At 38.7% G+C, this 132,590-nt stretch overlaps 1 long non-coding RNA gene across 4 annotated transcripts; it reads left to right on the forward strand.

The window, feature by feature from the left end:
• Positions 1–20,946: 20,946 nt before the first annotated feature.
• On the forward strand, positions 20,947–95,246 carry LOC102554523 (uncharacterized). Of its 4 annotated transcripts, XR_010059496.1 has the most exons (6): positions 20,947–21,163; positions 28,274–28,335; positions 43,534–43,693; positions 85,042–85,151; positions 91,713–91,766; positions 94,954–95,246. It is a non-coding gene; the product is annotated as an uncharacterized LOC102554523 (long non-coding RNA). The 4 variants fall into 4 exon arrangements; XR_010059498.1 differs by lacking the exon at positions 91,713–91,766 and having other exon boundaries at positions 20,949–21,163; XR_010059497.1 differs by lacking the exons at positions 85,042–85,151; positions 91,713–91,766; positions 94,954–95,246 and adding an exon at positions 68,539–69,063 and having other exon boundaries at positions 20,954–21,163.
• Positions 95,247–132,590: the final 37,344 nt, after the last annotated feature.

The following is a 132,590-nucleotide window of genomic DNA, read 5'->3' on the forward strand; positions in this document are numbered from 1 at the left end:
GTTCTTCCTCTCCTGAATTGTGTCATGCTCTGCTTTGTGCTTGTTCTTGTCTTGCTTTCTTTCCTTTCTTTTTAGGACAGCATTGTTGTGTTGCCTAAGCCTTAAACTTGTTGTCAAGCTGAGGCTCACCTTGAGCTCCTGACTCTTCTGCTATGTCTTCCCATATGTCAGTGCCATCATGCTCTGGCATACTAGTTGAGAGAGAGAGAGAGAGAGAGAGAGAGAGAGAGAGAGAGAGAGAGCATTTTGCAAGCTTGCAGAACTATCAGTTGTGAGCAGTCTGCTTTATTCTGCGGAAATCTCTTCCTCACATTACAATCCTGTAGTGTTCTCTCCTACATAGTTCATATCCACTATTCTACTCAAAAACTTTAGACAAAAACAGAGCAGACTTCCTAGTATGTCAACAGCCTAGGGTTTGCTTCTTCCTCCTTCCTCATAGGAGAGTGACTCTGTGGAAATCCAGTCTGTTTCTCAGGAGAGCAGGACAGGGAAGCTAGGAATTGTAATGATGCCAACTTTCATGAAGATAAGTCTGCAGAAAAATGCAGCCTAGAGCGGGAGAATGAGAGTGAAATGATTCAAATTTCGAGAAGGAAACATCATAGTTAGGTCATGGGGTAGAAAGCTCACCCAGGGCTGAAGCCTTCTGAGGTTTGCTCCCTGGAAACTGTGCCTGTCCACTGAGGTGGGAAGATGTAGACAGGAAATTACATTTCTTAGCAGGGACGCTATGGATTCCTGGGAGTAAATGGCATTTTAGAAAGCTGAGCCCACAGATAGAGCCTTGTTGAAGGCCTTATTCCAAACATAGGCCACATTTTGCCCTTTCAGTCACATTTTCCCTAAATGTTAAAAAAATACAACTTTCAAAATATATCAATCACTTGCATGGACTTAACAGACACAAAATGAATTCTAAAAGAAAAGGAATACTCTTATTGCTACTTTTAAAGAGATGTCTTAATGAACAGAACTGAATGGCCAGTTAAGCTAACCCAATTGCCCTTCATATTTCTTAATGAAAATATTAAGAATAGCTTTAAATGATTGTTATAACGCTTCACGAAGGTCAGAATCAATCTAGGTTTATTTAACTCAACTAGAAAAAAGGGGACAGAATTGAAACCTTTATTGATTTAATGTTATTGTTTTTTCATTTGCATAATATTAATAAATTTGCATAAATAATTTTTTCTGTGTGTGTATTTGTGTGTGCCTGAGTGTTTATATGTATCTCTGTCTCTGTGTCTCTGTCTGTCTCTTTCTGTCTCTGTCTCTCTCTGTCTGTCTCTCTGTTTGTCTCTCTGTGTGTGTGTGTGTGTGTGTGTGTGTGTGTTTGGAGGGTACATATGAAGGGGAGAAGTTGATGTTTAATCTTTCTTAATGGCTCTTCTCATTACATCTGGAGACTGGATCTCTTGTGAAAACTGAAGATCACTTATTGATCTAGATTGGCTAGATTGACTGACAAGTAAGCTCCATGTTCCTCCTATCTCTACTTCTCTGGTCCTGGGATTATAAATACAAGCAGCAGCTGCGGCTGCTTTTGGTATTCAGAGACACTCAGAACTCAGGGCCTTGTGATTTTTCCATAGACTCTCTGGAAGCCGAGTCATCTCCTCAGCCCCTTGATTTATTTTTTAAATCTACTGGTAAGATATGTTTTCCATGTGAAAAAATATTTACTTTGGGAGGGGCTGGTTACACTTCCATGGAATTTGTCACCAGCAAGAATCCACTGTTGTCATACTTGCTTCTGGGCTGGAGAGAAAGAAATAACTAGCTCAGAAAAAAACTCGTTTGAGCCCTATGGGGAGCCCATGTTATTAGTAAATAGAGCTTCTAAATCTATTTGACTGCCATAAGCAAGGTGGGTTGCTTAGACAGTGAGAGCTTCTCTAAGGTACAGACAGATGCCATTGGAAGAATCACCTTAAATATCACATTTATGAAACTACTAAGCCAAAGGAAAGACAAGGAAGAGCTTGTAGAAATTTGGTTACTTTGTTTCAAGTCATGATTGGGTTTTAGTTGACATAGTCCTTTGTGTTTCAAATGGTTGGATTCTTATTTGAAGCTGATAACCGTGTTGATGCATCACAGTCTCTCTGTGCAAAGAACAGGCTAGGCACTGGTGTCAAAGCCTAGGAGCCTGGACATTTTGTTACAGTAGAGCATGGATTTTCTGCCAACCCAGATGTTAGAACTTTTCCTTGATGGGCTGATGGAGAGTGTCTTGAACATCAGTATACTCACAGGTGAAATATTAGGCATGTTTACTGACAGCATCGCTGTATCTATAGAGTGGAGTGTGGTTAGAGCAGGAGCTGAAAGGACCCCAGAAAGCAGATATAGCTTTTTGTCCTAAACGTATCTCCAGTCAGTGTCCAGAAACTGACACCGGGAAATGACAAGTGCAGGAAAATTCTACCATGCAAGTTCAATGTTCCTAATACAAGCTACATAGATTTCTGATAGTGGCTTATTCATTCTCTGCATCCCTTAGAATCTATTCTTTTCCCCTCTGACAGCACATCACACTTTAAAATGGGAAAATGTTACAACATTGTATAAACAATTACAAGTACTGTACAAACAAAGAGCAAGCTGGTTTTGATCATCTATTTGTAGGGAAAACATGTGGCGCTTTATGGAAATAAGTTTCATCTCCATTTCTTGGCACCATCACAAACATCACTGAAAGATGCCCAAATTTAAATACTTTCTGTCCTAAAAGAGAAAGATGATTGACATAATGACTATATTTTGATATAGAGAAATATTTTCTGAACTGAACACTTCTTCCTAGAAGGCAGAGGAAGGCTTGTAAGGCTCAAGAACCTCATGAAATTTACAAGACCCACAAAGCTCAAAAAGGCATAAGACCCATAAGGCTTCTCTTCAACGTTGTATACAGAGTAATCAGTGTGTGGGGAAGAAGAGACCTTGCAGTGGTACGTCCTTCTATACAAACAAGAGAGTTCAATGGAGGCACCTTTCCTCAAATGTCACACACGCTGAGTTACGGATATTTGGTGATGTGGCTATTTTAAAAATACTATATTTATTTATTTAGTTATTTATTTATATTATTTATTCATGTTTATTTTGGTACGGTGAATAGCAATAATATTAAAAGATTAAGTAGGCTTATTGAGGTGAGAGTAATTTTTGAGAACCGTTCTTACAAGAACAAATTCAAAATAGCTATTAACTTCAAGCTTGAATGAAATGGATTCTTTTTTTAATGTATAAACTTTTAATAGTAGATTTATAAGTAATTGTCAAGGGTTTAGCATTTAGTACTTTTCTTACTGTAAGTAGCTTAGACCCAGTGTTCCTGTTGGTAGTTCCAATGAAGTTCACACTCTCACCAAACTAGTTTCAGGTGTAGTCATTTCTTTGGGTCTTTCCTGGGGTGGAAGTGTGTTTAGTCACACCTTTTCCAAGATGCCTTGCATTTCATTTCACTTTCGAACAATTCTCCAACTTACAGACTCAGTGAAATTCTTTTTTTCTTAAGAAAAGTGTACAGCTCACAAAGAATTCAGTAGATTCATATAAACACAATTTTATTTCTCTTTCATTTTTAAACACTGTATTCCTAACACCAATGTACATGCAGCCTTGTGATCTCTTACCAGTTTCATTCTTGATTCCTAGTGTAATATAAGCATCTTCTATTGTCCTATGTAATTGGGAAAGAATGGCTGTAGTTTCAGTCAAATAATGTGATGGGTTTCACAGCTTATTCACTCACCTCAGGAAAATTGTTCCTTGAGGCTCATAGTGTTTCGATGATGACAGTGACTTAAATTCTCTGATAGTGCTTTCCAAATAGAGAGTACCAGAGCGGCAAGCCCTGGATGCCACGTCACCTCTCACAGTACCCAACATCTATCTGACGTTATTTATTTGTCTGTAGAGACCTGAAAAGTTATTGAGTTGAGCAGTCGAGCATTGGCTTCCTTGACTGACATACATCATTTCAGGTGTCAAAATGGAACAGTGTGATGAGACAGCCTTTAATTATGTTCCTACTGGGAAGTGGAGAATATGTGTTCTTCCTTGTGAACTGGGAGATATTTACTGAACTCAATTGATGTGTACTGGAGAGCACAGTTTTATTTTTGTTCCTTATGCTTTTCAAACTTGTTTTATTCAAAGAAACACATGCCCCTAGCAGTGGCTCATTATATCAGGAGAAGTCAGAACGTACTTTCTGCTTTTGTTTTCCTGTTAAAATGAATACTTGAGTTGGTCCTCTATGTCAGGGACAATAATCAAAAGTTGTTCAGTATCAACGAAGATTGATTCTCCTGTTTTCTGACTTTTCCATGTGGGAGATTCGTATGTTAGTTGATCACACATTTCTTCGAGAAATACTTGTTGGAGTTCTGATATGTGCTGAATAAACTGACAAGAAGCTGATCTAAACCACAGCCCTCGATGTTTATTTATAAACAGAGTCTAGATGTCAATGAGGAGGACAAAGCCCAGTCTACCTCAGAGCCGAGAGGTTGATGTCTGCTACAAATAGTTTAGAAATATGTGAAAATGCTCTAATGCAGTACCCGATGATCAAAGATGAAGTCTAGAAGTCTAGGCATCAGTGAAAACAGTGAGATGAGCCCCAGGGCCTGAGGTCGTCTTCCACTATGCAGTGATATGGAGGAATGAAGGTAGCAAACATCTAATTTGAGCAGTCATCCTCTTTCACTGATATGATGGTCTGAAGCAAAGAACAGTCACTTGGCAAAGTCTAGTGATGGTAAGAAAGGGGAGCCTGCACAGGGAACTCTGAGGTCCCTGGTAACCATGCTTATGGCCTCTGATAAACGCAGAGTAGAGTTATATCCAGATTCTTGTAAATGAGCCTGCTGTTTGAAATTTCTGGAAAATTTCAAACTTAATTTTACAGGCATCAGAGACTCAGATAAGAGGTTCTTTATTCAGAATAATGTCTCCATGGCTATGTTCTAATCTGAACTGAAAATATCTGGCCAGATAATGACTTATTTATTTACGTTAATTTTTGTGGTTAGGGGGGAGGAACTGACTATACTCTCGACTTAGCAAACTCTCTGATTTAACTTTAATAAGTGCTTAAATTGTGTTCACATTCTGTGGAATCCATATTTGCTTTAGCATGCATCTATAGTCAATAAATGCAGTGGTGCCATAGAGAGGGTCCTTCTTAAAATAATTAAAATGCATTGAGATGATTGAAGAATAATGCGACATTGATTCTACCCAAGTGGAAGCACTGCATTATTCAAACGGTTATTCTTTGTGAAAATAGTCTTTTCAAGAAACTGATATTGGATACAAAGATACCCCACATTTAAAGTTTGATCCCAAGAAATGCATTACATAGTTATTTACTTTATTTCACTATATTTAATTATTCTAATCCTGTCATAAGGATTGTTTACAGACAAAGGGGGTTAATATGAAATGAGCTGAGAATTTTAACCCATTGTTATTTTTTGTGGTTAGGGGGATGAACTGACTATACTCTCAAATTAGCAAGTTCTCTCATTCAACTTCAATAAGAGGCCCTGGCAGCACCATCCTTTGATGAATCGAGATGAACAACAATATGAAAAACAGTGATACTGAGTTATTCCTCTCGTTTGGAAAGGAGTTACAACTCCAACCTCTAAGACAATGAAAGATTTCCCATTGCTGTCCCTCATCTCTCAACTGCACGAGTTCAGTCCTCCCTTGACACTTCATTTTGTCTTTCATTTTTACTCCTACACTAATTAAAATATTCTTGTTTTTTCTCCAAATATGCTTCTGCATGTGTACAGCTGAGCTTCTGTGTATGTTAGAGGACAACCTCTAGTGTTGACTGGCCTTTTTCACATTGTTAAGGTACAATCTCTTTGTTGTTTTCTGATTCATTCACCAGGCTAGGGTGGCATTTTCCTGTCTCCGCCTCTTTGTCTCTGTAGGAATACTATGATTACAAACGCATGCTAGTACATCTTACTCTTCTCACTTTTGTACATCAAGCATTTTATCCACCGAGCCTTCTCCCCTGCCTGCAATATGCAAATTTCAAAATGTGAATTGGGACCTTTACAACTTCTTTAGCTTTCCTTCTGTCTCTAAAATCTTATAAAAACCAGTGTTTATTATAATGTCTTCTCAAGTTTTAAAAATTTTGGATTGTATGTTTATGAGTGTCTTACCTTCATGGGTATGCATTTACCATATGCATGTGCTGTGCCCATGGAAGCTAGAAGAATGTTGAGATCAACTAGAATTGGAATTATGGGCAATTGTGAGCCAGTATGTAGGTGGAACCCAGCTCCCCGGAAAGAGCAGCTGTGCTTTCAACACAGGGTTATCTCTCCAACCTTGCTAAAATTGCTTTATGCGTTCACAGAAAGTCTAGTTTTATGCTGGGGATGTATACATTTTGCTGTTGAATTCCCTGTATATTTATTTGGATGGCTGGAGAATAAACTCAGTACTGGATTTGTAGGAAGCCTGAGCATTGGGTTAGAGAGATTATTAGTGCGGTGGGAAATGATCACCTGTTTTGAGTCAAAGTGTGCCACATTCCTCCCTTGGAGACCTCAGGTAAACTGCTGAGCTCTGTGCGTTTTACACAAATTGTGCTGCATATGAATTTTCCTTCCAGGAAGTTGGTGACTTTAATTAAGCAGCATCCATAGGGGATGCTATGTTTGCTCGTTCATGGTTTGAATCAGATGTGTAGAGTTAGAGAATCATCTTCCTAAACTTTCAAGAAGCAAAACTAAACATGCTCAGCGACTCTTATGTGTCTGCTGTTTAACAGGATTCCATGTCAGTTTCCCATTACAATTACCACAGTAAGACGAGGAAGGGCTAACGATGAACTATGGGGTAGTCCAGGCACTAGTCAGTAACTGCAGGGCGATAAATGGAGTTCAATGAATCCCAAAATCAAACGATTGTGTTGGTGTACACTTGATAAACTTTATCATGCAGATTCCACCTCAAGTAATATTGTTCATAGGGCTCAATGATATCAAGGAGAACATTTTGTAAATGCTTATTTTTGAAGAAATACATCTCTAGTATTTCATTGCTAGACAAGTCTCTGGGGGCATCTTTCTCTCCATTTTTATTCATAGTAATATTGGAATTAGTAATGCTGGAATTTGGGTCTTTTAAACTTAAATGTGTAGTTGGTGGGGATGGTACAATATTGGGGCATAATACTATCCCTTTTGTGATGGGTAGCTATGCTACTGATGCAGTAGGTGAAGTGCCTACTGTTTTTAGTCAATCATTAAAATGCAGAATAAAGAGCGATTAGAGTGTGATCCAGTACAGTTTACGAATACCAGGACCTTTCAATAACAAATGCCATCACTCTATTCAGTCATTTCTGAAGCACATCAGAATGTAATCTGCTATGGTTTCAGGTTCTGTTTTTGTTTTTTTTCCCACTCATTGATTAATGAATGGCATGACAGAGAGAATGTTAATAAAACAGGAAAAGTAAAATTTGCAAGCAATTGACACAGATTCTTTTAGTGAGGGCAAGCCCCAGAACTGGAGGTCCCTTGAATTTTAGGGGCTTGAATTTCTCTTGAGCATCAGCATCCCCTCCTAGTGCCTATGCCTCACCCTATCTCCACTATATTGGCCACAAGCTTTCCACACAGATTCTCAGGTACAGGGATCAGACTCTAGCTTTTGTCCATAAATGAAATTTTGTTTGTAGATAAGGTCTTCTGTTTCATGGCAATAGTACGGAAACAGTCAGTGGCTGGTTGTTAACTCTCACCTGTCAATATGGACCTGGATCCCCCATTTTGCTGGTAAAATAATAGGAGACAAACTGACAATAGTGGAGGGGAAAAAGAAACTCATCTCCCTTCCCTAGGGCCACATAATTTCAACTCCATCTTTCTGTATCCTTAGGGTATAAGTCAGCTTCTCATTTCCAAGCTCTATGCCAGCAACATTCGCTCTCTGACTCTGTCATATGTATGTGCTTGTGTATGTTATATATACATACACATACACATACACATATACGTGTGTGTGTGTATGTGTGTGTGTGTGTGTGTGTGTGTGTGTGTAGTGTTAAACTTTATCTTCCAAGTCTGAGTTATGCAACCATAGAAGATGTATGGACCCATTAGCAGCCTGGTAATAGGACCTGAATTTCTGGAAAAATAATCTACATTAGTGTTAAAGATTTTGCAAGGGTTATAAACTGATTAATACATCTATCATTGTGGAGAGCTGGAGCTTTATAGTTCTACAGCCAAATTGTCCTGGACTAATCTTGATAGCCACGTATTGTCCTCCTTTTAATTTGACCTAACACTCTTTAGACTATATGGTAAAATCATTTTTATAATGTACAAAAGATCTTTAGCATCCACTATTCCAAATGCAATGATTGTGATCAAATGATACTGAAAGCCAAACGAGATTTCCCTGTTTTTCTGGATACTACCTACTGCACATTTTCACCAGTGCATTTGTAAATCTTCCAACTTGTCACTTTCGTTGATCCATTGCCATAGAAACTTTGTGCAACCATCTCCACACTGGAGATGTTATTTTGGGTAACCCATATCTCTATTCCCGGGTCGTGGTCACTCATATTTGGCTCCAGAATAAAGCACCTTTTATTACCTTTGAAAAGAGAACTGTTTTTTTGTTGTTGTTTTCTTTTGTTTTAATTTTTGTTTCCCAGTCACATGCTTTTCTACTTGTTTACGTGCATAAACTTTCGTAAGATTTACAACTGCTCTGTTAGTTAGCTACAGTGCTGGTACTTGCTTTTCAAATAAAGATACTTGCCAGGTAAAGAGATTGGACACTTTCTCTAAGCTATGGAGCAAACTGGCATGAAACTCACAGAAGGCAGAGTTAATCTTCCCCTTTTGGTCACCACTACATACCAGTCTTGAGTCATCTGTGGCACTGGGGTGGTTACCTGTTGTGATTCTCACTTTTAGTGTGCCTTCTGGAGACATTTTTTTTCTTGGACCACAGTATGATGATAATACATAGGCATACCTTGTTTTAAAAAATCAATTCATTACAACAGACTGTAGTCACATAGTCCCAATTTAGTTAGACAGGGCTTAGAAATCTCAAGCTGATTTGTCATGTAGTAACTATCACTCCACACATGCATGTGCTCAGGTGAATGAGGAACAGATATTTAGACCAAATACTGTATGGTTGGCACAAGGATAAGCTATGTTTTCCTTGGTTACAATGTGTCAAGTAATTCATACAGCCCTATATATGTATTTGGCGATGGTAATCATAGGAAGGACCCATCTGTCAGAGTTAGTGATGGAAATCAAGGGGATAAATGACAGGTTCTGGTAGTGTAACTGCCTGGACCTGGGATAGATGTGCAGTGTCTGCATACAAGGCTCCGGACTGAGCAAGCAAGGAAGAGTAAAGCCCAGGCTAAGCTCTATGTATGGTTCTTCCCTTGGAGCTGTTCTCTAAAAAGCTGACCTGACTGTGACTCTTTCTCCTATGCCTTAAGTTGGAGACCATGCCTTTGGACATTGCACACTAGAATGTGGTAATCTTAGAGGGAAACATGAATTCTAGCCTAGCACGGAAGTCAGAGATCGAATTTGTAGTCACGGCTCTGTAATGGAGAACCAATCACCCTCAGTGACAAGGATAGTTGGCTTGCTAGAACTCTCGCAGAAACACTGTGCTCATGTCTCCTTTTCTTGAAATCTTGGTACAATGTTTTTGAAGACCCATTCGTGCATTTATCCTTCTACTCAGGGTGGGAATTTTAGACTTCTTTGCAGCCTTTCCTTCGTTATTATATCCTGTGCCACAACAGTGGCTTGGAACCTGCATGCTCGTCAAGCTACAATGCCAAGGCCAACATAATGCTACTTGATATGGACAGGATAGCTTTTGTTCCTCGTCTAATTACTTCTCCAGAGACTATTTGCCCAACAAAGTACCCAAAGAATCTAAAGACAAGTTTACGTGAAGCAACCTTAAATCTTTATTTGTGGTAACTTTTGTGCAGTGTCATTAATTCTTTCTTATCTTACTGCCACCTTCTAATTTTCCCTTTAAAACGACTTGAAGCAATGCTTAAGAAGCTAACTGCAGGATGTCCAGTCACACTCAGAGCAGGAAAGAGTTATGTGTGGGTTAAAGAGCTGAAGTCATGGTCACATGGCAATGTCAGGAGCAATTAGCTATTCATGGGCGAGACAAGAACGGAATGTCCCTAAATAGAGGAAATGTTATTCTTAGATTTCAACTGAGAGAAGGAATGTAGAAAGTAATTGACAGGGAAGCTTTAGCATGTGTAACAGGCCTTTATTTTAAAATGGCACACACACTGTTACGTTGTTCCTACACACAGAAAGAGAGATAAATATACACACAGATACACACAATCAGACAGATGCAGTCACATATACACAGCCATGTACATACTTATACAAATACACAGTCACAGTATACACAGAGACAGACAAAAACATCCAGAGACAGATCACTCATTTAAAGACATACATACATGGACAGTTATTCCAAAACAGAGACAGAGAGAAAGACACATGACACAGAGACACACAGAAAGATACATGTACATGGTCACACACTGTAACAGATATACTCACACAAACATACAGACACAACTCAGATGGATAAGCACAGACTCAAACACACACACATGAACAGACATGCATATTTGCCCCCCCACATACACATACACATACACATACACATACACATACACATACACATACACATACACATACACATACACATACACATACACATACACATACACATACACATACACACTGTCCTGCTTTTCCTTAACACAAGTGCTAGATTTTGCACATTTACTGGTCACCTATGACAGAGCAGTGCTACAGAGACTGGTAACAACTGTCTTCCATTGTTAAAACTCCCTTAAATCCTAACTTTATTTGCAATTTCATTAAATTCAGTGAACAGTCATTTGCTGTCGATAATTCTAGTGCTGGTCGTCAAATGTGTTATTTTAAGAGGTTCACATCCTCCACGTGGGTTTTGGAACATCTGTTCAGACCAGAACATATCAGCAAAAACCATATTTTTCTTTCCTTAGTCAGAGTCCAGATGGCTACATTTATGTACCATGTACCATACGTTTCAATTATGTACTGTGATTTAATCTATTTTATTTTTATATCCCTAATAAAACTAATTATTTAAGAAAATAAGGACGACTAATATATTCATAATGGACTGTGGAGAAAGTGAAAGCACCATGTGTGTGAATGTTTTTGCTAAGCTGCCATCCTTAAAAAGGATATTTCACACAAAAAATAAAAAATAAAATAAAATCCACGATGTTTCACATTTAGTGTTAAAATAAATCAGTATGTAAAATCCGTAACTAAAGAAAAGTTTAAACATTTCATTTGAATGGTCATGTTAAATGTAAACAAAACCAGCTTTACCAGAAATATACTTTCTAAGAAGAAAATCATTGAAATTACAGGGGAATAATAACTTAATTAAAATATAATGAATCATTTATCATAGAAACGTAGAATAAAGTGATGTTTCTCTTTAATCACTCTTTAGACCACAGTGGCCAATATAAATGAGTACAAATGTGAATTTGGAAATAACATTGCCTCAGCAAGGATGGCTAATTATATTTCATAGAAGTGATGTTCCAAGCCCCACTGGGATACTCTCAATCTCAATCATTCTGTGTGGGAGTGTGTATGTCTATGTGTATGTGTTCTTATGTGTATGGGTGCACGCACGCGTGTGCATATGCCTGTGGTGGACAGACTTTCATTATGAATCTTCTTTGATAGTTCTCCATGTTATTTACTGAATGTGGAATTCCTGGCATAGGCTAGATTAGCCAGCCTGTCCCTGGAAATCTCCATCTCTCTCCTAAGTGCTAGGACTTCAGGCACACTTCCATGTTTTCTCCCCTTCAGTTTTATACAGATCCAAACTCTGGTCTTCATGTTTGCATAGTACATCCTCCATCCACTGAGTCTGCTCTTCATCCTCTGGATCATTAATGAAGTCAACATGGACTGTTACATATTTTTTCTCAGGAGTTTAAATAATTACAAATAATGCAAATTTCAGTCATGGTGATCATTCTAATAGACTCAAAACAAGCCACCAACAAAAATAGAACATAACCCCAAATTATAAAATTGCTCTTTAAAATGTAGTCAGTAGTGTTTTAATGAAACTATGATTTGTCACTGACCATTTATTACAGAGAAGTGTGCCAAGGGTTCTGGCTATTGTATGAAATTGGACATTGTTGTATTTATTTTTTGAACTTATTTTAATTTTAAATAGATTTTATTTAACTATCACATTGCTTTTGAACTTTTGAATCTTTTCATTATTTTATAATCTGCTCAATAAAAATATATACCGATTAGAAACAAAGCACTCACATTTTGACTACATAGCTCTACAATCTTACATTTTTCCAGATTGAATGATCATTGTAATCAACCCAACAATATATTATATAAATTATTATTCATCAAATAAAAACTAAAATTTAATTAGAGATGTGAGCCAGGGATCTGCTGTTTTGTGAACCGCTTGCATTCTGATTGAACTGGGATAATGCTTGAAACTATAGTGACTTCATTTTCTGGAATCAACTACCTTTGTCTCTCTAGATCTTTGTTCTACCCATCCTCATAGCTGATTCATAGGCAGAGTGGCTGCAACATGGACTCATCAGTCATGTGCATAGAACCTTCCCCTTTCTCTGCAGCCTGTAAGAAGGCACTGACTGAACTTCTACAAATAGCTTGAGCTGTCCTCAGAGGCTATGCCATGTTGCTCTCTACCTAGGACATTAATATCTCTGGTAAGAAATTTCTTACCCAGAAAGAACAACCTGCCTCCAGGTCCTGCTTGAACTAAACCTTTCAAGAAGATGATATCCAGTGAAAATATATTTTACCACTAGGGCGATTTTTATGAATTCATGAATGATTGATACTTTATATATTTCTTTACACTTTATTGAGATGGGATTTCATATAGCGCAGGCTGGCCCCAACCTTTTTTATGTTGTTGTGGTTGACCTTGAATTCCTGTTCTTCATGCTTCCACCTACTGGAAAATTAGAGGCATCCGATTGATTAATTCCTACTGGAATTGATCAAACCTGGTTCAGTGCTTTTTTTTTTTGATCAAGGTTCTAGACACCAAGTGTTTCAAAGTGTCACAGAATTTCACCAAATTCTTTATAGCACTTTTGTCAATGAAGGTTAAACAACAACAGCAATGGTCGTTAATTTTAAAAATGTAATCCATCAGTAGGCAATTTAATTATATATGACTTACAAAGAAAATGTGCTACACATTAATATCAGTCCTTTAAGAGTGACTTTCTTGTTGGTTCTCTGTATCTTCCTGTTTTCTTTTTTTCTTTTGGACCTGGTTTTGTCTCTATTTTTCTGTTAAAGGACGAAGCCAAGCGTCGTGAACAACACTTTCCTTCTGTTGCCCATCTTTCATCTCCTTTATTTCTCCTCATTCCTCACCTTGAGGCTCTATTGGAAAATTTGGTGGAAATTTTTAATCACTTAATAAAGGATTTTTTTGTGTAAGTATATGGTAGATGACTGTGTGCATCCCAGAAAATTGTCTTTAAGTACTTCTTTGTAAAAAAAAAAGACTGTTCTTGTTGGTAACTTCCAAAAATAATCTTTAACAATGCATAATATTCCCCTTTAAATATTTAATTCCGCTTATTATTTCACATTCACATCAAATTACTGACCTTGTTCAAAGCAGAGATTCTTGTTCTGTTCCCAGGAAATAACCCACTTTAACCACTATTAAAAGATCTGTTTGGGGAATTCAGCCAAGTCTTACTGAATAGGTTACAAAGAGCATTCTATTGAAATACAGATGCATAGCATCCAGAGATAACTACCTGGCCTCACACAGAAATAACATGGAAAGGCGGCTACCATCTACCCTCCTTTGACACAGAGTCTACTGGTTACACACCCCTCTGAAACTCAGGCTGGGAATGGAGTACCTTCACCTTTTGGTAGGTCTTTATTCTTGTATAAAATATTGAACTAAACCCGCAGTCACCTTTTTAATATTTTTATTTAAAGATCTATACACTTCTCTTATTTTTTTGTATTCACATTTTTTTTTAGTAAACCATAGTAAAACAACGATATTTGTTAGAAGGAACTGTAAATTCATTTTAAGAACCATAAAACTACAAAGTAGAAAGAGAGCTTAAGTTACTAGATGGGGCTGGCATTGCAAGGCAGTGGCATGATACTTGGTTAGGGTGTGGGAAAACACTGCTCTTTGTTGGATTGTTTGGGTTGGTTTTAAATATAATATCATTATATAGTGAAGGGTACACTGAAACTCACAACCCCTCTCCCCAGCCTTATTATTAAAATATAGGCATGCACCACCAATACATGGCTATATATTTAAATATCTTTATTAAACCACACACTTACTTTTTTAAAAAGTTGACAGAGTACCTAGTCCACAAATACTATTGTAAACAATGGCTTAGAACATCCATTTCTGTAGACCTTATGTAAATTAAAAAGAAACAAATAGTTATTTGGTAAATTTTATTTAGAAAAAGAAAAGAAGTAAATGGTGAACTTGTAAAATATGCCAATAATGAAAGACTTTTAATTATTTATTTTTGATGAATTTTATTATAAAAAACTTGTAAGTTAAAGCAAAAGGCTTTTTTTCCTCTCTCTTTTTTTCTCCATCTTTATTAAATTGGGTATTTCTTATTTACATTTCAATTGTTATTACCTTTCCCTGTTTCTAGGCCAACATCCCCCTAACCTCTCCCCCTCCCCTTCTATATGGGTGTTCCCCTCCCCATCCTCCTCCCCATTACCACCCTCCCCACAATGTACATAACACATGAAACTCAAGAAGGATGACCAAAACGCAACTGCTTCATTCCTTTAAAAGGGGAACAAGAGTACCCTTGGGAGGGAATAGGGAGGCAAAGGTTAGAACAGAGGCTGAAGGAACACCCATTCAGAGCCTGCCCCACGTTTGGCCCATACATATACAGCCACCCAATTAGACAAGATGGATGAAGCAAAGAAGTGCAGGCTGACAGGAACTGGATGTAGATCTCTCCTGAGAGATACAGCCAGAATATGGCAAATACAGAGGCGAATGCCAGCAGCAAACCACTGAATTGAGAACAGGACGCCCATGGAATGGATCAGAGAAAGGACTGGAAGAGCTTGAAGGGGCTTGAGACCCCATATGTACAACAATGCCAAGCAACCAGAGCTTCCAGGGACTAAGCCACTACCTAAAGACTATACATGGACTGACCATGAAATTCATAAGCAAATGGATGGAACTGGAAAATATCATCCTGAGTGAGGTAACCCAATCACAGAAAAGGCTTTTTAAGAAACAAAGCTAACACAGAGTGCTGGAGAGATGGCTCAACCCTTAACAACTCTTTAACTCCTTCTGATAATTTCCACCACTCACATGATGGTTCATAACCATCTATTTCTCTAATTTTGGGAGATCCCACACCATCTCCTGGACTACTCAAGCATAGACATACCTATATCTATAAAACAAAAATAAATGTATCTAATAAAAATAAGTTTTACATGCCTCATGTAAGCATGGAACACTTTAACAAAGCTTCATCATGCTTAAATAGGAGCATACTCAGGTGGACATATCTGTTATTTGATTTCTTTCCCCTGTGCTCTTTGTCATAAACTTCCACTCCTCTAACATGCTTCAGTCACTGACTAGGGCAATTTTAATGAGTAGTTTAAAGGAATATTTTCCCATTAACAAGTAATTGTTAGTAGCATGTCCACTTCAGGATATTACAAGATTTATAGAGAACCTCATCAAGATATTTAATTATGAAGTATGTTATAAAGTCATTGAGATGGTTCAGGCAGTAAAATGCATGCTGTATAATCAAGCAGACTTGAGTTCAGATCCACAGCACCCACTCAAAACCTGTGTGAGGTAGCACTTGCCTGTAACCCACACATTGGGAAGCAGGTAAAAGATGCAGATGAATTCCTAAAATTTATGGTCCAGACAGTCTAGTCAAAGAGATGAGTGTCCTCCTCAGTGAGAGACTCATCTCCTAAATTAAGGCAGAGCAATAGCAATAGAGACAAGATACCTTATGTCAACCTCTGGCCTCCACAAGCTCCCATAAATATGCATGCACATATCTGCACTAGCACATACAGGTACCACACATACAACGCCACAGGTACAGTGCTATCAATTATATGTCGTGAAATACCAGTGGTGTACAATTTCATAATTTTTATAGCTTCATTTTCCTCATGCTTAATTGCATTGATTGATGAACCTCATTAACCAGTTTGTTAAAAACATGCCCCATTTCCACTAGTGCAGTGTATGCTTCCTGCTAACTTAATCAATGCCAGCCTTTGTGTCATGTCAGCAAGAGTTACAAAGTATCTTCAGGGAACCAGATGATGCTGGCCTCTTCCTTATAAGCTTTGACCAAGAAAAAAGAATTGAAAAGTTTTTCCACCAATTGTGCTCAAAAGTTGTTTTTTGCCTATTTATTACCAACAGAATTACTGTTTTCAGTCTAATCTGAAAAAACTTTTACTAGTTTAGTTTTGGTATAATCTGAAAAATGTTTATTAGTTTAGTTAAAATAAAAGAACAAATGTTATACTTTCACTACCTATCTTTTTTAGCTCATATTTCATTCAACTCTGCTTGCTTTTTTCCATGTCAATAAATACATTAAAATGATTCAGATGTATGTATCATATGTATAAAATAAGATCATAATTTCTTTTTATGGGACTTTTCAAACTAAATTCACACTAGCACATTCCATTATTATTAATCATTTAAATAGACATACTCCACATTTTTAAATCCCTGTTTTGAATATTTTAATAGGTAATTGATAACTGATTTACCTATTAACTTGACACAATCTGGAAGGACCTAGAAGGAGAGCTTCATTTGAGTTATTATCTATAAGCAATTTGTCTGAAGACTTTAGGTGGGTGTCTTGATTGTTAAGTGATATAGAAAGACTTAGTTCACTGTGGGTGACACCATTCCCTACGCTGAGGGTCCTGAATAGTATAAGGAAGAAGCAAGCACACAAGCAAGTGGTCAGACAAGTAATTTATTTATTTATACTCGTGTCTTTCTTTTAAGATGGGATTACATCATATAGCTTTAGCTAGCCTGGGACTTGCTTTGTAACCTAAGCAGTCCTCTAACTCATGATGACCTCTGTGCCTCTGCCTCTTGGTGATTAAACATTTTATACCAGGTCCAGGTTCTTTTTCATCTTGACTATAGATGTGATGTGACTTGCTTCAAATTTCTGCTTGACTTCTCCTTAATAATGGATTGAAGCCTAGAACTGTAAGCTACACAAACCTGACTTACCACTAAGATAGTTATTGTTAGATGACTTTATCATAGCAATCGACATGAGACTACAAAATGTTTGCTTTAAACACATCGTGGGACCCATGTTTTAAGGCTGAAAAAGTAATAATGGGCTATTTTTTTTAAATGGGCTATTTTTTAAGATTTATTTTTATTTTATGTAAGTGAGTATTGCCTGCATGTATGTACACAGAAGAGGCCAATGGGGCCTTAGGAACTGGAGTTAGAGATAACTGTGAGTTATCTGGGACTCACAGTTCTCACCAAGAGCACTCAGTGCTCTTAACTGCAGAGCCACTGTGCAGACCCCGTAAGGTGTTATTTTGTTAAAACTTAAATCAGAAGAAAAACTCAAGCTTCCATCTGTGTCTAAACCTGAAGGAGAACCCTGGAAAGAAACATAAAATTTACTAAACGATGAAAAATTCAACCCTTTCACATCCTATTACTGAGGTTACTTTCCCCAACAAGATAAAAGAACTTGTCTGTGTATTTCAAAACCTCTTACCCTTGGTGTCAGTGTCAGATGACTTGATGTGGGATGGGAAGAGGATGCCCAGAGTTTCTCCACTATTGTTTTAAGGAAAATATTAAGATTTAAAAAACCACACAAATACATCATAGGAACTCAAACACAAAGCCTTTCCAATTCAGCTTTCCCTTTACATAGACCTCTATCTACATTTCCTCAAAATGTATAGCTTCAAAGTAACTGTGCTGTGATCTGACAGCAACCCATTTACAATCCAGAGACCAATAAAAGTATAATATAGCATCGGTGGCTTCAAGACTCTTAACGTGGGGTTGGGGATTTAGCTCAGTGGTAGAGCGCTTGCCTAGGAAGCGCAAGGCCCTGGGTTCGATCCCCAGCTCCGAAAAAAAGAACCAAAAAAAAAAAACCCTCTTAACGTGAGTCAAAGTCAGAGTCATTAAGACTTTATTTATTTATTTACTTTTTTCTGGAGCTGAGGACGAAACCCAGAGCCTTGAGCTTGCTAGGCAAGTGCTCTACCACTAAGTTAAATCCCCAACCCCTCTAAGACTTTAAAATAGCAAAATTTTAAGTCAGTTTTCAACCACTATGACAAATTCCCTAATAGGAACTCAATAGAATACAACCCACAACAACTTCACAAAGTTTGAGGATTTATCCCATCGTTTTGACTCTGGTAAGATGCAGAACATACTGATGGACAAAATACAGAAGAGTAAAGCCACTCACTTCATAGCGACAAGATAGCAAGAAAAGAGTGCTAGGGGGAAGTCTCAGTATCATTTTGAACAGCACATCCCAGTGACCTTACTCTCTTCCACAAGTCCCTGACTGATAGAACCTACCACCTCCAAAGAATGGCATGGACTGAAGACCATGAGTTTACCACATGGTCTTTAGAAGACATTTAAGTTCCAAAACTACCAAAGGTTCTAGAGGATCAGATTAATACACCACCTTCTTAGTCCATCATAACAAAATGCCGCAGGCTAAGTAGTTTAAAGAGCAGAAATTTGTTTCAGAGTTTTAGATGTTAGGATGTACACGACAACAATGCTACCTGATTTCGTTCTAAGCCTGCAGAAACTTTTCACTGTGTCCGTATATTGTGTGTGTGTGTGTGTGTGTGTGTGTGTGTGTGTGTGTGTGTGAGAGAGAGAGAGAGAGAGAGAGAGAGAGAGAGAGAGAGAGAGAGAGAAAGAGAGAGAGAAACTCATTTTATGGGATCCTTCACAAGGGTGTTAATCTTATTAGACAAGGGTTCTGCTGTTATTAACACTATTTAACTTGAATTACCTTCTTGCATGTAAGATTAAAAAAATTCAATGTCATCTTAATGTGTAATGATTTGACAGGCCTCAAGTAAGTACCATTCATAACACAGACAGACACAGGGGAGGCCATTACTAAATACCAATTCTGAGGTCCCCCAAATACAAAGTGTTACTTGTTTAATTAGGGCTGGATATATGGTAGAAGGCTGCCATTTCTGAATCATCTTTTCTCTACGAATTGTAACAGGTGCTCAAAGCTGATGGACACAGATGTCACCTCATGGACAAGGATGTCTTTTGCCAGTGTCCCCAGTGTCCCTGCACACTCCATTGTATTTCTCTGTCAATATCCACCTACTTCCAGTTTTGCAATAATTGCCTTGGCCCATAAAACTTAGTGTTGTTGTTGTTGTTGTTGTTGTTGTTGCAATCTGAGTTCTTTTCTCAGGTGTAGATTAGTTTAGTTGGATCATTACAGCGTGTTATATTTTGGGGTTCCGGCTGTGGCTTTGGGTCCTTGAAGGTTGTGTGAGGATGAGGGAGTAGCCGCACAAGCTATCTCACTCATATCATGAGCAAATCACTGGCAGTTCTGTAAAAGTCTCAGTTTTACCCAAATTGCTTGAGTGTATTTACAATTCAGATTGTGGCAAAGGTGTAAAAACCTTTATGAACAAGACAAATGTCGCTTCAGCTTGATATAATTGGTTAGAAGGAAATTAAATCCCTGCCTACTTTTGAAGGAAGGAAAAAAAAATCAACCTTCCATTTTGGTGACAAAATTGCTAAAGGATTCATGTATACGTTTCCAAATCTCTACATGATTGCTAAGTAATTCATGGAATTTTGCTTGCACAACAAGCATGTTTTGGGATAGGACAAGATTCAAGTGTAGCTTGAGCAAGAATTTAGCTCCCAGTCTCAGATTATCATGGATTTACGTAACACCAAGATCATCTTTGTTGCATCTCAGTGACAATGTGGCTACAACATTTTCAGTAATTTCATTTGCTCCACACACTGTCCAGAAATAAAAAATAACGACGCTCTCCACTTGGGGCTCTCAATAGGTCTGATGAAATCAAGCTTGACCATAGGGTAGAATAATGTTCAATGACCTCTTGTAATGGTACCTATGCTACAACTTAATGGTATATTCTCATTTTGACCAGATATATTTTGAGTTCAAACCACAGTTCAAATCTTAGTTTTTCATCTTAATAAAGTTTGGGAAACTCAAAAATAATGTATTATTTCCTAAAACTACACTGTTTTTGTATGCTAATAGTTTGTAATGGTAGAGAATTTTGTCTTTCTGCCTCACTGTCACAGCTCTCTCTAAAAGAGGTCCCACAGCGGCTCTTGAATAAAGAGTTGTTGAATTAACCAGCCTTGGAAAGGGCAGTGATAGGACACAAGATTATGTGCATGCAGAAGCATGTCTTGGTACAAGCCAGCTGTGGAATCTTGTTGGGTATTGCCCTGTGGAGAGCTATTATTTGCCAGGGCTCATTAGTCTTGGGTCAGGTTGATTCTACTCATTTTTTTTTCATCCATTCAGAACCCTCCTTTTCTCCCACAAAGCCTCAGAACGCCTTATCTCTGTGCAGCAACTCCTCTAGACATTTCCTTTTCTGCAGTGGAAGGAAGCGATTGCATGTGTTCAGACACATTGCCAATTGCCAAGAAGGTCTATTTATGGCTCTCTTCGTTCATCAGCAGGAAGTATCCAAAGCAGTAGCCGCTCATCAGCATTTTGTGGACATCAACAAGTTCCTATCTGCTGATGAGGTCACTCTTCTTCACTTGTATTTCATGAACTCAAGGAAACCACGCAAAAAGAATGAATAACCTCCAAGGAAAGGTGTAACATCATAGAACTCATCCGTCACTGGCCATCGGGGCACTTTTAATGGTAAGCAATTCAAATTGTTTCCTGGTTCAGTCTTATTACTTTGAGCCTCTGGTTTTCAAGGCAATGAGGAAACATGGAAAGTTCGGTAAACATTGAAAGAAAGAAAAAAACAGCCTATTGTTTCAATTCCTTAGGAAAAGAGGTGCAAATTAAAACTTGTATTTATCACTGTGGAAGGTTGATTATCATCAGTTCAGAAGAGAAAGCCATGCTAGCACCAGAACAGGATAGCTCCTAATCCACTCAGAGAGATAAACTATCAGGATACACATCCCCAATTGTTTGCCTTCTCCCATTCTTCTTGGGGAACTCTCGGTAGTTACAGTTGTTGGAGGCAGGAGTGTTATTTTCTTTAGTGGTATACCTGGTGACAAATCACTCTTATTGCAGTAAATAACTTCCTCCTCATACCCGAGTGGAAAAACTAATTATTCAGAAGGTCCCCGAAAAAATAGACACACCATAGTAGGGACTTGTTGATAGAACTCAAGTGGAAGAGAGAGGAAGGAGGAGGGTGGAATTGTGAGTGAAAACCCATTCTGTGAATCAGTCTGTCAAACAATAAAATTACCTAAAGAAGGAAAAAGAAGGTTTCTTGTGTTAATACATAAATGGAGTTCAAATTCTTCCTCTCTGAAAGAAGACTAGATGATAAGTCTGTTGTTTTATGAAGCTACAGTACTCATCATAGGGGGACAGCATTTTTTTTGAACTGTGTTTCCTGTGTTACTTTATGTGTTTGTGCCAAAAGCATCTGGCTGATTATTCAAGTCGCCCTGACCCAGAATCTGGCTCAGTTTCTGCACGGAGCCATATTGGATTTGGGCCTAGCCGCTTTTTGACTGCATGGTTCAAAGTGACTCTGGGCTGTTTGGCCACAGAGACTCACCCCGAAGATGACTGCCATAAATCTTAAGATTGTTGGATAAAGCCTCTCCCATGAATTTACGGCACAGGAGTATAACATTCAAGGGATGCCTCAGCTCCCTTCAGCAGATACCTTCCCTCAGCAGATACCAGTTATCTCCTCAGTCAACACCCAGTGTCTCCACCACCTGACCTCATCGCCTGACTTCTTTGCCTCCAGCTATCACTGCCTATACCCTCATCTCCCCCTCCTTCATATTTCACAAAGGTCACTCCCCCTACCTGAAAGCCTTAAAAGCTGCAATGTTCATCCCAATAAACGAGACCTTGACAACAGAACTTTTGCTTGGTCTCCTTCTTCTCTTCACCCCCATTTTGGCCCACAGGTAGAAAGCCTCTTCGGGACCCTGAATAACTGGGTCCCCGCTGGCGGGGACAAGTGGCGCCCGAACACAGGGACCCCGAAGCAAGGCCGACTACAGGACGATGGAGATAAGAGAGCTGCAGTGGGAATCAAGGACTCTTCAGGCCGCATCGCTCGTGCGTCGCTGGAGAAGGAGGTAAGGACCGGTCGAATAATTGTCGTCTAATTGCCATGGGGAAGGTATGGATTTAGGAGGCTTGTTTCATAGGAGAGATCAAGCGCTCACTCAGGGAGAGAGGATTAAGAGTTAAGAAAAAGGATTTAATCAAGTTTTTTTGTTTTATTGATGAAAGGTGTCCCTGGTTAATTTTAAGCAGTGTGGGGCTAGCTTAAGTAAAACTTGTAATAAAAAGGGACAAGGTAATGGTAAAGTGTTTTTGCATATGCGTTCTTTTAGAGTTATATTTTAGTCTTTGGATCCTGACTAGAGATAGTTTACACCCTAGACATGAGAGAGAATGGGTTTGGGAAAAAACAGTCCTCCCGGACTCTCCACGGATGCTTTGGAGAAAGAGAAAAACCTTTTCAGAGCTCTCTTAGGAATAGAGGGAAAGCAGGAGACGTCCTGCCTCTCTGCTGGCTCCTATTGGAGAAATGCTTATTTCTAGTTCTGGGTTCCATAGGTAGGATATGTGGGTCCCTATCGTGGGACACCATCTAGTTTTTTCCCTCTATGTCTATTGTGTGTCCTTGGTGCACCAAGCTATCCATGTCTGTCAGTTTATGTCTGTGGTCTTTGTTTCTCGTTGTTTAAATGTTTTATGTTTCGTGTTCAAAAGAAAAAATGATAAAAACTTTATCTGCCAGTCGTTCACACCTTGACTTGGTTTTAACTCGTTTCAAGAAGGGAACAATGCATAAAAAACAGTTTCAATTGGCTTTTGGAGCCTACATCTGTAGCTAGAAGCCTAAGTCTGCTGGACAAGCTCCCCAGGGGCTGGCTAAATGTTTATACTAGCTGATCCTAAAGACACCAGGAGCTTCACAGCTTAAAAGGTGTAACATTGGTAACAGAAAGTTGGCTTAAAACTGTAATTTGGATATGAGCCAACCTAGGGAAACAGGTCCAAATTGAGGTAATATTTTTATGGAATTCTTATTCTAAAAACCAGGCTTCTAAAAGATTTTAGGGCAGTGTCTCTTTGTTGAGGTATTGGAGACCGCACCATCGTGCGTTCACATGTAGGAATTGGCAGTCATAGCCAAAGTTGTGGTTTGCCCTAAAGTTACTGTATTTTGATGCTAATTCCACTGCCCCAAGAACAGCTGCCTAGTCACATACTCAATATTCAGGTGACTTTCCAAAGTTGTCGCTGTGCTTTGGTGTTACAAAGAGATCTTAAAGATTGTGATTAAAGATTGTCAGTGTTACATTGACTAACTCAAACTTATTTGCAATTAAGAAAAAATCAAACAGGTAGAGATTGTTACAAGATTTACGAAGGATTGATGAGGTTTTAGAACTTGTGAGAGCATTACAGCTTGTTTGCTTACTCCAACTGCCGTTTCAAGATAGATTTAGAGGATTATTTTTATACAATTTGTTTACGTCCTGGCGATTGTGAGTTTTCATTTCGTGAGCTTGCTTATAATTTTAGAGAGCCCATAAAGTGATATCATTAAAATTTTTACTAAAGAATGGCTAATAGCCTTATATTATGTAATTTTGTCGCTTCTTCAATGTAAGAAGTTAGAACTTTAAATCTTTAAGTGTATATAGAAATTTTTACTACAAACTTTTGCTCTCTAAATGAGCTTTAATATTTGGGGAGTAGCTGTTAGACTATTCCAGAAAAGAGTATTTAAAACTAATTTTAAGCTACTAAGGATATGTTAGTTGGCTAAGTACCTCACCTTACCAGAGGACTTAGGTCTTTGTTTGTTATCCTCATTGGAGATAAAGCTTCAGTTGTGTTAATACAGAATTGTAGGCTAGAGTCATGGAAGTATTTTAAAAAGCCAAACAACAGTTAATTGGTTATTACAAAATACTGATATTTGGCCTATTACATATACAAAATTTCAGGCAAAATTGATAATTTTACTCCTTGCATGCTTTTGTATTTACTGTAAATTTGTGCATACAACCCATAGAAAATGCGCTTACTGTATTTATAGGTGGTTCATCTAATGAAAAGGCTACATGTATGATTGGATCACTTGTTTATTCTCTTGAGTTTCTGCTGCTTCAGCACAGATTATTAAATTCCTGGCTTTAGCCACTGTTTTTATAATGTTAAAAAAAAACAAGCTTTCAATTCATATACTGATAGCCAATGTGCTGCTTGTGGTTTACAATTGATTTCAATTACTTAATGCTTTATTAAAGGCAAGTTTTCTACATGAAATCAGTGAGTGATTTCAGTGTAAATTGTCTGACAACTCACTGTCCTTTCAGTGCTCTGGCTCAGACAACTAAACAAAACCATAGACCCAGCTCTTTGAAAATGGTAATGGAGTTGATAACACACCCTCTTGAAAAGAGGAAGACTCCATTTGCTTACTTTCAACTCCCAGCCTCACCCTACCGGCTCAGGGATTTCTAGTGCGACTAAATCTGGACAATATTTATAGGATTTGGCATCTCTAATTAATGCTTATGTTTAGGTAAATAAAGCTGGTGAGGGGCTGGAGAGATGGCTCAGTGGTTAAGAGCACTAAGTACTGTTCCTTTATAGGCCATTTAAGAACTCAAATTAGATTGCCTAGACCACTTAGCAAGGGAGGACAATGATACCAGACAGATTATAGGCCTTACATAGGAACAGTTAGTAAAAAAATCTCATTCTTTATATATCCAAAACAGTAATGCTGGAGACAATAATTTGGTATAAAAGTAAATTTATAAATACAAGTGCTCAGTGTCCTCAATTTAATCCTTAAGGACTTATCTTAATAAATAATATTTTAACAATATTTTAATAAATAAAAAGGGGAGTTATCCCTGTATGCTAAAATATGCTCCTTTTATTTCAATTTTAAAATTTGGATGCCAAGGAACACTCTGAGTTTATGGCACCCTACAACTAGGCATACTTCTGCCAAGGTGAAATAGAAAGATCCACATATTGGCATGATCCTGTTCAGATATTTTATATGGGGAAGAGGGAATCTTTGTGTTTTTTCTACAGGATGCTACAGGAGTGTGCCAGCTGCCCGAGTGGCTGGTGAGCCATGCTGATCCTGGGAGCATGAAGATTCAGCTCTCCTGGTTCGGGTCCCTGGAGTCATTCCTGTGTCCTTGGAGGAATATGGAGGATTCCCACTCATCTTTTGTCATCACAGAAATTCTGGCGTTGCTGCAGTCATTGTGTCCCGTCCCACCACGGCCTGCGCTCCGACCCTCTGTGCACTGTTGCTTGGTGGAAGCTGCTGTGGACTAGGGAACTCTGCCCTGGTTTTGCAGATCTCAGACATGGTTCCATTGCCTGCTGGTTGTTCCAGAGAAGAATGACCGATCCTGAACTGTCCTGGGAAAGACCTTGGCATTTTCGCTGCTATTGTAGCAGCCATTACTGCTGCAGCCATTGTGTCTGGAGCTACCCTCCCCCAATCTATTGTTAAGCAAGCACAGTGGGTGAACTTTCTGGAGTAGTTGCTAACAATTGGGAATTCTAAATTTTATTACAGGAGAGGCTTGACTAGGCCCTTGGTGGTATGGCCATAACAGCTGAGGAGAACCAGATGAGGTGCCTACAACTTATCAGGAGAGGCTCAATTTCCACAATCTCTTATATTAATGCCATCTGGCCCTTGCTCTTTCGCCCCTGGGCTCAAGTGAGAGGAATGAGAAGATGACCTGATGTAGCTATCCTCAGGGACGGGCAACTTCCTCTGACCCTTGACCAATCTAAGACAGGAACCTTGGGGGCGACAAGGTGATCCTATGACAGATAAGGCTGGGGTTTGAGAGGTCGATCCTAAGACAGAGGTGGCTACACCCCGTTTAAACGTGCGGGCCGGTCAAATGCTCCTCTGCCCAGTTTCTCCCCCAATAACACACACGTATAGCCCAGAACGGTATGTTACAGCATAAGTTCATTCCTAGCCATTGGGGTGCAGTCCTAACTGCAAGAGTGGCTTGCCATGGCCGAGCTGGGCACTCTGTGAGGCATGTCTGATCTCTCTCAGACCACTACTTCCACCTAATGGTTTTTTTTTTTTTTTTTTTTTTTTTTAAAGAAAAATGGGGGAGATGCACGGAGCCATATTGGATTTGGGCCTAGCCGCTTTTTGACTGCATGGTTCAAAGTGACTCTGGGCTGTTTGGCCACAGAGACTCACCCCGAAGATGACTGCCATAAATCTTAAGATTGTTGGATAAAGCCTCTCCCATGAATTTACGGCACAGGAGTATAACATTCAAGGGATGCCTCAGCTCCCTTCAGCAGATACCTTCCCTCAGCAGATACCAGTTATCTCCTCAGTCAACACCCAGTGTCTCCACCACCTGACCTCATCGCCTGACTTCTTTGCCTCCAGCTATCACTGCCTATACCCTCATCTCCCCCTCCTTCATATTTCACAAAGGTCACTCCCCCTACCTGAAAGCCTTAAAAGCTGCAATGTTCATCCCAATAAACGAGACCTTGACAACAGAACTTTTGCTTGGTCTCCTTCTTCTCTTCACCCCCATTTTGGCCCACAGGTAGAAAGCCTCTTCGGGACCCTGAATAACTGGGTCCCCGCTGGCGGGGACAAGTTTCCTTTTGTTATTGTCCCTTCCTGAGCCTCTTTCTTTTCCATGTTCTGGAGGAAGAAATCTGACTTCCAACATCTGGGTATATTCCCTCAGCTGTGCAAGGTTTATAAAACCTACAGGTTGTTTATCTGACCCAGAGTAATGAAAGCCTTCACAGTAACAGAGTAGAGAGGTCATGGTGGGGACCAGCTCATAACAGCTTTCTTAGCTATTGAGGCTGCCGTGGCAAATGCCACAGTCTGGGCAACTCGCAAAAATGTCCACCACCTCACTGTTCAGAGTTTGACAAGCTTACTATAAAGGAGTCACAAAGGATGATTCCTCTTGAGGGCCACTTCTTTGGTCTAACAGGTGGCCATGCATTCTCTGGAACTTCTATCTTCTCTGGGGAAATGCTTCTGTTCCAGTGTATTTTTGTAGCAAAACCCTTAGATTGAAATACTCAGTTGACCCCATTTAATTAATTATTTCTGTAAAGACTGTGCCTCAAAATATAGCCATATTTGGAAGTAGTAAGGACCAGATTTAAAGAAATACATACTGAGACAAAGCTCTATACAAGCAATCCCTTTAAATCAGAGGTCTTTCAAACTAAAAGACAGCAAGGCATGGGGCTAGTGCCTGTAGTCAGGGGACCGAGTCAGGGCAATCCTGAGTTTGAGCTCCAGTCTGGATTTCATAGAGAGACCCTTTCTCAATCAATGAACTAACAATGTGGAAACAAAAGAAATCAGTCTACCGGGGTACAGAACATTCATTAGTGAGGATGCTGTCCTATATCCAAAAAGGATGAAATATGAATTGGCGTGATAGAAACAACATGAGAAGATTCTGGGCACATAGAACAGGCAAAATTAACACCAGTCCTGGGAGGATATTCCTTTGAATGAAACATTTATTTCCCATCTTTCCCACCCATGGGATGTAGAAAAGATTGTGGTGCTTGGCTCCCTCCTTCCTAATATGAGTCTTTCAAAATATGAATGTTTTTAGATTAGGCAGGTTATCTTAAATTTCTTCTTATTTTAAGGATAATAACTATGTTCCTTTATTAATCTTTGCCTGAAAAATTACTAAAATGGATAAAAGTACTCTAATCTTCCTTATTCTCTTCCAGATGATATGAGTGACTGACAGAGGCAGGGTGTCCAGGCAATCAAGTTAGAGACCAGATTCAAGGTATGATCAAAATTTAAATATTACCAATAAATTTGAGCTTGTAGAAACTTAGATGGAGAAACTGATTTTTGTAAGATAACATGCTCTACATACCACAGACAGGCACACACAAACACAAAAAGCTGAGTCTTTATTGTCTGGAAATATTTTGTTCCTTCTATTGCTTCCTAGGAGATGAAAAATTCATTCTAGACCATTTTTTGTCTTGTGAATTTATTAGCTGATGTTTTGATAACACATGATGACCTTGAAAGGGAAAAAGAAAGAAGAGAAACTATATTGTCCTGTGCATCTGGGCAGTGTCTGAGTCTGTGTAGCTATCTGGTTGACCTTACAACCTGCTTAGGCAAAGTGCCAGAATAATATTTTTGAATATTTAAAGTTTTGATTGGCAACACAGTTCTAAATAGCATCAGTTTCCTAAGTATAGCAAGTATCTTTTGTTTTTAAAAACATGCCCTTTTAGAAAATGGCCATTAATTTAAAATGGAACTCACATGACATTCAAAACATAGGTTGTCAAACTAATGGTTGGACATTTCACCTTGGAAAAATAACCATTTCTTTCAACACTGTGTAAATCTCTCCATGCACTAGGCAATTCTATAATGTATAAATGTTCTGGACCGAAAGGGCATACATGTTTAAATGTAAACACCCATCAAGTACATTGTCACACTACATTTTAGAGTCTTTATTATATTTGTACATTTTGGAGTAAATCTGTGTGTAGAGTCACACAAAGAGAATGTGTACCTATGAACACTATAAAAGAGTTCAAATTGAGAAGAAATGTTGAAACCTGCCACGTTGGAAGCAATATTAAATTTTTATCAAGCAACAATAGTCAGAAAGCCAGGTAAAAGTACAGGCAAAAATACTCTCCCCCTTTCCTCTTCCCTCCTGCTCCACCCCACCCCTTCCTCTCCCCCACTTTGCTCTCTCCTACCTCTCTTCCTTTTTCCCTCCTCCATCATCCTCCTCTTTTCCTCCTCTCCCCTTCATTGTGCCATTTTTCTTCTTTCCTTTCTTTGGTCTATACCCTGTGATTTTACTCTCCAGCATTTTGTGTAAGGGATGTATAATCATGGGTAATTTATCTTCAGTATCTTGTACTCCATTGTTTCTAGATTCCTTACAAGAGCCTCAGACAATGTTCCTACAATTAGTCTAGGACCACGGCTTGCATTTATCTAGGAAGTTGTAAGCACTTTAGCTTGGCTTTACTAGAAACTCATCAATTACCTTGGGTCTTAGAAATGGCTCAGTAAGGTGAAAGCTAGGCCGCCTGCTGAGCCAAACCTAAAGATAAAAGTACTTATTATTCTCATAAAAATGCCATTTTACATACTTGAATAAGACCCTGATAAATAGTTTCTATCCATTTTCTACTATTAGAAGCAGGGGAAAAGGAAGACATATCCAGGCACCATTCAGTTTTGTTTTTCCTTTTCTAATTGCTGGAAAATCATTTCCATAGAAAAGGCTCAAAAGAACATATCTATAGAGGTATTTGAGTCTCAGCCCTTTGTGAGAGGAAAGACTGAATTTATCTCATTTATAGCCTCAACTTTATCTATACTAGAAGGCATAGAGTAGGTTCTTTAAAGTTGTTGAATAATGATAATATTGCTTATTGTTGCCTGGAGCAACATGGAAATGATGGTTATTAGCCTCTAAAGCCCATGGGAAAATATTGATGAGATATTTGTAATTTTGCTCTTAATATAGGAAGATAAGGAGGCATATCTCTGATTTACATAAGAATGTTAATCAATGTGATGAGACATCTGGAGAAAAACATCAAAGAATGAAATATTTATTTTGGCTAATAATTTGAGGGTTTTATACCATAGCTGACCCAATTCTCCTGAGGAACATACTAAGACAGAACTGATTATTCTGGGTGTGTGTTTTGTTGGAGTATTTATCTCTTTTATTTTTTAAACTTTTCTTTAATTTTATTAAAGTTCCTTTAATTTTTTGGTATATATACATATATACATAATATATCTATCTATCTATCTATCTATCTATCTATATATATATATATATAGTTTACAAATTTACATTTCAAATGTTATCCCTTTCCCCAGCCTTCCCTCACATTCCCTCCCCCTGTTTTTATGAGGATGCTCCCACTTCAACCTCAACAGCCTAGCATTCCCCTACACTGGGGAAACAAGCCTTCACAGGACAAAGGGCTTCTCCTCCCATTGATGCCAGACAATGACATCCTCTGCTATGTATGCGGCTGGAGCCATGGGTTCATTCATGTGAATTCTAGGGTTGGGGGTTTGGTCCCTGGAAGCTCTCATAGTGGCATTGCTACAGATAGTTCTGAGTGGACATCCATGTCCCAATTCTGATTTCTTCATTCTTTATCATTCTACCATTCCTTACTCTATAGTCAAATATTCATCTTTACAAACCACATCCATCTGCGTTCTTGTCAAACCATTTTAATATATTTTTCAAACTGTCATTTTAAAAGTATAGGTTGACCTATTGTTCTCAAAAATTGATCCATCCACTCTGGAGAATGAAAACTCTGTTCCGGACAAACCACTGATGGAAAATTAATTTATTCATTGCCTTAACTGATATGGATCCAAGACGTCCAATTCTGCAACTTCCCCTTATGTTTTCTCATCGCATCCCAAAAATATGTCTGCTCAGCCAAAACACCTATTTCCAAAATTACTGAATTCTGTTGACAATTGCTATTAATATTAAACAAAATTACAATTTTATTTGTGTGTGTGAGTATGTAGTGTGTGTGTGTGTGTGTGTGTGTGTGTGTGTGTGTGCACATTACAGCATGAGGTTGAGAATCAAAGGCATGTAGGAGTCTATTCAGGACAATTTGTCTGCGTTAGGTAAAGACTGAGTATGCATAATTCTTTCTTCTGTAAAGTTCTCATTTTTATAAAGTTTCTCTTACAAGACTTTGGGTGCCCTTAGGAACAAAACACCTACACAATGTAGCTGGAAAGCTTTTGGTAAATATAGACTAAGCAAGTTTTCCTGATGGCTTAGAGCAGAAGTTAGGGAGAGAATCGCATGAAGTAGAGAGCAACTGAATGAGGAAAGATGAGGAGTGTACTCTGAGTTGATCAAGTCTCCTTAACAGGTCATTTGTTCATTTACTTGGGTTTTAAACACTAGAGCAGGCTGCCCTCCAGAACTGGCTGAGCTAGCTAACAAGGGCAGTGGAGATAAATGTACTGGGGAAAGATCAGCAAGTGTAATGCGATTACTTCATCCATACTAATCCTTCATGTGCTTGGGAAGACTATGTGGTTTCATGTATTTCTACAATGGGGAAAAGTTACTCTGGTGCTAATCCAAGCCATGTTATGGATGGGGTCCATCTGGTTACCTTGGATGGGTGTCTATATTAGAAGATTCCATACTTTTGGAAACTAAACCAATTTAGCTTAGACTTTAGCATGGGCAGGAACAGCTTTTTCATAATTTACTTTTGTTTAACATTATATATGGCACAGAAAGTAAGACCTTGCAATGGGATTAACCTAGTAATTTTGGCCAAATTATCAATGCATAGTTCTCTTTATGTTGCAAAGTTTTAGAGTTTTCATTTTTGTCTTTTTGTTTACCTTGGAGTAGTAGACTATACTGGTTAGTTTCTATAAACTTGATACAGATGATACTTGGGAGAAGGGGACCTCAGCTGAGGAAATGTTACCACCAGATTAGCTCTATGCATGTCTGTGTAGCTTTGAACTTATTATGGAGGTGAAGATGACCTTGAATTCTGGATCCTCCAGCCTTGATCTTTATGGTGCTGAAATTTCAGGCTTGTATTACTGAATTGGGCTTATACATGATTGGAGACGGAACCCAGGTCTTTGTGGTTGCTAGGAAATCCTCCTACCCACCGAGCTAAATACTCAGCCCTGTACAAGGGTCTTACAATAATTTTTCTTTGAAGTCTTGTAAGGATGTTGGTACTGACCCAATCTCCATTCTTTAAACTACGCTGAAAATTAAAATGGTTTCCCAAGCCAGTAAGGTGGGCAATTGTGGAAGCTGGGATTTGAACTCTATCCATCCTGCCCGACAAAGATTTATTCTCATAATGAGCAAAAGAAATAATAAAATACTTATCTATTCAAAAAGAAAGAAGATGCTATTTCTCTCTAATCTTCATAAGTATTGGCTGGTACTTAACCTCTTTATCCATGGACTATTAAAAGTAAACAAATGCAGTATTCAGCAAGGGATTTGCTGAAGCCCTTTCTTTCTCTTCCCCCTCCCACTCAGAGTCTAGAGTATTTCACAGTTAATTTTCTAGTTACTAAAACCATCTCTAAGCTGAGCTTTCTTCATTACAGGGAATGATCAGTTGGTTTCTTTTTCTCTGCTCTTCAGAAAACAAGTGCACAGGAACAGTTTTCTGCAAATCTCCCCCAGAGCATTAAATAAGAAGGTCTGTCACTCAGACTAAACTCAATAATCCCCATGGTAGAGTTTACAGTTATGAATGTTTGGCAACTTTATGGGATCACATATGTACAGAAATTTTAATGGCTTCATAGATACTCTACTACAGAACACATGCTGTTGAATTCTGCTACTTATAACATTTTCAATCACATAGACATAATTGTAGGAAGAAGGAAGGTTTCCTATGGGTTGGGCAAAAGCTTAGTGGGTAAAATGCTTGCTGGACAAGCAGAAGACCAGAGAATCAATGTAGAGAAGCTGGGAGTAGTGACGCTTTTCATAATCCCAGACCTGAGAAGACAGGGACAGGTAGATGCCTGGTGCAGCCGATTTTGTGAGTTCTGTAGCAGGAAGTGACCCTGTTGGATAGCCCCTGATGAGTGGCAACCAGTGCTGTTCTCTGGCTTCCATACATAGGAACACGCACATGAACATGTTGTGCACATACACGTGCAGAGTTTTATTAAACTTTCAAAATGAAATTAATGGTCACTGTGTCACTAAACCCCAATGATTATTGTGCCATTTGAACCCCGTAGTGAAAGCTGAAATTCAGATGTGGGCTCAGGACCATAGTCAGCCCTTTCTTTGAGGAGAGTATATGGTCTGGAAGAGTGTGTAATGTGTGTGATGTGTGTGTGTGTGTGTGTGTTTTCTTAGGCCAGAAGAGATTTCAATAGCTATTCTTTCAATGTGCCACAAATCAATATACTTCTCAGCAAGGAGCTTCAAGAAGAGGTGAAATCTGTAATTCTGAAACTCAGGATAGTGAAATAAACAAAGTGCCCTGATTCAACTCCTGGGTCAATGCCACACTACCTTCTCTAACATGGTCTGAATGAACTTCCTAACAAATATACTATTAGGAAAAGCTCGAGAAGAAACTGAATAGAAGCAAGTTCTCTGATTGGGTATTTAAAAAAAAAAAACAGGGTGAGGGCCATAGCTTAAACAAAAAGTTTTCTTAGAGGAATGGATACATTCCTCTAAAATGTGGTACATCTACACAATGGAATATTACTCAGCTATCAAAAACAACGGCTTTATGAAATTCGTAGGCAAATGGTTGGAACTGGAAAATATCATCCTGAGTGAGGCAACCCAATCACAGAAAAACACACATGGTATGCATTCATTGATAAGTGGCTATTAGCCCAAATGCTTGAATTACCCTAGATGCCTAGAACACATGAAACTCAAGACGGATGATCAAAATGTGAATGCTTCACTCCTTCTTTAAAAGGGGAACAAGAATACCCTTGGCAGGGAATAGAGAGGCAAAGATTAAAGCAGACACAGAAGGAACACCCATTCAGAGCCTGCCCCACATGTGGCCCATACAGATACAGCCATCCAATTAGACAAGATGGATGAAGCAAAGAAGTGCAGGCTGACAGGAGTCGGATGTAGATCGCTCCTGAGAGACACAGCCAGAATACAGCAAACACAGAGGCGAATGCCAGCAGCAAATGGCTGAACTGAGAATAGGACCCCCGTTGAAGGAATCAGAGAAAGAACTGGAAGAGCTTGAAGGGGCTCGAGACCCCATATGTACAACAATGCCAAGCAACCAGAGCTTCCAGGGACTAAGCCACTACCTAAAGACTGTACATGGACTGACCCTGGACTCTGACCTCATAGGTAGCAATGAATATCCTAGTAAGAGCACCAGTGGAAGGGGAAGCCCTGGGTCCTGCTAAGACTGAATCCCCAGTGAACATGATTGTTGGGGGGAGGGCGGCAATGGGGGAGGATGGGGAGGGGAACACCCATAAAGAAGGGGAGGAGGAGGGATTAGGGGGATGTTTGCCCGGAAACCGGGAAAGGGAAAAACACTCGAAATGTATATAAGAAATACTCAAGTTAATAAAAAAAATAAAAGAAAAGAAAAACAAAACAAAACAAAAAAAAAAGATGTGAATACAAAGAAAGGATGGACCATGAAATCACTGTCAAATGTTAGAATAATAATATAGCATATGATACACTGTGTATTACATGTGATCATAACACAGTTACATGAGTGTAGCAGTTGACTGACATCTAAACATATTAAACATTCAAAAATAGTGGAAGAATTTTAGAGTCAAAATTCATTACGAAGTAAAGTAGATGTGATATCTTAAAAATCAAATCTGAATTGTGAATTACATAGCTAGAAACAACTAGTTAACTGGAAAATGTACCCAGTATCACTATGTACGCAGAGGCACTGGTTAGATTGGAAGATGGTAAGTGTAAATCATGGGATATGATTCACAGACAGCCTCAACGGCTTGGAAATATCTCTCCTTAGAATTCTAGAGGGAAGGGAGTCTCTGGGAAACAAACATGTGACACTTGCAGGTTTGTTGAAAGCCATCAACTCTGATGTCTAAAGCCAAATTTAAACACGGAATAGAAAGAAAAATGTCTACAGTTAATTTACTCAGAATGAAGTTTTCCACACTGCGAAATTGCTAAGAACTGTCAGGAAGGACAGGTTGTCTTCAGAGAGGGACAGTAATGATGACCTCACTGAAACTCCAGTTTCCTATTTGCATCTGAAATGTTCATTGACCAGTTAATTTTCTGCTTGGGCCATTTTTTGGAGAATAAGTATAAAGACCCACAAATAATGTTTACCAACAAATAAAAGACGATAAATAAAAGACAATTCTGATGTACAGAACTGTCAAAATTAGAATTAAATGCAGGATATACATATACAGTATCTTTGAATCCTTGACTTGCACCAGGAGATAGATTTTGACTCCTTTTGATTTAATTTTGACCTCTTCATGAAAACAAAAGGATACTATTAATTAAATTTTCTTGTTGGTTTGCATCCCTGGCTCCCAGACATTGCTTAGCTTTGACCACTACCTGGTTAGTAGTAGTGGAAAGAAGCTTGGAGTCAGAAGAGCTGCCTTTTAGAAGTTGCGAACAAGTTATATGGAAGTCATGAATGGTCCTTGGCTTTATCCACTTGCCTTTAGGCAGATATACTTCGTGTAAACAATGCTGGGGAAATTCTGAGTGAAGTATGCATGCCCAGGATAAGGAGAAATATTCTGGGAATAAAGAAAGAATAGCAGACATAGTTACTGTGGGCAATTAGTTCTCTTCAATTAAATATTAATGTAAACACAGGAAAGCCTGTGTTTATCTGTGGTACAATTTCTAAACTTTGATCTGGTAGATGCCTGTAGCCAAAGACAGTAATAAGTCTTTGTACCAAGTTAAGTATTCAGTAGACACTTAATGAGGTGGATAGTTGATTCAACCTAGATAGTTCAGGTAACGGAGTGGTTCACATCTTGGGAAGGACAGAATAGAGCAGGATAAGATTTCAACATGTCTTCCTGGTTGCTGCCGCCGCAGAGAGCCCTTGGGCAGCACCCCACGAGCAAACTTGAGCCTCGGGACCACAGGTAAGACCAACTTGTCTGCTGCAAGAGAGCTGCCTGTTGAGATCGGGACACACAGAGGCAGAGTTCATCTAGGACCGGGCACGTCCTGTGTTTGCCGGAGGTCCCACACCCGCGGATCCCAGCCCGCAGCAGCTCTCTGCTCCCAGACACCATGGAAAAGAGACCTCACCGCCTGGTCAGGTGGGCACTCCTGAGGCTGCAGAGCGGAAGAGACCACCAACACTGCCCACCCCTGCCCACATCCCTGGCCCAAGAGGAAACTGTATAAGGCCTCTGGGCTCCTGTGGGGGAGGGCCCAGGAGCGGCAGGACCCTTGCCTGAGACACCTCCGGAACCTGAAGGAAACAGACCGGATAAACAGTTCTCTGCACCCAAATCCCGTGGGAGGGAGAGCTAAACCCTCAGAGAGGCAGACACGCCTGGGAAACCAGAAGAGACTGCTCTCTGTGCACACATCTCAGACGCCAGAGGAAAAAGCCAAAGACCATCTGGAACCCTGGTGCACTGAAGCTCCCAGAAGGGGCGGCACAGGTCTTCCTGGTTGCTGCCACCGCAGAGAGCCCGTGGGCAGCACCCCACGAGCGAACTTGAGCCTCGGGACCACAGGTAAGACCAACTTTTCTGCTGCAAGAAAGCTGCCTGGTGAACTCAAGACACAGGCCCACTGGAACAGCTGAAGACCTGTAGAGAGGAAAAACTACACGCCCGAAAGCAGAACACTCTGTCCCCATAACTGACTGAAAGAGAGGAAAACAGGTCTACAGCACTCCTGACACACAGGCTTATAGGACAGTCTAGCCACTGTCAGAAATAGCAGAACAAAGTAACACTAGAGATAATCTGATGGCGAGAGGCAAGCGCAGGAACCCAAGCAGCAGAAACCAAGACTACATGGCATAATCGGAGCCCAATTCTCCCACCAAAACAAACATGGAATATCCAAACACACCAGAAAAGCAAGACCTAGTTTCAAAATCATATTTGATCATGATGCTGGAGGACTTCAAGAAAGACGTGAAGAACTCCCTTAGAGAACAAGTAGAAGCCTACAGAGAGGAATCGCAAAAATCCCTGAAAGAATTCCAGGAAAACACAATCAAACAGTTGAAGGAATTAAAAATGGAAATAGAAGCAATCAAGAAAGAACACATGGGAACAACCCTGGATATAGAAAACCAAAGGAAGAGACAAGGAGCCATAGATACAAGCATCACCAACAGAATACAAGAGATGGAAGAGAGAATCTCAGGAGCAGAAGATTCCATAGAAATCATTGACTCAACTGTCAAAGATAATGTAAAGCGGAAAAAGCTACTGGTCCAAAACATACAGGAAATCCAGGACTCAATGAGAAGATCAAACCTAAGGATAATAGGTATAGAAGAGAGTGAAGACTCCCAGCTCAAAGGACCAGTAAATATCTTCAACAAAATCATAGAAGAAAACTTCCCTAACCTAAAAAAAGAGATACCCATAGGCATACAAGAAGCCTACAGAACTCCAAATAGATTGGACCAGAAAAGAAACACCTCCCGTCACATAATTGTCAAAACACCAAACGCACAAAATAAAGAAAGAATATTAAAAGCAGTAAGGGAAAAAGGTCAAGTAACATATAAAGGGAGACCTATCAGAATCACACCAGACTTCTCGCCAGAAACTATGAAGGCCAGAAGATCCTAGACTGATGTCATACAGACCCTAAGAGAACACAAAGGCCAGCCCAGGTTACTGTATCCTGCAAAACTCTCAATTAACATAGATGGAGAAACCAAGATATTCCATGACAAAACCAAATTTACACAATATCTTTCTACAAATCCAGCACTACAAAGGATAATAAATGGTAAAGCCCAACATAAGGAGGCAAGCTATACGCTAGAAGAAGCAAGAAACTAATCGTCTTGGCAACAAAACAAAGAGAAGAAAAGCACACAAACATAACCTCACATCCAAATATGAATATAATGAGAAGCAATAATCACTATTCCTTAATATCTCTCAACATCAATGGCCTCAACTCCCCAATAAAAAGACATAGATTAACAAACTGGATACGCAACGAGGACCCTGCATTCTGCTGCCTACAGGAAACACACCTCAGAGACAAAGACAGACATTACTTCAGAGTGAAAGGCTGGAAAACAACTTTCCAAGCAAATGGTCAGAAGAAGCAAGCTGGAGTAGCCATTCTAATATCAAATAAAATCAATTTTCAACTAAAAGTCATCAAAAAAGATAAGGAAGGACACTTCATATTCATCAAAGGAAAAATCCACCAAGATGAACTCTCAATCCTAAATATCTATGCCACAAATACAAGGGCACCTACATATGTAAAAGAAACCTTACTAAAGCTCAAAACACACATTGCACCTCACACAATAATAGTGGGAGATTTCAACACCCCACTCTCATCAATGGACAGATCATGGAAACAGAAATTAAACAGAGATGTAGACAGACTAAGAGAAGTCATGAGCCAAATGGACTTAACGGATATTTATAGAACATTCTATCCTAAAGCAAAAGGATATACCTTCTTCTCAGCTCCTCATGGTACTTTCTCCAAAATTGACCATATAATTGGTCAAAAAACGGGCCTCAACAGGTACAGAAAGATAGAAATAATCCCATGCGTGCTATCGGACCACCACGGCCTAAAACTGGTCTTCAATAACGATCAAGGAAGAATGCCCACATATACGTGGAAATTGAACAATGCTCTACTCAATGATAACCTGGTCAAGGAAGAAATAAAGAAAGAAATTAAAAACTTTTTAGAATTTAATGAAAATGAAGGTACAACATACCCAAACTTATGGGACACAATGAAAGCTGTGCTAAGAGGAAAACTCATAGTGCTGAGTGCCTGCAGAAAGAAACAGGAAAGAGCATATGTCAGCAGCTTGACAGCACACCTAAAAGCTCTAGAACAAAAAGAAGCAAATACACCCAGGAGGAGTAGAAGGCAGGAAATAATCAAACTCAGAGCTGAAATCAACCAAGTAGAAACAAAAAGGACCATAGAAAGAATCAACAGAACCAAAAGTTGGTTCTTTGAGAAAATCAACAAGATAGATAGACCCTTAGCCAGACTAACGAGAGGACACAGAGAGTGCGTCCAAATTAACAAAATCAGAAATGAAAAGGGAGACATAACTACAGATTCAGAGGAAATTCAAAAAATCATCAGATCTTACTATAAAAACCTATATTCAACAAAACTTGAAAATCTTCAGGAAATGGACAATTTCCTAGACAGATACCAGGTACCGAAGTTAAATCAGGAACAGATAAACCAGTTAAACAACCCCATAACTCCTAAGGAAATAGAAGCAGTCATTAAAGGTCTCCCAACCAAAAAGAGCCCAGGTCCAGACGGGTTTAGTGCAGAATTCTATCAAACCTTCATAGAAGACCTCATACCAATATTATCCAAACTATTCCACAAAATTGAAACAGATGGATCACTACCGAATACCTTCTACGAAGCCACAATTACTCTTATACCTAAACCACACAAAGACACAACAAAGAGAGAGAACTTCAGACCAATTTCCCTTATGAATATCGACGCAAAAATACTCAACAAAATTCTGGCAAACCGAATCCAAGAGAACATCAAAACAATCATCCACCACGACCAAGTAGGCTTCATCCCAGGCATGCAGGGATGGTTTAATATACGGAAAACCATCAACGTGATCCATTATATAAACAAACTGAAAGAACAAAACCACATGATCATTTCATTAGACGCTGAGAAAGCATTTGACAAAATTCAACACCCCTTCATGATAAAAGTCCTGGAAAGAATAGGAATTCAAGGCCCATACCTGAACATAGTAAAAGCCATATACAGCAACCCAGTTGCTAACATTAAACAAAATGGAGAGAAACTTGACGCAATCCCACTAAAATCAGGGACTAGACAAGGCTGCCCACTCTCTCCCTACTTATTCAATATAGTTCTTGAAGTTCTAGCCAGAGCAATCAGACAACAAAAGGATGTCAAGGGGATACAGATCGGAAAAGAAGAAGTCAAAATATCACTATTTGCAGATGATATGATAGTATATTTAAGTGATCCCAAACGTTCCATCAGAGAACTACTAAAGCTGATAGACAACTTCAGCAAAGTGGCTGGGTATAAAATTAACTCAAATAAATCAGTTGCCTTCCTCTATACAAAAGAGAAGCAAGCCGAGAAAGAAATTAGGGAAACGACACCCTTCATAATAGACCCAAATAATATAAAGTACCTCGGTGTGACTTTAACCAAGCAAGTAAAAGATCTGTACAATAAGAACTTCAAGACACTGAAGAAGGAAATTGATGAAGACCTCAGAAGATGGAAAGATCTCCCATGCTCATGGATTGGCAGAATTAATATAGTAAAAATGGCCATTTTACCAAAAGCAATCTACAGATTCAATGCAATCCCCATCAAAATACCAAGCCAATTCTTCAAAGAGTTAGACAGAACAATTTGCAAATTCATCTGGAATAACAAAAAACCCAGGATAGCTAAAGCTATCCTCAACAATAAAAGGACTTCAGGGGGAATCACTATCCCCGAACTCAAGCAGTATTACAGAGCAATAGTGATAAAAACTGCATGGTATTGGTACAGAGACAGACAGATAGACCAATGGAATAGAATTGAAGACCCAGAAATGAACCCACACACCTATGGTCACTTGATTTTTGACAAAGGAGCCAAAACCATCCAATGGAAAAAAGATAGCATTTTCAGCAAATGGTGCTGGTTCAACTGGAGGTCAACATGTAGAAGAATGCAGATCGATCCATGCTTATCACCCTGTACAAAGCTTAAGTCCAAGTGGATCAAGGACCTCCACATCAAACCAGACACACTCAAACTAATAGAAGAAAAACTAGGGAAGCATCTGGAACACATGGGCACGGGAAAAAATTTCCTAAACAAAACACCAATGGCTTACACTCTAAGATCAAGAATCGACAAATGGGATCTCATAAAACTGCAAAGCTTCTGTAAGGCAAAGGACACTGTGGTTAGGACAAAACGGCAACCAACAGATTGGGAAAAGATCTTTACCAATCCTACAACAGATAGAGGCCTTATATCCAAAATATACAAAGAACTCAAGAAGTTAGACCGCAGGGAAACAAATAACCCTATTAAAAAATGGGGTTCAGAGCTAAACAAAGAATTCACAGCTGAGGAATGCCAAATGGCTGAGAAACACCTAAAGAAATGTTCAACATCGTTAGTCATAAGGGAAATGCAAATCAAAACAACCCTGAGATTTCACCTCACACCAGTGAGAATGGCTAAGATCAAAAACTCAGGGGACAACAGATGCTGGCGAGGATGTGGAGAAAGAGGAACACTCCTCCATTGTTGGTGGGATTGCAGACTGGTAAAACCATTCTGGAAATCAGTCTGGAGGATCCTCAGAAAATTGGACATTGAACTGCCTGAGGATCCAGCTATCCCTCTCTTGGGTATATACCCAAAAGATGCCCCAACATATAAAAAAGATACGTGCTCCACTATGTTCATTGCAGCCTTATTTATAATAGCCAGAAGCTGGAAAGAACCCAGATGCCCTTCAACAGAGGAATGGATACAGAAAATGTGGTACATCTACACAATGGAATATTACTCAGCTATCAAAAACAACGGCTTTATGAAATTCGTAGGCAAATGGTTGGAACTGGAAAATATCATCCTGAGTGAGCTAACCCAATCACAGAAAGACATACATGGTATGCACTCATTGATAAGTGGCTATTAGCCCAAATGCTTGAATTACCCTAGATACCTAGAACAAATGAAACTCAAGACGGATGATCAAAATGTGAATGCTTCACTCCTTCTTTAAAAGTGGAACAAGAATACCCTTGGCATGGAAGAGAGAGGCAAAGATTAAAACAGAGACTGAAGGAACACCCATTCAGAGCCTGCCCCACATGTGGCCCATACATATACAGCCACCCAATTAGACAAGATGGATGAAGCAAAGAAGTACAGACCGACAGGAGCCAGATGTAGATGGCTCCTGAGAGACACAGCCAGAATACAGCAAATACAGAGGCGAATGCCAGCAGCAAACCACTGAACTGAGAATAGGACCCCCGTTGAAGGAATCAGAGAAAGAACTGGAAGATCTTGAAGGGGCTCGAGACCCCATATGTACAACAATGCTAAGCAACCAGAGCTTACAGGGACTAAGCCACTACCTAAAGACTATACATGGACTGACCCTGGACTCTGACCTCATAGGTAGCAATGAATATCCTAGTAAGAGCACCAGTGGAAGGAGAAGCCCTGGGTCCTGCTAAGACTGAACCCCCAGTGAACTAGACTGGTGGGGGGAGGGCGGCAATGGGGGGAGGGTTGGGAGGGGAACACCCATAAGGAAGGGGAGGGGGGCGGGGGATGTTTGCCCGGATAGCGGGAAAGGGAATAACACTCGAAATGTATATAAGAAATACTCAAGTTAATAAAAAAAAAAGATTTCAACATGTCTCTCCAAACAGTAAGATTTTAAAATGATACATTATTTCTTTATCAAATTGAGCAGTTGAAGTTTGGGGATGATTGTTGATGAAAGACAACTGAAATCCTAGAAAGAGAAATCAGTAAGAAGGCATGCAGGATGAAATATAAATATTTTGATAGCAGATTTTCAAATGTCTAGCTAATTGCTTTGTATGAGGAAAAGGAAATGAAAATAATAAAAGAAACTGGGGGGTCTTGAGAGATAATTCAGTGGTTAAGGGCATTGGCTGCTCTTCCAGAGGAGCCAATACCCAAAATGGCAGCTCACAACTGCCTGTAACTCCAGTCCTAGGAGATTTGATGGTCTTTCCTGGCTTTTGCATGCACCCGTCATAATCCACAGACATACATATGCACAGAGAAAAATCCATATACAGAGAATAAAATAATAATAATGAAAATTAACAAAAATTTAATAATTTGGCAATTCAAATAAATTTTTTAAACCAATTTTAGTTTTTCGTCTTAATGTATATATGTCATTATATATATATGTCATTATAATTCATATATGTATAATATAATATACATAAACATACAAATGTATAAACAGATATTTCTTGTGTATATGTGTATATCTCATGTAAGTAATGAGACAATTTGTATTTATTATTATATATTAAAGTGTAGATTGTATTATCATCAGGCCAAAAAAGAACTCCATTGTAACACAGAAATAATTACTGAAGATAAAAAGAGACAAATAGATTAAATTATTATAAATGTAATTTTCCTTTTGTTTTGTTTTATTTTTTGAGACAGAGTTTGCCTGTGTAATCCTGCCTGCTGGCTATTCTGGAACTTGCTTTGTGGACCAGGCTGGCTTCAAACTCACAGAGATCACCTGCTTCTGGCTCCTGACTGCTGGGATTCAAGGTGTACACCACCACTGCCCTGTTCGTTTAATTTTTCTAATTAAGATGTAAGTAAAACTACATTGGGTAATTATAAAGATGGAAAAGAAATTGTTGTGAAAATATATACAAATGGGATAGATTGAATAATGCTTAGGAGATATTTTAACAGAACGGGTCTGGTTCTACTTCACAACTACAAGATATTGAATTTCTGCTTACACTGCCTATGATGGGAAGTTGCAAAATTATCCAAAGATAAACACCGCAGCATTAGGGAAATCATAATATAATAAATATTACACACAAGATACCAGTACTCTTGAATTTCCCAAATAAATTAAATAATATTATTATAACATTCTTGATTAATAATGGGGAAGATAAAATAGTATTACATAAAAAGGCCATTCAGAGACTGCCCTACCTGGGGATGCATCCCATATATAGCTACCAAACCCAGACAATATTGCTGATGCCAAGAAGTGCATGCTGACAGGAGCCTGATATAGCTGTCTCCTAACAGCTCCTGCCAGAGCATGACAAATACAGAGGCGGACGCTGGCAGCCAACCATTGGACTGAGAACAGGGTCCCCCTGTGGAGGATATAGAGAAAGGACTGAAGGAGCTGAAGGGGTTTGCAACCCCATAAGAACAACTAATCCAACCAACCAGAGCTCCCAGGGACTAAACTACCATCCAAAGAGTACACATGGCGGGACCCATAGCTCCAGCTGCATATGTAGCAGAGGATAGCCTTGTTGGGCACCAATGGGAGGAGAAGCCCTTGGTCCTGCCAAGGCTCGATCCACCAGTGTAGGGGAATGTCAGAGTGGGGAGGCAGGAAGGGGTGGGTGGGTGGGGAACACCATCATAGAAGAAGGAGGAGGGGGATGAGATAGGGCGTTTATGAATGGGAAACTGGGAAAGGGGAAAAACATTTGAAATATAAATAAATAAATAAATATCCAATAAAAATACTGCAAGAAAAGTAAAGAACAAAAAAACAAAATAAAAAATGGAGCATGTGAGACAACGGATAAGAAAAAGAGCAATGGAAGCACAAAGGAAAATCTAGGAATGTAGGGCACACAATTCAGGAAGCTATTTGTAACCCAGTCTAATATATTAGATTTCATTCTGTGTTTGATGCACAGACAACACCAAAAGGCGTGAACTCCTCCATACTCGAAACTCCAAAATAGGGAAAAGTTGAATAGAAACAGAAATAACGGAAAGAGAAACAGGTAGGAACCCATGGTGGTGTGAAAATCAGGATCAGCAGTGGGAGGAGGTTGGATGAAGACAGAAGAGGGGTTCACTCTGTGGAGCTAGTAAGAATACTAAAGGCTGTAACATATTTTCATGACAAATTGTACAAAATCTGCTGATGGAATAAAGACTTAGGGCTGTGGTTTTCAGTCTCTGAGTCACGATGCCATTTGGGGGTCAAATCACCTTTTAAAAAGGGACTACAGTGCAGACATCCTGAATATCAGATATTAAATTTGTAATTCATAACAGCAGCAAAACTACAGTTATGAAACAGCAACAATTAATTTTATGGCTGGTGATCCCCACTGCTTGAGGAGCTGTAGTCAGGGATCACAGAATGACAAAGGTTGAGAACCAGGGGTTTAATGGATGGAGCAGGAAATCATAGGCTCTGGGTCATCCCTTTGTGTTGTGTTTGAACAAATGATCACTTATGGTTTCTTAGTTCATGGAGGAAGAATCAAGTTCTTTGTGTGTATCTCATTTGTAACCTGATATCCAAGTCTCCATGATATTAACTCCTGTATCTCACGAGAGATCATTAATCGGCATTTTCAAACATACAGTGTCTCAACCATACAAGCGTATCCTCCATTGCCTTTTGTGTTTCTATGTATTACTTGTAGCTTTTACTGATGAAGGAAATATCAATTTTTTCTAGTGGTATTAGTAATTAGATTATACTTTGAAATATTATTAAAATAAACTCGGCTTAAATTTTTAAAAAAGAAATGCAAGGGCAAGGGTGATAGTTCAATCAGTACAAAAGAATTTTATTTAGTCATGAAAATCAGAGTTTGATCTGCAGAACCCATGAAGAAAAGGAGGATTGGGTCGCATGACCTTGTAACTCCAGCACTGGGCATAGAGAGACATGAGATCTCTGGAGTTTGCTGGTCAGCCAGGCTAGCCTGCTTAGAATGGACCAAGCCTGTGAGAGACCTGTTTCAAACATGTGTTTCTGAGGTCTGGGAACAGAGTCTTACACACACACACACACACACACACACACACACACACAGAGAGAGAGAGAGAGAGAGAGAGAGAGAGAGAGAGAGAGAGAGAGAGAGAGAGAGTTAAGTCTAATTATGCTGTGTAGCTATGGCAAAGAGATAAGAAATCCTTAGAGAAAAGTTGGTAAGGATGTGAAAGAGTGGAAGAGAGGGTAGAAACTATTTCAGTAATCCCAAATACTAGACAATAATCTTTTCATTTCAGACCACTTCTAGAAATAAAATGGACAAACAAATAAAAGCAATGAAAAGATGTGGAAAGCAGGAGTTATTTAATAATGGACTTTATTGCTTTACTTCCCTTGGAGGCAAAACATACTGGAAAAAACATCTTTTCCTCCAAATTCTTCAAGGTTTACCTTTACACGTGACAGCTCCTTTAAAATCCAGTCTTTCTTTTCTTCCTGGGTAACATGCTGGACCTGAATTCTCTGGTTGATAATGATTCATTAGCGTGTGGTGTTTACTTCTGTGTGAAGACGCATAGGAAAGCCTTTAAACCAGGAGAGTGGCATCACCGCAGTGATATCAAGCTTATCCTTGTTTTGAATGGCATTCCCTGTGTGAGCAAACATTTTGGTACCTATTGAATGGGGAAGAAGCATTGACTCATGTCACCAACTTTAAAACAATAATGTAATGGTTCTACATTTACACTGCATAAAAAAATCATACAGCTGAGGTCTTGAGAGTTCCAGCTGTCAGTATAGTAGCTGTGGGCTAACAGGCTGAATTTACTTACGCTGTCTCGATGGATCGGATTCAAAAGGAGCTCAGCCGTCTTTGATTTAGCTGCCTGGCATTGCCTGGCTGAAGAATCCACATAGCAGTGTCACTTCATTTCAGACTGGGGCTAAGTAGCTTTGAAAAACTTGAGGCACATACAAAACCCAGTCTGTTACTTACCCCATGTTGGCCAGATAATGATACTACTGCTTTATGAAAAGAAGGTAGTTGAACATGCATGTTTTTAAAGAGGCATATTTGGTCACTCTAAAACAGAGCTATAAAATTGCACAATCTGAAGGAAGGAACGGTTTGTGTTGCCTCTTTTATTGCCAGTTAAATGCCAGAAGACTTTTAAAGCAAGAGCAACCAGTGCAGAGGAGGGAGAAAAACTAATAAAAATTTTATGACCTTAAAATAAACCCATCGCTCTTCCCCTTTCGTACTTTTGCAAAACTTTCTATACTATTTGGCACCAGAACCTATGTTTAATGTTTGAGCCCTGAAAATATTAGCAAGGTGTCCTAGAAAAATCATCTCCGTAGAAGTAAAGATGCTGTAAAACAAAGCAGGGAAACAGACAGTTTTCAGGGCAAAACAGTTGATGTGATTTTCACCCTAATATAGCAAAACGCACTGTGAGAGAACAGAGTGGAATTGAACCTTGCGCTCTTATTTTTCTTAAGGAAAATCTTTTTGAAGGCTGCATTAGTGATTTCTTATTTTTATTACATTATTGTATTTATTATACTATATCAATTGATCTTCTTTTCTTAGTGTGTATGTGTGTATGTATGTTTGTGCGTGTATATGCATTTGCATGGCATGTATACAGACTTGGTGTGTGCCCACCCCTGAGGGGATCTCTGGAGCCAGATTCTAACAACTTTTTGCTTACATTATTATATCATCATTATCACCACCACCACCACCACCATCATCATCATCATCATCATCATCATCATCATCATCATCATCATCACCATTACACCACTACCACCAAAGATTGTGAAGCTTGGTGTTTGAATTAGACTGGCTAGCCAGCATGTCCCCTGGATTAATTATCTTCACTCCACTCCTTGCCCTGTACCAGGGTTCCAGACACACACTAGATCAAGCTCAGTTCTTCATGCCTGTGAGGCAAATGCTTTACAGGCATTAAGCTATCTCCCCAGCAGAGTTATTTTTTTCTAACTTGCCTCAGATTTTGCCTCAGAGTCACAGTCTAACATGAATGTTCACTGAACAGACCTAAGGAAACTTAATGTCTTCAAATCGGAGGTCCTGAAAAGATTCTGAGTTAACTGATTCAGATGTTTTTCCTCCTGAGAGTTTTCATATCTCCTTTCGAGACTCTACTGGTAGCTATGAGCCCCATGGCCTCAGAATAAGGCCATCTTAGAAAAGTAGCTGAGATCAATGAGAAATATACAAAATCAAGTCACCTAGACATGGGTTATCCTCACAAAGGAAATGCACATCTCACTTGGAATGCCTACCCTTCATTTATTTGCTGATTTGCCTGAATTAGAGATGGTTCTTAAAAAGAAGGCCCAGTAGTCTCTGATTTTCCCCACATTTTACCTACAAAAAGGGAGTAATTTCACTTTGGGAGAGAAATGTCAAGTGGGAAAAGGGAAATTTTGATTCTATGCTCTGAATGTGTTTCCAGGGGCTGGGAAAATGACCTGATGCACATGCATGAAGGCCTGAGTCTAAATTTACAGCATTCATGTAAAATACAAGATTTGACCACATAAGTGTGACACACCCACAGGAATTCACAGACAGGTGGATTCCTGAATCTCATTGACTGCCAGCCTAGCCAAATCAATGAAACAGTATTCAGTAAGAGTTTGCTTCAAAAAGGTGGGTTGTGAGCCAAGAAGAGAGATAATTTTGATTTTTGGCTACACAGGTATAGACACACACATGCATATAAGAACAATAGATGAATGATAGAGAGATAGATAGATAATAAATAGATATAAATGGATAATAGATAGATAAATGATAGTATGATCTCTTAATGCCAGGCAGTAGAATTTATTGATTCTTTTATTTCCTACATACTGGGTCATTTCCTTTCATATATTCTTGTTTACCTATACAGTTTTTGCATTCCTTGGGTTCGTGAGGCTGACCCGCAGATACCTAATTGACTAACAAGAGGCAACCTCATTGTGGGTAGGGGAAGAGGCTTATAAAAAGGGTGAAGCAGGGAGACTGGCAAAGCAGCAGTCTACTCCTGTCCTGATCCAAAGCTCAACACAGTTTTGTGCACAGTTGGGAGCTATTGAATATTTATGATTTATCCAGAGCCTAATGTTAAACACAGTTCTTATCATCCAGCATTGCTAGGAAAACCAAACGAACTAGAAATTAAAAATCCTCTCCTCTAAATCTTGATGGAGGACAAAAATAAATGTTTGACTACCTCCAGGAAAATGCCATCTAAGGATTAAAAATTAAGTTTCAATCCGAACTGAGTTCACCAGTTTAGCCACTTTACCAGCACAAATTTTAAATTCTGTGTCCATCTACAAACCAGAACACTAAGTGGTAATAATATAGTTGTAATAATATTTGTTGTTTTACTAACAAATGATTGATATTAAAAAGTAACAATTTATATGTCAGCATATGTAATGCTTTCTAAATCAAAATAACATTTACATATAACAAAAACAGAACTTCAAATTAGAATACAGTTGATAAAAGCAATATCAGTATTGGTCACAAAAGTATTTTCATATATATATAATGTTCATTATATACTTGTTCACCAGCTCCTATATACATCCACGATGTAACTATTATTTCCTAGTTTCCAATAGTAAATCATTTTGTCTATGATTGTAAAAATTGGTTCAGATTCATCCTCAGGGAAACAGGCATTAAATAAATGTCCAAATGTATATTAATTAAAAATTATGTAAATTTATTTTTAACAAGAATGAAATGGAAGCAATGAGATGATTTACAAGACGATCTACTTTGATCCCAGTGTTCTGAGTGGACACTTTAAAGACATGCCAATTAAACTGAGCTGTGAACCAGGCAAGAATGACTGTGGCTATGGAGTGCAAGGGCATTTTACATAGGAAACAGGCACTTTGTACTGTAAGTTACAAATAACTCATAGAGAAGATGTATGCATACACGCATAAACATACACATTCAGACATACGAACACACCCAGACACACACAGTCACACTGATCATCTACAATCTACTAAACAACTCGATGGTCACGTTGGTATTTGGCTCCCTCTCAAAGTCTCTGCACAGGGAATGAGCCCGCTAAGTGCCAAGAACTACTTCCAAAGCAAGAGCCCTGCAACACTGACTTCTTGCAAATATATCTCAGATTTCCTCTTGAAAATATCACGGATTCGATTCTGAACATTTCTTTGGAGTATAACCTTGTGTTTGCCTGCACCCAGGATAGGCTGTGCTAAACATTCTACACATGTCGATGTCTTTCTGGGAGCCAGCCTGGTGGAACAGGCTTACCTCGGGGCCCCACAGAGAGGGTGCAGGCTCTGTTCTCACTGGAGAAAGTGAACAATCTGTTTATTTTGAGACTTGGAATCACTGCTTAGAGAAGAGATAGGCTACCAGTGGGCTAAGGCAAGCAAACCCTATTTTTACATATTTGTGTATTTTTGGTTTTAATGGCAGACTTCAAAGACACTTCAGATACAAAACCTGCTTGTTGTACATTTGCTCCTCAGATACTTTAGGATTTGTGTCTATATACTGCCAGGGTTTTTGAGCTAGCCTACTTTCCCACCTTGTGGATCCCATCACTCCAATAATGTTATAGCCTACTATTAGAATATAAACATTGCATTTCTGCAACCAGGAAGAGGCAAACGTTAACGCTACAGAAGTTTACAGCTATCTCGAGTGGCATCTTCCCTGGACCATCTCATCCACTGTCTGTTATTTTGCTAGATTGAGAATGAGAATGGGGTGGTCTTTCCATACAGTTTTAGTAAACCAGATGCTTACAGCTCATACTCATTTCAAATCCCCAGAGGGAACATCAGCTGGAAGTGTCTTATCTCCTCCCTTCCAGGGTTCCTAGTCCCCTTCCTCCAGCCCTTCCTGTTGAATTTTATTCCTAAATTTAATTTCTTGCTCTTACGCATGGTTAACTCCGTTATTTCTAATGGGGATTAACTGGAATTATTTCTGAACATGCCAATGTTTCTGGTTTTAATGGGTCCAGAAGATGGCTCCTGTTCTTGAACATTTGAACAGACACAATTACAGGGCTTCCTTCGATTTTCCCTTTTGCTCATAACTCACTTTTCTATGCCAGGACCCTGAATGCAGTGGGACTTGTAGGCCAACTACCATGTTTTTTTTTTCTTTCATAGTCTCTGGGTTCGAATCCTCACTGAATAAGTCCTTTGTTTTTTAAAAAAAAATAAATAAAAGAAATGATAGAACTGGCTGGTAGTGAGCAGAGCTGGGCTGTCTTTGACTCAATGCAAGCAAACTTTAAGCACAGTTGAATCAGTTCACTCCCAGTAAAGTCTTCAGTTAACATGTGAATATGCCTGCAAATTGGGGCAGATGATTACAGCTGCCTGACTTCATACTAGTCAGTCAGGTCCCTGGCTCAGCAGGCCTGGCATGCCAGGGGACTAGTTGGAAAAGATATCTCGTGTCCTGATTATTCAATCAGAAACTATTAGAGCAAGCTCTCTAGGTGACTCTGCACACAGCCCTTTGAAACTTACTGGCCCCTGAATCTTTATAGCTCGGCATTTTCCACTGACTATCTAGTAGAAAAACTTCTGAGAAAAGGAGGTCCTGAATGGTATGGAATAGACTTTGCATCTTTCCTGAAGAATTACAGAAATTCAAGAGAGGGTATCCTAGGCAGTGAGCACACAGGCAGGACAATAAGAGAGATGTTCCTATAGAAGGCCACTATGACAGATAAGAGTATGTTATCCTCTAGATGTGTTGAAAGACAAATGGAAGTTTGAAAACCAGTGACTAGGGACAAGTTTCAAGAGGAGTATGAAGACAAAGAGAGGAGCTAGGAAGTTGTTCCAATATCAGCAGCCAGGCCACTCCAGGAAGGGCTGATCAGGAGGAGACAAGGTAAGCCTTAGACTGGCAGAGTGGCCCCATTTCATTTTCAAGTTTAATATTTTAATTCAGTTGCAGTTACAGATGGTCTGTGAGTCTCCCCGCAAGGCATGCTAGGAACCATACTAGGGCACTTTGCAAGCTCTTAACCCCTGAGATATCTTTCCAGTCCCCCCAATGGCCAAGTCCCATTGCTAACGTGAGTTTTCAATCAGCCTTCCTGACCTAGAGCAGGGGTGTAGGGCACTTTGGGGTTTATGAGAGATGAATACCAAGAGGTAGTGACAATTTTAGAAATCTTCTGCTCCTCATCTCTAGGTCTAAATAAAGCGTACCTTTGACATGTGTGCATTAATGGTTAAGTACACAGGCACATTGAACTTTTACGAAATTACCCAACAGTTGAGAATGTTTCGGAAAAGATGTTTTGCTTGAAAGTCATATCATATGATTGCAGAACAAGGCTGGCTAAGAACTAGGGAAGAATGTAGCCTTCTGTTTCAGAAACTTCATCACATGGTGGAATGCATCAGCTGCCCAGGGGTCTCCTGCCTCCAGCTGCCTGTCTCATTTCTCTTGGGACTTGGATAAAACTGGAAGTCAGTCTGTCACATCATTGTCCTGCTGAGCAATCTTTAGTTCTAGGTAAAGCAGTAATGCATTGTTTTCCTTGTTTTATCTACTCTATTTATAGTGTGTGTGTGTATGTGTGTGTATGTGTGTGTATGTGTGTGTGTGTGTGTATGTGTACACATACATATCTGAGGACAAACTTCAGGAGACCATCTTCTATCGTGTGGAATCCAGGAAATAAACTCAGGACGTGGGGCATGACAGCAAGCAACTTAATCTACTGAGCCATCATATTGGCCTTTCCTTGAAGTTTTAAAAATCTCATTTCTTTCCTTTTAAAGTAGAAAGGCTATAGTAAGGAAAAATAAGGGCAGCACTTTTTTGTACATGCTTAATACTTGTCTCCACTGGCCAAGTTGATTCCCGTCATGCCCATCAGTCAGTGATTCTAGTGTGAGGCTACTGAGTGGAACTATTAGAGGCAGGAGAGAAAACTTGAAAGGGAATCTATTTCCCCAGAAATCATCTCTTACAGAAGGAACTTAGGTGAAGGGTAAGTGTGAGGCCCTGTCTTCAGTAATGGCCCATTTTCTGTTGGGAAATGGCTTCAATTTAACCCGAGAAGGGTTATGGCACTAGAATTGTAAAACCTGGCATTGGTATCATAGATTTCCTTCCTGGCATATGCTCTTAGCAACTTGGACAATTTAAGTCACTAGTGCCATCTGTAAAACAGGGACGAATGCCACACAGACGAATGCATACGAATGTGTTCGTAATAGATTCAGCACAGTGAAATGCAGGTCTGCTTTCTCCACCCAAATTCTATTTCCTTTTCCTTTTCTTTTTCCTTTTTTCTTTTTTTGTTCATTTAAAAATAAGATTTTTGAGATGGGATCTTATATAGCCCATGCTATCTGAAGATGAGCTTGAAACTTCATCCTCCTGCCTCTACCTCCTGAGTGCTGGAATTATAGACGTGCATGCCTCCTGTGCATTGCTGGGGATAAATCCAGATCTCTCTTGCATGTTAGGTAAGCACACTACAAATGGAGCTATGTCACCAACCCTCCACATCTCAAGTTTCTATGCTTTGATTTTATACCTGCCGTAGAGCCATTTTCCTCAGTATTAAAATACTCTTTCTTGGAGGAAGACAGGAAGCCCGTGCAACTTACTAGACATAGGAACCTCTGGAAGTTAAAAGAGTCACCTCTCATTCCCCCAAGGTTATAGAGTAGGATATGTTGCTGAGGAATTCCTGCTAGCCAAGCTGCTTGACAGTTGAACAAAGAGTTCTAAGGATGCAAAGTTTGGGAATCTTCACCCATGCTGGCATAGGAGTTTTTCTGTGGTGTAGTTGACTTTGAGTAACTCCTGTTCCCGTGGCATTAAAAGTTCACCGATTCACTGAGCTAGATTGGAAAAGAGTCATTGCTTAGGTGTACTACTAGTTCATATGTACGATAAAGAGGTATTTGCTCATGGTTCCCCTAGAAATTGTGTGCAATAGCCCTCAGGATGAATTGACTTAAGAAGTGGGACATTTGAAAGGGGATCATGTCATAAAAATCATCTCAAGAATGAGATTAAGGTATTAGAAAAGAGACCCAGGAGCGAGCTGCTGCCTCTCCTACCATGTAAAGATGTAGTGAAAAGATATTTTTTTTATAGATTAGAAGACATTTCTTCATTATATGTGGATATGCTAGTGCTTTATTCTGGGACCTTTCAGCTTATAGAAGTAAGAGCAATAACATTTATAAATTACTCAGCCTAAGGTATCTTGCAACCTCTTCCTCTTCTGCTTGCATTTACATGACCAACGAAGTGAAAGGTAAGAGCCTAAAGGAGTGGCTCCCCAAACATCTCCCAGTCACATTCCTCCATGTAGCATAAACTATGGGACCGCAAGGTAGGCATAATGAATATAATGGATTCCTCATATGTAATGTTTTAGCTTTCTTTATTACAATACTTGTTAGATTGTGTTATGAAAAATTAAATAGGACGATAGCCCAGGAAGCCCATATTTATAGGTCCTTAAATGAAATTTTCATCTTTGAATGTGATTTATAATAAACATCATTAAATGTGTGATCTAGCTTGTCTTCAATCTACAGATGACTGAAAATGATATTAGTTTTTGGTTAAACTAGCATAATGTTTTTTTTAAAAAAAAACCAAAATTTTATTATCCATTATTCTAACAATTTGTATCTTCTATTTTTACTATTGCACCTTGTATTTTTAGTCTGTGCTGATACAGATTTACTATTTTTAATTTGACTATATTGATATTCATGTTTAAAAAATACTGCTCTGTAATAAAAAGAAAGGCAATTCTGTCTGGGCCAAAGTCCAATAGCTTTGTAATCAGAAAGAACTAGGTTCAAGTTAGCATTCTGTCATTGCTGATCTACACGAGTTTAACAGATCAGTTTCTTCTTTCCTCTATTATATTTGAATGTAGCTTAAAGGATTCAAATTTACTTTAGAAATAAATATTTCTCAAACTTTTGATTTCAACCAAAAGAAAAAAGAAAGAAATTGAAATAAAAAGCTAGACTTTGTAGTGAAGATCTACATATCAGGGTTAGGGTCAAAGGATCCTACTTTAACAGGTTATTTGTAACATTTTCTTATCTCCTGTCTCGTAGTCTCACAGTGCAAGAGTTCAGAGCTTCCAAATAAACACCGTGGCTATTTGGTCCTTCTCTGTACATCTCCAAGGTGGTAAGAGCTACACAATACATTGTGACCTGAATACCATTCCAAGGTACACAGGAATCCTCTGAGAAATTGCCCCTGGCCCTGCATACTCACTCTGGACCTTAGTTGGCTTATGTCACTGGCTCCACTGTGGCTCTTCCATTATGGCATTGATGGAGTACCAAAGCCTTGCCATAGAACACAGTGTCTCCTAGGAAAGAGATGCTCCGAGTGCCAACTCATTACTCAAATACTGTATTAGTTGCACAAGGCTAAGCTTCTATTTTCCTCTCTGCAAGCTGAAGATAGTAACAGCAAACAGTGGATTCTCAAGAGGGCTAAATGAGTTCTGTGAGGCCAGGGTAGTTGGTAGATTTTTTTTTCTTGCTTCTTTAGCTTTATTCTTGTGCATGATTTTCTGACTTCTTCCAGAGTTAATGCCTTCCTTTCATTCATACCACTGTTACTTGGTGTACTTGGTGTCTTTTCTCTGTGACCCTTGAGAACATCTAAGAAATTTAGCTTCCTCCCAGTATCTCAGGCCATTATCTACCAATATGCATAGCTACTGCCCTCACTACCCACAGTCAAGTTTTATGGGTTTCATTGGTCCAACAATTGTTTTTTCCATCTTTATTAACTTGAGTATTTCTTACTTACATTTCGATTGTTATTCCCCTTCCCGGTTTCCGGGCCAACATCCCCCTAACTCCTCCCCCTCCCCTTCTTTCTGGGTGTTCCCCTCCCCATCCTCCCCCAACAATCATGTTCACTGGGGGTTCAGTCTTGGCAGGACCAAGGGCTTCCTCTTCCACTGGTGCTCTTACTAGGCTATTCATTGCTACCTATGAGGTTGGAGCCCAGGGTCAGTCCATGTATAGTCTTTGGGTAGTGGTCCAACAATTTTAACTATAACCTTTGTTTCCCTTCTAGAATGTGCTCAGAGGATACTCCTTCAGAGTCTTAAATACATGTCTTTCTATCTTTCTCTCCCAGGAACTCCCATTTCTGATCAAACTTTTCTGAGTCCTCTCCCTTTGGCAATACCTGTCCCTCCAATAAGCATGCCATTTTCCTACTGTATACCTCTCAGTTTTGATAACTGAGTTTTCCCTTCAAACAAAAGTCATCATTCTTCCTCTTCCTCTAGTTTAAACATAAAAATTATGACAGGAAGAGTTCACATTCACCCTTCAATTGTGCACCAAAGCATAAAGCTGTTCAAATTGTCTATTTCAACTTCCTTCTCCTGCACGTTCATATCCACTTAGATGGCTTCCTTTACTTAGCTGAGTCACTCATAAAATGGATGCACCTAATTTTATCCAATGCCCATATTTTATCAAGTTGATGGCAATATCAATAATAAAATGCACCATTAGTACATTATGCATCTCATAGCATAGAAATGAAATACTAAAATGCCATCAACTGCAAGATGTGTTCTGGTTCTGGAGTTGTTAAAATATGAAAATATATGCACTTTATGATATACACAGTAATGATATTTTTTAAATCATTGCAAACATTCTTCCTAATCTTTCCTTCTTTTAAGTATTACATTTCTTGAAATAGACTGAGCTGTCAAGCTCTGTCTACCTACATCCCAAATTTTTCTTATGCTTCTGAATTTGGCCAAATGAAACTACTCTCTCTAAAAAAAATCCCGTCAGTTTATAACCGCTAAATGTGAGACTACTAGCCCAGGGAAGGCACTGCCCACAATGGGCCCTCCCATCCTTGATCCCTAATTAAGAAAGTGCCTTAGAGCTGGATCTCATGAAGACATTTCCTCAAGGGAGGCTCCTTTCTCTGTGATAACCCCAGCTTGTGTCAAGTGGACACACAAAGCCAGTCAATACACCAAGGATAAATATAACCCTAAACCTGTTTATTTCAAGCATTTCATCTCAGAAAGGAGTAAGTCTTTTCCTTTCCTCCACATCCCAAAGATAGGTAACTCTGGATTTTATCACAGGGTGTTTGTTTGCAGCTTTAAGACCAATTTCCCTAATGATTATCTATGCAAAAATACTCAATAAAATACTTGCAAACCAAATCCAAGAACACATCAAAAAAATCAGTCACCATGATCAAGTAAGCTTCATCCCAGGAATGCAGGGATGGTTCAATATATGGAAATCCATCAATGTAATCCACTGTATAAATAAACTCAAAGAAAAAAACCCACATGATCATCTCATTAGATATTGAGATAGCATTTGACAAAATTCAACACTCCTTCATTGTAAAAGTCTTGGAATGATCAGGAATTCAAGAGTATGCATAAACATAGTACAATCAATATAGAACATGGGGGTCCAGCCTTGGCAGAACCAAGGGCTTCCCCTTCCACTGGTGACCCTACAAGGCTATTCATTGCTACCTATGAATTTGGAGCCCAGGGTCAGTCCATGTATAGTCTTTGGTTAGTGGTTTAGTCCCTGGAAGCTCTTGTTGGTTGGCATTGTTATTCTTATGGAGTCTCAAGCCCCTTCACCTCTTTCAGTCCTTCCTCTAATTCCTCCAATTGGGGTTCAGTTCTCAGTTCAGTGGTTTGGTGCTGACATTCACCTCTGTATTTGACATATTCTGACTATCTCTCAGGAGAGATCTATATCCGGTTCTTGTCAGCCTGAACTTCTTAGCTTCATCCATCTTATCTCGTTTGGTGGCTGTATATGTATGAGCCACATGTGGGGCAGGCTCTGAATGGCTGTTCCTTCAGTCTCTGCTCTAAACTTTGCCTCCCTATCCCCTCCTATGGATATTTTTGTTCCCCTATTAAAGGAGTGAAGCATTCGCATTTTGGTCATCCTTCTTGAGTTTCATATGGTCTGTGCATCTTGGGTAATTCAAGCATTTGGGATGGGGACAGTAATGGTGGGTGGATGGGGAAGGGAACACCCATATAGAAGGGGAGCAGGAGGGGTTAGGGGCTGATAGACTGGAAACCAGGAAAGGAAACAACATTTGAAATGTAAATAAGAAATACCCAATTTATTTTTTTTAAAAAAGAAAGAAGTTTGTACAAAGAATAAAAACAATTAAAAAAAAAACCAATATAGGAAAACCACTAGCCAACATCTAAATGAAAAGGAACTGAAGGAATCCCACTAAAATCAGGGACTAAAAAAGGCTGCCACTCTCTCCTACCTATTCAATATAGTGTTAGAAGTCCTATGCAGAGCAATCAGACAACAAAAAGAGGTCAAGGGGACACAAATGGGAAAGGAAGAATCGAAATATCACTATTTATAGATGATATGATAGTATACTTAAGTGGACCCAAAGATTACACCAGAGAACTCCTAAACCTGATAAACAACTTCAGCAAAGTGGTTGGATATAAAATTAACTCAAATTAATAGCCTTCCTTTACTGAAAGGATAAACAGGCTGAGAAAGAAATTAGGGAATTGACACCCTTTAAAATAGTCACAAATAATATAAAATACCTAAATGTGATTCTAACCAAGTAAATGAAAGATCTGTATGACAATAACTTAAAGTCTTTGAAGAAAGAAATTGAAGATCTCAGAAGATGAAAAGACCCTCCATCCTCGTGGATTGGCAGGTTTAATATAGTAAAAATGGCCCTTTTATAGAAAGCAATCTATAGATTCAATACAATCCCCATCAAAATTCCAACTCAAATCTTCATAGTGTTAGAAAGAGCAATTTGCAAATCATTTGGAATAACAAAAAACCCAGGATAATGAAAACTATTCTCAACAATATAAAAACATCTGAGGGAATCAAACTGTATTACAGAGCAATAGTGATTAAAAAAAAAACGGTATGGGTTTGGTACAGAGACAGGCAGGTAGATCAGTGGAATAGAATTGAAGACTCAGAGATGAACCCACACACCTATGGTCACTTGATATTTGACAAAGGAGCCAAATCCATCCAGTGGAAAAAAGACAGCATTTTCAGCAAATGGTGCTGGTTCAACTGGAGGTCAGCATGTAGAAGAATGCAAATTGCCCCATACTTATCTCCTTGTACAAAGCTCAAGTCCAAGTGGATCAAAGACCTCCACATAAGACCAGATACACTCAAACTAATAGAAGAAAAAGTAGGGAAGAGCCTCGAACACATGGGCACAAAGAAAAATTTCCTGAACAGGACACTAATGGCTTATGCTCTAAAATCAAGAGTTGACAAATGGGACAAACGGAAATGGGACCTCATAAAATTTCAAAGCTTCTGTAAGGCAAAGGACACTGTGGTTAGGACAAAACATCATTCAACAGAGTGGGAAAAGATCTTTACCAATCCTACATCCAATAGAGGGCTAATATCCAATATATACAAACAACTCAAGAAGTTAGACCCCAAAGATCCAAATAATCCCTTTAAAAAATGAGATTACAGAGCTAAACAACAAATTCTCAGCTAGGAATATCAAGTGGCCAAGAAGCACCTAAAGAAATTTTCAATATCCTTAGTCATCAGGGAAATGCAAATCAAAACCACCCTGAGATTCTACATCACACCAGTAAGAGTGGCTAAGATAAAAAACTCAGATGACTGCAGATGTTGGTGAGGATGTGAAGAAAGAGGAACACTCCTCCATTGTTGGTGGGATTGCAAGCTGGTACACCCACTCTAGAAATCATTATGGTGGTTCCTCAGAAAATTGGACCCAGTGCTACCTGAAGACCCAGCTATACCCCTCCTGTGCATATAGCCAAAGATGCTCCAACACATAAAAAGGACACATGCTCCACTATGTTCATAGCAGCCTTATTTATTATTTTTCTAGCCCAGAAGCTAGAAAAAACTCAGATGTCCTTCAACAGAGGAATGGATACAGAAAAATGTGGTACATCTATACAGTGGAGTACGACTCAGCTATTAAAAACAATGACTTCATGAGATTCTTAGGCAAATGGATGGATGGAATGAGAAAACATCATCCTGAGTGAGGTATTCCTATCACAAAAATAACAAAACAAAACAAAAAAAAAACACCTGGTATGCATTCACTGATAACTGAATGTTAGCCCAAAACTTGGAATACCCAAGATACCATTCATAGACCATATGAAACTCAAGAAGAAGGAACACCAAAATGTGGATCCATTAGTAGTTCTTAGAAACAGGAATAAAATACTCACATGAGGAAACGCAGGGACAATGAATGGAGCCGAAAGCTGAATAAAAGTTCATCCAGAGACTGCCCCACCTGGGGATTCATCCCTTATGTGGTCACCAAACCCAGTCAATATTACTGATGCCAAGAAGTGCTTGCTGACAGGAGCCTGATATGCATGTCTCCTGAGAGGTTCTTCCAGAGTGAGCTCGGGTACACCAATGGAGGAGTTAGAGAAAAGACTGGGTACACTAATGGAGCTGAAGGGGTTTGCAACCCTTTAGGAAGAACAAGAATATCAACCAATAAGGCTCCCCAGAGCTCCCACGGAGTAAACCACCACCAACAGAGTACACATGAGGGGACCCATGGCTCCAGCTGCATAGGTAGCAGAGAATGATATTTTCTGGCATCTATAGAAGGAGACTCCCTTGGTACTATGAAGGCTTTGTTCCCCAGTGTAGGGGAATGCCAGGGTATTGAGGTAGGAGTGGGTGGTTGGAAAGGGGGACATTCTTGCAGAGGCAGGAGGAGTAGGAATAGGGGAAGGAGAAACAGTGAAGGGGAATAACATTTGAGATGTAAATACATATGCTATCCAATAAAAAATGAACAGAAAAAAATACAGTAGATAAAAAAATCCGCTGGTATTGCTTCACATGAAAACTAATCATGCTGGGATCTCACAGGCATTTTTTTTTACCATGGAAGAGTCTTACCTCTCCTTCCATGCTCAGCTTTTACAGCTGCCTTCTTAATAGAACAGCTACAGCAAGTTGGAATACATGTAGAGTTACAACATGGCAGTGTTACCAGTATAATGGCTTCTCATTTCATTTACAGGAGTTCAGGGTAAGTTTTCATTATTTAGACTTGGTCTCCTACTTGTTTTCTTCACTCCTGTTGTATAACAGCTTCCTCTGAGATTCACACAGTCCATCCTGCACAGAAACTATTTAAAGAAAATGGATAACAACTCAAAATAGCTTTAGGAAGTTCCTGAAACAGAGCAGATTCTCTGGGACCCTCCCCATTTGAATAAGCAATAAAATCTATAAAGAAGACCTAGGCAAGCCAAGCTGCAAAGAAGATTTTGAGACCAAACCAGCTGTCTAGAGGAAGCATTAATCAGCCAGTATGACTGGAAGAGTTTTAGATCAACTGAGGCACATAGAAAGGACCTTCTGTAACCTGTTGAGATTCCTGCAGAATGTAAAGTGTGGTGTAGGTTTCCAGAGCAGTCAGATCTGCTGGGGTGGGCTTTGGTGATAAAGCTCTCTTTGAGTCATTGAGGTTCCTGCAAATAAACCTTCATCCATACTCCTCTTTGTAAGGCCAATAAAACTCACTGGTCCATCAGTTGTGACCTTAGTGGGATACATACTTTCTTTTGTCATGAAATTCCTATCTAGGATGAGTGGATGTATATTTCATACCGCAGGAAATGTTTTGTTTTACACTCTCTTCTACATAGTCATCCCAGATTCCTAACAGTCTCAGTTATCCTGAAAATCTGCCACTTCAAGGTCTTTCTCACCATGAAAGTCCTGCACAGAGTATTGCTTTATGACTGACTGTTTTCTTCTCATGTGTGTCCTTTCTTTTCAGGCATCATTCGGTGATATTGCATGCCTACTCTATGTCAAACTGTCAGCAATTCCTTCATTGCTTTGTGACCTTTTCCATCTATATTGTCTCTTAGTCAATGACATATTTGTTAGGAGAGTGTTACCCTTGCCATTTAGAGTTAAGATGGAAAAAACAATCACTTTGTACAGCTTGTTTGTTTATTCACAGCCCTCTGAAGGGTGCCCAGAACATAGTGGGTGTCAATTGAATATTTCTTAGAAGGTTAAATAGGTCAATTTTATTTTTCTGCATTGTCATTTTTTTCTTGAACAAGATCTCATTTACCACCTTGTACTATACTTTAATTTTTAATTCCAGTTTAGTCTTTAAACAAACACCTGGGAATACTGCAGTCTCCTTTGGCTTTTTCCTAACTAGAGTCAGAGCAGTATTAGGCCCACTTTACCCTTCATCTTTGATTCTTTGTCTCATCGCACATTATCTTTGTCCCAAGTCTCCAAGAAAGCCATCATTAAGAATAACAGAAGTTCTTGTCATGCCACTGACTTATATTTAGGGGTAGTGCAATATTCAAAATGGAGACCCATACCTGTCTTTGATCACTCTACAGCTATGGAACGTTGTACACTTGGTCAAGACCACACAAAAATTTATCACACTCCCCAATTCTACTGTGGAAAAACCCAGTCCATTCATCAAAGTTGATCGAGTCACACACTCTTAAATCAGAATTTCTAAACAGAGTACACAAAATATACCCAAAGAACGAAGAGTTGGAATAATGAGGGTAGCAACATCTAGTTTTATGTTGTGTATGTCATTAGCACACAAGGACTTTAATTGTATCTATTATCAACACTTGGGCATCCTAGAATTGTACTTAATTTTATGTATCCGCTTTTCTGGAGAAATGGACCTACATTATTCTGAAGATATCCATGTCAATATTTGTGGAGAGAATTAATATGTAGAAAGGGACTTCAGGCAGAAGGATGGAGTAAAATTGTCTTTCCTGTTATGAATGGTTCATATAAGTCCCAACAATTACAGGTCTGAATAAAACAAAATAGCAATCTTTCCCAAATAAGAGGAACTCCAATTGTATGATTACTTTGCCTAGAACCCCACTCACTTTTTTTGCTTTTAGACTCAAGCTGAAACATCTGTTCTCAAGGCCGAGGCCCCTGGATGAGAAATTAAGTTATCAGTGACTGTTATTCCAAGGCCTTTAATCTAGATTGGGATAAGACTATTGCTGTCTGATTGCAGCCTTTGGAGCCTCTCTGCTTTCAGAATTCCATGAGACCATTCTGTATAAAATCTGTCTGTTTATCTATGTGGGACTACTTCTCTGGAAAACCCTTAGTTGTGAAGTGTTTAGAAATAGGAATCTTGTGAAGCTGATCACCATAGCCTCAAAGTCTGACTCAATATTTGGAAACACTTCAGAGCATCCTTGTCCTAGTGTACACAATAGCTAACTTGCAGGCTATCGAGTTTATTATCATGATTCAAAGATTAGCCCTGTTATTTTTAAGCTTTGTGATATTTTTGTAAGACAATTCACTTACTGGTCCTGTGTTATTAGTTCTTGTTATGAAAAAATAGATAATTAATCTTACTTTCATAGAACTATTATAACTAGCATAAGAATAAATACCCATTCTGACTCAGAAGAGTATAGAGTTCATAGGAGTGTCTCAGTGGAATCAACCACAGCCATTATTGGTGATGTACTGACTCATATAGGAGCTACAATACTTCAGTGGGATGGTACAGTATTGTGTGTCTGCCCCTTATTCCTGGGAAGAGCTTAGTTGATCATTCATCCTGTGCTTTTGATACTACAATACACAATGGGATTATATTAAGACATAAAAGCTCATAGAATCAATAAATATACATGAATGAGTGACATCTTAAACATTTTTTAAGTGAAGCTGCATCTTTCTGTATTGCTACAATAATTAAAAAGTATTTTCCTAGAGTGCTTACAGAGTATAGCTACTCATAGTTACTTAAGATTGTGACAGCACCCTTTTAAACACCTTTATAACAATTTTATATCTTGATTATTGGTTCTTATTTTAACCTTTGAGCATCATCAGCTGACTTTGATAAGTTCTTGTAATCATCTATAAAAGCAGGTGTAGTCATTATAACTAAATAATTAAAATAAAGATTCTCTCTAAAATGTGTTCCTCATGGTACAAAAATTAACATAGGACTGTGACTTAAACCACCATCCAAAGAGTACACATGGACAGACCCATAGCTCCAGCTACATATGTAGCAGAGAATTGCCTTGTTGGGCATCAATGGGAGGAGAAGCCCTCGGTCCTGCCAAATTGATGCCCCAGGGTAGGGGAATGCCAGGGCAGGGAGACAGGAAGGAGTGAGTGGGTGAGGAACATTCTCATAGAAGCAGGGGGAGGGGGAATGGGAAAGGGAGTTAATGGATGGGAAACTAGGAAAGGGGATAACATTTAAAATGTAAATTAAAACTATTTGATAAAATATAAATAAGGAAAACAGAAAAAAGGAAAAAAGGAAAACTTTTATACATTCTTAAAGCTATAATTTTTACAACAAATTCTCCTCTTTAATTATGAAGTTACATATCTAGGATCTTACCCAATTTTCCAAGAAACAACTATGCAATCTCAGTTTTCCTCACCAATGACAAAGTATATTTAATTTCATCTCACGGGGGACTGGCTTACCTCTTTTACTAAAGTAGAATACTATGAATAAAAATTTTTGAGGTTTCATGAATCTAAAGAGGTAGGCAATTTAGAAACATAAAATACAGCTGAACTAATTACTGTTAAGGGGAGCTTTAAGTACTCTACAAGTGTTCTGGTGCTGCAGAACAAGAGAGCCCTACCCAGAGACAACCAACTCATCCTTGGAAAAGATGTTCAGCTTTCTAGTCAGATTAGTTGCTTGAAACTGGAAGAGCTTGAAGGGACTCGAGACCCCATATGAACAACAATGCCAACCAACCAGAGCTTCCAGGGACTAAGCCACTACCTAAAGACTATACATGGACTGACCCTGGACTCTGACCTCATAGGTAGCAATGAATAGCCTAGTAAGAGCACCAGTGGAAGGGGAAGCCCTTGGTCCTGCTAAGACTGAACCCCCAGTGAACGTGATTGTTGGGGGGAGGGCAGCAATGGGGGGAGGATGGGGAGGGAAACACCCATAAAGAAGGGGAGGGGGAGGGATTAGGGGGATGTTTGCCCGGAAACCGGGAAAGGGAATAACACTCAAAATGTATATAAGAAATACTCAAGTTAATAATAATAATAAAAAAAAGAAAGGAAAAACTCCCCCCCCCAAAAAAAGAAAATGCTTATCACGATATTAGTGTGGATAATTTTCAATCTCAATCGGGGTTTCTACCCTGCCTTTGCTTATTAAGTTCCTGGACAAAAGGCATACACAACCTTTATATTTAGCATAAGTCTTAATCAGCACAAGATTTGGGCAGATATCTACCCAATCTATACGATTAGAATATACTTTCCTATCAATAGCTCTGAGTTATTACTTCTTATGTTCCAGCTCGGCTGCTTTTATCTCCACTAGACCAGCCTTTCTGCTAAGATTTTAAGAATCTTACCCGATTATGTCATCTCCTCTCTCCCCTTGGTCTTCTTCTCCTTGCAGTCTCCTCTGTCCCTAAGTCTGGGAACCCTAAACCCATATATCTTTTCTGCCCAGCTACTAACTGTCAGCATCTTTATTCACCAATCAGGGAAAACTTGCTTGGCAAGGTCACAAAGCATCACGTGACTTACATGCAGTCTCTGGGAACAACTGGTATTGAGCATAGCAAAAGACCATATCACAACACAATATTTTATATTATTTGTCACAATTGAAAAGGGCATGGTTTTCCTAATTTATTTCTCAGTCCATTTATCCTTTGTATAAAGGAGGGTTATGGATTTTTTAAAAATTAATTTTCTATCCAGCCACTTTGCTAAAACTGTTTATCGGCTTTAGGAGTCTCTGGTAGAATTTTCTGGAGTCAGTTATGTAAACTATCATATTAACTGTAAATAGTGATACTTTGACTTCTTTCTTTCCAATTTGCATTCCCTTGATCTCCTTTAGTTGTCTTATTGCTCTAGCTAAAACTTCAAGTGCTATATTGAATAGATAGGGGAAAAGTGGACAGCCTTGTCTTGTCCCTGGTTTTAGTGGGATTGCTTCAATTTTCTCTCAATTTAATTTGATGTTGCCTAGTGGCTTACTATATAATGTTTTTGTTATGTTTAGTTTTGTGCCTTATATCCCTGATCTCTCCAACACTTTTAACATCAAGAGGTATTTGACTTCAATAAAGGCCTTTTCAGCATCTAATAAGATAATATTATATTTTTCTTTCAGTTTATATACAGGCTGAATTATGGTGATGGATTTTCCTATATTGAACCATCCCTCCCTCTCGGTGATGAAGCCTACTTGATCGTAGTGGATGCTGTCTTTGATGTATTCTTAGATTCAATTTGAGAGTATTCTATTGAGTATTTTTACATAAATATTCATAACAGAAATTGGTCTGAAATCTTCTTTCTTTGTTGTATGGTTTAGGTATCAGGGTGACTGTGGCTTCATACAATGAGTTTGGCAATGTTCCTTCTCTTTCTATTTTGTGGAATAGTTTGAGGAGTATTGGTATCAGTTCTTTTTTGAAAGTCTGATAGAATTCTGTGCCCCAACCATCTAGCCCTGATCTAAAATATCTTTGTGCAACTCTAAGGAAGCAAGTGAGAGACCTATATGACAAGAATTTCAAGTCACTGAAGAAAAAAATTAAGGAAGATATCAGAAAATGGAAAGCTCTCCTATGCTACTGGATTAGTAGATTAACATAGTGAAAACAGCCATCTTCCTGAAAGCATTCTACAGATGCAATGCAATCCCTATGAAAATTCCCACACGATTCTTAACACATGTGAAAGAGCAATTCTCAAATTCATATGGAAAAGCAACAGCAGCCAGGATAACTAAAATAATTTTGTACAATAAAAGAACTTCTGGAGGTATCACCATTGCTGATCTCAAATTGTACTATAGAAAATAGTAATAAAAGCTGTATGGTATTGGTACAAAAACAGACATGCTGATCAATGGAATCTAATCAAAGAGCCAAAAATAAACCCACATACCTATGAACACTTGATTTTAACGAAGAAGTCAAATGATACAATGGAAAGTTGAAAGCCTCTTCAACAAAATGTGGCAGTACAACTAGATGTCTGCGAGTAGAAGAAGGCTAATAAATTCATGTTTATCACCCGGCAGAAAACTCAAGTCTAAGTGAATCACACACCTCAATACAAAACCAGGTACTCTAAATGTAATAGAAGAAAAAGTGCAAAATAACCTTGAATGCATTGGTAAAGGCCACAACTTCCTGAACAGAAAACCAGTGTTTCAGGTTCCAAGATCAACAATTGATAAATGGGACCTCATCAAACTGAAAATCTTTTGAAAGGCAAAGAACACCATCAACAGGACAAAACAATAGCCTATAGAGTGGGAAAGTACCTTTCCCAACCCTACTTCTGACAGAAGAAAAATATTCAAAATATATAAAGAACTCAAGAAATTAGAGACCAACAAATCAAATACAATACAATTTAAAAATGGGCGCAGAGTTAAGCAGAGAATTTAAATGGATTAGAAGCACTTAAAGAAATGTTCCACGTCCTTAGTCATCAGCGAAATGCAAATCAAAATGACTCCAAGATTTCGTCTTACATCCATCAGGATGGCTAAGATCAAAAACTCAAGTGATAGCACATGCTGGCAAGAATGTGGCGCAAGGGGACCACTCCTCTATTGCTTGTGAAAGTGCAAACTTGTACAACCACTTTGGAAATCCATTTGGCAGTTTTTCAGAAAATTATGAATAGTTCTACCTCAAGACTCAGCTATCCACTCTTGGGAATATACCCAAAAGATGCTACTCTACACCACAGGGGACACTTGCTCAACTATGTTCATAACAGCCTTTCTGTAATAACTGGAACCTGGAAACAACCTAAAAGTTCTTCAGCTGAGGAATGGATAAAGAAAACCTGATACATCACACAATGGAATACTATTCAGCTATGAAAAGCAAAGATAGCATACACTTTGCTGGCAAATGGATCAGACTTGAGAATATCATCCTGAGTGAGGTAACCCAGAGCCAGGAAAACACATATGGTATGTACTCATTTATAAATAGGCATTAGTGATAGAGTGCAGGATAACCTTTCAACAGTCCACAGACCCAAAGAAACTGGGCAATAAGGAGGTCACAAGGAAGGATATGCGATTCTCACACAAAAGGAGAAATTAAGTAGTCATTGGAGGTGGATGGAGGAAGAACTGGTTAGGAGAAAGGGCTAGGAGGGTTATGGGGGTGGTTATTAGGTGTGGGGGAGAGAGGGGAATAGGAAAGGACCTAGAAAGAAAGTGGAAATCAGTGTGGGGCATTTCTCATGGCTAGATGGAAGTTTGGGAGGGAGAGGATACAGGGAGTCTATGGGGGTAACCCTAGCTGAGATTCCTACCAGAGGGGACTATAGGGACTGAAGTGGCCACCTCCTGTGTGGCAGGATTTCCAGAGGAAGCAAGGGACATCATTCCACTTCTACAACCTAAAACCCAAAATGTGTCTTGCCTAAAAGACATGAGGGGATAAAGGTGGAGCAGAGACTGAGGAAACAGCCAACCTAACTTAACACCTATCCCATGTGAGAAAGCTAACTCCGAAAATACTAATGATTCTCTTCTGTGCTTGCAGACAGGAACCTAGCAGAACTGTCTCCTCCAAGGCTTCGTCCAGCATTTCATAGAGGCCAATGCAGAGATTCACAGCCAAACTTCAGTTAGAGCTCTGGAAATCTAGTGGAAGAATTGGGAAAACAAGTAGACAATCCAAAGGCATCAAGTATACCACAAGAAGACCTACATAGTCAAGTAACTCGGGACCATGGACACTCACAGAAACTAAGTTGTCAACCAGGGAGCATACTGGTGCTGGACCTAGGCTTCCTACACATTTGTAGTCCATGCGCAACTTGGTTTCAGGTGGATCCCCTAACAAGCAGAACAATCTTTGTTCCTTGCCATTGGATCTCCTGTCCCTTACCTGGACTGCTTGATTGGGCCTCAGTGGGAGAGGATGTGCCTATTCCTCCTGGGAATAGATGTCCCAGGGTAGAATGGTGCCCACAGGGGTTTCCTCTTCGTTGAGGGGAAGGGGAATGGCCAATGGGGGAGAGTGGAGCTGTTATGGGGATGTCAAATGAATAAAAAATATAAATTACTGAAAAAAAATGTTTGACACTGTGAGCTTATCCACAGTGGGTATGAAATGGATCTGGATACAAGAAGGTTAAGTTTGGACAGGCTGCAGCATGGATCAGCTGCTGCGCTTGTCACAGGATTCCTTTACTGAGATGCCTCACTGTGTTCTTCATGCAAAGGCTAAGGGCTCATGTGCTCTTCTGTAGGCAGCCCAAGGGCTTTCCATGGCTTTACTTGGGTTCTGTCCAATGATTCATCTAGGCATTCAAATTCCAAGTGAATGGAACTCTTAAACGTTCATGAGACCTGTCAGCAGAGTGAATCAGGCACACTTCTGTCTTTAATACAATTTCAAAGCAACACAGGGATGAGGGATCTGCCTGAGCCATGCCAGATGTGCCCTGGTCATTGGGCTGCCACATCCTTAAGGAGTAAGCATAACAGCGACAGTGACCTGGTTCCCTCTTGACTTTCACTCTGCCTTTTAGATCCAAATGAAGAGAAGTGATCAAATTCAAAATATTGAGGAAACTTGAAGTGTAGCCTACAACATACACAACACCATACTTTTCTAGTACAAAAGACAATGTTTTAAGGTGTTCAAGAGCCTAAATAGGCATCTTTGTGTGGTTTCCTTGTTGGTGGAAGGAATCAAACCTGGAACCTCACATATATTACATAATTGCTCTACCACTGAGCTACACCACAAGTTCTATGTTGGGTATTATTAACGCCATGGAAGAAACCTCAATATATATATATATATATACATATATATATGTATATATATATATATTCAGAAGAAAAATTACAGAATCATATATTTATTTGCTTTGTGGTGTGGAGTGGTATGGAGTGGTGTGTGTGTGTGTGTGTGTGTGTGTGTGTGTGTCTGTGTGTGTGAAAGAGAGTTTTCATTTTGTGCAATTACAGAGCATGTCAATGCAACGTTAGGCATCTATACTCAAGATGTTCATGGTTGTTCAAAGGGGAATGGGACAAATGGAAAACATCTCTACCAGTTTTTAGGACCATGATGCCTGGGTTTCTCATGCTTATACATGATCTTTCAGTGTGCCCTGCATGAAACATTGCCCTTCATATGATCTTTCTCCATGGTATTTAAAAAGTCACAGTGCCAAGTCTCATTTTAAGGACACTATGTGGGGAGGTTTACATTTCTAGAGTTTGAACTTCATTTTTAATCAAAGTTTTCAAACGTTTTTCATCTTTGAGATGTTTTTTCCCCCCAAGAGTCCCACCCTTCTTCATAACACAACCAAAAATATTAGGAGCATTTGGGATACAAGGTTTTAACAATTTAAAAGAATTCAACTACACTCCGAACTAAGAATGAACTGGAAACAAGAAAGCAAGTTAGAGGCTGGAGAGATGACTCAGTAGTTAAGAGCACTTGATGCTCTTGCATAGAGCCTGGATTATATTCCTAGCACCCGTGTAATGGCTCACAAACATCTATAATGCTGGTGCCACATCCATCCCCTCTTCGCGTGTCTGCAGGCAACAGGCACGCACATGGTACACATGCATATATGTGCATGTAGACACACAGAATCAAAAGGGAAAAAAAAGAAAAGAAATGGAATTGCCTTTTAATGATAGAAATATATCTATGCATCCAATGGGTACCTTTTTCTTGATCACCAAACAACCATTTAGATGATTCAAGTGTACATTTTACCCCTCTACTTTTACCCAGACCTCAAGCAAGGAAGCCTGATGTAACTCTGATTCTTATGTTTTGTCTGACTGACATTTTCCTATTTACTGTCATTTACAATCATTCTAAAATGTAGGAGGCCCTCTAGTTAAACAAACAAACAAACAAACAAACAAACACACCAGTAATAAATACACAATCCTAAATCCAAATCACAGTTTTTGTGAATAATTTCACATTAAGACATTAAAAAGATGTGTATTGACAGGAGGTAATTTTTACAAAAAAATGAATTCTCACTATTAACTATAGTTATGTTTATCAAGGCATAGTTTATCCTATCATTTTCCAAATATTTGCAGGAATTATTGATGGTTCCATTTTTTTTTCATTTATTTGGTTTGGTGTAGTTCATAGATATAGCATATCTAGAATCCTATATTTTTAATGACTCTACTAGTGTCAGGGTGGTTGTGTTCAAAAAATATTTCTCAAAATTGATTAAGTTGTACTACAGGGTTGGCTCAGTGGTTAAGAGCTCTTGGTGGACCCAGGTTCAGTTCCAAGCACCCACTTGGCAGTTCACAGCTGTTTACAGTGCTAGCACCAGGGTATCACAGCATCCTCTTCTAGCCTTCAAATGAAGCAGGATGCTAGAGATGTACATGCAAACAAAATATCCACAAATGAAAAATGAGTAACATTTGGCTGTGTGTGTGTGTGTGTGTGTGTGTGAATGTGGATTTGTATTAATGAGTACAGTGCCCTCAGAAGCCAGCACAAGGCATAAGATTCCCCTGGAGCTGGAGTTACAAGAAGTTTGTAGGCCATCTGACTTGGGTACCAGAAACTGAATTTAGTTTCTCTGCAAAAGTGCTATGTGCTCTTAAGTGCCGAGTCATGCCTCCTGCCCCTTATGTTACCCAAGCTGGTAAAACTAGTTGGAAAGCTGCTTCCAATATCTGTTCCTTCCCTTGCTACTCCATCAACTGGATCATAAATATAAGTTTAATAGTGGACTTACTTAAAATTCCCGGAGAAATACGCCTCCCCGATGAGCGATAAGTGGAGAACTTCATTCAACATGTTCTCTAGTATACGTCTAGATCAAAGCTGCAGTGGTTCAGTGACCTAAACATGTAAGAAGAAAATGGGATTCAGTTAAGATGGGGGTTGAACCAGATTTGGTCACCACCCTTTTGGTGTTGAGGGCACTGGGGTGAGAAGGATCCTTTCAAGTTGCTCTGAAGAGTGGTTCCCCTGATCTAGTATCAACCAGTAATTAGGTATACATTTTCCCAGATACAGAATTGATAAGATGAATCTTAGCAGCCGAGGGTACAAGAACAAAGTGGACCACTGTCTCCTAAGAAGTATCTATAACCCTCAATATATATGCTTTATCATAGCTATAGAGATGCATATTTATAAATGTATAATTTAAACTCATCATAAAAACTTAAACTATTTTATAACATGCATGATGTCTAGAACAAAAGAGGAAGTGAAAAGATCAAATGTGTTATAGATTTGTTTAACTATTCCTTGAACCATTTACCCACAATACCTTCATCAGTACTTATTATTTTTTAGTAAGCGCTATTTCCTCCCTTTGCCCCTGCAGGCTTCTCGTCTGCTTTCCCCAGGTGTGGAATAATTCATCAGACATTCATGGTAATGACAGCTATGGCTAAAATGAAGTCGTAAGAAGAAGAATGGCTTTATCTTAGCAAGAAGAATGCTCATAATTCCACAGTCACAGGAACTCCCAGTCTGGGATGTGAATTGATCTGTCCTTGACTTTCCTCTTCATTCCCTATCGTGTTCTAGGGCCTCAGCTCTTTCTTGTGTCCTGTCTTGCATATAAGCCGTGCAATGAATCACACTGCACAGTGTAATCATCTCTCTAACTTTTATTCTGGAAGCATGGGCTTGCTTCAGCAGATGACAACGGGCAATTCAGTCCTATTCCGTCCCTGACAGACAATTTAATTTGCTTTACCAAAACCCCTTTGTTTTACCTCTAACTCTTTCTAGATAACTTCTTCAGCAATAATTATATCTTCATGGCTCTCAGACACACTTTGTTCCTATCACAAAGGCCATGTTAAAATATGTAGGTTAAGGAGATTCTTTGTCCTGTTGAAGGTCAGGTTTAACTCCTTAGGAACAGTAGATAACATTTTTGATTAGTAGAATGTTATCACTGACAAACAGAAATATGATAGCCTTAGGAAGAAACAACAAATGGGATCCTAAAAGTATAATTTGTAAAGCATCAGGGTCTCCTTTGATATAAAAATCACTTTTTATAATGGCAAGTAAACTTTGAAATGAATTAATTTTTACACAAAATTGAGCTTAGACTTCTGGTGTGTAGTGTGCATGCATGATTGTGTGTGTGTGTGTGTGTGTGTGTGTGTGTGTGTGTGTGTATGCGCGCGCGCGCGCGTTGTGTATATGTGTTGTGTGTGCATTGTGCCTGTGCATTGTGTGTGTATTGTTTGTGCATGTGTATGCGTGTGAAGTGTGCATCTTACCCAAATGCAAAAGATTAGAGTTGGAAGCCTATAGCACTGGATTTGGGGTGCTCTTTGGTCTCTAATGGAAGTGGGCTCTTGGATAAGTGATGTTACCACTCTCCACGTTAACACCCAAAGGACGGCAGTAAAGCCCTAACATTGAAAGTCTACTGTGACACTCACACTCATTTTTACACTTAAAATGTTCAGAACATGATCTTGCACATAGAAAACTATATAAGTAAGCAGAATTCAGTAAAATATTATCATGAAATTTCATTTTCTAAAGAAGTCTTCTGAGGCTCTTATATAGTTTATATCTGTCCAAATTCCTTACTACTGAAGATCTCACAGACACTGCGGGTTAAAATAAACACTGAAGGGAAACAGTGTTCCTTCAATACCAAGAATGTTTGAGTCACATGTCCCTCATAACAGAACATTCACAGCAAACATCCCTGCAGATAAGGAATGAGAAAAACAAGATAAAGCAGCTTTCCTGAGATCACGTGGCTTCTAACAATCAGATTCCTAAGCCTGCCTCTGACTGTAAACTTCAGTTATCAAATGGCCTTCGATACAAAAATGCTGAATAAAGAAATGTTTACAGACCTGCCATTCCTTGGACAGCCACAGTCTCTCCTTTTTCATGGTTATTTTCTGAACCTTTCATTGAGTTAACGCTTTAGTTTAGTTAAAAAAAAATCACCTTAATAGCTTTTTCCCCTAAGAGTCATATTTTAGGAACTATAGGCATTCAAATAATCAAATCTCTAAATAAAGGCTCCTTTCAGTACTTCAGAAAGTCCCTCTAGTAATTCTCCAACATTAGGATTTTAGCTATAACAAGTTTTCTTTCTCCTTTGGTTAATTTTTGTTACGTTTTTCTAAAGAACTTTATGCCTTCTACAATCCCTGTCTGAGATCAGAATCTCAGAGTTTCTTCAGTTATCTTTGGAAGTAGTTTCTTGCCCAATCTTTAGCTTTGTTTTTGTCTGAACTGGCCTCAGTGTAGTTTCCCACTTGACTGGCTGTTCAGAAGCAAACACATTACTTCGCTGATTGCATGCACAGGACTTGGGGAAGCAGGCTAGTCACCTATGGCCTTCTCCCTCCTGTGTGTCAGCAATGTAGCTGGAATGAAAGATTTTGGTGTACATAAGTCCAAGTTGACTAAAATTGAATTTCAGGTGATTGCCGTATAATCCAGACAGACACTTCTAATGAAAATTATTGAATAACAATATTCTAGAAAGTTATACGAGGATGTCCTGATGATCCAGGCAGAAGAGCCAGTTGTGCAATAAAAACAACTTAATTGAATGATCAACCTAGAAGTTCTCTCCTTACAAAAAGCCAGACTGCCTAGAATGGTTGCCTTCAGAAAAGAAAAAATCCATTTCTATGCTTTCCAGTTGGTAGACACAAGAAACTTAGCTGCTAATTTGTATTTGATTATAATTGATTTAAAAGTAGTTATCTATGTACAATCATTAGTTAGCATGCTGGGGAAATTGGATGATGAATTTGAGAAGGCGGGAAAGTCAAATAGGAACAGTGAAGTGTGCTTCCCTTTGCAGAACTTGGAAAAGAGGCTTGCAGCTTCCTAGTGGGAAGAAAAATGGGGCAAGGAGAAAGTGTGCTTCTATCAGTCTTACTGTGTGCAGGACACTGAACTGTACACTGTACGTGTGTTATTTATTTATATCTCCAAACAACCTGGAGGAGTCATTATTCTCAATGAACAAGTAATAAAACTATTCCTCAGAAGAGCATTAAGAGACACAACACCAATAGTAATATTAAATTTTTTACTATCGAGTATTCTGTAACAGATATGCTCAAGTTTTTATCCACTCATATCACTCGTTTTGCGTACATGAATTAACTAAGCACTACCGTCAGATCAGTACATGAATGTTCTCTAATGCTGTTTAGTATGAGATCTTAGATTGTATCCTAGATTTTAAAAAAAAAAATAATACTGTCGGTTTGAACTTAAAACTATAAGCTGAGCAACTGAGAGGCTGAAGAGGACCAAATGTTCAAGGTCACCTTGGGCTATGCAGAGGATATTGTTCCAAATAATCTTATAGCAAATAGGTGAACATTCATGTATACGAACATACATTCTTTCTTCTAAAGAAATAAATTTGTGTATGCATGTATATGTAAATATGTTTATGATATTTATATATACACTCTATACTTTTAATAAGACAAATGTATTTCTTGTGAATTACCTTTTCTAAATGCAGGGACTGCCTCTCTATTATAAAGTGTTAGGGTGGTATAATCATGTGAGATATGAAAGTTTTAATGAAGTCTCAGGTACTAATGGCAGTTATATTTTATATTTATATATACTTTTCTAGTTTGGAAATGGGTTAATAATTAGTTTGTCTGTTTCTCATAGAAGTTGAGCACCATAGACTGAAGTTAAAAGAGATCTGTCCTGGTCTAAATTCATACTTCCTTGTTCAATTCTTGTGGGGAGGAAGGAAGCCTTGAGTGTGTGCAATCTTTGGTGAATGGATATCATTGATATGGGCAGAGCCAGGCAAAAGACACCAAAACCCCAGTGTCACAGGGAAATGACAGTCTTCCCTGGTTTCCAAGCACCAGCCTCAGAATGGAGAGGGATTCTGAGAGATGGGGTGTGTCTTATTCAGGGTTTGAATTTTTGCTCAAAACACCATGACCAAGAAGCAAGTTGGGGAGGAAAGGGTTTATTCAACTTACACTTCTGCATTGCTGTTCATCACCAAAGGAAGTCAGGACAGGAACTCACACAGGGCAGGAAATTGGAGCAGTTGCTAATGGAGGGGCCATGGAGAGGTGCTGCTTACTGAATTGTTTCCCTTGGCTTGCTCAGCTTGCTTTTTTAGAGCACCCAAGACTACCAGCCCAGAGATGGCACCACCCACAATGGGCTGGGTCATCCCCCTTGATCACTAATTGAGAAAATGCCTTGCAGCTGGATCTCATGGAGGCATTTCCTCAAAGGAGGCTCCTTTCTCTGTGATAACTCAAGTTGACACACAAAACCAGCCAGTACAGGGTGTCGGGGAACAGCAAAAGGAAGGATTCAAAGGCAAATTGCGGGTTCAAGCTGAAGACCTGTCTTCTGCTTGATAAAGGTTTTCCAGTCTGCTTCAGTGTTCTGCTTTCTCTCTGGAGATCTCTCTGTCTATATTCTGCTTGCTTGCTATTCTAAGAGATCTGTCTGTCTATGCCCTGCTTCCTTTTGTGTGTGTGCTTCTGTCTTGGTGTCTGTGTGTGGGCATGTGTGTCTCCGTGTCTGTCAGTTCTCCAAGCAGTTCTCTTTTTTATCCTAAAAAATTCACTGGGTAGCTCATCTCCTGCAGAACACAGATCCATTCTTTTATTTTCCATATCAATTCAGTCATTTCCTCCAGGCTTCCTTCAGATTATCTTATAAGTCAGTACCCCCTGACCCTAGCTCTTTGATTCTGAAGATAGCAAGCAAACATTTTTTTTTCTTAACTTGGTAAAAGAATTCATAGATCTGTCTACCTTTGTTAAGGACAAAGGATAAACTACTTGGGCGGGTCTCTGCCCTGAAATCACCATTTCTACCACACCTGGGCCTAACCTTATTGTGTGCCAGGCTGACCTTTAACTCAGGAATCCGCCTGCCTTTGTTTCTTTCTGACCAGTTGGTTCATTAATGCAGCTGCCTTTGTTCCTTTAGATTCGTGAAGCCCTTCATAATTCATATTGCATATTTGCATAGTGGAAAAAATATTTTTGAACTCATGTATCTAGAGCTCTTCCCCATAGCCTTAAGGGTTGCCCATTTTGCTGAGACATTAGCCACACCTCTTGGACTCCTGCTATTTGATTATCATGGAGTCAATACCATTAACAGGAAGGACCTTCCTCAGAGAAATGTGAAATAAGAACATTATTCCACAAACAAGCCTTATGCCCACGGTAGTGATCAACACTCTTGGAGGCTCACACCAGGGCCCTGTCCCAAAAGCAAGAACAATGTCACCAAATTACTCCGTCCCCATCAGGGCTACACTGGGCTCGGCACCTTGTGGTCCATGTGGTATGCTGATACATGTGGAGAAAATGTCCACCACAGCTTTCGTCTTGCAAATATTTTCAGCCTAAAGACTGGTCCTCTCCAAACACTGCTCCAACCAAGCTTAGCTAAATCTCTCTCCTCACATCAGCTGAGCACCTAAAACTAGCTTTTCTGTACTGAAATAAACCTGCCTTGATCAGTTGTATGCAGTCACATTGTCTTTCTGTTCTACTCTATACATGCTGTGCTTGTGGGGTGTGGTGATTTCCCAGAGAACCTGGTCTTTACAATCCCAGCTTTCTTTTCATGCATCTGTCTTGCCTCTATTTCTTCATGACTCCTATCAGGTTCGTCCTTGGAGTCAAACAGAGAAGCAGTTCTTGGTCTTTGAATTTGGACACTCATAGTATAGTACTTGTCTCTGTTGGAATATTATAAACAGAGCTCAGAAGTCAATGGTTTTAGCACCCTGAATGCATCTGGCCTGAATGTTAAGCAGTATTCGGCCTGGTTAGTTCTTGGGCGGTGTTTTATTTTGCCACTTCCCTTGAGGTCCTAAGCTCTGAGTCATAGAACTGGAAAGTTTACAGGCCGATCATAACTGCTTAATGTGTGGCTGCGTGAGCGAAAGTTCCTTCCTGTAAAATCGTTTACCGAGGTCTATAAACTGGTTTCTGTGACAGCCCAGTTTCGTTTTAATTTCTCCCATGCTTGTTTATACTTTGTTGATATTGTTGATTTCTTAATCTATTGGCTCAGAATCTTGCATAATTTGTAAACTCATACTTCGTTTTACATTTCTATTTTCTTCCTCCTATTAAAAAGTGAACACTGATGAAAAATACCTGGAGGTAACAATAATAAAACATCCGTAGACACAAGGAAGTTAAAGGAGACTCTGTTTGAGGCAATAGAATGAGCAGGAGGTAAGGAGAGTTAGTGACGAGCTCAGTGGCAAAGTCTAATTTCTGCTTTACCCATCGTCCTTTGCTCCCCAGGAGGAACTGCTGATAATTATTAAAGCAGCCTTTGAAAACTGCAGAGTACCTAGTCTCATATAGCTATATACTAATTTTCCAATGTGGTCTAAAAAAAAAAAGCCCAGATTGAGATACTTCAACAACATAAACTTCTCACAATTCTCGAGGCTGTAAGTACCAGATTAGCCATGAGCAAGGTATCTCTTTTGGCATGCGCATTGCGGTCTTTTCCTTCTGTTCTTATCTGGTCATCCCTCTATGTACAACTGCATCCCAACCTCCTTTTAATAAAAATGTATTGCCTTTAAAAGCAAATCTTCATTAGCTCTCTGTCTTTCTGTCTTCACGTTAGGTCATGCTCTGATATACTAAGAATTAGATCCTCAACCTACAACTACACAAGAATACTAGCCAGATCAGAGAAGTCTGTTTTTTTATATTTTATATAATTTATGATATAAAGTAGTAAGATGCATAATTTTATCCCCATTTTACTGACAGGTAAATTCAGAGATATAAATTGATATGCTCAAGGGCATTTGATTCAATGAGATGAAGTCAGTTTTAGACAGTGCCATGATCATCTTCGTTAAGTTTTACCTGATCCATAATCTCCCATATATCAGAAAAAATGAGTGCTTAATATTTTGTTATACAGAACAATGATAAATATAAACTCTGTGTGTGTTTGTGTGTGTGTGTGTGTGTGTGTGTGTGTGTGTGTGTGTGTGAGAGAGAGAGAGAGAGAGAGAGAGAGAGAGAGAGAGAGAGAATACGCGTGGAGATCAAGGGATAGTTATGTAAAGTCAATTATATCCTTCCTTACTGAGTACTGGTGTTTGAAGTGAGGTCACCAGGTTTGGCTCCTGGCATCTTTTAATTGCTTTGCTATTATGCTGGTAAACAGCCTATCCTTCAAGATGGAAGGTGTTTGCATTTTCAATTCTATTAGGAACATTCCTTGTTATGCTAAAGTACTAAACATTAATAATCAGAATACTTGTAAAAGTCTAGCACATATAAAGCATTAAGATGGGAAAATTTACATTTTCAGAACCTTACTTGATTCATCCACAATTCTTTCTATGAAAAATCTCATTTTCCTTTTTCTGATGTATCACTTACTAGAAAATAGTTTAAACTACAAGGCTGTAGATCAAGATTCTCATTTTCGTATTCAGAGTTTATATTTGAATTGATGACTAGATTGTAAGAATCTAGTAAGACACAGGCGGATCTCTGAGGCTTTCTGGAGCCAGTGTGGCTTTAATTAACAAACTCTAGGACAATGAATAACCCTCCCTGCAGGAAAAAACTCAACAAGGTGGATGGCATTTGTGTAGTGACACCCCAGGTTGATCCCCCAGCCTCCAGACATACACATTCATACATCTGTGTGTACACATACACATATATAAATCACACCCAAACACACACAAGGGATGAAGCTATAATTCCACAGACAGTGTTCTGAGAAAGGCTAGGTGCTGAAACACGATAAAGTTCAGGCATCTTCTTCTGTGTTTTGTAGCCACTAGTGCCACTCCTCATTAACATTCAGAAGAGAAACTTGCAAGAGAATGGCAGCTGACATATAGCAGATGTCTTCGATGTGGTAGATTCTGATACCTAGTGTTAATATCCTCATGGAAATTCACAGCATTGTCTAGGCAGGGGGCCAAGTGATAAGCATTAGAGCTTTGAAGGGAGATAGTAGAAATGAGGTTGGCTTTGTTTGAACTGCATATTCCTGCCAGGCAGAAGGGGCTCTCCTGAGTCTGTGAGAGTAAATTCCAAGAGCAGGGCCTGTGTTGGAAGATTTTTGTCCTGGGTGTTTCGAGGGTGTAGTTGAGGTAGGCAGAGCTCTGACTCAGGGATTCCAAAGAAACTGACTTATTTCATGACCTGTCAGCCCTCTGCAACTCTTATTGTATATTGGCATCATTAGCAGAATGGGGACAGCTGGCTCAGAGAAACGGGTTTTTGATGTGGGTACTTGCCAGAGAGAGGATGTGCAATGACCCTCTTCCACCCTCTTGGCTTTCTCCTCGATATTGCATTGATCATTTCAAGAGCTTTCACAAATATGGGCTAGGTTGACATTTTGCAATATCTTCTGGCAATTGTGAGATTTTATGGTCATGAAAGAAAACTCTCTTAAGGCAATTTACTTCTACCCATGGCCTACAAAGGACAGTTTTATATTGGGTCATTATCAACTGCCTACTTGCTTGGCATCTTTCTAAACGAGGCAACAGCAATAAAATAATTGTAAATGTTTGTCACTTTAATATATCTTAGTTTACTTACCCCAGTTAAGTTGCTTGATATCTTACTCATTGATTGAATGAGAGGTTTTGCTAGAAAGAACATATTTGACAACTCCTTACATGGTGTCATATCTGCTTAGCATATAAAAATAGACTGGCAAGATTGCTCAGTGGGTAACACATTTTCTAGGCAATGTGAGCACTAGAGTTTGAATGCCCAGCATGCACAAAAGATCTGGCTAGGCATGGCCCCCTGAATGTAATCCCAGGGCCTGAGAGGCATTGACAGGGAAGACTAGGGCACATTGGCTAGCTTGACTAGCTTAGTAAGTGAATGAGTACTTCAACTAACGGTGCTGGTTTGGCAAAAAAATGTGGAGAGGAGTAAAGATGACACAAACATTAACTCTGGCCTTCATATGCATTCATATGTGCAACCACACATACACATGCATGAATATATATCACAGGATGCATACATATACACCAAAGAGCTAGAAAATGTTCCTATATACTTATCATTCATTACAACAAAAATCCCCTCAATTACAATTGTTAACCACATTCAGTGTAGCATATATTACAGTGGATAGTCTGGGTATATTATCACTTGACCACTATGGCCACCCACTTGTACTGGTGGTAGGTAATGCATTTTCAATTTCACCAACCCTGAAATTAAGTTTCATGAGGAGTGAGTTTCTCAATCTATGGACATCAAGAGGTAGGATTCGAAGTCTGACTTGCTTTACATCAATGCAAGCCTATACTACAATTTTCCATGGGATCTACTTCTTCTGCCATGAATCTCAGACAGGCAGGATGGCATGACTGGCTATCTTGCCATAGCTCCTTGGCAACAAGCCCAGCATTAGAGTTATTTGTGATTTTGAATTTTATACAGCACAAGGCATGAGAATAGGCTTTGAAATATTCCTCAGAGAGCACTGGACCTCTTGCATTCCTGTGTTGTCCATGTATGCATGCATCTGAGGCATTTGAAACATGATTTCATTACACATCATTGTAATCTATCTATCAGTTTGTCTTTCTTTCTGGCAATTTCAAAGACAGGAGTTTCATTTTAGTTGGATCCTTACACATATTTATAAATCAAGCAAAATAAGGAAGTGAATCATTCAGATTACTTGATAAATATTTTTTGGTACATTTAAGCTCCTGGCCACCTGTTAGGCAAGAAAATATAAGCAGAAAGGAGGTAGAGTCGGCTCTAGCACTTCTTGTATATAATTGTCATATCAATGAATATCTAACAGGTCAGAGTAATGAGTAAAGATATGATTCAATATCATAAGATGAGGCATTCACGTGAGTCATCAAAACTGGGAGAGGAATGGAGATTGCAAAGGGTGGCGGTATGCTAAGACAGAAGGGTATTAGACAATTCTAAAATAAGTTAAATTATCCCTCATCCCAATTCTCCAATTTAAATTTATATTTTATCATATTATATGAAGTAAATATTTTTTTCAATTCCATTAAATACTAAATCTTGTAGAACATGTAGCAGCAAAGTTGAAGAGATCCTGTTCTTGAGTTCTGATATGTGTTTGCTTTTTTCCTGATTTCCCCCTGTAAGTAAAGAAATGTTCTTCTTGTTAGGCCCAAGGCCATCAATATTCAAAGATTTTATTATACCCTATCCATAAAGCTTAATAGCCCCAACTCCGTTCATAAACCTAAATAACCTTAGCCCCACCCATAAAGTTCAGTAACTCCTAATCCCACTCATAAAATTTCCAGTGTGGTACAATATGACAATTTTCCACTCTGTTGAAAATCACCTTTGAATCTTCTCCACAAGAATCCTCCTGATTTAACCTACTTTTCTGCTTATCCTCTCTCCTCTCTTACTACTCACATACCTGTGTATCCTCCCCTGTGCTCTACATGTGCCTTGGAACAGTCTGAGTCTCATCCATGTTCTCAAGCTTGCAAATTCCTTTACTCTTTCTCAAATGGTTCTTTTCCTTAGTCAAAATCTTTTGTGTCATACAGAAGTGATTTAGTCATGTCTTTAAATTTCTCCTAAAATTTCCTGAGAAATTTTTCTTGATAATCACATTATGAACTATACAGATAGAAAAGTGGAATGATATATATATATATATATATGTATATATATATGCAGATCCATCTATACACTGACAGATAAATAAAGCTGATCTTTTTGTTACAAATGGTTATAAGTATATCCTCTTGTTACATGTTATCTATGTTCCTACCATTGTTTATCCACAGGATCAGTGAATCAAATCTTGCTCTAGGAATATCATAAACATTTAAAATTTCCAACAGGGATTGGATACACTAAAAAGACCATTTGTAACATATTTACTGTTATGAATTTAATAGGAATTATTCCCTGAAGGCATTTGGCTGCCAGGGGATCTTTTAGGAGGTTATGTAAACTGCTGGACATTGGATATATCTGGCAAATGTAGTGCTACAAACCCACATGATATTATGACTTATAGTCTCTTTGTCTCTTCCAACTAGTATTTCCGTTTCTTGGTCGATAACATGTAACATGCAACTCCCAGATACTCTCAGTGATATTGAACTGCCTGCTGCCATGCCTTTTCCTCTATGATGGACTGTGTTTCTTCAAACTGTGAGCCCTAATACAATCTTCTTTTCTTAAAAATTTTTATGTCATGTATTTGTTCAAAATAATAACACATAAATATATAATAAGCAAGAACATAAACAAGAGAATAAAACTAATAAGAGAGAAGCAATGATGACAATATTCTTGTCTGTTAACAACACCATGGAAAGAATAGGTTTGATTATAGCATTGACTTACTGTATGAACTCTGATACCTGATCTTGTAATATCTACTCCATCCTTCTAAACATAGTCATATGTCATTATTGCATGTCAATAAAGGAGGCATGTCTATAACCAAAGTCATGATAAATGAAAAGATCATGTTTGAAATCTGTTTTCCAATGATTGGGCCTACTTTGTGAAAGTGATGTATGAAAGACAAGACACATCAAGAACTTTAAGAAATGATAAATCAGCTATGTTGTTATCAAACTTCCCTCCATTCTTATCAAACATTTTCTATATTAACTTAATGATGAAATAATTTAAAGAGTGATATGAAAAGCTTTAGAAAAACAGCATTAGAAGTATTTGTTATATACTTAAATATATTGATTCCTTTTACGGTTGAAGAGTAAGAGACACCATCTCCCTATGTGGTTGAATAGTGAGCAGATATCATCATTTTTACACATGAGTATTAAACAATTCAATCTCCTTGTACACCTGGATAGTAAACAAATTCCATCTCCTTTCTCAGTTGAATGACAGCAAATCTCTGTAGGGGGTGATTCTGATGCTTTGATTGGGAATCTGCTCATGAATTCTGAAGGTCCTGTTCCCCAATTGGTTCTTGATCAATCAATAAAGATACTTGTGGCCAGTGGTTGAGCGAAAGGGTTGGAACTTCCAGATTTCCATAGACAGGCTGGGAGGTGCAAGAGGAGAAAAGTAAATTTTCCATGCTTCAGAGGGAGAGAGAGCTACCTTCCATGTGAGATCTCAGGTGGAGTGGCCATTGTCCACTTCCCTGATTGAGCCTGCGATAGCAGGCAGGAGATTAAAAATACAATGAAAATGAGGGAAGATTTAGGGTGCTGAGCAAAGAGAAGTTAATCAGGCAACTAAGTTGAGGGAAGATTTAGAGGGGTTGAGCTAGGACTAAAGGTAACTGAGCCACCAAGTTGAGGTCAGAATTAGGGGTGTTGAGCTGGGAGTGAAGATAAGTGTGTGTGTGTGTGTGTGTGTGTGTGTGTGTGTGTGTGTGTGTCTGTGGATTCAAGGGAACCGGGAACGTAGCTGGTAGTGCTGTCTGCTAGGAGCTTAAAGTGGGGTACTAGATACTGCACCAAATCTCTTGGGGTATTTGGGCAGTTTGTAAATCTAGTTTTTATTCAAGGATGCAGAAAAAAATGACCTATTCACTAATACTTCTGAGTAAGTTTCTGTTATAAATATAAATAGATTATGCTGAAGTTATGACCAAGGGGTAAATATGATACTAATTTATGAAATTCAATTTATTTATAGGGGAATATGTTTTCTAAATAAAAGCAAGCATTTTATATATCTGTGGTTGATTTGTATCTTATGCTCTATATACACGGTGGTGAGCTATCAGCTGGTTTAGGGAACCAAACAGTTTCGTTATGTTTTTACTTCTGCTCTAATTTTTCCAACTAATTGATCCACTATTTTCTAGATCGATTAAAATAGACAGTATCATTCATATTTGGTCTTAACTGGAAGCAAGCTTCAGTTGTGAAGCTGATGCATCTCATTTACTAGCTTGGGCATGCCAATAAAAATATGTCTCTGAATCTCATCTCATTGTCTGCAAACTATTTTATCATCCCCAGATTTCATCCAAGTGATATACTTGTAAAATATCATAGATACTTCTTGTTCACAGAGAGATCCAGCAAGCCAGAAGGCATCAGCAACAGCACTAACCAACTCTGGATCTCAATAGTGAGCTATCATGCAGGGAGCTGGTTTTATAGCTGACTGCACAAGTTAAAGGTACTTCTTTGCCTTCTGTTGATCTACTAGTGAGTTGTGCTCAAATTACCAATTTCAAAAGAGACTTCTGGAGACCCAACCGCCTGGTCAGGTGGGCACTCCTGAGGCTGCAGAGCGGAAGAGACCACCAACTCTGCTCACACCTGCCCACATCCCTGGCCCAAGAGGAAACTGTATAAGGCCTCTGGGCTCCCGTGGGGGAGGGCCCAGGAGCGGCAGGACCCCTGTCCCTGAGACACCGCCGGAACCTGAAAGAAACAGACCGGATAAACAGTTCTCTGCACCCAAATCCCTTGGGAGGGAGAGCTAAACCTTCAGAGAGGCAGACAAGCCTGGGAAACCAGAAGTGACTGCTCCCTGCACACACATCTCGGACGCCAGAGGAAAAAGCCAAAGACCATCTGGAACCCTGGTGCACTGAAGCTCCCGGAAGGGGCGGCACAGGTCTTCCTGGTTGCTGCCGCTGCAGAGAGCCCGTGGGCAGCACCCCACGAGCGAACCTGAGCCTCGGGACCACAGGTAAGACCAAATTTTCTGCTGCAAGAAAGCTGCCTGGTGAACTCAAGACACAGGCCCACAGGAACAGCTGAAGACCTGTAGAGAGGAAAAACTACACGCCAGAAAGCAGAACACTCTGTCCCCATAACTGACTGAAAGAGAGGAAAACAGGTCTACAGCACTCCTGTCACACAGGCTTATAGGACAGTCTAGCCACTGTCAGAAATAGCAGAACAAAGTAACACTAGAGATAATCTGATGGCGAGAGGCAAGCGCAGGAACCCAAGCAACAGAAACAAGGACTACATGGCACCATCGGAGCCCAATTCTCCCATCAAAACAAACATAGAATATCCAAACACACCAGAAAAGCAAGATCTATTTTCAAAATCATATTTGATCATGATGCTGGAGGACTTCAAGAAAGACATGAAGAACTCCCTTAGAGAACAAGTAGAAGCCTACAGAGAGGAATCGCAAAAATCCCTGAAAGAATTCCAGGAAAACACAATCAAACAGTTGAAGGAATTAAAAAAGGAAATAGAAGCAATCAAGAAAGAACACATGGAAACAACCCTGGATATAGAAAACCAAAAGAAGAGACAAGGAGCTGTAGATACAAGCCTAACCAACAGAATTCAAGAGATGGAAGAGAGAATCTCAGGAGCAGAAGATTCCATAGAAATCATTGACTCAACTGTCAAAGATAATGTAAAGCGGAAAAAGCTACTGGTCCAAAACATACAGGAAATCCAGGACTCAATGAGAAGATCAAACCTAAGGATAATAGGTATAGAAGAGAGTGAAGACTCCCAGCTCAAAGGACCAGTAAATATCTTCAACAAAATCATAGAAGAAAACTTCCCTAACCTAAAAAAAGAGATACCCATAGACATACAAGAAGCCTACAGAACTCCAAATAGATTGGACCAGAAAAGAAACACCTCCCGTCACATAATTGTAAAACCACCAAACGCACAAAATAAAGAAAGAATATTAAAAGCAGTAAGGGAAAAAGGTCAAGTAACATATAAAGGGAGACCTATCAGAATCACACCAGACTTCTCGCCAGAAACTATGAAGGCCAGAAGATCCTGGACTGATGTCATACAGACCCTAAGAGAACACAAATGCCAGCCCAGGTTACTGTATCCAGCAAAACTCTCAATTAACATTGATGGAGAAACCAAGATATTCCATGATAAAACCAAATTTACACAGTATCTTTCTACAAATCCAGCACTACAAAGGATAATAAATGGTAAAGCCCAACATAAGGAGGCAAGCTATACCCTAGAAGAAACAAGAAACTAATCGTCTTGGCAACAAAACAAAGAGAATGAAAGCACACAAACATAACCTCACATCCAAATATGAATATAAAGGGAAGCAATAATCACTATTCCTTAATATCTCTCAATATCAATGGCCTCAACTCCCCAATAAAAAGACATAGATTAACAAACTGGATACGCAATGAGGACCCTGCATTCTGCTGCCTACAGGAAACACACCTCAGAGACAAAGACAGACACTACCTCAGAGTGAAAGGCTGGAAAACAATTTTCCAAGCAAATGGTCAAAAGAAGCAAGCTGGAGTAGCCATTCTAATATCAAATAAAATCAATTTCCAACTAAAAGTCATCAAAAAAGATAAGGAAGGACACTTCATATTCATCAAAGGAAAAATCCACCAAGATGAACTCTCAATCCTAAATATCTATGCCCCAAATACAAGGGCACCTACATACGTAAAAGAAACCTTACTAAAGCTCAAAACACACATTGCACCTCACACAATAATAGTGGGAGACTTCAACACCCCACTCTCATCAATGGACAGATCATGGAAACAGAAATTAAACAGTGATGTCGACAGACTAAGAGAAGTCATGAGCCAAATGGACTTAACGGATATTTATAGAACATTCTATCCTAAAGCAAAAGGATATACCTTCTTCTCAGCTCCTCATGGTACTTTCTCCAAAATTGACCATATAATTGGTCAAAAAACGGGCCTCAACAGGTACAGAAAGATAGAGATAATCCCATGCATGCTATCGGACCACCACAGCCTAAAACTGGTCTTCAATAACAATAAGGGAAGAATGCCCACATATACGTGGAAATTGAACAATGCTCTACTCAATGATAACCTGGTCAAGGAAGAAATAAAGAAAGAAATTAAAAACTTTTTAGAATTTAATGAAAATGAAGATACAACATACCCAAACTTATGGGACACAATGAAAGCTGTGCTAAGAGGAAAACTCATAGCGCTGAGTGCCTGCAGAAAGAAACAGGAAAGAGCATATGTCAGCAGCTTGACAGCACACCTAAAAGCTCTAGAACAAAAAGAAGCAAATACACCCAGGAGGAGTAGAAGGCAGGAAATAATCAAACTCAGAGCTGAAATCAACCAAGTAGAAACAAAAAGGACCATAGAAAGAATCAACAGAACCAAAAGTTGGTTCTTTGAGAAAATCAACAAGATAGATAAACCCTTAGCCAGACTAACGAGAGGACACAGAGAGTGCGTCCAAATTAACAAAATCAGAAATGAAAAGGGAGACATAACTACAGATTCAGAGGAAATTCAAAAAATCATCAGATCTTACTATAAAAACCTATATTCAACAAAATTTGAAAATCTTCAGGAAATGGACAATTTCCTAGACAGATACCAGGTATCGAAGTTAAATCAGGAACAGATAAACCAGTGAAACAACCCCATAACTCCTAAGGAAATAGAAGCAGTCATTAAAGGTCTTCCAACCAAAAAGAGCCCAGGTCCAGACGGGTTTAGTGCAGAATTTATCAAACCTTCATAGAAGACCTCATACCAATATAATCCAAACTATTCCACAAAATTGAAATAGATGGAGCACTACCGAATTCCTTCTACGAAGCCACAATTACTCTTATACCTAAACCACACAAAGACACAACAAAGAAAGAGAACTTCAGACCAATTTCCCTTATGAATATCGACGCAAAAATACTCAATAAAATTCTGGCAAACCGAATTCAAGAGCACATCAAAACAATCATCCACCATGATCAAGTAGGCTTCATCCCAGGCATGCAGGGATGGTTTAATATACGGAAAACCATCAACGTGATCCACCATATAAACAAACTGAAAGAACAAAACCACATGATCATTTCATTAGATGCTGAGAAAGCATTTGACAAAATTCAACATCCCTTCATGATAAAAGTCCTGGAAAGAATAGGAATTCAAGGCCCATACCTAAACATAGTAAAAGCCATATACAGCAAACCAGTTGCTAACATTAAACTAAATGGAGAGAAACTTGAAGCAATCCCACTAAAATCAGGGACTAGACAAGGCTGCCCACTCTCTCCCTACTTATTGAATATAGTTCTTGAAGTTCTAGCCACAGCAATCAGACAACAAAAGGAGATCAAGGGGATACAGATCGGAAAAGAAGAAGTCAAAATATCACTATTTGCAGATGACATGATAGTATATTTAAGTGATCCCAAAAGTTCCACCAGAGAACTACTAAAGCTGATAAACAACTTCAGCAAAGTGGCTGGGTATAAAATTAACTCAAATAAATCAGTTGCCTTCCTCTATACAAAAGAGAAACAAGCCGAGAAAGAAATTAGGGAAACGACACCCTTCATAATAGACCCAAATAATATAAAGTACCTTGGTGTGACTTTAACCAAGCAAGTAAAAGATCTGTACAATAAGAACTTCAAGACACTGAGGAAAGAAATTGAAGAAGACCTCAGAAGATGGAAAGATCTCCCATGCTCATGGATTGGCAGGATTAATATAGTAAAAATGGCCATTTTACCAAAAGCAATCTACAGATTCAATGCAATCCCCATCAAAATACCAATCCAATTCTTCAAAGAGTTAGACAGAACAATTTGCAAATTCATCTGGAATAACAAAAAACCCAGGATAGCTAAAGCTATCCTCAACAATAAAAGGACTTCAGGGGGAATCACTATCCCTGAACTCAAGCAGTATTACAGAGCAATAGTGATAAAAACTGCATGGTATTGGTACAGAGACAGACAGATAGACCAATGGAATAGAATTGAAGACCCAGAAATGAACCCACACACCTATGGTCACTTGATTTTTGACAAAGGACCCAAAACCATCCAATGGAAAAAAGATAGCATTTTCAGCAAATGGTGCTGGTTCAACTGGAGGGCAACATGTAGAAGAATGCAGATCGATCCATCCTTATCACCCTGTACAAAGCTTAAGTCCAAGTGGATCAAGGACCTCCACATCAAACCAGACACACTCAAACTAATAGAAGAAAAACTAGGGAAGCATCTGGAACACATGGGCACTGGAAAAAATTTCCTGAACAAAACACCAATGGCTTATGCTCTAAGATCAAGAATCGACAAATGGGATCTCATAAAACTGCAAAGCTTCTGTAAGGCAAAGGACACTGTGGTTAGGACAAAACGGCAACCAACAGATTGGGAAAAGATCTTTACCAATCCTACAACAGATAGAGGCCTTATATCCAAAATATACAAAGAACTCAAGAAGTTAGACCGCAGGGAAACAAATAACCCTATTAAAAAATGGGGTTCAGAGCTAAACAAAGAATTCACAGCTGAGGAATGCCGAATGGCTGAGAAACACCTAAAGAAATGTTCAACATCTTTAGTCATAAGGGAAATGCAAATCAAAACAACCCTGAGATTTCACCTCACACCAGTGAGAATGGCTAAGATCAAAGACTCAGGTGACAGCAGATGCTGGCGAGGATGTGGAGAAAGAGGAACACTCCTCCATTGTTGGTGGGATTGCAGACTGGTAAAACCATTCTGGAAATCAGTCTGGAGGTTCCTCAGAAAATTGGACATTGAACTGCCTGAGGATCCAGCTATACCTCTCTTGGGCATATACCCAAAAGATGCCTCAACAAATAAAAGAGACACGTGCTCCACTATGTTCATCGCAGCCTTATTTATAATAGCCAGAAAATGGAAAGAACCCAGATGCCCTTCAACAGAGGAATGGATACAGAAAATGTGGTACATCTACACAATGGAATATTACTCAGCTATCAAAAACAACGAGTTTATGAAATTCGTAGGCAAATGGTTGTAACTGGAAAATATCATCCTGAGTGAGCTAACCCAATCACAGAAAGACATACATGGTATGCACTCATTGATAAGTGGCTATTAGCCCAAATGCTTGAATTACCCTAGATCCCTAGAACAAACGAAACTCAAGACGGATGATCAAAATGTGAATGCTTCACTCCTTCTTTAAATGAGGAAAAAGAATACCCTTGGCTGGGAAGGGAGAGGCAAAGATTAAAACAGAGACTGAAGGAACACCCATTCAGAGCCTGCCCCACAGGTGGCCCATACATATACAGCCACCCAATTGGACAAGATGGATGAAGCAAAGAAGTGCAGACCGACAGGAGCCGGATGTAGATCGCTCCTGAGAGACACAGCCAGAATACAGCAAATACAGAGGCGAATGCCAGCAGCAAACCACTGAACTGAGAATAGGTCCCCCGTTGAAGGAATCAGAGAAAGAACTGGAAGAGCTTGAAGGGGCTCGAGACCCCAAAAGTACAACAATGTCAAGCAACCAGAGCTTCCAGGGACTAAGCCACTACCTAAAGACTATATATGGACTGACCCTGGACTCTGACCCCATAGGTAGCAATGAATATCCTAGTAAGAGCACCAGTGGAAGGGGAAGCCCTGGGTCCTGCTAAGACTGAACCCCCAGTGAACTAGACTATGGGGGGAGGGCGGCAATGGGGGGAGGGTTGGGAGGGGAACACCCATAAGGAAGGGGAGGGGGGAGGGGGATTTTGCCCGGAAACCGGGAAAGGGAATAACACTTGAAATGTATATAAGAAATACTCATGTTAATAAAAAAAAAATCTTAAAAGAAAAAAAAAAGAGACTTCTATTCTTCTTTGGGAATGATCAGCTTTTTGAATATATATTGTTTAATTTAATCACACATATTTTCATGTAAAAATAGTTTAGATACCTTCAAATAGTGTTTTCAATGTCTTTTCATAGCCATTTCCACAAGGACATGGGTCTGGACAATCAAGTAGAAAGAATTTCCAAATTGTACGTATCACAGTCAAAACACCAGCCACCCTTCGACTATCAGATTTTGTTTAGAGCCTTACAGTCTTCTTCATGTTTCTTTCTGTACTAACTGCGACTTGATTCAAAGTTGATGAATCTTGGCCTTAATATTGGCTAATTCTTTCATCACTTTCAATCTGTTTAAATTCATTTAAGACTCAGCTTTTCTCTAAAATGCAACTATTCCTCTTTACACGTGTACAATCTTTAATATTTTTCCTAACATAAAAAGTCATGTATTTCTTTGGAAGAATAAAAGTAAAATTGTTTTGTTAGAATAGTCAATAAACCAAGAAGGCATATTATACAGACTGAGAAGGTTGTATTGATTTCTTTAGGAACATCTGTAGTAAGTATAACTATATAGATTTATATATTTATTATAAACGTACATATAATGTATATACACATAATAACAATTAATGAAAAATGAGGCCATAGATTTGGAAGATAGTAAGAAGGAACATATCGGAGTGTTCAGAGGTAGGAAAGGGAAGGTAAAATTAATTAATGATGTTATGATCATAAATAATAAGATAAATATTTACAAAAGACAAAAGAGGGGCTACATTTTTTTTATGTTTACCTTACCAGGACAGTCACCTATTGAACTTGCAGCATGATTACATTATAACTTTTCGGTATGCTGAAAAATGTCCTTTAAATTCTTCATGGTTTTGTATTAAAGGATTTTTTGAGAGAAAATTGTCTGGAGCAGCCCTAGAAGAAATTTGGATTCTGTGATCATTTAGGTCCTAGTGACTCTGTGCTATTCCATTGCTGCCCCTGAACTACTAGATTTCACCTCATAAAGGCACCATATTGCATGTTCCATTAAAATATATTGACCTAATTTACACAATTATGGGTTGATCAAACTTTTCCATATAACACCTTTACTGTAACAAATATAAAAGGTCTCCATAAAGTGGAACTTTTAGAAGATAGAGTGATACTGAATAGGGGCTACCCGCTGTGTATTAATCACAGAAAGATTCATTCAAAAATCGTGTTATTGATAATTATTTAGCCTGTATTGTCAACTATGATATTTTCTTATAGACATCATTTAAGTCTAACACAATCACTAATATATTGAAGCTAAAGTTCTTAGCAACTAAATGAAGCATTACATAAGATAGGCACTTAAAACATACATTATATGCTTAGAAAATAGAAATAGTATCATGTTGCTCTTGCAAGGCCAGATTTTGTGTTGAATAGAAAAATGAGTCCAATTTTAGAAATCATCTATCAAAATTGAAATAGCCTAATCCTTTATGCTTCATTTTACCACATGTACTTTTATCAATGATAACATAGATCAGAAAGACAGTAGTCTGATGGATATCCATTTACTTTCAGAAAGTTTTGGAAAGTCTTGGGTAATTTTTCAAAAGAGCCAGGCCTTGTATACATCTAAAATCCCATTTACTTAGGAAGAAGAAGCAGGAAGATCAGAAGTTCAGTTCATAAAACTTAGTGAGACCCTATCTACACATAGAAATTTAAAGGAGAGCTTAGGATGTGGCTTACAGGTTGAGTGCTTATCTAACAGGTACAGTGCCCTAGATCAAACACACACTACACTTATCTTCCATTTTAAATGCTCTCTCTCTCTCTCTCTCTCTCTCTCTCTCTCTCTCTCTCTCTGTGTGTGTTTGTGTATATATATGAATGTGTGAAAATCTGCATGTATGTATATGTATATATAAAAACTATACTTATATAATGAAATCTGTAGATGAACTCTCGGTTAGCTAAAGGGACAGCCAGATTGTCTGCCAAGAGTGATATTCATAAGAATGTGTCCATGAGAAGTGTTTATTGATAAATAGGCTCTTCAATAGTAGAAATAAAAGACTATTTTCTGGCCATACATTTGGAAAGAAGAATATTAAAGATCAGAAAGTGAGCCTGCTGTCTCTTGCATGGCAGCTTCACCACAGTGGGAAAATAAATCAGGAGGCTCTCTTGATGTCAGGAATTGAGTTTGTTTATATTTATAGTCAGAGAAAACTTCTTACTTGACTAGTCTTCTGGGCCTAAGAGAATGCTAAGTTCTAACAGTTTTGAAGGAAAATTAATCTCTGTGGTTCATGAGCCTTTGGAAGGCACAGATTGTACTACTTGCCAGCACTTGAAGGGATGCCAGACATTTAAGAGGCACCCAACCACTGCTGAGTGAAAACGAAGTTATCTGTATAAACAATACAGAACAGGATTCCTTCCCTCTTCCTTCCTTCATTCCACCCCTCATTCCTTTTTTACCTCCCTCCCTTCCTTCCTACCTACATACCTCCCTTCTTTTTTCTTCCTTTCCTTCATTTATTCCTCCCTCCCTTTCTTCCTTCGTCTCTTCCTCTCTCCTTCCTTTATTCCTATCTTTCTTTCATCATTTTTCTCCTTTTGTTTTTGGATGTTTCTTTGGATTTTGTTTTTGAAATAGTGTTTTCCTGTATAGAGAAGGCTAGTATTAAAATTGTGATCATGTAAACAATTGTTCTAGAAAGTAGTAGAACTTGTAGATATTATTTATGCAGGATACATAAAACAAATAGTGAAAAAGTATTTTGACCAATCTAACATTTATCTAAGAAATGTACGAAACATGGGTTCAAGTGCCGTAACTATGTTGTAGAAAAATCTAGACTCTAGGGAGTTGACAGTATCCTAAATATAAAATGAATATAGTTTTCTCATATGATCTACATAGTTCTGGACTATACTTTGAACTAGTTGACAGAAAATATGAAGAAAAATAATTAATTGATTGAACAACAGTTTTTGTGATAGGGTCTTATTGTGTAGACTAGGTTGATCATTAATTCAATAATACTCCTGCCTCAACCAATCAATATTTAATACTTTATCAGAATTTTCACTAATGAGTGACCTGATGCTACCTGTGAGGGAATTAATATTGCAGAAGTCATCATAAGAATGTTGGATTAAAAACTTGACATGGTTATTGTAAAGACTCCTTCTTTGTCAAGTGACAAACAGAGTCATTACAATAAAAAACAGTTCTCTGATGTGATATCTTATTGACACAGAAATATCTTTGCATATTTCACAACTATACTAAGGCTATGTTAAAAGTATATGGCTTCTCAGTTTTATAACAGCTTGACCAAGCTGAATCTTGTTTATCTTGTTTTTCCAGGGTGGAAGAAATGGACATGAATTTTAGGTTGAGCTGTCAACACAGATTTCTTCTGTTTATATTCTTCTTGATGAAACTCAATAGAAATATTTCTATTTCCTGGATATTTTTGCAATTAGTCACTGGATAAAAAGGTTTTCACAGACTAATGTATCATCACTACAGAAGAAAAGAGAAGCAAATTTGTGGAGAAATCTGGGAAATGGTCTGCTGCAGTGAAAGCCCATGCAGCATTTTATTCGAATAATATTGAAATATTATCAATGCACTCATGTATTTGTTTCTTAAATAAATATTTGTAGATTATTCACTGTGTGGTAGTTATTGTGTTGTTAATGAGATATATGGTAAATAAAATATGATTTGAACTTCGAAGAAAGCACAAAATTTAAGCAACTTTTAAAAATAGTTGTAACTCAACAATATGAAACCAAATAATTTGATTCAAATATGGGCTAATGATCTAAGTGATACTATTTCCAAAGAAGATATGAAATGGTCTGTAAGCAAATGAGATGTTTAAAGTTATAGAAAAATTTGAAAAATCTAAAATTGAGGTTATTTCTCCTTCCTAAAAGATGACTTCTACCTACAATATCTGCTTATTGTCAGTGCATGTAAATGGTATACCTTCAATAAACAATTATATGGAGCTCTTAAGATAAGTAAACAAAAGAAATATCATACATTTGAAGAATTCTACATATATCTCTTAAAGCACTGATATAGGACTTCAAGAGAAATTTATACACTTATTATGTTCATAACACTTTTTAAAAAGTAACTAAAACATTGAAATAAGACTCATTGAAATAGGCTCATTGGCCTATTAACGAGTAAGGAAGTAGTATATTTTTGGAGTTAAGTACTATGCAGCTGACAAAAGAAAGAAAATTGGAAACATATACAACATAGGTGAATCTTGGCAATATCATGTTTAGTGAAATAAATAATTTGAAGAAAGACAAACACTATATGATTCCAGTTGCATAAAAGACTTAGCTAAAAACAAGCAGGTTAATAGTAGAATAGAAAAAAGTTTAGTGGATAGATTTTACATATAATAATCTGAAAAGATGTATCAGAATGGATAACAGTGACATTGAATTGACAGTATGAATACATTCAATAATATTGAATATAAAATAGGTTCATTCTTTTAAAGTGAGAAGTGTCTAATGAACATAAAAAATATCATCAATTTCAGCTGAGTTCTGAGAAGATTCAAGAACAGTATAACTTTCAACCATCTTAGCCATGAGAAAAAGAAGTCCATCAATCCTTAAGAAGGATATCTAATATTCTTGGAAGAGACAAACATTTGCAAATCCTCAGGGCATGGAAAAGAACACCACCTTTTCAAAACTGGGAAAGTGAATGAGGCGGTGGTAAAGGATGAGATGAAGAAAGTTCACACAATGACAGGACTTGTTATGTCATGAATATATTTGCATTTGATTTGCAAAGTGATGAAGTGGCATTACAATGAAATTTTTTTAGTCAGGATAAGCTATGATGTGCATTACATAAAAATAGCTCAGCAGAAAGACCTGGATGAGAATAACATCTTGCATGTAACAGATCCTGAAGATGTCCTTCAGATAATGAAAAAAATGGCATATTTCTGTGAAGTCTTTAAGACATGCCTGTCAGAGTTAAAATAGGTGTTTTACTTCCTTTGTTCCTTTCATGGCTATTTATCAATGGCAACCAAGCAGGCATTTAAAGAATTTAGATGATGTACAGTGTGCTTAACACAGTGTAATCACTTAAGAAAAAAATACTCTAGAATAAATATGTAGATTGAATCTGTATAAGCCTTCCTACACTCAGACCAAGAATAGTTAGTAATAAATAACTCTTTATAAGTGGGTTGAGATACTCCTTGGGATGCAGGGAAACATGTACAAAGTTGTCTGTAAGACTCCATACATATATTAGTAAAAACAGCCTAGGAATGCATTACCTGGCCAAGTCAAGTGTCCCTTCGATACAAATCATCAAAATTTGGAGGATGTATTCATATTCCATAATATGAATCCATCTGAATCCCCTAAAAGGTTTTGTGATTGTTTTCTTTTGCAATTTTCAGCATGTGTTTGTTGAACTATAAATGAGAAAAGTCAAGTGGATTCAACCCTGTTCCTTTTTAAAGTTTTAATTGATACAAGTAGTGAATACATTCAATTAAAAACAAAGGCTCCTCAAAAATTTACAAATAGAACTACTGTCTGGTTCCACCATCATATTTTTAGGTCTATAATCAAAGAAGATAAAATCAGTGTTTCAGAAAGAGTTTTCTGCAACCTTAAGTTTATTACATCACACTAGGAACAATGGCCAAGGAGTGGGAATTATCTACATCTTCATGGAAAATTTAGTGAAGATAATACATGTGAAGACTGCGTCTATACATTGGTTTTACTCTCAAGGTCAGATGAATGAGTGAAAGAGAACATTTGCAGGGAATGCAGTAGGGGTAAATTAAAGAGAAGATAGTCATCGAAAAAATTTTCACAGGGATTTACCCATTAGTCATTCACAGAAATGTCCTTGGTGAGCCTGAATTTAAGATAACAAAGATGAAGATAGTTTTTATCCTCCCCATAGAAATGTGCTTCCGTGCTGAAGACTGGAGATACCATTTATCTCCATAAGAGAGCATGGGCATGTTTGCTAGCTGCCACTGTGTAAGGCAGAGTGTCCTCCTTCCTAATGGAGATCTATCACATACGTGGCATTGGTCTGCTTGCTCTCTGGGCTTTCTGATGGAACTAGTCATGTAGGAGAAACAAGGCCAGCACCAAGCTTGGCCTGCCTACCGTATACCAAGGAATAGACCAGGAGAAGTTGTCTCTATCAGCTGATTATCTTAAAAGGCAAAGACACACTGCACGTGCCTTCCCAAACGTCAAGGAAGTTTCACCCCTAAGCAATCTTTGGCTTTTCATTGGTCAAGTCTCACCTTTGTGGGCTTCAATTTGTGCTCTAGAAAACAGGGGGGGGTCCTTCTTTATCTTTTCAGGTAGTAATTCCTGTTGGGATCATTGTTCTTTGTCTGTTATATTTTCAATCCATGTCCATTTCTATCGGCCTTTTCATCCCATTGGTAGAAACTCAATTACGTCAGCCCAGGAACATGTTTCTTATCATGTTTTACACAATTTCAGTGTTTTCTCCATTTCAGGGAAACGATGTGTATGACAATGCTATAAATGTACATTAATGAAATAAATATTTTCATTTTATGATTCTTTAAAATACATGTAACAAATGTTTAATTACTTGAAGGCTCTATGTGAAAATTGAGTCCTATTTTTTTTTCAGTAAATGAAGCTTTTAATTCTGTTTTCTTTCTTTTTTCTCAAGACGTGACAGCTTAGGAATTATCTGTTTCACCTCACCCAGTATTGATTTTCAGCAGTGCTTCTTTTTTTTTTTTTTTTATTAACTTGAGTATTTCTTATATACATTTCAAGTGTTATTCCCTTTCCCGGTTTCCGAGCAAACATCCCCCTCCCCCCTCCCCTTCCTTATGGGTGTTCCCCTCTCAACCCTCCCCCCATTGTCGCCCTCCCCCCATAGTCTAGTTCACTGGGGGTTCAGTCTTAGCAGGACCCAGGGCTTCCCCTTCCACTGGTGCTCTTACTAGGATATTCATTGCTACCTATGGGGTCAGAGTCCAGGGTCAGTCCATGTATAGTCTTTAGGTAGTGGCTTAGTCCCTGGAAGCTCTGGTTGCTTGACATTGTTGTACTTTTGGGGTCTCGAGCCCTTTCAAGCTCTTTCAATTCTTTCTCTGATTCCTTCAACGGAGGACCTATTCTCAGTTCAGTGGTTTGCTGCTGGCATTCACCTCTGTATTTGCTATATTCTGGCTGTGTCTCTCAGGAGCGATCTACATCCGGCTCCTGTCGGTCTGCACTTCTTTGCTTCATCCATCTTGTCTAATTGGGTGGCTGTATATGTATGGGCCACATGTGGGCCAGGCTCTGAATGGGTGTTCCTTCAGTCTCTGTTTTAATCTTTGCCTCTCCCTTCCCTGCCAAGGGTATTCTTTTTCCTCATTTAAAGAAGGAGTGAAGCATTCACATTTTGATCATCCATCTTGAGTTTCGTTTGTTCTAGGGATCTAGGGTAATTCAAGAATTTGGGCTAATAGCCACTTATAAGTGAGTGCATACCATGTGTGTTTTTCTGTGATTGGGTTACCTCACTCAGGATGATATTTTCCAGTTCCAACCATTTGCCTACGAATTTCAATAAGTCATTGTTTTTCATAGCTGAGTAATATTCCATTGTGTAGATGTACCACATTTTCTGTATCCATTCCTCTGTTGAAGGGCATCTGGGTTCTTTCCAGTTTCTGGCTATTATAAATAAGGCTACGATGAACATAGTGGAGCACGTGTCTCTTTTATATGTTGAGGCATCTTTTGGGTATATGCCCAAGAGAGGTATAGCTGGATCCTCAGGCAGTTCAATGTACAATTTTCTGAGGAACCTCCAGACTGATTTCCAGAATGGTTTTACCAGTCTGCAATCCCACCAACAATGGAGTAGTGTTCCTCTTTCTCCACATCCTTGCCAGCATCTGCTGTCACCTCAGTTTTTGATCTTAGCCAGTCTCACTGGTGTGAGGTGAAATCTCAGGGTTGTTTTGATTTGCATTTCCCTTAGGACTAAAGATGTTGAACATTTCTTTAGGTGTTTCTCAGCCATTCGGCATTCCTCAGCTGTGAATTCTTTGTTTAGCTCTGAACCCCATTTTTTAATAGGGTTATTTGTTTCCCTGCGGTCTAACTTCTTGAGTTCTTTGTATATTTTGGATATAAGGCCTCTATCTGTTGTAGGATTGGTAAAGATCTTTTCCCAATCTGTTGGTTGCCGTTTTGTCCTAACCACAGTGTCCTTTGCCTTACAGAAGCTTTGCAGTTTTATGAGATCCCATTTGTCGATTCTTGATCTTAGAGCATAAGCCATTGGTGTTTTGTTCAGGAAATTTTTTCCAGTGCCCATGTGTTCCAGATGCTTCCCTAGTTTTTCTTCTATTAGTTTGAGTGTGTCTGGTTTGATGTGGAGGTCCTTGATCCACTTGGACTTAAGCTTTGTACAGGGTGATAAGGATGGATCGATCTGCATTCTTCTACATGTTGCCCTCCAGTTGAACCAGCACCATTTGCTGAAAATGCTATCTTTTTTCCATTGAATGGTTTTGGCTCCTTTGTCAAAAATCAAGTGACAATAGGTGTGTGGGTTCATTTCTGGGTCTTCAATTCTGTTCCATTGGTCTATCTGTCTGTCTCTGTACCAATAGCATGCAGTTTTTATCACTATTGCTCTGTATGTAATATTGCTTGAGTTCAGGGATAGTGATTCCCCCTGAAGTCCTTTTATTGTTGAGAAGAGTTTTAGCTATCCTGGGTTTTTTGTTATTCCAGATGAATTTGCAAATTGTTCTGTCTAACTCTTTGAAGAATTGGATTGGTATTTTGATGGGGATTGCATTGAATCTGTAGATTGCTTTTGGTAAAATGGCCATTTTTACTATATTAATCCTGCCAATCCATGAGCATGGGAGATCTTTCCATCTTCTGAGGTCTTCTTCAATTTCTTTCCTCAGTGTCTTGAAGTTCTTATTGTACAGATCTTTTACTTGCTTGGTTAAAGTCACACCGAGGTACTTTATATTATTTGGGTCTATTATGAAGGGTGTCGTTTCCCTAATTTCTTTCTCGGCTTGTTTCTCTTTTGTATAGAGGAAGGCAACTGATTTATTTGAGTTAATTTTATACCCAGCCACTTTGCTGAAGTTGTTTATCAGCTTTAGTAGTTCTCTGGTGGAACTTTTGGGATCACTTAAATATACTATCATGTCATCTGCAAATAGTGATATTTTGACCTCTTCTTTTCCGATCTGTATCCCCTTGATCTCCTTTTGTTGTCTGATTGCTCTGGCTAGAACTTCAAGAACTATATTCAATAAGTAGGGAGAGAGTGGGCAGCCTTGCTAGTCCCTGATTTTAGTGGGATTGCTTCAAGTTTCTCTCCATTTAGTTTAATGTTAGCAACTGGTTTGCTGTATATGGCTTTTACTATGTTTAGGTATGGGCCTTGAATTCCTATTCTTTCCAGGACTTTTATCATGAAGGGATGTTGAATTTTGTCAAATGCTTTCTCAGCATCTAATGAAATGATCATGTGGTTTTGTTCTTTCAGTTTGTTTATATAATGGATCACGTTGATGGTTTTCCGTATATTAAACCATCCCTGCATGCCTGGGATGAAGCCTACTTGATCATGGTGGATGATTGTTTTGATGTTCTCTTGGATTCGGTTTGCCAGAATTTTATTGAGTATTTTTGCGTCGATATTCATAAGAGAAATTGGTCTGAAGTTCTCTTTCTTTGTTGGGTCTTTGTGTGGTTTAGTTATAAGAGTAATCGTGGCTTCATAGAAGGAATTCGGTAGTGCTCCATCTGTTTCAATTTTGTGCAATAGTTTGGATAATATTGGTATGAGGTCTTCTATGAAGGTCTGATAGAATTCTGCACTAAACCCGTCTGGACCTGGGCTCTTTTTGGTTGGGAGATCTTTCATGACTGCTTCTATTTCCTTAGGAGTTATGGGGTTGTTTAACTGGTTTATCTGTTCCTGATTTAACTTCGGTACCTGGTATCTGTCTAGGAAATAGTTCATTTCCTGCAGATTTTCAAGTTTTGTTGAATATAGTTTTTTATAGTAAGATCTGATGATTTTTTGAATTTCCTCTGAATCTGTAGTTATGTCTCCCTTTTCATTTCTGATTTTGTTAATTTGGACGCACTCTCTGTGTCCTCTCGTTAGTCTGGCTAAGGGTTTATCTATCTTGTTGATTTTCTCAAAGAACCAACTTTTGGTTCTGTTGATTCTTTCTATGGTCCTTTTTGTTTCTACTTGGTTGATTTCAGCTCTGAGTTTGATTATTTCCTGCCTTCTACTCCTCCTGGGTGTATTTGCTTCTTTTTGTTCTAGAGCTTTTAGGTGTGCTGTCATGCTGCTGACATATGCTCTTTCCTGTTTCTTTCTGCAGGCACTCAACGCTATGAATTTTCTTCTTAGCACAGCTTTCATTGTGTCCCATAAGTTTGGGTATGTTGTACCTTCATTTTCATTAAATTCTAAAAAGTTTTTAATTTCTTTCTTTATTTCTTCCTTGACCAGGTTATCATTGAGTAGAGCATTGTTCAATTTCCACGTATATGTGAGCATTCTTCCCTTATTGTTATTGAAGACCAGTTTTAGGCGTGGTGGTCCGATAGCACGCATGGGATTATTTCTATCTTTCTGTACCTGTTGAGGCCCGTTTTTTTGACCAATTATATGGTCAATTTTGGAGAAATTACCATGAGGAGCTGAGAAGAAGGTATATCCTTTTGCTTTAGGATAGAATGTTCTATAAATATTCGTTAAGTCCATTTGGCTCATGACTTCTCTTAGTCTGTCTACATCTCTATTTAATTTCTGTTTCCATGATCTGTCCATTGATGAGAGTGGGGTGTTGAAATCTCCCACTATTATTGTGTGAGCTGCAATGTGTGTTTTGAGCCTTAGTAAGGTTTCTTTTACGTATGTAGGTGCCCTTGTATTTGGGGCATAGATATTTAGGATTGAGAGTTCATCTTGGTGGATTTTTCCTTTGATGAATATGAAGTGTCCTTCCTTATCTTTTTTGATGACTTTTAGTTGGAAATTGATTTTATCTGATATTAGAATGGCTACTCCAGCTTGCTTCTTCTGACCATTTGCTTGGAAAGTTGTTTTCCAGCCTTTCACTCTGAGGTAGTGTCTGTCTTTGTCTCTGAGGTGTGTTTCCTGTAGGCAGCAGAATGCAGGGTCCTCGTTGCGTATCCAGTTTGTTAATCTATGTCTTTTTATTGGGGAGTTGAGGCCATTGATATTGACAGATATTAAGGAATAGTGATTATTGCTTCCTGTTATATTCATATTTGGATGTGAGGTTATGTTTGTGTCCTTTCATTCTCTTTGTTTTGTTGCCAAGACGATTAGTTTCTTGCTTCTTCTAGGGTATAGCTTGCCTCCTTATGTTGGGCTTTACCATTTATTATCCTTTGTAGTGCTGGATTTGTAGAAAGATATTGTGTAAATTTGGTTTTGTCATGAAATATCTTGGTTTCTCCATCAATGTTAATTGAGAGTTTTGCTGGATACAGTAACCTGGGCTGGCATTTGTGTTCTCTTAGGGTCTGTATGACATCAGTCCAGGATCTTCTGGCCTTCATAGTTTCTGGCGAGAAGTCTGGTGTGATTCTGATAGGTCTGCCTTTATATGTTACTTGACCTTTTTCCCTTACTGCTTTTAATATTCTTTCTTTATTTTGTGCGTTTGGTGTTTTGACAATTATGTGACGGGAGGTGTTTCTTTTCTGGTCCAATCTATTTGGAGTTCTGTAGGCTTCTTGTATGTCTATGGGTATCTCTTTTTTTAGGTTAGGGAAGTTTTCTTCTATGATTTTGTTGAAGATATTTACTGGTCCTTTGAGTTGGGAGTCTTCACTCTCTTCTATACCTATTATCCTTAGGTTTGATCTTCTCATTGAGTCCTGGATTTCCTGTATGTTTTGGACCAGTAGCTTTTTCTGCTTTACATTATCTTTGACAGTTGAGTCAATGATTTCTATGGAATCTTCTGCTCCTGAGATTCTCTCTTCCATCTCTTGTATTCTGTTGGTGAAGCTTGTATCTACAGCTCCTTGTCTCTTCTTTTGGTTTTCTATATCCAGGGTTGTTTCCATGTGTTCTTTCTTGGTTGCTTCTGTTTCCATTTTTAATTCCTTCAACTGTTTGATTGTGTTTTCCTGGAATTCTTTCAGGGATTTTTGTGTCTCCTCTCTATGGGCTTCTACTTGTTTATTTATATTTTCCTGGAATTCTTTCAGGGATTTTTGTGTCTCCTCTCTATGGGCTTCTACTTGTTTATTTATGTTTTCCTGGAATTCTTTCAGGCATTTTTGCGATTCCTCTCTGTAGGCTTCTACTTGTTCTCTAAGGGAGTTCTTCACGTCTTTCTTGAAGTCCTCCAGCATCATGATCAAAAATGATTTTGAAACTAGATCTTGCTTTTCTGGTGTGTTTGGATATTCCATATTTGTTTTGATGGGAGAATTGGGCTCCGATTATGCCATGTAGTCTTGGTTTCTGTTGCTTGGGTTCCTGCACTTGCCTCTCGCCATCAGATTATCTCTAGTGTACTTTGTTCTGCTATTTCTGACAGTGGCTAGACTGTCCTATAAGCCTGTGTGTCAGGAGTGCTGTAGACCTGTTTTCCTCTCTCTCAGCCTGTTATGGGGACAGAGTGTTCTGCTTTCGGGCGTGTAGTTTTTCCTCTCTACAGGTCTTCTGCTTTTCCTGTGGGCCTGTGTTTTGAGTTCACCAGGCAGCTTTCTTGCAGCAGAAAATTTGGTCTTACCTGTGGTCCCAAGGCTCAAGTTCGCTCGTAGGGTGCTGCCCACGGGTTCTCTGTAGCGGCAGCAACCAGGAAGACCTGTGCTGCCCTTTCCAGGAGCTTCAGTGCACCAGGGTTCCAGATGGTCTTTGGCTTTTTCCTCTGGCGTCCGAGATGTGTGTGCAGAGAGCAGTCTCTTCCGGTTTCCCAGGCTTGTCTGCCTCTCTGAAGGTTTAGCTCTCCCTCCCATGGGATTTGGGTGCAGAGAACTGTTTATCTGGTCTGTTTCCTTCAGGTTCCGGTGGTGTCTCAGGCAGGGGTCCTGCCGCTCCTGGGCCCTCCCCCACGGGAGCCCAGAGGCCTTATACAGTTTCCTCTTGGGCCAGGGATGTGGGCAGGCGTGAGCAGTGTTGGTGGTCTCTTCCGCTCTGCAGCCTCAGGAGTGCCCACCTGACCTGGCGGTTGGGTCTTTCTCTCACGGGGTCTGGGAGCAGAGAGCTGCTGCGGGCCGGGATCCGCGGGTGTGAGTCCTATTTTGAACATGAAAAATGACCACGGAATTTCCATAGAAATCCCTTCTTTCGTCATCATTACATTTCTTCAAATAATATTTTTTTTTACCTCAGTGTTTGCAGCATTGGTGTGTTGTCTGAATTTTCAGTTTCTTAAAATTATATGAAACTAAATTTACTTGGTGTCTTAGCTTCTTTTCCTGTTTGTGTAATACAAATATATCCTAACAGAAACAACTTAAGGAAGGGTTTATTTTGACTCTCCATCGAGTTTATAATTAATAGGGAAGGCACTGCAGCAGTTTACTGAGGCAACTGGTCCCACTACATTTGTAGAGAACCAGCAGAGAACTGTGAATACTTGTGTTCCACTCACCTTCTTTTTGTCTATTTAAGCCTTCCAGGTCAGAGAGTGGTGCTACCCACAATAAGTGGGTTGTCCCTTTTCAAGTAACATAAAGTAATCCTCTATAGGCAGGCCCAGGGATCTCCCAGGTGATTCTAGTTGGCAATTGAGACAAACCATTAAACTTGGAAGAAAGATACTAGGAACTCAGAGTAAACTCTTGTCTGTGTCAAACAGAAATTAGTTCTTTCTTCATATAGAGTTGGGAAACTACAGAGGTTAGGTATGATAGGTGGATAAAACCAAATTCTAAGTATACATGATATGGAATTTCGGATATTGGTGGTTGACTAAAAAAATGATACACTAAAAACAATTAAAGATCTACCTTTCAACTATTTATCACAATGCCTCTGCTATGCCTCTTTCATTTTGTGTGGGGGTGTGGGGGTGTGGGGGTGTGGGGGTGTGGGGGTGTGGGGGTGTGGGAGTGTGGGGGTGTGGGGGTGTGGGTGTGTGGAGGTGTGGGTGTGTGGGGGTGTGGGGGTGTGGGTGTGTGGGGGTGTGGGGGTGTGGGAGTGTGGGGGTATGGGGAGACTTTTGTTTGCATGCCTGGAAATGTGAGATAGTAGGCCAGAAACTGAAACAGGGTAGTTCCTTCTATTTTTCCCCACCTTATCTCTGAGATAGAATTTCCATTACTGACTGACCTTGGAGTTTTAGCTAGAATGGCTGGCCGGCAAGCTCCAAGAACCTTCTCTGTCATCTGAACTGTGGTTACAGGTGCCTGCCATAAAACTCAGATTTTGTGTGAATGCTAGAGATTCACACTCACGTACTTGTGTTTGAGGAGCAAGCATTTTATTCACTAAGTCAGAGCCTAGCCCTTTGTAACAAGGTCTTACAGCCATATTTTCCCTCCATGTAGCTTTGGACTTAACATGTTTCTTATTTGAAAACATTGTAGTCTTACTTGTGATGTTTGCGAATCATTCCCTCTTTTCCTCAGCAGAAAAGAAGTGAGTCAGTGTAATGATTGGTTCCTTCCCTATTTGATGATGTAAATCCAAGCCTCTTGAGCACTCAATGTTTGCTATGTTGGCAGATATCTGTGAAATGAATAATTAACTCAATTTTGTTATAGAAAACATTCAGGGTTTAGTGGAGGGGCAATAAAATCACTCAGTTGTGTTGTATAGTATATGAAAAGGAGCCTCAGCCCTGTATTTGTATGGCTTCAGAAATGCTCTGGGTGTGTCCACAGTGGCTGCAAATTTGGTTTTCACCCATGTAATTACTAGTCCTGTAGCACTAAAACCATTTTATGAATGATTTATATAATAAATATGGTTATGGGGTGACATTTTTAATACCACAGCCATCTGTCCCCTTTTGATTAATATTGTACTCTACTAACTTCAAAAAGAGAAATAAATCTGCACAAAGTGGGATAAATAGTGTTTTTATTGCTCTTTGGAGACACATGACCAAAAGGAAGTTGGGATGAAGGGGATTATTTGGCTTATACTTCTAGATTGTAGTCCATCGTTGAAGAAAGTCAGGGAAGAAACTCAAGCAACATAGGAATCAGGAGGCAGGAGATGATGTCAAAGAGGTGTAGAGGTCACAGAGGAGTGCTGCTTATTGACTTCCTCATCGTTGTTCAACCTGCTTTCTAATAGAACATAGGACCACCAGCCCACACTGAGATGGCACCACCTGCAATGGGTTGGCACCACCCCATGAATCACTAATTAATAAAATGCCCTAGAGTCAGGTCTTATAGAATTATTGTAGACAGAGATTTTTCCAAACCTACTTTTATGAGGGTTCCCAAATGCTTCAACCTCCCTTCTAGCCTATCATCCAAAGGCGGGCAAGAAAAGATGGTAAATAGGACAAGGGGATATGGACTTATTTAGAAGTAGTTCTTTGAGGCGATTCCAATCTCCATTTGTCAGAATACCAGAAGTCCAGTTCAGTAGTATTTGTCAGGATACAAATAGTCCAGTTCAAAAGTATCTCCCAACACAAATTAACAACAGCAGCATGATCCAGCAGAAACTGCTAGGCTTTCACCAATTCTTCTCAATTGAAGTTCCCTCTTTTCAGATAACTCTAGTTATGTCAAGTCGACATAAATCTAGTCAGTACACAAAGGCATAATGGCACACCCTGCATTCAATGCTGACAGACTCTCACTTCTTCTGATAACACCTCTGTCATTACAACAGGAAGTATAACTTATGGTCTCCATCTTAGATTCGACATTTGATGGTGGAATTCCCCAAGTGCACACATGTCTCCATTCTTTCTATAAACTTGCATCTCATTCAGAAATTCTCTGCCAGACTTGAACTTGCACTCCTTCCTTAGGGACCTACGTAAAGGGATATGATAAGTATCAGCATCAGCATCAGAGGAGTGTGACAGGCATGACGCAAGGCCCTAAAGAATTTCAGAAATTCGAGTTCAATGACATCACTTATGGAACTGGGAATGGTTTGTGATGTGGAATATAGAGAACAACTCTGTTTTTATTTTTAAAGGAGATAATGGTATTCTAGGTAAAACGATTCTAAGTTCCAAGGAGAGTGATAGACTTACAATCATTTTCGTAATTGCCAAAAGAGACAACTCATCTGGATAAGAACGATGTAAATTTGCAAAACACTTTACTTGGACAAGTTGTGATCAGCAGTATGTGGCTGAAACCTACTTGCTTGCTTCTCACATTCTGTAAACAGTAGTGAACACTGCTAATTACATGCCTAACTCCTTGGTGATTTGTATTCCATGCTTTTGTTTTAATTATAGTTGGTAAGAATTTAACTTAATAGTCCACATTTTGAGAAGGAATCAAATTAAGAAATAGTATATGTAAATAAAGTGTTAATATCAAAGCATAATGGGAATTCTCATTCAAATAAAAAGTTCACACAATTGTTTAACTTAATTTTAACTATTTTTTGGTCATCATTTACTCTATTTGGGAATTTTGTAGTATCTTCACTTGAAGACAGTTTTTTTCCAGGTACATCCACACAGTGTTATTTTATTGCCTTGGTGACCTTTAGATTTGGAGATTAAAGAAAGATGAACAGATTCAAATCACTTTGTAAAAGCGAGATCCACAACTGTCCTTAGTTTGAGGACAGAAAGTCACATTTCTTTGACTGTCTGATTCTGTTCATGATATCAGAGAGTCCTGATAGTTCTGCTAAGTTTCAAAGCAGTATCTCAAAAAATATTTTAATATAACTTCATCTTCTTTGATTATCTTTTTCTTATAATGGCTAAGAACTTAACAAAAACAAAATTAAATAAATGGAGTAATCATTTCCCTTGTTAACATATGAAGGCTACTTCAGGTCACTTTCTAAAAGATAAAACATTTTCTTTTGCAAGCATTGTAATTATGGAAACTTTGTTTGACTCTTAAAACCTTAGAGTAAAAGATTGAATGCTCTTACAATAAACTCAGAGTTGTGTCTTTTAACATATCCATGTCATCTCTGAACTTACTGTTTAAGCCTCATTTTTTCCCCATAAGTAATATTATGTTCTGCCTGGAAAATCCTGTGTATTAAGAGAGGTGATTTATGTGGCACCTTTAGTGTTGTTTCCAACAAAAGGCTGGACTCGGCGCTTATTGTTTCTCTTATTATCACATTAAGAAGTTTCTCAGTACATTTTTTGCAAGGAGTTTACGTGTCCCTATGTACGCATACACAAAACTAACATTACAATAGCACAAATATTATAGTAGAAGAATCATTTCTAGCAAAGTCTATAACTTCACAAAAGAAACTATGCTAGTTTTTTTTTTTATTCCTAAGTCAAAGGAAAAAAAAACATTTGGGCTTTCTGTAATTATTTCTTACTCAAGCACATTTACTGAACTGTCTGATCATCATTTCTATCATGTGGAGATGCATGGCTTCTTCACATTTTAATGGCTCTGAAATCAAAGCATGGTTTATAATCAATGTCAGTGAAAATGTGCTTTCTACAGCTGTCGCTGGAAGAGAGAAGTCGTGGCAGAGCTGTCATTCCTGGTACATTGCTTTCATCTGGGCACAGAAGCCATGTTCGTTTGGCTGTCACATGAATGGCAGGTACTGGTAGCAATGGATGGCATTGGAATTTAAATGAACATCGTTGATAGTCTGTGCAATGATTCTACATGATAAAATGTTGAGACAAAATATTTACCACATGCACAGGCTATAGTTTTACAACTTAATGTAGTCCTGATTTTTAAATGTCTACAGTAGATCACGCAATTATTCATCCTACAGAGCTGACTAAAAGATTCCTACACTATGAGATGCTATCACTAGCGGATCAATGCCTCTCTTAATGTTTCCGAGTAATACTTCATTCGCTTTTATTTTTATGTAATTCGACTAAGAATAAACAACACTATAATTTTGATCAAACTAAGTTCTGGTCTGTACATAGCCAAAATAATTCATTCTGCTAGAACTCACTTTGTATATGTACACCCTGCTTGAACATTGAAAGTGAGGACCAAATGATAAAACTCAAGTGCATTCTAGTCACCCCACTGTTCCTAGATAGTAGCTAGAGAATGGAGTGCTATGTCAGTCTTAGGAAAACAGCCAGACATGTATTGACCATGGCTTGTCCAAGACTCAATAACTGTATAATGAATACAGACTTACTTTGTGCTCTGAAGTTTTCAGCTTTCTACAATAACAGTCTATATCCCATTCTGCTGTTGATATGTAAATTTCAGCAAAGTATTTTTTCTGCATGTAAGAAGTACAGTTTCTGGGTTTGTGGTATTCTTAACACTTATGAAATTCACAATTCAGTAAACATGTCCATGAAGATGCCATTCTGAGCCTCTCTCTCTCTCTCTCTCTCTCTCTCTCTCTCTCTCTCTCTCTCATATGCCACTGGTTTTTCTCAGGATAGGTTTCCTTGGCCAACTTCAGCTCCTGAGCCAGATGTGAGACTCTGGTTCACCCTGTACTGAAAGGAGACTTCATTTAGTAAACTAAGTAAAATTTGACTAATTATATCATTCTCTCTTTTTAATGTTTGCTCTAAATATTTCATATAATAAATTTTTATGAGGTTATAACTAAAGTCTGGAACTAGTATAATTTTCAAGTTTGAAAAAAGAAAACGTATTCTTCAAAGGCATGTCAATCTCTCGTTGCTCTGTAAAGTTTCATCAGTGTGTTTGAACTAAAGTTTAAAATAAATTGTATTTGTCTGAATTTTCCAAATTAGGTTATCATGTCAATTTATGACAGGAATTTCCTGTCATGTAATATGATTACAGGGGCTTTATCAGAAGTGACACATTGGATGATGTATAAGATGTGTCAGCAAGTGAGATATAAAGGCAGATAATTTCCTGTAATTACTTTTAAGGGAATTTTGAAAATGGATTTTAAATAAATAGCATGTGACTTATGGTTGAACCAATTTTAACAGATCATTCCAAGACATTGATAGCAATGAAATAATCAAAGAGGTAAAATGATACCAGGCATTACCTAGCTCATATATATAGAAAGACAAAGTCTTCTTACATGGTGTAATCTGATTCTGAATATATTGTGTATCCCTAGGTAGGTTAGAACTTGAGTTCCACCTGCCCCAGTGTCATGAGTGCTGAGATGAAAGGCATTACTTGGGGCAGAGTTTAGCATTATAGGGCATATTAGTTTCCTCTTTTGATGAAATCTGCTATTCACAGGTTCAACTTCGAAGAGTAGTATACTTATCAAGCTAATGATCATACATTGAGACTTTCACATGCCTAGACATATTACTGACCATTGTACATTTTATTCATTTCCCTTGCTTTGAGTCTTTCCTTCTTTTTTTTTTATTAACTTGAGTATTTCTTATATACATTTCTTTTTTTTTTTTTTTTTTGGAGCTGGGGACCGAACCCAGGGCCTTACGCTTCCTAGGTAAGCGCTCTACCACTGAGCTAAATCCCCAGCCCCTCTTATATACATTTCGAGTGATATTCCCTTTCCCGGTTTCCGGGCAATCATCTCCCTCCCCCTCCCCTTTTTTGTGGGTGTTCCCCTCCCCATCCTTCCCCCATTGCCGCCCTCCCCCCAACAATCTAGTTCACTGGGGGTTCAGTCTTGGCAGGACCCAGGGCTTCCCCTTCCACTGGTGCTCTTACTAGGCTATTCATTGCTACCTATGAGGTCAGAGTCCAGGGTCAGTCCATGTATAGTCTTTAGGTAGTGGCTTAGTCCCTGGAAGCTCTGGTTGGTTGGCATTGTTGTTCATATGGGGTCTCGAGCCCCTTCAAGCTCTTCCAGTTCTTTCTCTAATTCCTTCAACGGGGGTCCTATTCTCAATTCAGTGGTTTGCTGCTGGCATTCGCCTCTGTGTTTGCTGTATTCTGGCTGTGTCTCTCAGGAGAGATCTACATCCGGCTCCTGTCTGCCTGCACTTCTTTGCATCATCCATCTTGTCTAATTGGATGCCTGTATATGTATGGGCCACATGTGGGGCAGGCTCTGAATGGGTGTTCCTTCTGTGTCTGTTTTAATCTTTGCCTCTCTCTTCCCTGCCAAGGGTATTCTTGTTCCCATTTTAAAGAAGGAGTGAAGCATTCACATTTTGATCATCCGTCTTTTGTTTCATTTGTTCTAGGCATCTAGGGTAATTCAAGCATTTGGGCTAATAGCCACTTATCAATGAGTGCCTACCATGTGTGTTTTTCTGTGATTGGGTTACCTCACTCAGGATGATATTTTCCAGTTCCAACCAATTGCCTACGAATTTCATAGTCTTTCTTGCTGGTAACTTTCTGTTAAAGTTGCTTATATTCTTTGCAGCTAAGCAAGCAAGCAAGCAAACAAACAAACACAAACAAATTATACCATAAATAAAGACAACACACACACACACAACAACAACAACAATAACAACAACAACAACAACTATTACTACTACTACAAAAAAAAAACCTTCCAAGACAAAAAGAAACCTCATTTGCCTTCACTGAATGACATTTTGAATAAGTTCCTAGACTTAGATACCATCTCTTAGCAATTACAATACATCCTGAACTCTGTACCTTGGAATTTTTTTATTTCCTATACTTATGTATAACTTCCTGTGGTAACATGGTATAGGTTACCCCAGCTTGTTTTGAGTCATTTTCTGGCTTCTTCTTAGTCTTCCTTTTTGATATTGGACATATATTACTTTTGTAGATTATTTCTCCACAGGCCTGACACACAGTCATACAACAAGAAGAACCATATTGCCCTAGATTAGATCTCAGGTTTCCCTCTGAGGAGTCCTATGACTTACTTCTAAATCACTTCCTTGATTTATTGAATGATGCCTATCATATGATTCCTAGCAGAAAACATCAGCTAACAGCTGTCTCTGTTCTAATAGTTCCAGGATCATGCACTTTGGCTATGTTAAGATGCAGTTGGCATTGAAAGGTATTCATTGGTTGAGATATCAGATAACATGATTTTTGTATCTGCCATGGAACATATAATTCAGATTTCTTATCTGCTACCCAGCCTCTGGAGGACGTAGAGTATCATTTTACATAGTTTGGCCCACTCTCCAAATTCTTTCCTCTTTCACCGATCATTTCACAGGATCAAACTATCACTTCTTAGTTTCCTTCTACGGTCCCTTGATTTTCTTTTACTTCTATGTGTTATGTAGCCTCTCCATTAGATAGACAGTGATTACTCATGGTTTTTAGTGCTTAGATATCAGCACTTGGGGTGGCACCAAATTTGGACCATGGTAGATAGTCATGGTATAATGACTAAATGATGATTTATAAAATGCATTCTATATGGAGGTATTTTTATTGACCTGTGGGGGCTTTGATCAGTTAAACAAATTACTGAACTGATGTTTCTATGTTGTGGATTTTTATTAAACTTCATTCATGAAGAAAGAGAGATGCCATTTTCCTCATTCTGTCTCATTTTTCCAAACTCTCAGACCCTGAGCACATGACATACATGGTGAATGAGTAAATAAATAAATGGTTTTCTTGGAACTACTTCTATGCTTTATTTGGACGATCTCTCTCCCTCTCTCTCTCTCTCTCTCTCTCTCTCTCTCTCTCTCTCCATATATATATAAATGCTTTGTTAACAAGTGTCCTTTTGGATGGCCAGAAAACCACTCTACCTACTTAACTAGGTCCCTAGCCCCACTTTTCTTTTCTTTATTTAATGTTGAGCCTCTTATAGAATTTTCTAAGACTGGCACTGCCATAGAAGACACTGTGTTATTCCTGGCTAGCTTAAGAAGTGTTTGCTTGTATTCACTCTCAAAACATTCTGCTTTTAACCCCCAGGAGATGTTTATTTATTTTACCTTCAAGATCCTTATTAGCAACTGTAGAAAGTCAAGATTTGTTCATCAATACAATCCGAAGACTCCATTTACTAGATTTTTCTTCTTTGCTTTAATGAAATTTGTCTGTAGGGCTTTTAAAAATCATTTATAAACTTAGAAATATATTCAGCCCTGCTGTCTTGTAGATAGATGGCCACATTATTACTTGTCCATCAAATATAAGTAGGGTTGTTAATAATCTAGACACAGCTACTAAAGATTCAAAACAGGAGCGTTTCCTTTAGAGGAAATTACAATTCTAACCTCTGAATTCCCTTTGGAATCAATTATCTGACATTTCCTGTTTTATGCAATTGCTCACATCTTAGTTTGAGGAATAAGATGCAACTTAATATTCTTAAGACTATTTACCCCCAAATAGCAAATAAAGATTAAGAATAGAAACAGGAAGATGAAATGATAGTGAATAGACCAAAATACGATGTAAGAACTTCTCTGTTCCATTTTCTCCACAGCATATAATACTGTATGGGAAATTCTGTCCTCAGAGCTTAACAGCTTCACCATCTTAATTAGAACAGTCTTTATCAGGTACAAGAGACCCTTAAGATCATAGGGACTTTGATGGTCCCTCACAGAGGGAAGAGTTAGGGAGGATCATTAGAATCTCACCAATAAAACAGGCATTCACTACCTTTCCCTCACTGTCACCTCTGCCCTTGCTGTATGTAATAATCTTCTGACTACATGTAGCCGTAGAGCCTCGGGAGGAGCTAGAGGATTTAGAAGGTTGAAAGGCAACTGAAAGGCCACTCCTTCTACGCAGCTTAAGGAAGTTGTCATAAATATTTGGGTGGAACTTTTGGGTGTTATAGATGGTTACTCATACCCTAGCAAGTAACTCCTCAACATGCATGCTTCTCTAAATGACTCATCAAAATAGAAGTGGATGGAGTGATTTCTTTTGTCCATTAGTGGTGCTACACTTGGAGTGAGTACATATTTGTTCACATTTCTTCACAGAAAATTCACTTAACATACTTTGTTTCCTTGTCTGTATCTATTTTTATTGGCAATTTGGTTGGGACAGGAATTGTAAAATGCTTTGATACCTTTACCTAACAAGCAAAAGATCAAAAGACTTTCTTTCTCTCTTTCTTTCTTTCTTTCTTTCTTTCTTTCTTTCTTTCTTTCTTCTTCCTTCCTTCCTTCCTTTACTTCTTTCTTTCTTTCTTTCTTTCTTTCTTTCTACCTACCTACCTTTCTATATCATCTATCTATCTATCTATCTACTATCTATCTATCTATCTATCCTCTATCTATCTATCATCTATTTATCTATCTACCTAACTAGATGGTATACAAAGATGGAGCAAAAACAGACCTAAATTTATGTAGATATTTTGATTTATATTGAAAACATTTTCTTTTTTAACTCATCAAGATTATCTAGAAACACCAAAATTATACACAAAATACTTTTAAAACATGCAAACTCAGAGATGTTCTTCATCAAGTCATCTAGATTCTTAAATGTCCCCAAATAGGTACAATGAGTTCATATAGAAATCTCTGGCTCTTTATCTTTGGAATAATCAGTAACAATAAAATGGCACATCATTCAGCCACTAGAACATTGTAGAATAGATAATATATTGGATAGTATACACTTACTGTGTACTCTTCTTTTTGAAACAGCTTTAATATTATTGTTTCATATCACAAGATGAAGATTAAAGAGGTTTAAAATGTACAGCATGATCATTCAAACACCATCCCTATGAAGGGCACTTAGGTTTCACTGGAAGAAATGTTAGGCAAAGGAAGGATCCAAGTGAGTGAGGAATGGGGCAAGTCCATGCAAAAGGAATTTGATGTCAACAGGTGGACAAGGGTCATGGAGAATCTAGTATCAAAGAGGATTCATGCTCTGTCTCAAAGTGTTGATTCAATATGACATACATATTTTTAATTTTCAGTTCCTTGTTGAAAAAGCAATACCTTTCTGAAAATGTTACACTTTTGTTTAGTAGATATATTTTTTTATTATCTTGAATATTTCTTATTTACATTTCGAATGTTATTCCGCTTCCCGGTTTCCGGGCAAACATCCCCCTAATCCCTCCCCGTCCCCTTCTTTATGGGCTTCCCCTCCCCATCCTCCCCCCATTGCCGCCCTTCCCCCAACAGTCTAGTTCACTGGCGGTTCAGTCTTAGCAGGACCCAGGGCTTCCCCTTCCACTGGTGATCTTACTAGGATATTCATTGCTACCTATGAGGTCAGAGTCCAGGGTCAGTCCATGTATAGTCTTTAGGTAGTGGCTTAGTCCCTGGAAGCTTTGGTTGGTTGGCATTGTTGTACATATGGGGTCTCAAGTCCCTTCAAACTCTTCCAGTTCTTTCTCTGATTCCTTCAACGGGGGTCCTATTCTCAGTTTACTGGTTTGCTGCTGGCATTCGCCTCTGTATTTGCTGTATTCTGGCTGTGTCTCTCAGGAGAGATCTACATCCGGCTCCTGTCGGCCTGCACTTCTTTGCTTCATCCATCTTGTCTAATTGGGTGCCTGTGTATGCATGGGCCACATGTGGGGCAGGCTCTGAATGGGTGTTCCTTCTGTGTCTGTTTTAATCTTTGCCTCTCTATTCCCTGCCAAGGGTATTCTTGTTCCCCTTTTAAAGAAGGAGTGAAGCATTCACATTTTGATCATCCGTCTTGAGTTTCATGTGTTCTATGCATCAAGGGTAATTCAAGCATTTGGGCTAATAGCCACTTATCAATGAATGCATACCATGTGTGTTTTTCTGTGATTGGGTTACCTCACTCAGGATGATATTTTCCAATTCCAACCATTTGTCTATGAATTTCATAAAGGCATTGTTTTTGATAGCTGAGTAATATTCCATTGTGTAGATGTACCACATTTTCTGTATCCATTCCTCTGTTGAAGGGCATCTGGGTTCTTTCCAGCTTCTGGCTATTATAAATAAGGCTGCTATGAACATAGTGGAGTGTGTGTCTTTACTATATGTTGGGGCATCTTGTAGGTATATGCCCAAGAGAGGTATAGCTGGATCCTCAGGCAGTTCAATGTCCAATTTTCTGAGGAACTTCGAGACTGATTTCCAGAATGGTTTTACCAGTCTACAATCCCACCAGCAATGGAGGAGTGTTCCTCTTTCTCCACATCTTTACCAGCATTTGTTGTCACCTGAGTTTTTGATCTTAGCCATTCTCACTGGTGTGAGGTGAAATCTCAGGGTTGTTTTGATTTGCATTTCCTTTATGACTAAAGATGTTGAACATTTCTTTAGGTGTTTCTCAGCCATTCGGCATTCCTCAGCTGTGAATTCTTTGTTTAGCTCTGAACCCCATTTTTTAATAGGGTTATTTGTCTCCGTGCGGTCCAACTTCTTGAGTTCTTTATATATTTTGGATATAAGGCCTCTAACTGTTGTAGGATTGGTAAAGATCTTTTCCCAATCTGTTGGTTACTGTTTTGTCCTAACCACAGTGTCCTTTGCCTTATAGAAGCTTTGCCGTTTTATGAGATCCCATTTGTCGATTCTTGATCTTAGAGCATAAGCCATTGGTGTTTTGTTCAGGAAATCTTTTCCAGTGCCCATGTGTTCCAGATCCTGCCCTAGTTTTTCTTCTATTAGTTTGAGTGTATCTGGTTTGATGTGGAGGTCCTTGATCCACTTGAACTTAAGCTTTGTACAGGGTGATAAGCATGGATCGATATGCATTCTTCTACATGTTGACCTCCAGTTGAACCAGCACCATTTGCTGAAAATACTATCTTTTTTCCATTGAATGGTTTTGGCTCCTTTGTTAAAAACCAAGTGCCCTTAGGTGTGTGGGTTCATTTCTGGGTCTTCAATTCTGTTCCATTCGTCTATCTGTCTGTCTCTGTACAAATAGCATGCAGTTTTTATCACTATTCCTCTGTAATATTGCTTGAGTTCAGGGATAGTGATTCCCCCTGAAGTCCTTTTATTGTTGAGGATAGCTTTAGCTATCCTGGGTTTTTTGTTATTCCAGATGAATTTGCAAATTGTTCTGTCTAACTCTTTGAAGAATTGGATTGGTATTTTGATGGGGATTGCATTGAATGTGTAGATCGCTTTTGGTAAAATGGTCATTTTTACTATATTAATCCTGCCAATCCATGAGCATGGGAGATCTTTCCATCTTCTGAGGAATTTCTGTCTTCAGAGACTTGAAGTTCTTATTGTACAGATCTTTTCCTTGCTTGGTTAAAGTCACACCGAGGTACTTTATATTGTTTCGGTCTATTGTGAAGGGTGTTGTTTCCCTAATTTCTTTCTCGGCTTGTTTCTCTTTTGTGTAGAGGAAGGCTACTGATTTATTTGAGTTAATTTTATACCCAGCCACTTTGCTGAAGTTGTTTATCAGCTTTAGTAGTTCTCTGGTTGAACTTTTGGGATCACTTAAATATACTCCCATATCATCTGCAAATAGTGATATTTTGACTTCTTCTTTACCAATCTGTATCCCCTTCATTTCCTTTTGTTGTCTGATTGCTCTGGCTAGAACTTCAAGAACTATATTGAATAAGTAGGGAGAGAGTGGGCAGCCTTGTCTAGTCCCTGATTTTAGTGGGATTGCTTCAAGTTTCTCTCCATTTAGTTTAATGTTAGCAACTGGTTTGCTGTATATGGCTTTTACTATGTTTAGGTATGGGCCTTGAATTCCTATTCTTTCCAGGACTTTTATCATGAAGGGGTGTTGAATTTTGTCAAATGCTTTCTCAGCATCTAATGAAATGATCATGTGGTTTTGTTCTTTCAGTTTGTTTATATAATGGATCACGTTGATGGTTTTCCGTATATTAAACCATCCCAGCATGCCTGGGATGAAGCCTACTTGATCATGATGGATGATTGTTTTGATGTGCTCTTGGATTCGGTTTGCCAGAATTTTATTGAGTATTTTTGCGTCGATATTCATAAGAGAAATTGGTCTGAAGTTCTCTTTCTTTTTTGGGTCTTTGTGTGGTTTAGGTATAAGAGTAATTGTGGCTTCATAGAAGGAATTCGGTAGTGCTCCATCTGTTTCAATTTTGTGGAATAGTTTGGATAATATTGGTATGAGGTCTTCTATGAAGGTCTGATAGAATTCTGTACTAAACCCGTCTGGACCTGGGCTCTTTTTGGTTGGGAGATCTTTAATGACTGCTTCTATTTCCTTAGGAGTTATGGGGTTGTTTAACTGGTTTATCTGTTCCTGATTTAACTTAGGTACCTGGTATCTGTCTAGGAAATAGTTCATTTCCTGCAGATTTTCAAGTTTTGTTGAATATAGGCTTTTATAGTAAGATCTGATGATTTTTTGAATTTCCTCTGAATCTGTAGTTATGTCTCCCTTTTCATTTCTGATTTTGTTAATTTGGGCACACTCACTGTGTCCTCTCGTTAGTCTGGCTAAGGGTTTATCTATCTTGTTGATTTTCTCAAAGAACCAACTTCTGGTTCTGTTGATTCTTTCTATGGTCCTTTTTGTTTCTACTTGGTTGATTTCAGCTCTGAGTTTGATTATTTCCTGCCTTCTACTCCTCCTGGGTGTATTTGCTTCTTTTTGCTCTAGAGCTTTTAGTTGTGCTGTCAAGCTGCTGACATATGCTCTTTCCTGTTTCTTTCTGCAGGCACACAGCGCTATGAGTTTTCCTCTTAGCACAGCTTTCATTGTGTCCAATAAGTTTGGGTATGTTGTACCTTCATTTTCATTAAATTCTAAGAAGTCTTTAATTTCTTTTTTTATTTCTTCCTTGACCAGGTTATCGTTGAGTAGAGCATTGTTCAATTTCCAAGTATATGTGGGCATTCTTCCCTTATTGTTATTGAAGACCAGCTTTAGGCCGTGGTGGTCTGATAGCACACATGGGATTATTTCTATCTTTCTGTACCTGTTGAGGCCTGTTTTTTGACCAATTATATGGTCAATTTTGGAGAAAGTACCATGAGGAGCTAGGAAGAAGGTATATCCTTTTGCTTTAGGATAGAATATTCTATAAATATCTGTGAAGTCCATTTGGTTCATGACTTCTCTTAGTCTGTCTACGTCCCTGTTTAATTTCTGTTTCCATGATCTGTCCATTGATGAGAGTGGGGTGTCGAAATCTCCTACTATTATTGTGTGAGGTGCAATGTGTGTTTTGAGCTTTAGTAAGGTTTCTTTTACATATGTAGGTGCCCTTGTATTTGGGGCATAGATATTTAGGATTGAGAGTTCATCTTGGTGGATTTTTCCTTTGATGAATATGAAGTGTCCCTCCTTATCTTTTTTGATGACTTTTAGTTGAAGATTGATTTTATTTGATATTAGAATGGCTACTCCAGCTTGCTTCTTCCGACCATTTGCTTGGAAATTTGATTTCCAGCCTTTCACTCTGAGGTAGTGTCTGTCTTTGTGTCTGAGGTGTGTTTCCTGTAGGCAGCAGAATGCAGGGTCCTCATAGCGTATCCAGTTTGTTAATCTATGTCTTTTTATTGGGGAGTTGAGGCCATTGATGTTGAGAGATATTAAGGAATAGTGATTATTGCTTCCTGTTATATTCATATTTGGATGTGAGGTTATGTTTGTGTGCTTTCTTCTCTTTGTTTTGTTGCCAAGATGATTAGTTTCTTGCTTTTTCCAGGGTGTAGCTTATCTCCTTATGTTGGGCTTTACCATTTATTATTCTTTGTAGTGCTGGATTTGTAGAAAGATATTGTGTAAATTTGGTTTTGTCATGGAATATCTTGGTTTCTCCATCTATGTTAATTGAGAGTTTTGCAGGATACAGTAACCTGGGCTGGTATTTGCGTTCTCTTAGGGTCTGTATGACATCTGTCCAGGATCTTCTGGCTTTCATATTCTGTGGCGAATAGTGTGGTGTGATTCTGATAGGTCTGCCTTTATATGTTACTTGACTTTTTTTCCCTTTCTGCTTTTAATATTCTTTCTTTATTTTGTGCATTTGGTGTTTTGACTATTATGTGTCGGGAGGTGTTTCTTTTCTGGTCCAATCTATTTGGAGTTCTGTAGGCTTCTTGTATGCGTATGGGTATCTCTTTTTTTAGGTTAGGGAAGTTTTCTTCTATGATTTTGTTGAAGATATTTACTGGTCCTTTGAGGTGGGAGTCTTCACTCTCTTCTATACCTATTATCCTTAGGTTTCATCTTCTCATTGAGTCCTGGATTTCCTGCATATTTTGCACCAGCAGCTTTTTCCGCTTTACATTATCTTTAACTGCTGAGTGTATGATTTCTATGGAATCTTCTGCTCCTGAGATTCTCTCTTCTATCTCTTGTATTCTGTTGGTGATGCTTGTATCTACGGCTCCTTGTCTCTTCCTTTGGTTTTCTATATCCAGGGTTGTTTCCATGTGTTCTTTCTTGATTGCTTCTTTTTCCATTTTTAATTCCTTCAATTGTTTGATTGTGTTTTCCTGGAATTCTTTCAGGGATTTTTGTGATTCCTCTCTATAGGCTTCGACTTGTTTATTTATGTTTTCCTGGAATTCTTTCAGGGATTTTGTGATTCCTCTCTGTAGGCTTCTACTTGTTTATTCATCTTTTCCTGTGTTTCTCTAAGGGAGTTCTTCATGTCTTTCTTGAAGTTCTCCAGCATCATGATCAAATATGATTTTGAAACTAGATCTTGCTTTTCTGGTATGTTTGGATATTCCGTGTTTGCTTTGGTGGGAGAATTGGGCTCCGATTATGCCATGTAGTCTTGGTTTCTGTTGCTTGAATTCCTGCGCTTGCCTCTCGCCATCAGATTATCTCTAGTGATACTTTGTTCTGCTATTTCTGACAGTGGCTATACTGTCCTATAAGCCTGTGTGTCAGGAGTGCTGTAGACCTGTTTTCCTGTTTTCTTTCAGCCAGTTATGGGGACAGAGTGTTCTGCTTTCGGGTGTGTAGTTCTTCCTATCTACAGGTCTTCAGCTGTTCCTGTGGGCCTGTGTCTTGAGTTCACCAGGCAGGTCACTTGCAGCAGAAAAGTTGGTCTTACCTGAGGTCCTGAAGCTCAACTTTGCTCATGGGGTGTTGCTTATGAGCTCTCCATAGAGGCAGCAACCAGGAAGATCTGCGCTGCCCTTTCTGGGAGCTTCCGTGCACCAGGGTTCCAGATGGCGTTTGGTGTTTTCCTCTGGAGTCAGAGATGTGGGCCGAGTGTAGACTCTTCTGGTTTCCCAGGCGTGTCTGCCTCTCTGAAGGTTTAGCTCTCCCTTCCACGGGATTTGGGTACAGAGAACTGTTTATCATGTCGGTCTCTTCAGGTTCCTGCGGTGTCTCAGATGCAGTGGATGTCCTGCTCCTGTGCCCTTATCCAAGGTAACCCAGAGGTCGTATACAGTTTTCTCTTGGGCCAGGGATGTGGGCAGGGGTGGACAGTGTTGGTGGTCTCTTCCGCTCTGCAGGCTCAGGAGTGCCCACCTGTCTAGGTGGTGAGCTCTCTCTCCCACAGGGTTTGGGAGCAGTGAGCTGGAGGCAGGGAGCGCGAGATTCGGAGGCAGGGAGCGCATGATTCTAGATATTTTGATGTATATTGAAAACATTTTCTTTTTTGACTCGGCAAAAGAATCCAGAAACACCAAAATTACAAACAAAATACTTTTAAAACATGCAAAATCAGAGATTTTCTGCATCAAGTCATCTAGTTTCTTAAATGTTCCCAAAGAGGTACAATAAGTCCATATAGACATCCCTGGTTATCCATGGGAATAATTATTAACAATACAATTGCACACCATTCAGCCACTAGAACATTGTAGAATAGATAATATATCGTATAATATGCACTTACAGTGTACTCTTTGGATCTTAGCCAAAGCAAGGATCCAAGCAGATGAGGAATGGGGCAAGTCCCTGAAAAAGGAAATTTAATGTGAACAGGTTAACAAGGGTAATGTATTTTTCAGGTATTGGGTGAATTAAGACTATTGGTGAGAAAATAAGCAACGGTAAGAGTAATTAATTTCAGGATCTTCCAAAGACATTATGGAATGATATTTCAAAACATACCCATTCCCCCCAACTGATGAAAAAAATTGTTAGGATTTTAGAGTCTATAATTATAAATATGACTAGATGGAATGATAGGCATAAGGCCATGTATAAAAATAACTTTTATTCACCAGATGTAATTGTCATCTCAGAGGCTCACTGTTGAATAAGCTTACTCTTTCTGAACTCTGACTGGCTGGGTCACTCTGAATTTCTTGAACTGAACTTCTCCAAACTAAACTGTTTCAAATAGAAATAAGCTCAACTGCAGTGAAATGAACTGCACTCAACTGGACTGCTTCTTCTGCACTCTTCCTCACTGCTCTTAAGCAGTTTCTCTTTCTCTGCTGCTTTTGGGTAAGTTTGGGCATATCCTATGCCTGACTCCTTCTGTCAAATATTAATCTGACTCATTACTTTGTCTGTCCCCAATTAAATGTCACTTTCAAATGTGACTGATTCCTAACCTTACCTTCATTTTTAGGGATTAAGATGTGGACTAAGGATGTGTCTGTATTCCAGCCAGAGCATACTATAATGCAAGGTGTCTTTGCATTTTGCCTAGATCATATCTTTCGATGTGAGCCCTTGCCAAATGAGCCATGCTGCTGGATCAAAATTCTGTATAATGACAATTTCACCCAGCTCTCTCCTAAATAGAGCTTGGGTGACCCACAATTATGTTATCAACTTTCATGACAACCTTGGGGGTGGAAAATCACTCTGTATGAACAGCTGTGGCTATCCAAGTAGGAATTCTGATAGTAGGGTCAGTGTCTTTTCTCCCTTTAGTGTTTCAGCAAAGTTACATTGGCTCTGCCTGGAAGCAGAGTAAGACCAGGGAAGAAAAAATAACTACAGGTGTTTATGTAATTCTTAAATGCACTATCTCTGTCTGCTAAAAGAAAGAAAAATCACTGTCAGGCTGTTTGTTTGAAGTATTAAATCAGACAGGCTTTAGTTGACATTGCTAAGAAAATTGCGCTATATATGTAATAATCACTTCTGACATAACATCTATTTTATTAATTGAAATGTGAATAATGCACATCTATATAAGAATGGATTTCATTTTCATCAGTTATTGAATTGCTTTCAGTCTCTAACTTGACTGACTGAAGATAAACACTATTAAATTCATTAGGAAACTGTTATGCCACAGAACACTGACAATTTAGACATGACTGAATTCTACATGCTTATTGATAAACTATATAATGTAGGACAAAGTATTTAAAGCCCCTGAATATTATATTCTTCATCTAAAATCAGGTAATTGGGCTGGGGACATGGCTCAATGGATACCATACTTGGACAAATGTGAGGGTTAGCGTTCAAAGGCTCAGCACCCATATAAAATGCTGTGCAGACATAGTGGTCTAACTCAGGAGGCTGAGACAAAGGATCCCCTGGACAAACTGGCTAGTGAAAATAACCACATTAGCAAGTCTGAGTTCAGAAGGATATCGGCCTCAGTAAATAAAGTGGGGTATAATTGAGGAAAACTCCTGATGTAAAATTATGGCTACATGCTTGTGAATAGATGTACATGTACACCCTTATTTATGCTCTCACACATATGAGAATATGTATACCCACATATATCACACACAAACAAAAATTACACACACACACACACACACACACACACATTTCATAAGGTTTTCTTGGAAATCACATAACATTCATATATTTCTCGGAAGAAAATTGTTTAATAAATTATTTGTCAGTCTTAAACATTAGATTCAAATGAAAAAGAAGCCTTTGTGACTTGTATATATCCTAGTATAACCCACCTTCTAACATTGCTGTTAAAGACAAGAATTCCAGCACTTAGTCTGTTGCAGATACTTCACATCAAAGAGTTTGTGAGGATTTCTACAAATCATCTGGTTTCTAGCATGCAACATGCCATCATTCCTATCATCTGCTTGGTGATGACCTGACTTCTCTTCTTCCAGGAAAAGCAGGTACAAAAATAAAAAAATGAATGAATTCTATGTCTTGGATAGGATACATGCCGAAATATCATCAAGTACATGCTTATACTCTAGGATGAAAGAATGTAGACATTTTCTGCTAATTGAATTATTATTTTTAAGAAAAACAAAGCACAAAATCTTTATGCCAATATGCTATTTTGTATGCGACAACTCTTTTAATACCCTTAAGGTCTTGAAAGCAGTCATGGACACTTAGATTTTAGACACTTGTGTCTACATGGCACATAGCCCCAGAAGAAAGCTTATCTCCAAGCAATTATATGTGAGTTATAAACAATTCCTGATAAGCACAAGAGGAAGAACTTTTCACATTTTAAAACAAAATGGAATAGTAATTCGTATTTGGTGTTTTATAATTATACAGGCAAGAGGGAAGCTGGTTGCTTAGTAAAAAGTAATTTGTTAGTAGGGAAAATAGAGCATGGATTTAGTTGAGAAATAGAGAAAGGTGAAATTATGAATGAAAATGTAATAACTACATTTTCTTAATTAGTTACCTAAAATTAATACATTAAAATCGAAAAAGTCCAAACACAGTCTATGCTTTAATTAAAAAAAGAAATCAAAGGAATTACTTTTAAAGCACTTGTTTTACTAATTAGTCAGGCAAAAGTCATAATTAGAGTCTTAACAAACTAATTAAGAAACAGTTCGAAAGTCACAGAGAAGCAAATATTTAAAATAGTTTTAAAGCCCAGTTTTGAAAAAGTGCACTAACACTATTATTACATCTACTCTTGGTGTCATTGTACATTGGCATCACTCCCCGGGAAAGAAATTTGGACCATATAAACACGTATCTCCTTTGACGCAGTAATCCTATTTCTGGGAATTGGTCCAAAGTAAATAAAAGAAGGCAAAAGCTGATTGGAAAAGAAAATTCATTGTCTAATATTCTATTAAGAGCAAAACGTGAGAAGATGATAAATATACACAATTAGGAAATGCATGATGGAGTTCTGGCTCAGAATAGTATTCTATCACTAACAGAAAATGAAGATGTTTAGCATGTTTGACGGAGAATACTACTGAAAGATTTTGTGTTTCAAGTTCAAGAATAACAAAAGGCAGACCATTGTTGCCTTTGCTTCCTAAAACACTTGTCAGAAAGAATTACAACAGAACTATTCACAAGACCTGGCTGTAAAGTAAAAATAGGTCCAACAGAAAACCAGAAATATGATAAATATTTGAACTGTGAACAATATTTGAAATAGCAAAAATAAAATAGTTCTGTCCGCAGTTAGATATTCTCCTAGGAAATAGTAGGAGAAGAAGTAAATCAAAACCTTTCTGAAATTTTCTGAAGTAAACCTAATCCTTTTACCCAAATTCAAGACAAAGAGAGAATGAAGTAAGACAGAGATAACAACCGATAATATGTAAAATTGTTAGTGTTATTTTGGAAGCTTATACAAACACACAAAATACAACAAGCACAGACATACAATACAGAAATGTTTTTTGTATGAACCCAAGATTAAATATGATGGAAATTGAACTCTAGCTGCTGCCCAGAGCCAAACCTTCCTCATTCCTTCATGGGTGGACACAGAATAGTGTATTTCTTGGTAGCTTCCCACGTTTGTATTCCAGGATGACATTTCCAAACACCAGAGCTCATCTAGGGGAGTTGAGCTTGTAGTCAGATCATGGAGGGCTGAGGAAGGAAGACCACCCTAGAGTTATAGAAAACATTCTGAATAACCCTTTATAATGCATATGGTCCCTCATTTATAAATAGGAGCAGAAAAAAAATCAAAGGTCACCTATCAACTATTAGAACGCTAGAAACTTCCCCACCCTAAATGCAAAGATGAAGAAATGGTATCCAAGAACAAGGAAGCGGAAGCGGCTTAGTTCTATTACCAGACACAGAGGGTGAAGTCAGTGCTTCTGTGAACTGAGAGGGATTGGTAGTGGAAACATACCTCAAAAGTACTAAGGAATCCTTAGAATCTTTGTAAATTTTAAAGCAGTTTTATATGTCTTTAAGCTTTTAATTTTGTTTCCTGATTTTTGTAATTAATGAGCACTTTTTTAGAGGAGTATTAGGAAACCTTCAGTGCAGATTAAAATCATGAATGTTGCAGTGGCTAGTCTTGGTCGTCAACTTGACAGGATCAAGCGTCACCTGGGAGTGAGCTCCTGTGAAAGTCTGTGAAGTGTTTCCTAGATTTGGTTGAGGTAGGAAGACCCACCATGAATGTGGTCAGTGCCTTTGCATGGGCTGGGCCATTGGACTTAAGGCAGAAGGCAGGCTGGGTGGTATTGAGCTCACACTGCACCCTGACAAGGGGTGCACCCAGAATCTGCCTCAGGTTCTTGCTGCCACACAGCACCCCTTTCCTGTTTTAAGTTGCTTTCCTCAAGTATTTTGTCATGGTAATAAGGCAGTTACTAGCACACAATGATTCCATGACTTTTATCTTTGTTAATTTGAAGGTTACAGACATCTTAGAAGTAAAGTGTAAGCACCATTTATCAAACATTGTGGGATATTGTGAAAGCAGTGCTCAGAGGGGCATTTGCAGTGTGAAAATGTGTTAGAAACGGAGGCCTAAAATTAATCATTTAACTTTTGCCTCAGAAAAACATAAGACTATGAAAAGAAAATGTGGAGTAAGCAAAACACCTAAACCAAACCGAACCAAACACAAAACTGAAACAACCAAAAGTTAATGAAAAGGATACTATGATATCAACCAACAACCTCAAAATGGCTCCCTGACAATATGAAGTAACATGGTAAAATTGTAGTGAGGTTATCAAAGGAAAAAGGGTGATGATTCACACTTCCTGTATCAGAAAACACCGCCATGGATGGATCCATCTTCTTTCAAAGGAAAATAAAAAGCTCCTATGAATAAATTCTGTAAATTTGATGACATTTATAAAACAGATTTCCCTCAAAGAGAAAAAGACCACCCGAATAGCTCTAATATGTATTAAACAATGATGGTGAGAGTTAATAACTTGTAATAATTATTACCTAATGATAAATAAAACGCTTTATTCTGTCTTGATAGTTATCTTATAAATCAAGTTTTTCTTATGTAGATGTAAGTTTCAATGTGTGCAACTTCCTTCTCTTTAAGAATGTTAAGTCCATATGAACAACAATGCCAACCAACCAGAGCTTCCAGGGACTAAGCCACTACCCAAAGACTATACATGGACTGACCCTGGGCTCCAACCTCATAGGTAGCAATGAATAGCCTAGTAAGAGCACCAGTGCAAGGGGAAGCCTTTGTTCCTGCTAAGACTGAACCCCCAGTGAACGTGATTGTTGGGGGGAGGGCGGTAATGGGGGGAGGATGGGGAGAGGACACCCATATAGAAGGGGAGGGGGAGGGGCTAGGGGGATGTTCGCCTGGAAACCGGGAAAGGGAATAAAAATCGAAATGTAAATAAGAAATACCCAAGTTAATAAAAATGGAGAAAAAAAAAAGAATGTTAAGTCCTTGAAGTGTAGCTCCAGTAATTAATCTTACTGTTTGTTCTTTGTTTCTCCATGTTGTTCCAGGAAGTATTTCATAGAATTCAGAATCCTAGGCTGCTACCATTGTTGAAATACATCTTTATCTTCCTTATGCTCTGTAGAGAGAACACCAATGAAATTCTTGGCTTTGTAACGCTATAGACAAGGATTTTCACGTCCCTAGAAATTGTCTGTAGTTTGAATTTGCTATATCTGAGGATAGATTTGCTTTGAGATTCGTGGGTATCGGTCTGAGGCTTCCTAATCCTCTGGTCTGCTGTCCACCTGGTGTCCACCTAGCTTAGTTTCCTATTTCTGTATCTTTTGTTAGCACCTGCTAAACTATTGTTTTACTAGTCATCTTTGGTGGGAGGGAACAGGTCAACTCTATGATCAGATCTCAGTATTTATGAGTTTGTGTCCTGTGCCTAGACTATGACTTTGAAAATTCTGTCTAAGATCATTCCTCTTGAGACCAGACAGAAAGACTGGAAGGAGCTGAAGTTGATATTTCTTTTCTGTTGTCTATGTTATTCTCTGTTAACACGCCAGTGTATTGGAATCAGCTAAAATTCTTTCTTCTGATGACAGCATGGGAAAAAGGAATAAATTCTTAAACTTACAAGCATGCCTACCTTTTTTCCCCCTTCCTAATACAAGGCAGGATAGGAGATTTTCTGTGGTCCTCACTATGAAAACCTTGCAATCCTTCTTGAAGGAAACTGCATAACAGCGCAAAATTTCAAGGAAACTGGTCCTTTGAAATAGTTCTAGAACATGTCCACATGTCTAGTACATGAAATATTTCATGTACATGTCTAGTACATGTCTGGCATCCAGCTAGTCATCCATTCTGCATCAGGTCTTTCTATTCATGGATCAGGTCTTCCTACTTTGTTTCTGATTCTGCCATAATTTGCATTCTTAGATTTTTGCTTCAAGAAGTTGTGACTCAATTTGTCCTCTCTCCTAATTTCCCAATTTGCTCTATAAAAGTCAGTTCTCTGGTGATCTAGTAGGAAATTTTCATTTCCAGCTCTCTAGTTTTTATATTGGCTAGTGAAGAGAGATAAAACCAACTTTTTTTTTTCTATGTCAGTTTGGAGACAGTCTTTGCTTAAAGTTTGAAAGTTTTAAATAAAATATATCTCTGAAAACTATGTTAAAGGAATTGAAGAAAATGTTAAGGAGATTTCTCCTATTTTGTGAAAAAGTTGAAAGAGTCAGAGTTTGTGACAAGGGACTATGTCAATAAATCGAGGTAATGTTAAGGTAGCTTAAAAGAGCCAAGGAAACTGGAAACAAAAGTAAAGGTCACAATATAAAGTAAAATTTTCTAGAGTCAAAGAGAACCAAGGGACTTTTGTTTAAAAAAATGATTTACTGGTCAAAAAGGATGATCCGTAGATGGATTGTTTTAGATCTTAGCACACCTGGAACAAAGGATATGTCTTCAAAACTTCTAAAGAGAGAGGAAGAGTGGGTTTTGCATTGGCCTCAAAGGAAAACCAGACATATTCACTCAGGGTTCCCAGCAGCAGGAAGGACAGGTGGAAGTCAGCAGGACTTTGCATCAGAGGTCTGAAAATCAAACATTCTACAATCTCCATCTTGGGACAGTAAGAGAAGTTCATGTGTAGTTGCAAGTGGACATGTCTGGTATAAAAATGTCACAGTTTAAAAAATTGTGTAACAAAGTACAAATGCCAGGATGTGTGGGGAAGCAGAATAATTCCCAGTAAAGGAAGTTAAAGGTAAGAAAACACCATCAAAACCAAGTCAGACAAGGAATTTGCCTGAAGACCAATAGTTGACCTTGAAAACATCTAAGAACAAAGAGTAAATAAGATAGAAGGCATCACATATAAGGCCACGTACCTGGTGTCCACGTAGGTAGCACATGAACTAAAACAATGGAGTCAATATTCAAAGAGGGAATGAGAAAGGCTCATAGAATTTAATGCAAGTTACAGCGTCTGCAATAAATATCAATAAATATAGTAGTACAAACGTACTGATGGGATGAAGATACACAGTGATTTTGTTAATGAAGAAGAGAGAGAGGAGAGAGAGCAAGAGGAGAGAGAGAGAAAGAGAGAGGAGAGAGAGAGAGAGAGAGAGAGAGAGACATGAAGCCTGAAGCCTCATTGCCTAAGTTCCATCCCTAAGCCCCACATGGTGTAAAGTTAGAACTAAGTCTTTTAGTTTATTATCTGACCTCATGTGTACAGTGACACATAGATCCCCATTACACAGACATACACACTAGATCAATGAATAGAACAACAATGGAAATCAATTTCCACAGTTAATGCATCATTACAAGATCTGGAAGATAAACTCATGAAGAGACAGCTCTGCATTCAGAACTCACAGATCTGACACAAGTTCATAAGGGAAAAGACCCTCCCTGATAGCTGCATTTTTCAGTTGATATGTATTTACATTGTTATCATATGTAGATAGAATCTGTTCAGGTATGTATGTCATTGACTTTGTTATAGTTGTGAAATTATTAGGTCATTCCAGTTTCCTAGCCTGCATATATATATGGCTTCATAATTGAAAATGGAACAGATTCTTCCAGACTTCCACCTTTCCTATTCGGGTCTCCTCTTCCCATTGTCAGCTACCACTGTTATTGTCTTGATTTATATAAACTTAATAGCTACAAATTTTTAAAAAGCAAATATTTGCATCAATATGGAAACTTCCACATGAAATGTCTGCCAAATCCCCCTTACTTGCTAAAGGAAGTGATTGCAGTTTGGAAAGTATCTATGTTTTATAAATGTAGAAAGTCCACAAGTGAGATTTCTCAGTGGGTCAAGGTACTCTGCACAATCTTGATGATTTGGGTTCAATCTCAGAGACCCCACCTGAGAGAAGGTGACAACTGACTCATCCAGGGACATCTTTATGTTCACCATGGCACACGCTCCCCCCTCCCCCCTCACATACACACGATATAAACACACACATAGACATAACACACACAATATATACATAGCACATGCGCACAAATGCACACATACACACCACATACCAAATGCATGCGCACACACACTGCCAACAATAATAAACAAAAATTCTTTAATTGCCAAAGTCAGTCAATACATTATTTGAAAAAAAATCTATTAAATTTTGTCATAAGTCACTTTTAAGGTCATTTCAGACAAAGACTTAAAAATAGAGTTTAAGAAAAATCTTTAATCTTTTCAATAAGTCATTTTAGATAAAAGCCTATTCCTTGTGTGGGAAGGAGCCTTTGACATTGCAGTCTAAGAATAGAATCCTTGCCCATAAAACTTTCTTGGAAAACTTACCCAACATAAGGAATAAAGTTCTTTCTCTTTCATATGAACAGCCACGTCAGTATTAAATGTGAGTACTCAAAGGGACATGGAGACCCGTGTCTGTGTTGCTATTTGGACGATGCTAAGGCACTAATAACACAAAAACGTGTTGCATGGAAAACTTAAATGAGAGATGCGTCATGGAATAAGGGATTGATCACATAAATCTGCACATAAATCTTAATTACTGGCAACTCTACAAGCGCTGGAGATATCAAGAGAGAAAATAATGAGGGAATATAGGTATGACTTGAAGCAATTTATAAAATCCCCAAAAACAATAATTTGTTAAAATTTTATTTGCTCTGCATTAAATTGAAGTATTAGATGTCCACTACTTTCCCCCCACAACTTTCATGCTTAGAATGCTTTGGTTATCTTAAGTATATAAATATTCATTTATAAATTTACATAATGTGATAGAGACTACCCTCTCACCTTGTTTCAAGGCTCAGAGTTGATTTTATTAGATATAAATATGAAAATGACAGTTGTATTAATTATGCATTTTAAGGCACATTAAGCATTTGTAAAATATGTTCCCATTTTTAGAACCTTTGTTATGAAAGATCAGGTCATCTAAAATAGCAAATACATGCTGTATTTGGTTGTGAGATAGCTTAATGCAGATATGTTTCCTCCATCATCTCTCAAGAAATTTATTTGCCAGTGTTGATCTGAAGAATGTGCCTGTCAGTGTTTCCTTGTATGAAAAAACTGGGAGTTCTAGCCACCTGGACAGAGCCAGACCTGCACAAATGTTCAAAATGAGTAGGTACAGATATACGCACAAGAAAACTTGATTAGGTATGTACTGTGGTCACAAGGTAGCTAGTGCAATAGCTGGAGAAGCTGAGATCTCGGTGAAGATCTCCATGTCTTCATGCAGCCTCAGGGCTGCTCCATGAGCTCTTTCCACCTGAGTCAGTCTGGAATTCCTCACAGCAGGGCCACAGGAGGGCTGTCAGACTTGACTCAGTGCTGCACACATGAGGATGCTGAGACCAAGGCAGAAGAGAAAGCACTACTCAGCCTCATAGTAACTGAGGACCAACCTGATTTCAAGGATCAACAACTGACCCATGTGCCAGTAGGAGGAAGGTTGATGTTGACAATACAAGAGCAG

This window comes from Rattus norvegicus, chromosome 17 (assembly GCF_036323735.1).
Source record: "Rattus norvegicus strain BN/NHsdMcwi chromosome 17, GRCr8, whole genome shotgun sequence".
In the NCBI taxonomy this organism is placed as follows: domain Eukaryota; kingdom Metazoa; phylum Chordata; class Mammalia; order Rodentia; family Muridae; genus Rattus; species Rattus norvegicus.